The following is a 144,179-nucleotide window of genomic DNA, read 5'->3' on the forward strand; positions in this document are numbered from 1 at the left end:
CTTATGGGGACTATTTTTGATTTTCCAGGTACGTCTTGGGTGACATATGAATGTTCGGAGGTGGTGGGTGAGAAAGCGATAGAACTTTCTTAGTTACCTTTATAGATATGTTCTGTGTATTGAAACAGTTATGCACAAAGGTATAATTTTGGTTCCGGGACAGTAGTTCTTGGTTGACCAATATTAAAAGTACCTGGAATATAATTTATGAAGAAAAAACAATAAATTAATAATAATAATAATAATAAATAATAATAATAATAATAATAATAATAATAATAATAATAATAATAATAATAATAATAATAATAATAATCTAAAAACTATTTTAATTTTCGGGAAGGAAACCAAATTTTTCAGTTTTTTCTGGCTTCGAAAACACTAGCTGCAATATATTTTTGGGTTTTTTTTTGCACATTGTAGCTGGCCCCCCTTCAAAAATGACGCCCCCCTACAGAAACCTGCTGGCTACACCCCTGAACAAAGTGTATATTGAGATTACGAGTTGAAAATATAAAACATGTACTACGACTATTTTCAAATTTACTTTGTAACAACAACTTGAAAACTCTGAACAGGTTGGAATTCATCAGCTGGCATTTGGCCACTCCTTGCAAGGAAGAGATACATTATGATTTTTTTTTACTGGTTGATTGCAGTTTATTTTCTTCAGCAAACTCAAAGTAGGATATTTTTGATACTAAAAGTGGAATAGATGTCCATGTACTCCACACAAGGAACAAACAAGTCAGCTGACGTCACAAACCTTGAATAGTTCTTTCGTTTTCTGAAGTACAAGGACCAACCTGAGAATTAACTGTATTTTCCGATTGTTGAATCAAACAAACCAAACTTTAAGTAACCTACTCGAATTGGCGAGGCGAAAATCATAAAGTATCTCCGATGTGAGGACTGGCCAAACGCTTCAGGCTTGCAGTTGAGTAACGTACTTAACGTAATACTACTATTGTTTCGTCAGTTGCTCATACATCAGGAGGATTCATTGCTATGATCCATCTCTTTTCGTTCGAACTGATGAAAAGTGATAATACTCTTGACATGCCAAAATGAACTAAATACAAATTGCTCTGGAAATAAGTATACTATTCCGTATTTGGTCACTAATACTCAATAACTTTAACATTTAGTGTGTAATATACTTGCGAGATTTGCCATACTGTTATACATCTAATATGTCACTCACACGAGCGTTCGCAAACTGTTTTTTTTTTTTTTTTTTTTTTTTTTTTTAAGTTAGTTCACTTTGGCATCTGAACAGTTTAACTCGAATTCATAACACAGGATAAGAAACACAATATTACTCTGTTGATATAATTTGACCAATAAACAAAATATACTTACCTGTCTCAGACGTTCCCGCATTAGAATCTGGTTTATAGACATATGAGGATCCACAACGTATGTCAGAATCGTCTTCATCTGCATAATTAACGCGAACATTTCTCAGCATTCGTTTCGAACTAACTTCCGGAGAAGCCGGAACTTGTTTGTGTAGATAGTTCGTTCTGTCACCCTAAACACAGTGTTGCTAACCTCATGTCAAACAAAAATCCTATCGTAAAAAAATATCATTTTACAAAATATGTTGGCTCATTTTGGCATAAGAAAGACTACATAATTTACAACTTATTCCCATGTTTAACTCAAAAAATAGAAATTTGGAGCTAGTTCACTTTGGCGTGAGACCATCCATTTGATCTCGCAATCTTCCTTCCTGCCCCTTCTTGGCTACGTTATTCGCTCTGAATATCTTTCATAAGAAAATTATTCATTGATTTAGTTGTTTTCGAGAAATCCAGTTTTTCAATTTACAAATATTTTGTATCTTTCTGTTTTGTCTTCTTTAATATACCCTAATTTTAATAATCCCAGGGCTCATAGTGGTCTCTGGCCTCTTGTAAATAGTTGAAAAGTGACCAAAAATGGCCAAAAGCACACGAAAAAATGACCAAAATCTCATCATGACCCTTTTTTCCTTTGTCAATGTCTCCATCACCTCTCTCTTTGTTTGTTGTTTTGTTTCTTCTTTACTTCTTCTTTTTGAGTTTCCTCCTTTCTTAGGTTTTCAAAGTATGCTTTGTAGTTACGGTAAACAGACTTAGCAGATGTAAAAAGCTTCTGAGTAAGTGGAACCAGTTCTGGCCTATTTCCGAATTTTTTCATCTCAGACATTATATTTAATATGGCATTAAGAGTTCTCAAAATCGTGAAATATTCAAATTCATCACCTACTCTGAAGAAGAACATACAAGAAGCATAACACAAGACGAACATGATGAACCACACAAACACACACACACACACACACAACGTCGAGCGGAGCGTTAACTATTACGAGGGAAAACTAAAAGACTATTATTATAGAAGTAAGAATAGACACAGAAGAATTCTCAACCCCACCTTGAGAGCTTAAGCACCCACCAACCGTCCACTTTGCTTTAGAAAGAATAAAAGCTGAAGTGAGAATAAAGCTGACTGTTTCACATGTGGCAGCAAGTACTGATGCTTTCAGAAGAGTAATGAGTAACAAGTTTCTGCCTTTTTACATTTGTTTTTATATTTTTCATAAAAAACTGCCAATGTAAAACATAAATCACACGAAAAAGTAACTTTTGGTGATAAATTTGAAAAAAAAAGTAACTTTTAGTGACCAACTTGAAAAAAAGTAAATTTTAGTTTTAAAAAAACTGTCTCGCTATAAACCCTGTTCCGCTCAATGAATTTACGTGAATAAAAATATACTTTACAAAAAATTAAGCTTGCGCCAAATGCGTTCCTGCATAGAAATATATATAATTCTTAATTCGACCGATCTCTTCATTTCTAAAAACGTTTTGACTACACCCTTCTAACGTCCGTCCGTTGATACACCACTTGCAGAGCAGGCTCGAAACCAGCCACAGAGCTTTGGGGGGACCTAGAATATGTTAGGAGGGGACAAGTCATTAAAAATTATCTTACAAATATCTAAATTGTGCATTTTGTATTGAGGTCTGAAAGGGACATGAAAAATTTAGAGAGGGCCAGGCCTTCCCTAGCCCCCCTCTGGTTGCGAGCCTGTTGCAGAGTAGCACTTACCAACTGAATCTGGTATAGGCTTATTACTATATTGTCACAGTTTTCCTTATTGAGGAGGAGGTAGGTGAATGACCGCTCAAGACGTTGCCAATTTCAGTCATCTGCATCTGCCCATCAATCTCTTTTCTCGGAAACGACTGTGGAGTCCAGAAGGGTGGGTATGTTTTGTCAATTGTCTCGATCGAAACACCGCCCGAAACAATGAGGTCATGTGGTTCTCGAAGCCTTACATGAGAACGAGGTCGCTTCGTATTTTGAAGTGAAATAAAATAAATAAGAATATTGCCTTCTTTCCTAAACGCTAAACCCTTTTTAACTTGATGTAATAAATAACCTATATGATACTGATTGATACAATTGGATCTGCGGGAGTATTCCTTTTCCATCCAGGAGTATGTGTAATGAAATTTGGAGGGGTGTTAGGGGGTGTTGGGGGATGTAGATTACTCCTTGGAGCCCAGGACGGTGGGTATGAGTGGGTCTTTTTGTCAATTGTTTTGATCGAAACATCGCCCGAAACAATGTCCTTAATTAGTCTTCTCGCATCATTTTTACTTTCATATTACGCTCTGGGTACTTTCCGACATCATGGAAAATTTTCCGATATCCTAAGCCACATAAACCTTTACATGACGTTTCCTCATATTGCCCAATTCAGTTAATTTCTACATTCAGTAAAATCTCAGAACGTACACTGTTCACTTTCTTCATATATATCTTGCCGAGCACCGCATTCTTTGCAATTGCAAAGCTGAATTTAGATTTGCTTTCTCGATAAATGACCAATTACATCGCCACTATAATCATAACGCATTATAATACCGTCAAACCTTTTCGATTTAGAAAAGGCGTTTGACAAGTTTTGGTACCTTGCTTTTATCTACAAACTTCTTTGTCTCAATATTACTGTCCTCTATATTCCCCTTATATTCAATTTCCTGACAAGCCACCTTGCCTATGTTTCTATAAGTAATCAGTTTTCTAATATTTTTACTTTCTGACGTACCTCAAGGTTCGTCATTATTACCTCTTTTATATCTTCTGTTTGTTGCAGATATACCTCCACTTCCAAATAATTTATATATATATCAATGCGCTGATGACACGGCCTTTCTTTTACTGGGCAACACCATCCAACAAATCAATTCACTCTTACAGACACCCATAGACAATTTCTGTCGGTGATGTACTAGAAAGTGGCATCTCCAGATTTAATAAGGTACAAGATTCCTTGGTTTGATATCAGGTCATGTAGGTGGATTTTCTCAAGCTTTCCCCTCTTTTCTTTCCACATTTTCATTCCACCAATTACATAATATGTCGGAAAAGTGAAGGGACATTTTTCTTTACAGATAACCACTAGCGCCATCTATTAAAGCAACATATCATCGGAAAACTGGGTATCAGCTGAACGAAACGAGACCACAATCATGAGAACCGATTAACGGAGTGTCAAATTATAGAAAGGAACGTGAGAGTGTCTGGTGTGAAATGAACACAGAAACACGATGAGGCAAAGAGCAAATACTGAATTTTGTTTCAAGCTAGGTAAAACATTTATACAAACATTAGAAATGATGAAACTAGTGTATGCTGATGAGTACTTACAGTATATCGTACGCGTGTGTTCGAGTGATATACGCGATTCCGGGACGGTCGGGAGTCCTTGGAAGACGCCCCAAAAACAGGCAGACCAAAAAGCAAGAATCGCGATTCATTCGTGGAACAAGTGCGCGAAACAATAGCCACGATGGTGAATATTATTAGTGTATTGTGGAGCGTTTCTGGAAGCGAATGGATCGCATAAGGCCCAAGTATCGATTGCCAGGCAGTTGGTCTTTCTTGCACGACAATGCACCATGTCATAGAACCGTTGAAATTCGTGACCTTTTGGCTAATCTGTATGCTTCCACACCCTCCATATTCGTTTGATTTATCGCCCTGTGACTATTTCCTATTCCCAAAATTAAAATTGGCCATGAAAGGAACATTTTATGATAATGTTACACACGTCCAATCTGCCTCGGCGCGGGTCATTGAGGCGATTCCCTAAAAGGACATTAAAAATTCTACGCAATCATTGGTTAAACGTGGCCAGCGTTGTATTGATGTGCAATTTTTGTATTTTGAATAAAAGGAACCACAGTTGGCAAAACACCTAATCCCCTTTTTTTAAAAAAATAAAAATTCGGTTATTTTCCTGACATGCTGTGTATTTCACAATGATTCACTTGTACTAATCATTCGTCTTCAATATCCTACAGGGCATTAGCATGGTACGTGAAACTGTGAATTTAGTTTTGTTCAGGATAATTTTAGTATCCATGGTATTTCATTTTTTTTCTGAAGAAACAATTAACGTGCATACTCCCGGGCTGGATTATTGTTTCAAGTACTTTCCTCAAGTACTGAGTACCTTTGCAGTAGGGGATCTAGAAGTTAAATACTGAGAAGCAGCCAGAAACCACACTATGAAAAAATGAAATGAAATCTTTAAGTTTTACATCCCACGGTAATGCCGATTAGGCTAAAGGAGACGGTGATGATGAGTAATGAATGAAATGGTGGAATGAAGAAAGTGGAAGGAAATGGGAGAATCCCGAGAAAACCCACGCACACGGTGTTTGTCCACCACAAAGTACACTTGGCGGGGGCTGGGATCGAACCCGGGACCCCTAGCACCAGAGGTGAACGCTCTACCACTGAGCCACCGCGGCCCCAAATCACACTATGATAGATATATCATGAGTTGACTAAAGCTTTCAAAAATATATAAATAATACCTTATATCATTTTTATCACTAAGAAACTGGGGAGGTCTTGGCTCCCCGGGTTAGTTCCGCCATTGCCACTTTGTACAATAGGTCCTGCTTTATATAATTTCAGCACTGAAAATAGAAGTTGAGTTGATTTTGAGTTTAAAGTCCCTTTCAGCAGCGAGACTATATGAGATGGGACCTACTGATTAACGTGCAATCCGAACCACATGATCTCCCGCTAGGAATCGAAATAAATATATAAAGAAATATTAAGCATGAATAAACATGGTATAAGCTTGTAAATGCAGGGGTGCCCACAAGGGGGGGCTATGACGCAAACTGCGTCATTGAAATATTTGGGGGGGTTAAAAATCTATATAAATATGTTTGAGAGGGTGTAAAAATTAATCGAAAAGTTTTTTTTTTCATGGAAGAACACCTACGGATAGACAATTGAGGATGGGTGCGTCATGAACATGAGGGGGGGTGGGCACCACTGTAAATGTGATATCATTCATCTCTCTATCCTTTCTCTCCTTTAATTTTGATGGCAGAAAGGAAAAGATAAGTCAAATTCTTAGTATTCATTCTTTTGTTTTGTGTGGAAACACGTCGAAATCAATGAAACATCGGAAACATTTGAAACTGTTGCTTTTCCGTTATTTTCTTGTTTCAGTACGAGTACGACCAGAACAGTAGACTCGCTTTGGTACTCTGTGTTCGCCCATCGGAGTCTTTACTGGTAGTTTAATTAAGAACCATATTTGAGGTACGTATTTAGTATGTGATAGTTATATAATGTAAAGCTTTATTGGCGAGAGTAAAGCAGTATATAGCTGATTTTTTTAATTGCATAATTAACTTGTAGCTCGGCGTCATATAGCCACAAGAACTGTTTTTATGTTAGTTGCGAATATCTTCGGATAGTAAAATGCAGGGGAAGTTTACGTCAAGAAGAATGACTTCGGTTACGATGTCAATTTTATTTCTTTACTTTTCTGTATATTTCTTGCTAAACTATTTAATAATTACCTCAGCATTTATGCGAACATATCAATAATTTTAGAGTAAAAATTCCATCCGTATACATTTTCTAAAACTCCTTAATTTATCCACAGCATTTTTCTAAACTCACAGCTGTAGGCCTATTGTAATTTCAATTTTAGACATTTGGCAAGTAAATATATGTTTTACTACTTGTATTCAAAAAAAGGAATTGTTTATTTATATAAGATCTAAAAGGCATGAATAGGAAAAATTAACATGATTCTGTGTAAATAGGCTACTCTTGCGGATGGAAGTTTTAGGCTAATAAGTTTTAATACATATCAATATATTTTTCATAATGATCTAAAAGCAAATATGGGGGTCACAGTGGATCAGTGGTTGAGCATTTACATTTGCTACATGGGGGTCCCTGGTTCGATCCCTGGCTAGCAATGTTTGTGGTGAACAACATCGGGTTCGTGGGTTTTCTTGGGGTGCTCCCGTTTTCTCATTCTACGTACCAATTATTCCCTTATCATCCATTCACTTTCCTTAATCATCCGTCTCACTTAGCCTAAGGGACATGAACGTAAGACGTTAAATTAAAATATTTAATTTCAATTTCATTTCTAAAAGCAAACTTCAAAGTAAAACACAAATGTTAGCATTCTTGTGCGGAAAATTATTTTTTTTTTAATACCGAGTTTGTTAGATTGAAGTGTATTTGACATTTCAGAATATGCTCACCCTAGCCCAGCGTTTCCCAACCGGTGTGCCGCGGCACAGTGGTGTGCCGCGAATGGGTCGCTGGTGTGCCGCGAGGAAATCGGAACAAAATTATTAATTCTATAGCAATCAAATTGCAAGACATACAGAAAAAGGTATATTTGTATTTCAAATTACTACTATGAATCTAAAATTTAAAGTTTCATACTGTGTTACTTTTCTGTAGAACATTTTTCTGTACATTTCTAATTTTGAAAAAAAAGTATTTGTTATCATTGTTATGACCATTATTGCTTCTTTATTGTTGCAGACTATTTCGTAACTTGAAATTTTAAAATATTATTTAATCCTTCCGGCAAAGTAAACATGCATACGAATTACATATATTTGCGTTTTAAAAGTAAAAGAGGTTCGTTTGTTCGTTCGTTATTTAGTGATCCTCCTCCTTAATGAAAGGTTGGATACAGTTTTCGAGAAAAAAAGTGTATTTTTAACAACTTGAGCCCTATATCTGATTGTAATTGTTTTCTATTTTTAAATTAAAATGAAAAGCATAATGATTTACCACGGGGAAAAATAGTGGTCTAGCTTTCTTCTCTGTGAGAAGGATGTCAGTAATCAGTAAAAAAATACTACAGTATTTTATATTTTCAAATAATAATAATAATAATAACTAACTAACTAACTAACTAACTCTATGGCCTATGGAACCCGAAGGTTCAATGCCGCATTCACAAAAGCTCTCCACTGACTTCTATCCTTAGCTAACTGCATCCAGTTTCTACTCTGTATTCCAATCTCTGCGAGATCCATCTTAATATTGTCCTCCCATCTGCGCCTAGGTCTTCCTAATGGTCGTTTTCCGATTGGTCTTCCAATCAAAACTTTGAAAGCGTCTCTACTTTCTTCCATTCTAGCTACATGACCCGCCCATCTAAGCCTCCTAGACTTGACGACCCTAACAAGGTTGGGTAAACCATATAAATTATGTAGTTCCTCGTTATGAAGTTTCCGCCATTCCCCATTCCCGTTCCTCTTGGGTCCGAATATTCGTCTCAGGATCTTGTTCTCAAATACTTTCAGTCTATGTTCTTCCCTCAGAGTAAGTGACCATGTTTCGCAGCCATACAGAACAACAGGCATGATTATCGTTTTGTATATTCTAAGTTTCAAATTCCTCGACAGAATTCGCGACGACAAGAGATTTTGAACCGAATAGTAACACGAATTCCCTGCTTTTAGTCGACATTTAATTTCTCCGTGAATATGATTTTCCTCTGTTAATATTGATCCTAGATATTTGAAAGTATCCACTTTATCAAAAGTATTATTTAGTATTTTAACGCATCCATAATTTGCTGTATTCCGGTCCCGACGCACTTCCATGTATTTAGTTTTCTCTGCATTTACTTCTAAACCCATGTCCCTGCAAGCGTTTAATAAGATCTCTGCATTTCTTTCTATTGTTCTCCTATCATCTCCTATTAAATTTACATCATCAGCATATGCCATAACCTGGTGAATACCGTTCAACTGTAAGCCCTGGTTGCTATCTTTGATTTTCCTTATAGCGTATTCCAAAACGAAGTTAAATAATAATGGCGACAACGCATCTCCTTGTTTCAGGCCATTTTCGACGTGAAAGCTCGTGGACAAAAATTTTCCTACCCGGACTTTACTTTGGGATTCATTTAAACATATCTTAATTAATCTAATTAGCTTTCTCGGTATTCCAAGTTCTGCAAGAACGTTGTATAATGTTTCTCTCCTAACCGAGTCGTACGCCTTTCTAAAATCAATAAATAGTTGATGTACCGGGGTATTGTATTCCCACTTTTTTTCGAGTATTTGGCGAATGGTAAATATTTGGTCGATAGTTGATCGATTTCGTCTAAATCCGCACTGATAATCTCCAATAATTTCATCTGCATATGGGGTCAGTCTTGCTAACAGAATATTTGAAAGGATTTTATAGGATGTTGACAGAAGAGAAATGCCTCGATAATTATTACAGTCAGTTTTGTCGCCCTTCTTGTGGATTGGAACAATGATTGATTCTTTCCACTCTTGTGGCAATTCTTCCTTGTTCCAGATAAGGAGAATGAGTTTGTGTATCTTGTTCCACAATTTTTCGCCTCCAGCTAAAATTAACTCAGCCGGAATTTCATCTACACCCGGAGATTTGTGTTTCTTTAATTTCTTTATAGCGGTTTCTACTTCTATTCGGTTGGGTTCTGGAATATACGGTTCTGCGGTGTGTATCTCCTTTTCTCCACGAACACTAGTTTTTGGTTGCGTGTTAAGCAAATCGTCAAAGAAATCTTTCCATCTATTTAAGATGCTATCCGTGTCAGTGAGAACTGTACCGTCAGATTTCTTTAATATATAAGCACGAGGTTGATAGCCTTTCTTAAATTCGTTGATTCCCTTATACATGTCCCGTATGTTTTTATTTTTACTATTATCTTCAAGTTCCTTCATTTTAGCTTTCAGAAAATCGCGTTTCTTTGTTCTAAAAGTTTTGGAAGTTTCCCGCCTGATATCTGCGAAATTTTGTGTAGTCATTTCATTCGGATTTTGTAGCCAGCGTAATTTTGCCTGTTTTCTCTTCTCTGCTAGTTTTATGCATTCCTGGTCGAACCATGGTTTGTTCCTACGTATTTCCGCGTGTCCCAATTTTTCTTTTGCTGAAATTTTAATGCTATCTCTAATTTCAATCCAGTTATCCTCAACACTAGTGCACTCCGAATCTTCTAAAGCCGAAAATCTATTCGAAACTTCAATCTGATATTCCTCTCTTACCTGGCTCTCTTCTAATTTCTTTAAATTGAATCTCTCCGTTTTCGGACAATGAATATTACCTTTATTCAACGATAACCTCTCTCGTATTATCGCTGCTACCAGGTAGTGGTCAGTGTCACAATCAGCCCCTCTAAATGACCGGACATCAATTATGCTAGATTGCCTTCTTCTATCTACTAAAACGTGATCAATTTGATTATGTGTTTTCCCGTCTGGTGATGTCCAAGTGTATTTATGAACGTCGCGATGTGGGAATTTTGTACTCTTCACGATTAGGTTTTTGGATGTTGCAAAGTTCACGAGTCTAACACCGTTGTCATTACTTTCCTTATGCAGACTTTCGTTCCCTATAATCGGTTTGAAAATATCCTCTCGTCCTACCTTCGCATTGAAATCCCCTAATAGAATTTTCATATGGTATCGCGGGAGTTGGTCAAATATCCGTTCCATTTCTTCGTAAAAACTGTCTTTTATATCGTCATCCTTATCTTCTGTTGGGGCATGTACATTTAAAACAATAATATCACACCACCGTCCCTTAAGAGTAATAAAAGAAAGTCTGTCAGTAACAAATTCAACCCGTTTAATTGCTGGTAATATACGTTTATGAACGAAAAACCCTGTTCCTAACTGGTGATTTTTATTTCCTTCCCCGTAAAAGAACGTAAAATTTCCGGAATTCTCAGATCCATTTCCTTCCCACCTAACTTCCTGAACTCCTACTACGTCCATCCTGTATTTCTCTAACTCCCTCGTTACGGATTTTAACGCGCCTACCCTATAAAGACTCCTAATATTCCATGTTCCAAATCTCATGTCCATTTTCTTTTGCTGAGGTCGTGCCAAGTTATCAGTCCTTGTCCGAGGCTTTTGTGAATATTTCTGAACAAGTGCTTTTTTTTACAGGATGAGGTTGTTAGCCCTACCCAAACCCCCAAGCTGGAGGACCACTCCTAGTCGGCTGTCCGCGACTGCTTATTCAGTATATTCGCAGCTAACCTCTATATCTAGAGGCCTTCTCCTCGATCCGCAACCTGAGGACGCGCCATGCCGTGGTGATAGGAACCCACGTTAAATAATAATAATAATAATAATAATAATAATAATAATAATAATAATAATAATAATAATAATAATAATAATATGTGTGCCGCGAGAATTCAAGTTACCCTGAAGTGTGCCGCAAGTTGAAAAAGGTTGGGAAACGCTGCCCTAGCCCAATCTAATTGTTTCTCAAAATTTTAAAATTTAGAAAGACAATATGAATTTTACAATTTTTCGTTTCCACGATTTTCCCCTGTAGGCTAAAAGGGTGATCAATGATAGTGCATTGTCATTAAATACGGCTAATTGATGGAATGATAGTGTGGGAGAAAGAAACGCGAATTGTCACCTAAATTCGATTCTCAGTGGTAGATGGAGCTCTTTCTTGACTAAGCGGTTAGCGTACGCGCCTGCCGTGTTCGATTCTCGGAGGGAGCTCTGTTTTTTTTGGATTCCACGTTAATCAGTAGGTCCCGTCTCATATAGCCTAGCTGCTGAAAGGGACGTTAAATTCTAAATCAACTCAACTCTCAGTGGTACGTCGTGTGTTTCCGATCTCATGTTAAACTGCAGCTCCATGTCTCATAACTTCAGTGTTAAAAGGCAAGTTAAGCTCCAAATCAACCGACCAACGACATTTATCCACAGTAGCATAATTTCAAATTTTGCTAAAGAACGGGAACGGAGACAAGATTATTGACCAACTTAAGAGGGTAATTCTTTTACTACTATATCACTACACAATTTATTTTTGAAAAACTGCATTACTCGAGCAGACAGTTCAACCAAATTTTGACACATTTCTTACATTTTCAGGTTAGGTTAGAGCAGCGTTTCCCAATCTTTTTCACCTTGCGGCACACTACGGGTGTAACTTGAATTCTCGCGGCACACTCATAGATATTATTATTTGTAAATATAGAATACCGTGGTATTTTTTTCTGTGATTACTTATCTCCTTCTCACAGAGGAGAAAACTCGATCACTAGTTTTTCCCCGTGGTAAATCATTATGCTTATTTTTCATTCTAATTCAAAAATAGAAAACAATTCCAATGAAATATTGGGCTCAGGTTTCTAAAACTAAGCTTTCTTTTTCGAAAACTATCCAACCCTTCACTAAGAAGAAAGATCACTAAATAACGAACGAACAAACAAGTCTCTTTTAGTTTTAAAACACAAATGTAGGTAATTTGTAAGCATGTTTGCTTTGTCGAAAGGATTGAATGATATTTTAAACTTTCAAGTTACGAAATAGTCTGCAGCAATAATAGTCGTAACAATGATAACAAATACTTTTTTCAACATTAAAAATGTACAGAAAAGTAAAACGGTACCGGTATGTAACCTAAACTATTAGATTCATAGCAGAGGTTCATAGTAATGTGAAATACAAATATACATTTTTCCTTTGTCTTGAAATTTGATTCCTATAGAATTAATAATTTGTTTCGATTTTCTCGCGGCACACCAGCGGCCCATTCACGGCACACCAGTGTGCCGCGGCACACCGGTTGGGAAACGCTGGGTTAGAGCTTCGTGTTTCTTTTAGCAGAGCATGCACTAAATTAGGAACTCCATTACTACTTGCAGAATGACATCATCACCGCTAAGTATAAAGACAGTGTGGACGTATGGCGTAAGAACTATAGTGCATTAAACACGAGCCAATTTGTGTTCGGTGGCCACTAAAAGCACGAATGCTATCTAGCCGAGTGAGAGCAAGAAGCGCAGCAGGATGGCCGGAGCGGTACTGACGAAGTGTGTCCGTAGAGAACAGGCGCGTCAGCGACTGGGTGTATCTGTATAAATGAGGATAATGGAAGAGCACACTTACACATACGCACACAAAGTACTTTCATTCAAAATTCATTTCAATATTCTGTGCACTGACAATAATCACTTATGTTCACAAAATCATTCCTTCAGGAAAAATGTTTCACATCTACTTTTTTTAAGAATATATTTTCTATTTGGTAGAACCGCCTGTTCGCGTGAACCCCCTCCCCAATATTTCTCAAATTCAAGGGGTAATAGCCTTGGCCTCCATAACTGGTTGTTCACCACAAACTCTCATAGTCTCAGACCGACCTCGCACTAAAACTCATTTATGTAGTGATTTTTTTCTGAAGGAATGAGAACGTTCTGTGGACCAATACCTTGCCAGTCAGTTTTATTAACTTTTTTTTTTCGTTTTCTTTACAAACCGTTTCAGTAAAAAGCAGGATTTCTCGTGGTCAAAGCGTTAATTCACGGGTTTATCCGAAAATTAGTGATATTCAATGGTGATGATAGGTGGTAGTAATCCAACATGTTATATGAGGTATTCAACTATAGTAATCACGTTTAGTAGCGGCTTTTGCGGGAAGTCACATCGGCAAAGGTTTAAGTTTTAGAGCTACAGGCTGAAGGAAGAAAGCTTCTCTAAGCACTATACAAAAATAAGTACATTGGATATTTTTGTTAATTTCTAGCGATAATATTTAAAGTATGACTGATGTGGCTTCCCTTAAGACCCGCCACTGTATTACCTTAGAAGCGCTTGTAGCCACATCATTCCTGTCTTTCCTGCATCATTCAGGTAGAAGTTTATGACAGCCGAGCAGTCCTAACTCCAGTGTCGTAAAGCTCCGGTTTTAAATAGGGACATGTTGAACCCAATATCCATAAACAAACAAACAAACAAACAAAACTCATCACATTTCGCTTGCATTTATCATACACTTACTTTGTCACTGGAGATGAAGAGGGTCAATGCGTCGTGGATCAAGAGTTGTGAGTGGGTCAGTAGGCTAATTGGACAAGACCTACTCACCCTCTGTGCTCAGCGTGTTGTAGACAGTACCTTCTGTACACCAGTGAATTTGCCTACGTTTTACTTTCAGGGCCTCCATTTTAATCATGAACATGTCTAACACGCGTAAGTGGAAAAAGAATTTTAAGCACTTTTGGATATTGATATTTGTAATTGTACGATGATAATAGCAATATGACTTACTATTAGGTTTCCTAGACACAGTCGAATTTACACCTTTTTTTTTCGTCGGCCTATTTTACCTTGATTTGAGAATTTCAAATGTCATCCTTTTTTCCACTAAAAAGTCAGAGTGGGTGAGGATGAGTGTTGGGTCATGTTCGATCGTGGGTAGGGATGGGCCACGGTAGGTAGTGGGTCAGTAGGTCATGTCTCAAGCTTTCATTGACCCACACCATCTCTGTTTCTCACAACGAAGAACCTCATAATTGTAAAACCAAGCCTGGTGAACGTGGAGGGTGGCTGCTGTAAGAATTTATTCTGAATTACGTTCTTTACACCTGACTGCATCGGGTCAATAATAGATCCCGTCCTTCATAACCTCGTTTTGGAATAAGGACGGGAAACAGCGAAACTGGAACTCATGGGCTAAATGCAAAATATTAAATATAACTTCTAAGGAGTTTGCTTGAGGAACAATGCTTTACTTTACTCTGCACATCCGGGATGCACAGTGGCAGAGCGCTTACTTCTTGTGCCTGGGGTCCCCGTTTCAATCCTCGGCAAGTAAGTTTGAGGTGGACAACATCGTGTCCGTGATCCTGGGGGTGGGGGCCCTGTCCCCCCAAAGCTCTTGTGGGGCCCCCTAGTGTATTTATGAATATACAATATTTGGCATAATTTGAATGCAATTTGTCTTAACATATACACATATATATATACCTTCTGCGTCTGAGTGCCGCCCCCCCCCCCCAAATTTACAGAGAAATCGGCGCCCTTGTCCATGGGGTCTTCTCATGGTACTCCTGCTTCCTCCCACTTTCTTATTCTACTAATTCTTCCATCATCATTACTTGCCTCAATCATCGTCTCCTTTAGCCTAAAGGGCAAATGCGTGGGACGTTAAACTGAAAGATTTCTCATTTCATTTTTATCCATCCGAGAGAGAAAAATATCTCCAGAACTACTTAATTGATAACAATTAATTTTGACCAGAATGTAGAGGGTCAAGAGATAGGACTCGAACTAGTTTCAGACCGGAAGTCTTAGAAATCAACCATTTCCGGTTTTAAAATTAACGATTTCTTTAGAGAACAGAAACGGTAATAGTGAGAAATGATTTTGGGGATCAATTAAGTATTCCAAGAACACATTTAATCTCTATTCATAAGTCTTTACTAACAACAGAAGTGATAAAACGCCACTACAACTTCCGGTTTTACTAATGTTCTACATAAAGGAATAACGATAAGATGTAGGTACACGCAAATTTTTGTGGAATTGTTTAGAGATCTGAGATGATATTTTCTCTCTTAACCCTGTATTTAGGAGTTTTCTTTGTATGGCATGAACTCTCCTCAGTTAATATTAAAACCAGAGGTTGTGGTAGAATTCTATCACTTCCGGTTTTAATAGAGAGTTAAAATGTATTCTCGGCATGATTAATTGTTTGCAGAGAACAGTTAGAAGTGGTTGATTTCTACTACTTTCTGTTTGAATATAATCTAAATCAAGGAATCGGTTTCTAAATTTCCAACAGATGACTCTCTACACTCTCACCAAATTTGCTGGTGATTCGTTAAGTAATTTGAGATCTTTTTGTGCTCCGGACAGACAGGGTAAATATACGAGGCGTGTTCAAAAAACGATCGAATCATATTCTTCCCGCGTAAACCAATGAACCGCGGGAGATTTTCTTCAGTGTTGATGTAGAGGCGACACTTATGTGCAGTCGTTAATTTTTTTTCCCCGCTTCCAGAACCTGTCAGTCGCTGGCAGTCGGCCAACGAGTGATGACGTGTAATGAGCAGTGGTAGGATTTCAATATTTTGTAAAATAACAGAAAAACTTGACCGGTGATATTGCATCAAATTTTGTAAAAAGCTTGGCTATACCCAAGCAGGAAATATTCAATTGGATTAGTACATTCAATTTTGAACAATAATTTAGGTATGAGGAGAGCGTCCGCAAAATTTGATTAAGTCTTTCATCGCCAAAAACAACATTCCTGGGTCGTCAGGCTCCGTACTCACCCGACATGGCTCCTTGTGACTTTTAGTTATTTCTCAAACTAAATATGACACTAAAAGGGACCCAATTTGAATAAAGAGAAGACATCAGGTGGAATGCGAAGGCACGGTTGATCACCATTCCAAAAACTGCATTCCAGAAGTGTTTCCAACATTGGGGATAGTGCTGGAAGAAGTGTATGCATTTCCAAGAAGACTACTTTGAAGGAGATTAGTATTTCGGACTTCTAAATCAATAAATGTATTTCTGCAATCCAAAGGTTCCATACTTTAACACACCTCGTATATAAAGTTGTTTTGGTAATCCACGTTCCTTCATATCAAAAATAGTAAAAATAAATAAATAAATGGAATCTTCAATTTATCGCCCACAGTTACACTCTCAAGGCTAAAGAAAATGGATGATTAATAAAAATGAATGACAATGAAGGAAGAAATGAAATATTTCAGTTTAACGTTGATGATGATTAAAGCAAATTAATGATGATGGAAGAATTGGCTGAATGAGAAAGTGAAAGGAAACGGAAGCACCCCGAGAGAACCCACGGACACGATGTTGTCCACCATCAACTCACTTTAGCAGGGATTGTACCGGTTACCCTACGCACTACAGTTAAAAGAAACGAAAATACAAGGAAATACAGTTTTGCTCTCCTCCCGAAATGATACTAAACACATACTAACATGCCAATAGTTGATGGTGCCTCGCAATTCATGAGAAAATAATCTAACTCAAAAATTGAAATTTTTCCAGGAGTGAAAGTTCAATATCTCATAAACAATCCATATTTGTTATGTTGGCAACCAAAATCATAACAATGTAACTTATGGTTTTATAACTTGCTGTTTATATTTTCTTTTTCATTTTTTTAATATCTATTTATGGAAGTGAAAGTAAAAATTAATTTTTATATTTTTATTTTATTTATTTCTTGGAGTCAGGCCACTTGGCGTAAAACCGGCCCGTAAAGTGAACACATAAAATGAAATGTAATGTATTGAATATGATTAACTACAACACATAAATGAAATGTAATGTATTGAATATCACTACTCACCTTCACAGCAGGTGCTGAAAGTGTCCTTCGCCCACTTCAACACATATGTGAGCACGATTGAGGAGATTCATATATACCCTTGTCAGTTCTTGTGTTGTAATGCTATTGGTGACATCCTGGATCCTGGTCTTGAGTTCTTCAATTGTGAGTGGATTTGTTTCGTATACTCTTCCCTTTAACAGTCCCCATAAGTAAAAGTCACACGTGAACAAGTCTGGTGATCGAGGAGGCCACAAGCCTTTGCTGATTGTTCTCTCTGGTGTAAACATCTCATGCACAAGGGACAATGATGCAGCTGATGTGTGGCATGTTGCACCGTCCTGCTGAAAGTAACATAACTGACGTTCCTCTTCGGTCAAGTGTGTATAAAACTCCTTCAGGATTCCCATATACACGTCACTGTTCACTGTCGTCTCAAAGAATATGGGCCCAATAACGCGTGTGGCGGAAATGGCACACCAAACACCAATCTTCTCATCATGTAAGGGTACCTGGTGGATTGCGTGTGGATTTTCTGTCGACCAATACCGGTTGTTTTGCGAATTTACGTACCCAGACAGGTGGAACCACGCCTCGTCACTCATGATGAGCATTAGTGGATCCAAGAAACCACTGGCAACATTGCTTAACAGCCATGAACAGAAATGCGCCCTCTTCTGCAAGTCAGGCTCCTTCAGTTCTTGCACAACACTTATCCGGTACGGTTTTAACTTCAGTCCCCTTAAAACACGTCTGCAACTTCTCTCACTCGCATGAACCTGTTGACTCAATCTCCTGGTTGACTTTCGAGGACTTCTTGTCATATCTCCTCCACCTGCATCTTTAATTCAGGTGTGCAGACAGATGGTCGTCTGTTCCTGGGAGCATTTTGAACCGATCCTGTACGCCGCCATTTTTCAATCAATTCCTGAATGGTGCTTTTTGCTGGCACAGAACGTCCTGGAAATTTCTCCCGAAACAAATTCTTTGTTTTCACAAAAGATCCAGTGAGAATGAACCCTTCAACAATGGCAACACGCTCGGGTATCGAATACGGCATTATCACACACTGACACTCACCCGACTTAACACAACGAGGCCTTTTTCTCAACTGGTTTCGACAAGTTTCACTGGCTGCGGCTGCACGTGACTGCTGCAGGTCACGTAAGTCGACCCGACCTCGACACGCCATCTCTTGGTAGGAAGGTAGAGTATTTAAGTGTTGCCAAAAACACAATATACCAGAATATTACGACGGGCCGGTTTTACGTGCCGCACCCTGTACTATGTAAAATAGTCTTATATCCATATCATAATACAGTAGAGCGTCGATTATCCGAAGTAATTGGGGTACATGGGTGTTCGGAAAACTGGTTTGTTCGGATAATCGAACTGTACTGTACTGTACTTCTACAGCCAGTGCCAAACCGACAGAAGTGTGCTGATTGTTGAAACACAGCGACTGGCGGCTTGGCCGGTCAGCAGCGCCTTATGAAGGCCCCATTAGAAGCAATGTTCCGCCAGCGGTGGCTCAATGCGGCGACTACTGTGGGAAACTTGGTTTGGGAGTGAGGGGGATGATGGACGGTAGGGTGGGAGAGTAACAAGTGCGAGCGAGTACACAGTTCGGTTAAGCGGTCGTTTGGTTGACCGACGTTCGGATAATCGACGCTCTACTGTATGTGATATACAACAAATGATACATTATAGATTTTCCATACCTCACAATATGCTACAACAGATCAGTTGAAGTGAATAGTTCAAAAGTTATTTTGCAGGCCTATTCCATTCATGGGAACAAAAAGACAATGGTTATAATTATATTAAATTACTATAGACTGCCAATTGCTCATTCAGACAATTTATGAACCTTACCGCAATAGTTTTATACAAACTAGATATCTGAATATATACTTAAGTATTGTTGTTATATTTCAAGTACTATCAAATATCACGACATACAATTATTAGTTTTAATTAACTGAAATGGGATGAAAATTAAAACTGTTGGCAAAAGGTTAACTATTAGGTTTACGCATTCTGTACCTTTTCAAAGTAGTGAATGCTTTTATTGGTTTTAGGTCAAATAGCTGTTTCTTTGAAATAATTTTGATTCTAGAGACATTCGAGTCGAGTCGAGATTTTTACGAGCAGTCCCGACGACTTGACTGGAAAATCCGAGTCGAGAAAGGCGTTTGCCTTAACTCGTCTCGAATTTTACAAAATCTGTTTCGTCTCGAATTCGAGTCAAGATTTGAGACACGTTTCGATTCGTGCGCATCCCTACTTCTCGGTTCGGCTCCATAGTGAATGAGCTGTGAGTCGAGCCGCTCGAGCTGTTGACACGGGCCGAGCAGTTTTGAACATGTTTGGCCGGCGCTTTATAACTTTTTACAAATTTTGGCTCGAGCCCGAATACTTGCTGTTCCTGAACTCAAACTCAAAATCTGACGAACGACATCCTTGCCTCCTAGACTTCACGATTTGATTTTACTTGATTTGATTTTTACTTCCCTTTCAGCAGCGACGCTATATGAGACGGAAGCAACTGGTAATGTGGAATCCGAAGTTCCCGCCGGGAATTGATCCCGGGTCTTCCAAGCCAAAGGTGCGTACGCTAACCGCTTAGTTACAAAGGAGCTCCCTATACTTCACGACTACTGAGGTCGGCAGTCAACTAGTTTTTAGTATCTGGATACAAACCGTCTATCTTTTGTGTTTATACACAGTGTTCTTATAATATTAATAAGTTGTAGTAGAAGTAGTAACGTTGATAATAATTATATTGTCTATGCAGGATAATTGAAGAGAGTATTTGAAACTATATACAGGATTCAGCTCGATTTGGCTCGGCTCGACTCTACTTGATTCGAAACTCGACGCGAATTCGAGTTGAGCTACGAGTCGAGTTGGAGGAAATATTTCCAACAGAGTTCTCGAGTCGAGCTAAAGGATTTCTCTTACGAGTTGAGTCGAGATTCAAAGAAAACTCGCTCAAATTCGCTCCTGCCCATCCTAGTGGGCATCAGCTTTCAGATATCATTATTTGTAACTTTCTATACTTGAGTTCGCTTGTTCTTAATTCACGTAGTTCCCCAATTGTTTCTTGATGATGGAAAGAAAAATCTTTCACTTTTACTATTCACGATTATGTCTTGAATAGGGTGACCAAATCGTCAACTAGAAAAAACGGGACAACTCTTTACTTTTGGATAGGTTGCTCCAATAAATATATATTTTTGCCTCTCTGTTCTCTCTCTCTCTCTCTCTCTCTCTCTCTCTCTGAATCTCTCACAAAAAGGACCAAATTTACACTTTTAGTTTTAAAACCTATTGTAAAGGTTGTTGAATTAATTAAATAACAATTAAATAACAAGTAACTATCAGCAATTAACAAAAGATGAAATTTTGAAAACGTTACTAAAAATATATGAAACATTCAATATCTGTCAATCAACAAAATCTGCCACCGGCAGAATTTATAACGAATTACTGTCACCATCGATCTTCCAACTTCCTTTATTTGCTTTTTCTCACTTTTAAACATTATTTCACTAAAACTAGTTTTCTTTTTACTGTCACTTTTATTGTTCTATACTTCTGTTCATCTTTCGTAAATGACAGTATGTTACATCTTAATTAAATCACAGAAACACTGTACTATACTGATGACAGCGCCTCAGTCTTCCACCACCCGAAACAGAGAGTAAAAATAGTTTGTTTTTCATAAGATTTAAGCTCCAAGCACTGTTGTTTGTGTAGTGGGATTCTTGGGGGGGGGGGGCTAGGAGGGAAAACAGTGCAGCCACCAGATCCACTATCGCAAACGTCGTAATGACGTTGCTCAGTAATTAGACATATTCCAATATAATCACATAGGTTAGAAAATAATAATATAAATTAGGAAATTTCAGATTGGAAAGTTTCTTTGTACCCAATATGCGAAATACGGGATATTTTGGCGTCCCGGGAACATTTTTCGGGACACCGGGAATGGTAGTGAAAAAACAGGACAATCCTGTTTTTACGGGACCGTTGGTCACCCTAGCCTTGAAGGATAAAGGAGACTATGATGATGATGAAAACGAGGGAGTGAAGAAATTGGAAGGAAAAGAACAACACGAGGAACTCACGCAAATATGGTTATCCACTATAAAGTCCACTTGGTGTGAGGTAGGATTCAACCAGGGACCCCGCGCACCAGAAGCGAGTGATCTACCGCTGAACTACCATGGCCTTGTATTATGATGGGTCAACACCGGAAAATGTTAGTGGTGAATTGAAAGTAGAACCAGGTGAGCACGCACTACGAAGTCGTGTGTATTACAATTTGAATAAACAGGTTAATAAAGTAAAAAAGAAAACTTGAAAAAGCTATTTCTTTTTTAATGCTCTTACTCGATAAACACTTACGCTGACGATACTTATGATGCCACTAAAGATTCCCTTCTCTAAATTGAAAAATTCAGCACATGGCTAATTTGTTGAAATCTTATGTAGGATTAAAGAAGCTACTGTGAAGTGAGTTTTGTTTCTAACATGATTGTACAATGTTTGTGAAATAATTATAAGAAAAATCGTAGTATTGGCGATCACAAATTGAATATACTGCATATTAGCATAATCAATTTTTGATATCACACTATTAAGATAGGATAGGTTTAATCGTATCATCCCCTTTGTTAGTCCATTGCAATTATACAGTGTGGATTTATGCATATACTTTCAATAATATGGTTGAATAATTATCAACTTTAATAACAGTTCTCATACTTCTACCACACAGTCAGTTGTTTCTATTTCATTAAACGCAATGTAAGTGTACTCTTTTTCCTTCTTTTTTTTAAAAAAAAAAAGTTTTAATACTTACGTAGTCCATCTAATATATCGATGTATTACTTTGTGGTGATTTTCTCAATTCCCATCTTCTCTTTCAAATTACACCAGTCACTACAACAAAATAATAACATATACAAACCATGCAGTTACAGTAGAGCGTCGATTATCTGAAGTAATTGGGGGACATGGGTGTTCGGAAAACTGGTTTGTTCGGATTATCGAACTGTACTGTACTGTACTTCTACAGCCAGTGCCAAACCGACAGAAGTGCGCTGATTGTTGAAACACAGCGACTGGCGGCTTGGCCGGTCAGCAGCGCCTTATGAAGGCCCCATTAGAAGCAATGTTCCGCCAGCGGTGCCTCAGTGCGGCGACTACTGTGGGAAACTTGGTTTGGGAGTGAGGGGGATGATGGACGGTAGGGTGGGAGAGTAACAGGTGCGAGCGAGTACACAGTTCGGTTAAGCGGTCGTTCGATTGACCGACGTTCGGATAATCGACGCTCTACTGTACTTAGAAATCATAAGCTTCGTCACATTTGACCTCACTTTAAACAGATAACTAATTTGGTAAGCTTAAAATAATCTTGGGTAGGTTCCTTATCTGTATACTGAGAATTAAAAGTTGTTCAGTTGAATTGGATCGTTGCAGGAACTTACTGGAATAAATGCTGTTACAAACGGCCTGCTAGAGCTCAAAGCTCACAATTGTACACATTTTTTCATTATCAAATTATTTTACATCGGAACTTAAGCAAATAACACCAACTTCTGTTGTTAAGGATTGATACTTCGGATACAGGATAACTATGTTTACTTTTCATAGATATATAGATAGATATACATATAGGGTGGCCCATTTTCATCTTTCCACGGAAATATCTCGAAAACGGTTCAACATAAATGTACTGAACAAAAACTCAAATAGGAAATACCATAGGGCAAATCGAATGATGATGTCGCGATGCCCCCCAGGGCCGCCCTTCATGAGGGCCCAGGGCCTACTTTAAAATTTTAAACGGAAACATGAGGTGAGTGATACCTCCTTCGATAGATTTTCAAGTACTAAACAAAGTTGTGACAAAATACTTTTCATATCGGTTCTCATAATTCGTGTGTAAACTTTAATTTCATAGTTCTCAGCACTCGTAAAAGCTAGGACTGTGAAATTTGCAGGCAATTTAGAGGAAGGTCAGAAGATTGGTTTGATAGTAAAACGAGATCACGGATGTTATAGTCTGCGGAGTTACAGGGTCAAAGGTCAAAATGCGATTTTTTTCTTATGGGATTTCAATGTTAAATAGTAGTCTCACATGCCATTTTTTTTTTTTTTGGAATATCCATCTCCGCTAGCAAAAATTCGTATATCGACATAAATTCTGATCCGAAACAATGTGATAACGAGAAATGTGGGCAATCGTGACCCAGTGACCTCTAGCAGGTCATTTATGACCCTTGAGGAAAAGGCTCCCTCTTCAACAGCTTATTGTACACAATTAATTGGTTGAAGATGATGATAAAAAAAAATATATATGTATAAAGGCTCTGCCGAAAATTCTCTTTAGCAAAGCGAAGACGTCAGCAATATCATCAGAGGTCAAAGGTCACGTAGTTAAAATTTCATGTTTTGATGTATTAGCAAGTATGAAACTGAGACGTTTGAAAAATGATTTGAGCTACCATAGACCACACGCGTAAAGGTCCTTCGAATTGGTGTGTATTGGCATAGGAAAAAGGTCAACAATGTCATAAAAGGTTACACAGTTAAAATTTCATGATTGATCTGTTAACAAGTATGAAACTGTGAAGTTGGAAAGAATAATTTGAGCTCCCATAGAACACATGCAGAAAAGTCCTTCCAAAGGGTGTGTATGGGCATAGAAAAAGGTCATCAATGTCATAAAAGTTCAAAGATCACGCAGTTAAAAGATCATAGTTGATATGTTAGCAAATGTGAAAGTGCGACGTTTGAAAATTGATTTTACCTGCCATAGAATACATGTACAAAGGTGGCAATAGAACACATGCATAATTAAAGGTCAACAATATCATAAAAGGTCAAAGGTCACGAAATAACAAAATGAAATGTTTAAGTTTTACGTCCCGCGGTTATGCCGGTTAGGCTAAAGGAGACGGTGATGATGAGAAATGAATGAAATGGTGGAATGAAGAAAGTGGGAGGAAACGGGGGAACCCCGAGAAAACCCACGAACACGGTGTTTGTCGACCACAAAGTCCACAGGGCGTGAGCTGGGATCGAACCTGGGACCCCAAGCAACGGAGGTGAACGCTCTACCACTGAGCCACCGTGCCCCCCACGAAATAAGAAGTTCATAGTTCGTATATTGGCAAGTATGAAACGGCAATCTTTGAAAACTAATTTAGTTCGTATGGTATTTAAAACTAAGAATATTTATTTGTAAAATGGGAAACTGTGACCTTGAGCAGTTCATTTGTGTCCTTTGTGGGAATAGTACAACATTAATCCAAGGACAGATACCACTTAAAACATGCGTTAAATAATTATTGAAGGTTTCGTTTCAACCAAAAATGAAAATTTGGATATTCATAAGGTGATCAAAGATCACAAAGGGTTTTTCGTGTATTGCTGGTATGAAACTATGCGAAATGTTAAATTGAATTCGTATAATATTTGAAATAAGCTCTCGGCTCATTTTTTAGGACTCTCGGAAATCTTTTCTTTTTAAATAACAAAAACACTTAATTTTAGGAAGTCATTATAGAATGCGCACTATTGTGTGCAGGACATTCTAGGGCATAGTGGGTGCACGATTTCCTTTCGTTTAGTGGATTGTAAAAAAAAAAAAAACATATTATTTTTGTAGCATATTCCAATGGAAATATCACATCTTAATGCAAATCACTCAGGAGTTCTAAAAAAAAAAATCTGAGAACAGATTGCACTACAGATCGTTCGTTATTTCTTTGTTTCCATATCAAATAGGATAATGCATTGAAAATAAACTGTTTCCAAGCAATGCATTGTGTTGAGAAGTTTGAGGGGAGAACAAAGATTTATTTGTTTTCATGAAAAATAAATATGGCAGCCTTAATATTGCCTTGATACTTACCCAGGAAATTTAGAAGAAAGTAGAAATAACTCCACTGGAAATAAGTTGCCTCTCCATATATAGGAAGGGACGCACTCTTATCGTATATTTATACCCTTTCGTGACTGAAATATAAACACGATCTGTTTATGTTTAGGGCTCATGTCAAATAGTCAGTCTGTTTCGCTCACAAGGGTGGTTTGGTGTTACACGAATGATAATCTGGTTGGACAGAGACAATATGGCAGTACAGTGTGGATTTGAGCTTAAAATTAAATGAGTTAGTGAATCTTGTGTGTCTTGTAAGTGTGTAAGAAAATAAAAAAGCTGTTGTATTTCTTACTTTCCTTATATTCATATGCCTACGTGTTTCGAAGTGTGTGTGTGTATAATTGTGTAAGTCACAATGGATACTCTAAGGAACAACATGGCGATTTACTTGAGTGTTACGTTCTTAGTAGGAAGTCAGTTACAAAAACACGGAGAAAGGCGTTTGCACAGTGGGGTGTGAAAATAAGCAATTCCCAAATTCTTCGTCTTTACAAACAGTTTCGGAATAACTGTTTTAGCAAGGAACATCCTTTTCAGCGACAACGAAAGGCATGACAATCGGTAAGGATCTCTACCGAGGACACTAAACCCAAAGTGATTCGTTTTGGGCTTACTTCACCAAGAAAATCAATCCGTCGCCGAAGTGTTGCACTCAACGTTAAAAATAAGTTCGTTGAGGTTAAGGCGTACAGAGTGAAGATTATACACAAATTACAAGATGATTATTTCGGTGCCAGAATTTTATTTTGTAATGGGTTGATAGACAAATTAAATGAAAATCCCATCTTTTTATTTGAAATTATAATGTCAGATGAAGCTAAGTTCTTTTTTCTTTTCTTTTCTTATCTTTTTCAATAGAACGGTGTCTTCGTCACATGCACGGTTTTGGGGACCCAGTCCACCGGCGGAAAGAATTGAACGATGTGCAGATCAAAGGGGTATTATGCTGGGGATGGGACTAACAGCAACTGGTGTAATAGGGCCGTTCCTCTTCGAAGTAAACGTTAATAAACGTACATACCAAAATATGTATCGAGAATTTCTTTTCCCTGAACTTGACCGCCTAAATCTTGATCCACACAATGATATGTGGTTTCAACAGGATGGTGCTCCAGCATATCATACTAGGGCAACATTACAAATTTTAAGAGGATTGTTTGGAAACCGTTTAATAAGTATGGGTTCTGATGTTGAGTGGCCATCTAGAAGTCCTGATCTAACACCATGTAACTTCTTTCTGTGGGGTTTTCTTAGGCAACAAGTTTATAAAACTCCTTCAACAACACTTGAAGAACATCGACAATCGATATAGCGTGCCGTTGAACAGATAACTCGAGACACTCTTGAAAAAATCTTCACAAAGACTCTTATACACAGAGTGAACTTATGTTTAGCACATCACGGAGGTCACGTGGAATATATTGTGGACTACTAAAAATATTTACAGTCTACAAGAATGTCAGTGTTTGTTGTACAGGTAAGACAATATTTTAAATATTTCTTTGTAGTAAATAGCTATTAATATGTTTCAATAAGAAAAGAAAAAGCATTTCGACTGCAGTTTTGCAAAGCTAAGTAATTAACAAAAGGTGGAACTCTCACTATGTTCTATTCATTGTTTTAAACATCACAGAAACTGATACATACATTAGCCTGCAGTACCTGAATTATAAAATTAGGCTGCTTCATCTTATGGCAATATTGACTTTTTCATTATGGCCATGTGCACTCCTTAGAAGGACCTTTCTCCATGTGTTCTATGGAAGCTCAAATCCTTATGTAAAACGTCACAGTTTCATACTTGCTAACACATCAAACATAACAGTTTAACTGGGTGACCTTTGCCCTTTTATGACATTGTTGACCGTTTTCCTATGCCCATACACACTGCTTGGAAGGATCTTTATGCCTGTGCTCCATGGCACCTCAAATCATTATTTCCAATGTCACAGTTTCTTACTTGTTAACACACATCAAATGTGACATTTTAACTACATGACCTTTGACCTATGTAATATTGCTGACCTCTTCGCTTTGCTAAAAAAAAAAAATTTCGGTAGATCCTTTATACATATGTCTTTTTAACATTATCTTCAACTAATTAATTGTGTACAGTAAGCTGTTGAAGAGGAAGCCTTTTCCTCAAGGGTCATAAATGACCTGCTAGAGGTCACCGGGTCACGATTGCCCACATTTCTCGTTATCACATTGTTTCGGATCAGAATTTATGTCGATATACGAATTTTTGCTAGCGGAGATGGATATTTAAAAAAAAATGGCATGTGAGACTACTATTTAACATTGAAATCCCATAAGGAAAAAATCGCACTTTAACCTTTGACCCTGTAACTCCGCAGACTATAATATTTGTGATCTTGTTTTGCTATCAAACAAATCTTCTGATCATCTCCTAAATTGCCTGCAAACTTCACAGTTCTAGCTTTTACGAGTGCTGAGTACTATGAAATTAAAGTTTACGCACAAATTGTGGGACAGTCTGTATATATACACTACCCCCGAAAAGTTTCCGGACAAACGCGAAAGAAAGAAATTTTCAAAATGTAACATAAGAATGAATTATAATTTGCTCACAAATGAAAGGTGAAACACTTTAGAATCCGACGGGAGGAAAGGTCTTGGCCTGTTGTGGATGAATTAAGAAAAATAAACTTAAATATCGCGCCATTGTGACGGTGCATTACGTACGCGTACGATACAAAACATCCATTACACTGCACATTGAAGGTCAAACACACAATAAATGCCTCATAGGTGTCTCCCACGCTGCCCTGTCTACTTCTCTCTCAGATCTCACTGTTGGGAGTTGTCTATTGCACGCTAGTTGTTGTATGTGTGTGTTGAAGTGAGGTGTAAAGTGTTCCCTATTAGTCAGCATAATGCCCCGTACGAAAATGGAATTGGGCATTTAATCGAGAGCAAAAATAGTTACTTTACGAGAAAAAGGCTGTACAATACGGGAAATAGCCGCAAATGTGAAAATACCCCATATTACAGTGCATGATACCTTAAAACGATTTGCTGAAACAGGGGAAAATCGCTCTCGAGCAAGATCTGGAAGGCCTAGAGCTACTACTGCAAGGGAGGACAAGTACATTATAGTGACAAGCAAACGTGACAAGTTGAAAACAGTGCCCCAAATACAAGCTGAAGTGAACGTAACTCGCGAAAAGCCGATCAGCTATGAAACTGTCCGGACGCGGGACTAAATGCGGGACTAAACGATCGCGTGGCAACTAGGAAACCGCTCTTGCGCCCTCAAAACAAAAACAAGAGATTGATATGGGCAAGGAAATTTGCAAGCTGGGGGCCAGAGCAGTGGAACAAGTGTTTATTTACTGATGAATCAAAGTTTGAACTCTTCAGTCATAGACGCAAAGTTTTTGTGCGTCGCTCCAAGGGCGAAAGACTGCTTGCATCGTGTATTCTGCCAATGGTAAAGCACGGGGGTGCTTCTGTGATGGTGTGGGGTTGCTTTGGTAACAATCAAGTGGGGGATTTATTGTAAATACAGGGTACAATGCAGAAAGAACAGTACCATCAGATTTTGATTAGACACACAGTGCCATCTGGAGAGAGGCTCATTGGTCGTGGGTTCAACATGCAGCAAGACAATGACCCAAAACACACACCCCGACTTTGTAGAGGGTATTTGTCAGCAAAATAGCAACAGGGAGATCTCAAGAATATGGTGTGGCCCCCACAATCACCGGATTGTAATCCAATTGAGCTACTGTGGGATGAGCTTGATAGGGCAGTTCGAAAGATGCGTCCCTCTAGCGAGAAACACTTATTTGAGTGTCTTCGCAAAGCCTGGACAGCAATCAAGCCCGAAACTGTACAAAACCTAATACGCCAAATGCCCAAAGTCTGTAAAGCTGTTATCACAGCACGTAGAGGCTACTTTGATGAATCAAAGATTTAAGTTGTTTTGACAAAACAATGGTCCATTTCTGTTAAATTTCTGTATTTTCCTCTCAAATGCATATTGTAGGTTCCAGATAAAAATAAATTCCTTTGATATGTCTTTGCTTTTTCTCGAATACACGTAAAGTATACATAAACCTACTTTGTACGGAAACTTTTCGGGGGTAGTGTATATATATATATATATATATATATATATATATATATATATATATATATATATATATATATATATATATATATATATATATATATATATTGTGTGTGTGTGTGTGTGTGTGTGTGTGTGTGTGTGTGTGTGTTTTGAAAAGTAAAGATTCTTGTATATAAGGTATGATATATTTTGTAAACTACTGCAATCAGATGATATACCACAATAAATGCCATCTCGTAATGGATTTCTAAGTACATGCGATTAAACTCGCGGAATGTAAACATAAACCTTGATTAGGACATTTTATATTAAGTTTGTTTTGTTTTTCAGTGATAAATTCATTATCTTTCTGATTCCAAAATCCATTTTACTTGGAAATAACCATCAAAAATCAAAGTTGGTCATACAATTGATTGATTGATTGATTTCAACGGAATTTGAAACAATGAATTGAATTTGAATTTGTGAAATTCGTTGGTTGAAAACTGTTTTGACCGCCAAACATTGCTTACGTCCTCCTATCAACTTGACTGACCTTAAGGAAACGTTGTGCCATCTTTTTGGTTACTTGACCCATGCAAGCCAGTGGTCGAAGTGAGACAGTATGCGGTGGTATATCATACCGCCTCTGGTTTTTCAGTAATGAGGACATACCGTCTCTGGTTTTTCAATGATCAAGACAATATTTAAGTAGCCGGTATGTTGAGTCAAAATCATAGTAAAACATACCGCCTCTGCTTTTCTTCCACTTCAAACACTAATAGCGACACTAATAATAATAATTATTATTATTATTATTATTATTATTATTATTATTTTATTGTCCTTGAACCAATTATGGCAATAGACAACGTCAAAATATACATCAAAATTACAATATGTTAACTTTCACATTTAATTTGCGTAAAGTATTCATCTAATGAATAAAACGGTCTTTCTATTAGCCAATTGTATAATTTATGCTTAAACACATTCATGGGACTTGAAGATAATTCACTTGGCAACCCATTATACAATTTTATGCCTATTACATCATAGCTGTACTTCGACTTATTGAGTCTCCTATATGGTACATCTATGAGTTTATTGTACCTTGTATTGTACGAATGCAAGTTGTATCTGCAATGTAATTCACGTAGTCTGTTTTTCACGAACAAAATAGCTGTATATATATATATATATATATATATATATATATATATATATATATATATACAAATTTATCACAGTTAATATTCTCAAATTTCTAAATAAAGGTTTACAATGCGCTGTTTGATGTGAATTTGTCATAATTCTAATTACTTTTTTCTGTATTAATAGGATATCATTGATACGTGAAGCATTTCTCCAAAAGAGTATACCGTATGAGACAATACTTTGAAAGAATGCAAAATATGCAGTTCTTACGTAACCATCCGACACATAATGTTTCAGTTTTTTCAAAAGGTAGACAACTCTAGATAATTTACTAGCTATATACTGAATATGTGGTTCCCATGATAACCTACTATCGACATAAATACCCAGAAATTTTACACTATTTGTTATGTCAATATTTGGAACTTCTCTCAAGCCGAATAACATGTGTTAACACTTTATACATACCCAGTACCGGTAAGTTGTTAGAGGGAAGATGTTTCTTTTCATAAGTATTGATTGGAGACAGGCACGTAGTCAGGATTTCGTGAAGGAGGGGGGGGGGGGTCCATGACATGAAATATTGTTGTCATCACACCAGGGGCTCGATCATTCTAAATTATTTTACTGGGACATATATTGGTTCGTTTAGACAGGATTTCGGGGGGAGGGGGGTGACATGAAATTCTGAAGGACCAGGAGCTCGATCAATCTAAACTACTTTACTATCAACATATATTGGTTTGTTAGGACAATAAAATGAGGATATGTTGGTAAGTATTTTAATAACAAACTATGAATAAATCTCGAGTAAAATCATTTTTAAAAAACGTATTGAAAAAGATTTTACAATATTTACGTCCTTCCTCTGTTCATTCAAATATAACAATTTTCCTTTCATTATGACCTCAAATATTATAAAAAGTACATATTCACTATTATGAAAAGTACATACTCAATAATATCTTGTAAAATATTTTACAATATCTGCGTCCCTTTCTCTGTTGAATCAAATGTTAACACAACTTTCTTTCCACATAAATTTTTATTTTTCCGTCAACTACTGTCTGTTCCAAATGACAGGTTAAAGAAGCAGCAGAAATTCTTTTTGAAATAACATGTTTGATATGGCAAGAATGCAATGACGAAAAGTCATGCTAAAAAATGTCTATGATATTACACAAAAGCACTATGCTTTCGGAAGCTTGAAATCTCCTTCACTAGTAGCAGAAATTTTGAGAATTCCGTAACTTTTCCAGAAATTTCAAATTCCCTGACTTTTCCAGGATATCTCGCTCACCTCGCCATCATGTATTGCAAGTAATACAAATCTCATAAGAAAGAGTAACCAAAAGCTTCCTGTAGCTTCTTGCTTTTAACGGTGATCCTTCTTTTTCTCATTTCATTTTGTTTCATCCTTCCTTTAATTTCTACATTTCTGGTCTCCAAGGGGGGGGGGGGTTCGCACCCCCCGGTTCCCTCTTGGCTACGTGTTTGATTGGAGATAATATCCTCCTCAAACGTAAAGAAAGCATCCCCAAAATTTTACACCATAATATGTAACACGAGTATTTTTTCCTGTGCGAGTTATAGTAGAAAATTATGCTCGATAGATGGCAGCGTAAGTACATCCTCTATTCCTTACAAGTAGCATTCTAACTAATACAAAATATTCTTTTTTTCTGAGACAGAGAAAATACTCTTGAAATTTAAATCACTAATCTTGAAAATGTTGTAGGTACACAAAACTGCAGGTCTACTATCAAGCAATTATCATGAATTCACCCTATATCTTTAACACTTTCTTACAAAGATATGATAAACAAAAGTTATTGAATGTGGACTTTCAGTACCCCCTCGTATATTACCGACCCCCTGGTCGGTGGTTTTCATTTTTTGAAGAGCACAGTTAAGACAGTGCTTATATTAATATATGGTAATCGAAAGTAATCTCATTACAAGCTAATATGGCGTGAATCAGATCGATTACTGCACAGAACCGGAGCCCTGGTCGCTGGTTTTCATTTTTATTTATTTATTTATATTTTTGAGAGCAAACTTCAATTAGTGCTCATAATTCAGATATGTTAATCGTAAGCAATTTCTTTACAAACGAATATGACATGAATCAGGAGAACCTCTGCTGAATGTTTTTGTACTTTTTACTTTTTTTTTTCTTTTTAATTAAAATGTGTGGACGGTGAATTACAAACTGACAACTTATCTGAGTGAATAATTAGTTTTTGTTTTACAGTTGCAGAACATGGCTAATAAAAAAAAGGCTCGTATGTTCATGATTTTGTCAATATCGACAGAATACAAAAAGGAAATCGCGCTGTTAGAAACAAGGTGATTTAAAAATAAATTTTTCTGCACTTTTTTTTCTATCTCAGAACGTGATCTGCTGACAGCATTGCTCACTTAAATGTAATACAATTGCATTCTTAGTTCCAACCAGTGATACCAAACTGAAACGTTAGAAACTCCCATCTTGAGAGGAAATATTCCCATTTTGCTCTTGAATTTCCCACGTTATATTAATAACAAAATTTTCTAAACTTAGAAAACGTGAACAGTGAAATTAGTGTACAACAGTCATTTTCTTCTATGTATGAGTGAATTATTAAAAAATTCCAATCGTCTGTGTTTATCAAATAGTTTATGATACAACTATTTTCTTTAATTGAAAGAGACAATTGAAAAGACTGATAAAACAGTGGCGTATTTAGGGGGGCTTCCTAGCTTAAGCTCCCCCCCGAAATCTTACTTACTATAGTAAAGTATATTAAATATCTTGCAGAATTTTTACATTTTCAGGCAAAGCCGCCCCCCGAAAGTTAGCAAAGCTCCTCCCGAAACAAAAACGTAAATACGCCACTGCTAATAAAAATAAATACAGTATGTTGTGAATTAGTATTTCTATCACACTTTTGTGCTACCTATTCTATTGAACGTAATAGAACTATATAAACTTTATTCTTCAGTTATTTCGTACGGAACGATTTTTAAGTTTTTATTTTATTTTCTTAGTTCATTTTCTTCCTTCAATTCCGTTCTTTTTTCATTTCTCTTTTTTAAATGCCGGAGTACAATTAACGTTCCTTGGCACTTACTTTTGGATATTCACAAGTCACTGTATAAAAGACTTTAACAGTAAGATTCATTTTATAGTAACAAAATGTGACAATTAGCATTAATTTCAAGTTTATTAAACACTCATTCAGGGGCGGATCCAGGACGGACTTCTGGGGGGGGGCGGTGGGTTGTAATACTGCTTACTTAGAGATACTTTTAAAGAGCTTCAAATTCTCGAATAGGTTTTATTTATATATAAAATTAAAAAAATTCTCTTGGGGGGCGATTGCCCCGATCGCCCCCTGGATCCGCCACTGGACTCATTTCGTCTACTGGCCCATAGACAATTTTGTTGGCGTCAATGGAATAGTACGAAAAGTCCCATAAATCCTGTCAATTTTTATGAAAACTCCCTCTATCCCATTTGAAGAAATCATTATCTGAAAATCCTACAATATGGAATTCTTCCCCACGGTTTGGCATCACTGGTTCCAACATGCTCTTGAGTGCTTATCTATTGAGTACACACAACCCGCTCCGCAGGCCTGTAGCCAGCTCAAAAATATAGGGGGGCCCGATCCAACCATATTATAGTTCATTTGCAAGCCTACCGTGAAAATTTTAGGAGGGGCCAGCAAAAATGTAAGGGGGCCTCGCTCCCTAGACCCACCCTGGATACGGGCCTGCCGCTCCGTCCAGCGGGCGGTGGAAGTACATAATGTAAAAACTTGTTTCTCTCTTTCAGTCGAGGGCGTAATTTCGCAAGACAGGGGGCCCACGAGTTTGAAAAGTGCATGATTTTAACTCATTTTTTTACTACTATAGTAATTGAAAAAAAAAAAAAAAAAAACGCGAAACCCTTGTGTCGATGGAAAATCTTTCTCTCTTCCCTAACAAAATCTGAAATGTCCCTACTGCTTTTAACTGCACCATCCAAAAGTAAAGTACTCAAAATAGTTACAGTATTTTATCAGTACACTGTGCAATGTAAAGTATTTACATCATGGGTGATACAAATTTATATCAACAAAGACGCTGGGTACTTTAAGAAGATTGTCTATCCCCTTAGAGTTCCAGTATCTATTTTTAGGTACTAAAGTAACGTCTTAATTATTCGATTAAAAAAGAACCAGTAAAGCTTTTTACTTCGTTTTTTTCAAGTCTAGAGGCATTGTGGAATTCGTTACGTATGATTTCACGCTTTTTTGCATCGAGACATAGGTGATGTCATAACCTTTATTTTTTGGTCTATTTTTATTGTTTTTGGCGGGCTTACTTTTGCACTTAGAAAATTGAAATTTTGCACAAACATTTATTCCACCGAGTAGTATTTACCAGAGTTTTTTCAGATCTCTGCGTTAACACAGGAGGGGTCCAGAAGAGCTAAACAGTAGAGAAAAGGGATATTTTAACCGAAAAATCCCTTTTCTCGCGAGTTTTCCTGCCTCAGATACATAAGGGAGATATGTAAATTGTATCGTTTGAAAAGATGTTCTATTCTGAAGAGAATGAGGTACAAAACATATCCCTAGGATAAATAGGATGCCGCATGATTTTTTGCCCCCTGAGATCAGGGTCTTTGCGGTAATCTGGGGCATTGTGGGGATCATTGGTAAATATTTTTCCCGCCCTTAGTATTCAAGATGAGAGCTTGAAATTTTGTACTCCCTTAGTATTTTTCAATTAATTTTCGGATCTCTGCGTTAACACAAGGGGGTCCAGAGGGGCTCAAACCAATTTCTCTCAATTTCGCGCTTCAGGAACATCATAGGGAAACGTGAAAGGCGCTGTTGGAAAGGTTCCTCTATTGTGAAAAAATGAGGTGTAAACCATGATCCTACAATAAATAGGGAAGATGCTGTAGCCACTTGGCTGGAAGTCTATAATTTACCTACAAAAAAAAAAAAAAAAAAGCCGAAATTTTAAAGTGCTATTCTTCCTTTCATTCAGTATTTGTCCGATTTTGGAAAATACTAGCTTGCACGGAACAGTGTTTGGTGGTGTACCTAGTCTCCACTTCATCATATGTAGACGTGGATATACGAATTGTTTTCTCTTACGAATATAGACAGATATTAATGAGCGTTGACGTGCAAACTTTCCATCTTTTTTCTCTAGCTCAAACCCATTCAGTAAGATCAATATTTCCAGTCAATAATGGGATATGTTTCAGAATTGGATAGATTCAGACGCGCAAAGTTTGTTTTTTTTTTTTTTTTTTTTTTTGTAAGGTAGTCCAAAATTGAAAAATTCTAGGGAATCTGTTGCAATTGGAACTCGTGAGTGCGTCCCGGGTGCTGAGAAAATACAACCGTATCATTTAAATCTAGTTGTAACCACCCATCGTTGCTGGGTCTCAATTCTGAACCTGAATAAATAAGAATGTTTCCAAAAAAAAAAATCATTGCCCGCACGTGTATCCTATGATGTTACATAAACTCAATAGCAAAACGTAATGGTGAATGCTTACAAACCAGGCGTTCTAAAAAAAAAAAAAAAAAAAAAAAAAAAAAAAAAAAAAAAAAAAAAAAAAATTCCATAAATGTGGATACTTTCTCCTCAGAACAGACCGAGCTTAAAATCAATAAGCTTCGTAAGCATAAATCTATCTGTGTACCACATCTGCTTGCTCAAGATCACTTCTAAGCTCCTTCGTGGCTAAGCGGTTAGCGTACACGCCTTTGGCGTCTGAGACCCGGGTTCGATTTCTGGCGGGAGCTCATGTGGCTCGGATTCCATGTTAAGAAGTAGATCCACATTTCTTATAGTCTGAACTCAAAATTAACTCAAGGTCAATTAACTACTGAACTCAAAATTAACCAAAGGTCATGTTTTTCTTTGTGAAAAGTTGATGACAGACAGACAGACAGACACACACACACACACACACACACACACACACACACACACACACACACACACAAACTCACACACACACACACGCATACACATTATTTTATTACTAGCAAGCTGAAATAACCGTTCTCCGTACGAGAAGGATATGGTTTATGCAATATATGTATTTGAAAGCAAAGAAATCAGTGAAATAAATAAGGAAGGAAAAACAATGCCTTTAACATTACCCCTGACAATATGACGTAAGCAACGAAGAGCACTCCTTCAGTGTTATCCTTGCCAATTTACGGGCAAATAGAAACTTCCCTTTTTGCCTAAACTTGGGCTTTAATGATATGAGGATTGTCACAAAACAGCTTAGCAACCTCGAAAACCATGGATTTGACACTAATATGATGGCCATTTTAGATATCTCATTTATCACCCCGTCCTCTTTAACTATGAGGGCAAAACTTGAACTTGGACTTAGCTTCCGGAGTAACATTATTCATCTTAATCAGCCCGGAAACTAGGGATTTGATACCAATATGTATATATACAGGGGCGGACTTAGGGGGGTGTACCGGAGCATGTGCATCCCCCTCGTTGCACATATACACTATCTAAAATGAGAGGCTAGCAGGGAAAATAGAAACACTTTCTGAAATTTTCTGCTGTCATTTTTCCGTTTGGGGCTTAAAAGAAAGCAGTTTTGCAAGAGTAATAGTTTAAGGCGATTTTCTGAAAGTTGAAGGCAAAGGGTTCACCAAGTAAAACAATATTCCTCATTCACAGCACAGATGCCTAAAGGCATTTAAAAAATTCAAATGTAGTGGTAGTTATTAGTGCATGGTGCACCCCCGTCAGAAAATCCTGGATCCGGCCCTATATATACGTATGTTTCAAATAGCTTTGGTTCTGAAAGGAACGCTAAACAAAGTATTAGTGTACTAGTATTCTACTTATATTAGTATTGAAGCGCGGATCCAAGGGAAGGGCTATAGCCCCCTCTTGACACTCCGGTATACACTGGATAAAATGGGATTCAATCCTAATTTTTTACACTGCATAAAGCGGCAAACTATGGTTTAGCCCCTCCCTTGATCATATCCTGGATCCGCGGCTGCTAGTATCCATAGTCCCGGGTATTCATTCTCTCATTTTATGTATACGTTTTAATCCCCTCCAATCTCCTTCCCAAAAAGATCCTGGAGCGGCAACTATGTCCCTTTCCAGAACTTGGACTCAAATGTACTTGGGAGTGTAACTAATCAGCTTAGCGATCCCGAAAAGTATTGATTCGACACTGATCTAGGTCATTTTGAACATATTTTTCACGCCTCCAACCCCCATGGCTATGGGAGCTTAAGTTGAACCTGAACGGCATTGGGAGTGTTATTATTTGTTAGCGATCCCCGAAAACTATGAACTATGATAAGTATCCTTCGTTACGGATATTTATCATCTCCCTTTATGCATAATGTTTTACCCCACCATGATTTCCCGCCCCCGTACCGAAATTTGAAGAAGGGACTTTGTAGACTATTATTTCTAGTTAAGATGTAGCCGTTTACTGAATTTGATGCCTGTAGGCCACCGTTTTCTATGACAGATACACAGACAAATACATTATTTTATTAGCAGTAAAGACCAGAGATGTTCACTCTCGCGAGGCTGGCCCTCTCGACGGCATTCTCACGCTCAAATTCCCTCGCCCACAATGACGTGAGGCAAGGGTGCGCGACGGCGAGGAGAAATTCTTAATACGAAAGCAAGGACGAGCCAGAGTGACGGACAATTCCCTTAGTGAGGGCGAGGGCCAACTGCCACTGCGAGAGCGGAGGACAAGTTTCTAGCGCGAGGGCGAGCGAAGACGATGGACAACTCCCTTCACGATGGCGAGGGTGAACGAGGGCCAACTGTCACTGCGAGGGTGAGGATGAACGAGGGCTAGGGTCAAGTGCCACTGCTAGGGCGAGGGTGCGTGAGGTCAGTGTAGAATGGACATCTATGATAAAGACTAGCATCAAGCACTAATCATTGTCGGGTCTTGACTCACAACCTAGATAAGAAGAGTAAGCACTGGTCGTTGCTCCTTGTTTCAGAACATCGATCTAATTGAGAGAGAGAGAGAAGATTCTTACTGTATTCCCCACTATTTATCTTTAGCTGTTATATAAACAAACACAACCATGACATAATGAAGGTTATATAAACGCAAAGTGTTGTTAGAAAACGAGATAGGTGTATATAGATAGATAATATGCCTTACGAATAGTTTATTGATATTTCATACATCGTGTGACATTCTAACTACACGTACTGTCACGATTAAGATGTGAACTTCTATGACAATTCATAGTTTTATCCTCGTCTTTTTCTTTTCTAAAACGTCTTTAATTAAACATAAAAAGCATGTTTTTGAGTGTTGTAGAACACAAAACTGTCTTTCTAGTGATCATATACAAATGCATATTGGAACCATATTTTACCTTAAGGTCATATTTGGCGCTAGTGTTATATGAAATGAAATCATATTTTTAGTAATTTTTGGATGAGTTTCACTTATTGCTTAGAAATATATTTGCCAATGTTAGTAACAAACTTCTTTTCTTAAAATAATAATAATAATAATAATAATAATAATAATAATACAGTAAAACCTGCCTTCAGCGGACCCTTTATTAAACGGAATACTGTCTTAAAGGGAAATATTTCATGGTCCCATGGATTTTGGAGTAAAAGACATGTAAAAGTCCCTTCGTTAAGCGGAAACTGTGTTATGCGGACAACGGAAAGCAAAATAAACCTTTAACGGAAAATTCTGAGTTTCAGACTAAATCGTTTAGAAAATTTTTAAACATCCTGTGAGAGGGTAAACATATACTGTCTGCGATAAATACTTCGTTCTTTTGTTAAATCTTTATGGGCAGTGTTGACCTTCGTCAATTACTACTCATATTCAGCTCCCACAATTTTTCGCTAGTCCTACGTAGCATGTCAGCTGTCAGTCTTCTTTGTAGGCGTACTTCTGTTCCGTTTGTGTAGCAACTAGCGACAGTCAACAAAAATGAGAAGCAAACTGACAAAACAAAGTTCTGGAAAAAAGGAATTGAGGTAAAGCAGAAGTTATATATCTCCATCACGTGTCGTGAAAACAAGGAGGAAAGAGTTCAGAGAACTTTCAAAATTCCAGAGAAAGCTTTTCTGTGTCCTGAAGTATACCGTAGCCAAGTAGTAGCAATGTATGCAAAAAGTCCTGCTTGACTATTGGGAAAAATAAAGGAAAGTGTGTACAGCATATTTTATGTTTATTTTATTTTTTGGGTATTAATCCGTAGAAGGAAAAAGTACTGTAATTGAACAAGTTGCGTACATCAATATATTTTCTCATTATGTCCGTTATAAGCATATATATATTTTTTAACGGAAAGGTCTATCTTCATTAAGCGGAAACCTGTCTTTAACGGAAATTTTTGCGAGTCCCGCTCGATTCCGCTGAAGACAGGTTTCACTGTATTATTATTATTATTATTATTATTATTATTATTATTATTATTATTATTATTATTATTATTATTATTATTATTACCCATGTATGGTGAGAATGCGTTCATATTCTTTTTTTAAAAAATAGTTTGCTGTTAGTATGTAAATAGCCTGTCCACCCCCCTCTAGAAACCAAGCTGCAACATTCCTGATTTTTTTTTTTTTTTTTTTTTTTTTTTTTTTGTCAGATGGGGCATCTCAGTTTGAATGGTAAACGTGTGTATCTTTATGGAAGCTTGTTTTACAGTTCCAGAGAAGTTAAGAAGAACTTACTTGAACAAGTTGTATGTTATTCACTTAGGTATTAATTCTATGAAGAATACTATGCTGACAATAGAGATCTCCGAATAAGGTAAGGAAGATACTGATATAGCTGGCAGGACGAGGGGAATAAATAAATACTCCGATGATTCAAGGTGTAGGGCTACCGTTAGAACAGTAATTTTCAAACGGTGTTCCGAGAAAGTAGGTAGGTAAGCTCATCCCTCCCCAAAAGGGCTTGGACTCAACTCCCAAAATGTTACCATTCTTTTTCCAGAATTTTACCATTCTTTCCCAAAATTTTACCATTCTTTTCCCCAAATTTAGCATATTCCCCAAATTTACTATTCCCGATTTATGACCCTCCCCCCTACGTATACCCTAATGTCGTGGGTGCATCCTGCGTCTTAACACTCATCTGTGGTCAACCCTGAAATTATAACATTAAAACTAATTAATGATTCAGATCCCCATTACGTAATATAATGTAATAATGTTAGTTCAGTGCACTTAGGTTTTGACCCGGAATTTTATAACAAGCTGAAAATTGATAGAGATGTTCAGATTGTTGTTCTAAACACACTCAAAGTTCCAAAAAGATCCCACTTGGGGAAACCAAGATATGACGTCATCAAAATGGCCGATGACAGAGTTTATCTCTTAAATTTTAAACCGTCGTATCTTCTCCACATTTCAAGGTAGAAATTTTCTTCTTGCTTCATTTCACTCAGAATAGATTCAAAATTATTATTTATAACGATTTCTTGTCATTCACTATTGTTATCTTTAAATACGACACCTTAAAGTGAAAAGAATGTGTATTTTCAATTTGTATTTTAATCTTTAACTGTGAATAACTTTGAAACGGAACTATACAGAGAAAAATGTTTTGAAGTAATCGTTATTCACTGTTTCAAGATCTTTCCAACAAGCACAAAATCATTGTTTTATCGCTAAAATTAACGCAACTAATCAGTTTTATGTTGAGCTAGCAGTGATCGCATACCACAATTTACTATTACGCTCTATTAGTTGATCAGTAGATTAGGAAATTTCGAGAGAACTCTTTTTTTAAGAAAACGTGTAAGTGTATTTAACAGATCAGATGCAACTCATGAAGAAATTGCGAATGCTGGGGAATACTTTCTTCTAAATTAATATGGCTTCGATATAAATGGTAACCTGGATAAAGCAAGGTTCCGTCAATACATGAGAACTGTGGCAATACAGTCTGTTAAATCAGCATTTGACTTACCTTCACTTCCACCATCATCAGCTGCAGCAAAGCAATATTCCTACCGAGTTTATCACGCAGTGGAATAGGTTCAGCCATGGAACGGCGTGAATTTGTCACCAACGGATTGGGGATGGATGATCGTTACAAACCTATTCCAAGCGAAAATGCCCCTGCACCTGAACATATCTTTCACATAATATCTTGTGTCTGATTGTGAACGAAATTGCGAATGCCGAAGAAGTGGCTTAAATTGTTCAACAATGTGTGGTTATTGTGTTGGTCATGGCTGTGAAAAACCATCCACACATTCTAGATGAGGACGATGACACGGAACAGCTTGAACTACCTGTATAAGCAGTGACATGAACAGTTCCATGCTCATTAATTATTATTCTGTCTAACAATTATTGTTTGTTATGTGATAATTTTTATGGCTGATGGTTAAGTTGTTTCACTTTATAATCATAAACATCTTGTTTCACAAGACAATCATATATATTTTGTTCTTATAAGATAAAACCTATACATCAGAAGACATTATAGCAATTCTGCTAGCATTTTGAATAAAACACCTCCAGAAAGAATTGAACCGAAAATATAATTTATTCTTTGAATATTTATTTTAAAAAGGAATTGTTTCAAAAGAAAACAATATGGGTCAGTTGAATCATTAAATAGAGGAATGTTTCAGTATTGAAAAATTAAGTTTTTGAAAAATATAATGTAAATCTGCTGCTTAAAAACATTCCGTAAGCTTTATGTTTCACACTTATTTACGGTAGAAATATAACAGATGTCATCCCGAATATTGCAACTATTATTTGCAATACAATTTTTGTTTACTTCCGTTTACAACGTCATAAATGATTTTGATGCGCTCATTTTTAAACATAGTCGGTTACTGCGTGTTCTACATTACATTGAATAGCTCCGTTATTTTTAGAGGTAGAACAATGGTTTTGGGCTCGTTGGAAAGATCTTTAAACAGCAAATAACGATTACTTCAGAACATTTTCCCGTATATTATTCCGTTTGAAAGTTATTCACAATTAAATATTAAAATTCAAATTGAAAATACACATTCCTTTCACTTTAAGACGCCATATTTAAAAACGACGATAGGGTATGAGAAAGGTCGTTATAAACAATAACTTTGAATCTGTTCTGAGTCAAATGAAGCAGGAACAAAATATCTATCTTGAAATGTCGAGAAGATACAACGTTTTAAAATTTAAGAGATAAATTCTGTCGTCGGCCATGTTGATGACGTCATATCTTGGTTTCCCAAAGTGGGATTTTTTTGGGACTTTGAGTGTGTTGTTCAGAACAACAATGTGAACATGTCCAGTAATTTTCAGTTTATTATAAAATTCCAGGCTTGGACTTTTTTTTTGTCTAGTTGCACTGGACTATTTTCGTTATTTAATGATCAGGTAGTTGCAGTTTCGTAGGTAATGTTTCTTGACGACCACAAACTTTTCATTAGCTAGTCAATATTCAGAGGGGCTAAATATGGTTAAGATTTTACAATGGACGGAAAGTGTGATTTTTAGTACACTAGCCAGGTCGTTAGAAGAAAATATCAAATTTATGAGTACGAACTTAGTTTTCAGTTTGATTTGCTTTATGCAGATAAATACGTATTGATATATATATAGGTGAGTTATTTATATGTATTTCAAATAGTAAAGAATCAGTTTGCGGAGAATAGCTGTATGTTGTGTCAAAAGTTGCTGTTGAATTATCGAGAGTAGAAGTCAATTCCCAGAAGAGACGTAGTGTGTCTTATGTGTATAAGCTCCTGGGGTTTTTGTGCAATTACAGGAAATCCGAGCGAACGTTAGGATATAAGTTAAGATGTATACGTATTAATATGATCAGCTGTTTAGGAAAATACGATAAACTGATTTTGTGATTTTATGTTCCAAAGTTTCAAAGTGGATTGTCCATTTCTAGCAAAATATTGAAAATTTTCCTGGAAGAAATGGATAGTTTGTTCGTTTGTGTGCTTGCTAATATGTAAGGAGAGCAGAAGTTTTTATTTTTTATATATATATAAGTGGTTATAAACATATAGTGCTTGGCAAGCAGAGGGAACTACTTCGCGCAAGACTATCGTATAGTTGATTGTGGGAAATTAGTGAGTTATTCTGAACATAGCTGCAGGTGTACAAAGACGCTGCAGTTGGTATCCTTACGCAGAGCCGAGAAATTAATTTTAACAAAATGGATCCAAACTTCCCTAACCTTGAGATAACCCTACACTACCCTACTCTATTATACCGTTTTAAAGGGAACTTAAAAATTGGTGATTTTTAAATGTTTGTAGCTGTTATTACGCTTTTAGTCTGAAACTTGGAGGACGACCAACTTTGGAATAAATGACGTTATAATGGTTATGTCGCTTCCACAAATTAAGTACTTAGACGAGACTCTATTTAATCGCGAAATAGCACATTTGACTTCTAATTCTGCAAATAGATGGGTCCCTTATCCTTCATTACCTAAAAGTGGTTCGCTGGAGACACGATGAGTCAGTAGTAGAGCGCTTAGATCTGGTTTCGAACTCACGATATGTGGGTTAGTGGTGGGCAACAGCATGTCTGTCCGTTTTCTCAGGGTTCTCCCGTTTCCTCTCAGATTCCCACTTAACCAACCCTTTCATTAATCATCTGTCCTTAAGCAGTAGGCCATAAACAGTGTTGTAAAACCATGGATTTCTGATAGTAAATGGCTGGCATTTAAATCCCAATCCATTAACACTCTAAGATTATGCAACTTTTAACTTACACAAACCTATTGGTTTGCAATTGAACAGTAAGCATTGAATGAATAACACTGACAAAATCAACATTTGTTTTATAAAGAACCACAATTAAAAAAAAAAAAAAGTTCATTTCATTTCAGTTCTTCAGATAGTATTTCCTTACTATTTACAGTATTTTCAAATACGAAATAGGTCTTAAGTTACGTTCAGTGACCTGGAACAGAGAAAGAATTGGGAATTACTTATATTTAAAGTGAGAGACAGAAAATCATGAGAAAGGAAGGGATCCAAATTTTAATTTCTATTCCCCCACCAGAAATTATAGGATGACAGCTGTTACAGCTGCCCCTCTGCAAGGCCATACCAACAAAAGTGCCGGAGAAGAACGTCAACAATGAATCAGAAAGAGTATGGTTCGCTCAGCTTACCTAGTTTCAAAGAACGCTATAGGATTAATAACTTAAATAAGCGTGAACCTTGTGTCGCGAAAGAATATTTTAAAATATAATTTGCCATATTGTGAAATTCGCAGCTATCTTCCTTTTTTCTAGTTTGTGTGTACTTATATATATTTAGGAATTCAATATCCCTTGATATGTTATTATCTGGTTCGCTGCGTAGAGTTACAAACTTAACCACAGCTACCTTGGCTTGCAGCCACTCTGAATATTTCCTAATGGACGCTATAGGATACATATTAATAAATTTTTAAAAAGCATCAACTTTCTATTCCGAAAGAATATTTCTTCTTTATATCATTTGGCATATTGTGAAATTTTCATGCAGTCTTCTTTCAGTTTTGTACGGTACTGGTAGCAGGCCAAGGTAATTGTGCTTAAGTTTGAAACTCTTATACTGCAAACTAAACAACGTATCACATCACAAGATACTGTATTCCCAAAAATTTGTAAACTCGAGAAAAGTGGAAGGAAATTGCATGATAATTTCACAACATGCCAAATGATGTAAAGAATAAATATTCTTACGGGTTACGTTTAATTAATTAATTTTAAATGAATAATTTATTATATATAATTAAGGTCACTAACGTTAATGAATAATACGTAAGACTATGACCAAACAACCGGCTTTCAGTTGAGTGATATGTTATCAGTACACCCATCGCCATTCTCTCTCGCTTTTTAGATAATCGTTCGCTAGGTCTTAATTTAGATAGTGCTTCACAATACCAAAACTTCTGTATCCTTGACGAGGAACTGTAAAGTAGAAGGCACTTGATTTGCATTCTTAATACAAGAGCTGATGAAGTTCACTTCATTAATTATCTTTAGTTTATAAACTATGTATTAAGCTTTTGACTGTGTGAAAGAGAAATTAATAATGATTATGAAATAGCATAGAGAATAAACGGACCGTTGTAATCAATCCTTACATTCTTCTCATGGCGAACTCAACTGATGAGAGTTCAGTACCTTGCGAAATTTCTAGAAAATAAAAATTCTCAAGTGGAAGGAATAAAAAGTGCATAGAATGCAAGAAAATAGACGCTCGGACAAATGCAATCTGACGCGAAACTGGATGAGTGAAAATTTCTCAGTGAATTTTAGAATCAGTACTAAGAGTACTTCCATTCCAGAACAAGAAATCGAAAAATTTAAACCAGCGTTTTAGGAGTACAAGAATGAAAAAGCTTTGCAAAACAAGATGGTGCAGTAGGCATATCGATTCCAATTGCGCAGCTCTTGAGTGTCATTGAACATTAATATATATATATATATATATATATGTTATGTTTTAGAAAGCATAGAACATTCTACTAAAAAAAATAACACACTGAGCAAGGCTATGTGATACATGTAAAAAAAACACAATGACGTAACAGTTTCAACACAATAACTGTCTTCATCAGACTTCCACTCCTTCTGGCTGCTTGGGAGTTGGTTATCACTTATATACTCTCCAGAGATCAACTTTTAATTAGGCTCCACCTCTTCATTAAAAAGTAACACTTGTGTGGCTTTCACTTACACTTTTTAGCTGCACACATGTCCAATTAAAAGTTTACTTCTAATTATCCTTATTTTTCTTATTAATTTGTTCTTTCTTTCTTCTTCTTTTTCATTTCTTCTTCTTTAAGTAGAATCTTCTCCCACTCTTTATTTATCGAGAATCCTGCATTCCAATTCATCACCTTGTCTCCTGCCTTCATAATCTCTGCCTTCTTTCCATTTTCTCACCAAAGTTCTGTTCTCTATTTCTATGACCTCTGCTCCTTCCCACCCTATCCTGTGGTTTCTCTTTCTGGTGCTTATATATCGCATTGTTGTCCCTTTTCAATCTTACATTATCCTTGTGCTGTTTTATCCTTTCTTCCATCTTCTTTTTTGTTTCTCCTATGTAAATTTTGTTACACTCCGCGCATCTTACTCTATATATTGTTCCCCTTTGACCTTTGTCCGCTATTACTTTCTCTTGTTTTTTCTGACTAGTTCAATTATTCTGTTTCCTCCTTTCCTGTACGTCCTAATTCTTGCTTTCCGAAGCATTGTCTTTATCTCCTCTGTTTCTTTGCCTAGGCTTTCTGTTCTTCCAAGAGAGGAAGCAGACAAGAACAAAAAATGGTTGAAACTGCTACGTGATTGTGTTTTTTACATAGTATCACATAGTCTTGCTCAGTGTGCTATTGTGTTTTAGTACAATATGGAAACAAGGCCTGATAGAATAGTTATAGAACGTTCTAGCATAGCATGATTTTTGAAACAAAAGTATTACAAATCGTAATAAACACTTCTGATCATGTTCTAATTACGTACTACGAGTATGTATGCATTATTTTGAATTTTATATATGAGCTTCCTGGTGGCTTAACAGTTAGCGTACGCGCCTTTGGCGTGGGAGACCCGGATTCGATTCCCGGCTGAAGCTCATATGGTTCGGATCCCACGTTAAGCTGTAGGTCCACGTCTCATACACCCTCGCTGCTAATAGGGACAACTCAAACCAAAAACGTATTTTATAAATAATACGCCGTAAATTTTATTTTTGAAATATGAAAATATCCTATGAAATAAGTATCAGGTATCTAAGTTCGTCATTTGCACACTATATTTTATATGTAATTTTAACATGATAATTACCTGCAAAATAATATGCCAGATTATTTTTTTTCCTTTTTCTTCTTTACTTATGATGGTAGATGAGATAAAGTTGTCAATTCCAGGAAACACTTAAAACATCTACACTCTCTCGCCCCTCTCTCTCAGCAGGAAAACACCAAATAATAATAGTAAAAACAGTTCCAGAGGCATCAAGTCATTCGAAATTGTACTTTCCCAGTAACATACTAGCAAGTTGCACTTTCTGCTCCATGTTTAGTCATTATGATTCTTTCTTTAGACAAACAAAATTTTTAGCACTCCAAGATACTGTCATCTCTAGTACCTGATTTCAATCGAGTATTATGTGGCATTTGATAATACAGGGGTGCCCACAAGGGGGGGGGGCTATGACGCAAACTGCGTCATTGAAATATTTGGGGGGTTAAAAATCTATATAAATGTTTGATGGGGGGGGGGTAAAATTAATCGAAAAGATTTTTTCATGGAAGAACACCTACGGATAGACAATTGGGGGGGGGTGCGTCATGGACATAAGGGGGGGCACCACTGGATAATATTCGATCTGTTTTAATTTATACAAAGACGACTTAATTGGCTCTTATGTTACAGTCTTTTGAATTATAAAGACAAAAATGAGGTAATATATAAGACAACTCGCCTTATTATACGAATGTGATAAAAGCACTTTCCCAAATACAAAAGTACTATTTAAAATACTTGCTGCACTTTCTCTCTCTACACCTTCAGTTGAACGAAGATATTCGAAATTGAAATTAATTAAAATGTGCTTCAGGAACAGAAAAAGTAAAAATAGGTTTAATAGCCAGTCTTTACTTTTCGGTTTTTTATCACTAAAATAAAATCATGTATCATTTTACTTACAGATTTCTTTAATTCCTGAATTTCCTTTAAGCTTCCAAGTATTCGACTCTGCTCTGGAGTCTTGGTCACAGACGTTTAAAAAGAGGAAGAAAAAAATAGTAGCATCAATGAATAAAAGTGAAACGGACTCACCAACTGAAGACCTGTGTTGTACAGAAACATGTTGACAAGTACGTCAGCGATCAACGGATGAACTAAAATATCATCACTGATGTACTTGTCAACATGTTTCTGTACAACACAGCTTTTTCCTTAGTAAGACCGTTCTCTTTTTATTCCTAGATGTTTCTGTTCTTTTTCTTCCTGTTTTTAACCTCCGTGAGCAAGAGTCTAGGGGAGAGTCGAAAGCTTGGAAGTTTAAAGGAAATTCAGAAATTACGAAAATCTATAAGTAGAATTATAGAATTCTTGTGCATTGTTTTGTATTGTCAAAAATCATGAAATTTAAATATACACCGGTGTATAATATTTATGCTTTCTAGAAGGTTTTTGTTTAAAACAAGAATTTGTACAAAAATACTTTTCTGTGAGATATGTAGAAGTCTTATCTTTAGTATGAATTTAGTGAATTGTCCAAACATACTAAATATTTTCTTGTTCTGATGAAATAATTTCTTTGCAAGATGAAAAGTTTTTAGTGCATCATGATTAAGGATTTGATTTAGTTCACTTATCTATGTATTATACACTTCACAATTCGAGAAGTCCCCTGAAAAAGAAGAAAAAGAATCTTGCGTCATGCCAGTAGCTACCTCCAAGTTTCAGATAACAGTATTTGATTTCCAAGTTTTTTTTTTTTTTCTCAAAAAGTGTTCAGAATTTTTAAACATGAAAAGGTGATAAAAATGTAACGGAATATGAAATTATCTATAGAAATATAAAGCATCAATTAAACATTATTAAAGTCTATCTTTTAATATCCTTTTACCAGTAAGTGTGTGCGGAAAGTTGCTTCTTCATTTTAGTTGTTTGATATAGTAACTTCTGTCTCAGTCGCCTCAATCAGAATTGAACTCTGTTCCTCTGACTTCTAATGAAAACACTGAGAAATTTTATTCTCACTAAAGTAAGACGTTCTTTCAATAAAAAAGTATTTTCAGTTATTTGGTTTGAGTTACTTTTGTGAACAATTTCGTGTCACATCTCCTCAATACTGTTGAACTTTTGTACTTTAGCTATCGTTCTTGATCATTATGAGCACTTGTCAGTGAAAATTCGGTAACTCAACAGTTTCTGCATGTTAAAATTTTGATCAAGTAAAGTAATTAATGATTACGGTAAACGTAAAGCATTAAAAATTTAATCAAATAAATAAATTAAATTCTTGGTGCTAAACCTTGTTTTTATTTATTTTAACTGGCATTGCAAACGCAATTGACTGCTGTTAGCGTCAGAGTTATACTTATATAGGAGTTGTTTGTGCAATTGTTATGGAAAAATTTTAATTGTAACATTGTTATAAATTTATATTTCAACATATATTATAAGAAAATATGTTTGTTTTCCTCCTCTTTACTAGTAATGAAATTTTCCAAATTTTACTTAATTTCAACATTCTTCTATTCCAAGTGCCATCATACAGGGGTGGATCCAGGACCGACTTCTAGGGAGGGCGGTGGGTTGCCATGCTGCTACTTAGAGCTACTTTTAACAGCTTCAATCTCTGGGATGGTTTTATTTATATGTATAAAATGAGAAAGTTTTCTCTTTTGGGGCGGGGGGCGATTCCCCCCCTGGATCCGCCATTACTATCATATATTATTATTACGATAGTTTAACGTCCTAGGATTGCGCACCGAGGCTAAGGGAGATGGTGATTATGATAGTGAAAGAAATCGTGAAATAAAGGAAGTGGGAGGAAACCGGAGAATCGGAGAAGATCCACCAATACAATGCTTATCTACCAAAAACCTTACTTGGCGCGAGCTGGAGTCGAACCAGGGACTTCACGCACAATTCCATATTTGGTATAACAGGTTAATAAGAGAAGTAATTGAGATAAACGTACGTGATACCACCTTGAATATAGAGAAGAATATTTGAAATTAAATAAAATTAGGAAAAATTTATTTAAAAAAATAAAATGAAGGAATACATAATAAAACGTTGACATATGGGATTCATATCAATTAATGAAAAAAAGGAAAATATAGGTATTCACCAAAATACCCGTATATAGCAATTCGTCTCATACGTTTCAACGACCAATTGCAGTCATCCTCAGTGCGCATTTCCCTGGTACATCACGCTGCTAATTTCCCCAATGAAGGTAACTGATAAGAGCACGGGCATCAATCCCACTTGAGACACCGGTGACGTGTCCCCCATAATATTTGTAATACTGTTTTCGTCCCTCCGAATATTTCAATTATTTTAGGTCAGCTATGTCCCAAAAGAGGTTCAACCATATTGCAGTTTGCTACGTTCACAAAACAACGTTAGACAAATATTAAAAATGTTGCACGAAAACTTGTTTCCAGTTGTGAAAAAAGGCAATCGGTTTTTGGCCCCTATGAAGGTGAAGATGGAGTAAAGTAACAAAGTTTTTTTTGTTCAGATAGCGAGCAGCAAAACTAGTTTAGTTTATAATAATAATTTTAAGTATACATTGTTGAGCTTCATTTATAATAGTTATGGGCTTGTAGGCCTAAAAACCTCTGAGTATTCACTTCACACTTTTTTTTTTTTTTTTTTTTTTTTTTTTTTTTTTTTGCATACACTTGGTAGCATTTAACTAAAATTGTATGGCAAGGTCGAATTGTACTGTTCGGATATGCAAACAAATTGTAAAGGGTGTGTGCATGTGTGTTCCGAAAACGACCAATATTAGAGTTGAATTTACACTTTTTGGAGTCGCTGAGGTTAATAGTGACAGTTTTAAACCAATTCAACTTTAAGGTAATGCTCCACCCCAGGGAGGGGGAGAGATTTTAAAAGTAATCCAAAACGACAGATATTAGTGTTGAATTCATAGTTTTCGAGGTCGCTAAGTTTAACGATATCAGTTTTCATGTTGTTCAAGTTCATCCTTACCCCTTGGGTTTGGGGAGGAGGAGAGGATAACTTTTAAAAATGATCAGAAATTTAGCTAATTAGTAACTACCATAATTAGAGCGAATTAAACACATTTCTCGCGCTTGCGCGGGACTAGGCAGATTGCTAGTTTTAAATATTACTTTATTGTGAATCTTTTTTAAAAATCCAAAATTTTGCCGCCCCCTTAAATTCTGCCACCCTGTGCTCGAGCAGAGAATAGCACTTACCTAAATACGGCTCTAAAAATACCCAAACTCTTCCTGTTTCCCTTTTTCATAGACAAATACTGGGACCGGCACTTAGACAAAAGTTTACTTTTGTCTTAAGTTCGAATACTTTTGTCGAGTCGAGGCACAAGTCGAGACAGAAACATATTTTCGAGTCGAGACAACATTTTCTCGAGACGAGTCGAGACAGGCTTAAATCTCGACTCGACTCGACTCGTGCGCATCCCTAATCCTTTAAAAGGTGAGCATTTTTAAAAGGTACTCTTAATTTGTAATTTATTTACTATATCGTAATATTAGTAAATATATAGTTTGTGCATTAAAGGGAATATTTAGTTTTTCAGAGGGCAACAACTACACCGTCTCTTCCCCTCTTCCTCACCCCCGAACTTGTATTCTTCTCTGAAGGGGACATGTGTATGTATGTATTTTATTATTTATTTATTTATTTATTTATTTATTATTTGTTTGTTTAATACTACATTTTCAAAAAAAAAAAAAAGTCCTAGACTATCAAGGATATAAACACACTTTTTCGTTTTGTTTGTTATGTTTTTGTTTCCTTTTAAAGTCAAAAATGTTTTAAAATGCAATGTACGAAGACTGTTTTAAATATTATTATATATATAATCTTGTTCACCTCAACCATAGGTTGGTGGGCAACACGGAAATTTTAAAACTTTTAACTCGCTTGGGAGACCTATTTTATACTTTGATAAGGCCTCTTCTTCGTAACTGCATCTAGATATTCTACCCATGGTCTTCCTCTTCCTGGTTTTCCTTCTGCTTTTCTCTCTATCAGCACGCTGATCCTATCGGAGTGCCGAATAAGATGGCCAAGCATGTTGTTTCTTCTTTTCCCTATTATCTTCATGTAATCCTTCATTAGCTTCCGTTAGTACGTCTTCATTCCTTTTTCTTTCGGTCCATGATATGCGCAGCATTCTGCGGCAACACCACATTTCAAATGCTTCTAACTTGTATATTTCAGCTTTTCTCAATGTCCACGTCTCTGATCCGTAAAGCACCACGCTCCATACCAGTGTCTTAATAAATCGTTTACGAACGTCCAGCGACAAGTTTTCTGATGTTAGTAATCCTCTTTTCCTATAAAATGCTTGTTTAACCTGCGACATTTTGGAACTTACGTCTTTTTCACTTATTCCGTCCTAGGATATTAGACTTCCTAAATAAGGAAACGTCTTAACGTCTTCGATTTTCTCTCCATCTAGCTATACGTTTGCCTTTTCCTGTCCTGCTCTTGTGCCCTTTATCACTTTGGTTTTATATATATATAATATTCCGGGAGAAGGCCTTGGGCTCCTCGCTTTCCTGGGGTATTCCATACATCCCAGTCCCCCAGTAGTCTGTCTACCCCTAAACTTTATGTACTAGACACCAATGGATAACAGTATGTAGTTCTTCAAGGATGATGACACTTAGTCACTGAAATATTTGGGTAGAATTGTTATGCGAGTGTTTTGGTAGTATATTTTTACTAACGGAATTGAATAATATTAACAAATTTGATTGTTACATATTGAAATATAAAATTGTAACAATTAAAATTATAGCATAGCAATTATATAAATCCCTAAATTAGTGCAACTTCTATGATGAAAGCAGTCAATTGCCCTTAAAATATCAGTTTAAAATAAATAAAATACGAATAGAATACAAAAGTTTAATTATTTAATTACAAATGTCTTCGTGAGAATTATGTGGGATATGTAAAGAATCTTTAAAATTCGTTAAAGGTAAGTTTTGTAAACTTAATGCACTTACATATGCTGTCGATTTTCTGTGGTATGATTTTTTTTTAAAGGGATGTAATAAATTTAATATTGCGAAAAGTTGCACCAGAGAAGAGGATGAACTTCACTATTTGAGATCAGGTGAAATAGACTAAGCAAAGTGAAATAATTTTATAAAACTTGTATTTTATTAAATGTTTAATAACTAATTGTTTGATATGAGTCGGTGTGTATTGTTCGATTATGACATTATTTTAGACATGATTATAAGACTTTTAAATTGTCTTGATTGTTTGTGTTAGATCAGTAATCTTGGTTTTACTGGTAACAATTTAGTTCGAAGTATTTATTTGATGTTATATAGGGTGTTTCAAAATAACACCGACAACGATTGGGAGGTAATTTCTGACATCAAGATAAGACAAAAAGTATAGACCAACCAGGGTGCACAAATGCTTGGCTGCCGAAAACATCAAAAAATGAACTTTAAAGGTCCATAACTGCAAAACTATGTCATATTGTAGTCGGGTCAAGACTTCACTTAGGAACTAGTATATGCCCTATCCAAATATCAAAGTTTCAGAATCCTGTGGTACTTCCGCAACAGGTTTTATAGAGGTAGTTGGTGAAAACTTCGAATTATATACCCGTAGTGAAACTCCCTCTATAAAAGTTGTTGCGTGAGTACTTTAGGATTCTGAAACATGTGTTGTTGGAAAGCCTACATATTGGTTCCCAACTACGGTAAATCCCATAATTTTGGAGTTATGGACCTTTTAAAGTTCATTTTTTCATGTTTTCAGCAGACTCCAACTCCTTCCTTATAACTCCGAAATGAGGCATTTGTGCAGCCAGTTGAGTTGAGTTGATGTTTAGTTTAGCGTCCCTTTCAGCAGACAGGGTATAAGAAACATTGACTTACAGATTAACATGGGATCCGAACCACATGAGCTTCCGCCGGGAATCGATCCCGGGTCTCCCACGCCAAATGTGCGTACGCTAACCGCTTATCAAGGAGAGATCTCAATTTAGAAGCTTTCATATACTATAATTGTCAGATCTTTCCATTGTCTTGCCATTCTATGTTTTCAGTTATATCCAGTGGCGTAGGGAAAGGGTGGGCCCATGGGGCCGGGCATTCCCCAAGGGGTTCCGACAATGTATTTGCTACTTTGATATTCGTAATTTTTATCGGAAGAAACAGAAATTGCCTTTCATGTACTCTATTTCAAAGCAAAATACACTGAACAGTTCCTAGAAAGCTAAGCTCACTAACGTCATCTTTATTCTTTAAAAATGTTTGCATTTTGGGGAGTATGGAAATCGGGTTTTTTTAAGAATTCGTGCTGTTCAAAGGGAAGAAAAGGAAGAGAGTGGACCGCCTATATTTATATGGTGACATTGAAGTTATTGTTCTATTGTTCGATATAGGAATGACCACACTTCTCACTTGTCTTCTTTGACCCAAAGCCTTTGCAAACTGAGGCAGGCAACACTGAAAAGAATTAGTTCGTTTCTGATCATAAAAGGAGATTCAAAAAAAAAAAAAAAAAAAAACTTTACCAGAGAGAATGGACATGTTTGAACCCAAGAAATCATTGACCTCGATAAAAATAACTAAACAAGTGACCTATCATCGTCTGTTTTGAATCATTCACCGCCGTTCCCAATAGAATTAACTACAACAAGAAACCTCGGTTTCATACCATTCAATTCCAGCCGAATTGGCATAAAAAAAAAAAAAAGCGGTGATCAATACATTTCGGTAAATGCTCAGCAGCTAATTTAGTTTCCTTAACTTACAAGAAAGAAAGAAAGAAAGAAAGGCTAAAAATAAAGATTTTTTTCTTTTTTCTTTTGGTTTCATTCAGATGAAAAATAATTGAGGAAAAGTTGTTAACAGGAGAGGGTGGAAAACAATAGTAAAGACTTGTAGCGTGAGACTATGTCACAGCAATCACTAATGTTTGACCAGTTAGAGCAGTTCAGAAGATTTGCTTCTGTTAGACGTGTTTAGGGTGTCGAAATAAGAACTTAGTTTGCAATTGCAAAGTGGAAAGAAGACAACTGTGTTAATTTCATTGAGAAAAATATGCAACCAAAAAACCAATCTAAACAAGAACGGAGAAAAATCTAAACAAGATATTAATTCAGAGAAATACTAAAAAAAAAAAAAAAAAAAAAAAAAAAAAAATGGCTAGAACGGGAAAAAAAAGACAGTAGTAGTAGGTTTCAGAGAAAGATTTATAATAATATTAACTAAACATTCTGATTCAACAAACGAATATATATATATATATGTTCCAATACTAAGGCCCCTCCCGAAACAAAAATCCTGGCTACGCTACTGGTATATCCGATTATGTTCTCTATTATTCCATGTACCTTTTGGTATTTCGTTCCGCTCAGCTGTGACTCATCATTTTTAACTAACAAATATTGCACAATTTTAATAGTTTTTTTGTTTGTTTTTTAAATTAGCTTCTTCATAGCCTAATGATTGGAGTTATTGTCTTCGGTGCAGTAGATCTGGGTCTTAAAACTGTTGTCTTATACAGACCTGGTGCTGAAAAAAAAAAGTAAAATTTCAAACGAACAACTTACTCAACTTACTAGTATTTCATAACGTTTCATAATGCCCATATTGCTGCTCCGTATAGGACATTATTCAATGTTTGATAAGTTTTTCTATTATAAATCTTCATTCAGCGGCATACATTGTTTGCTTTTTCTTTCTTCACATTATTTCAGCTAACCTGTTTCTCTTTCTTCCCTTTGATTAACCCTTCTACCTCTTTCAATCCTTTTTTTTTTTTTAAATCATTCTTTACTATTCTTGTAAATGTCAGAGAGATGCTTAGTCTTTTTCGAATGCATTTTCCAATAACGTTGTTTTCTGGTATTTCTTTTACTTTTAATCGTTGTTTCTTATGTATTTTTCTTTTAAGTCTTCGATATTTCTATATCATTCCAAGATTCTTTATAACCTCTATCAAATTATCCATTTCACGCGGTTAAACGTCTTAACGATAGGAAAAGATTTTAGTGAACTTGTGTCTAAATAACCAAACACTCCATAAATTTTGTTCATTTTGTTTTGAAAATCTTTCGCCTATTATTACTCGAAGTAAGTTAATTTCACAGTTACTCAGTGTTATCAATCATCTGTATTCCATAACCTACAAGACATAACCATGTAACACTACAAATTTTATTTCAACTTTCTTGATCTACAGTATGTTATCTTCAATATTGGAAACAGTTTTCTTTTCTGCATATGCTGTAAGCTTGTTACCTTATGCTCAGCATAACGTAACATGGCCCGATGCTTTTGAGCACCTTGTATGTTGGTAGGAAAATTTTAAAATTTATTTAGAATGTTAAGAGAAACTTTTATTTTATAGTAGAAAACCGTAGATCGAGAATTTTGCGTAATTTTAGTACAACAGAGCGTTTCGATAGATGTTATATGAAGATTACATGATTATTAATTATATTCTATATATTTTACGCATTTATCCATGAATATATTATTATTTTAGACAAATAAGTGTATATTTCAGCTTTTTCAATGGTTTTCAGTTCATTTCTATTCATATTTCGGCATAGGGAATCTTCACAAGAAAGCTAAAAATTTTATTTCGTAAAATCTTCTTCAAAATTCCAAATTAATAAAGTCAGCCATAATCCCTTCTTGGTGCATCTCTTTGTTTCGAAGGAAATTTATTTGATTGGATAATCCACAATCACAGCTGCGGCTGAGATTTCGGTTTTCTTTGATCTTCACACAGAAGCCTATCATCCGATCATTACGTCATGATTATCTTCCAATTAGGGATCATCTTCTTGTAACTCTTTGTCTTACGGCGTCAGCCATTTCAAGAGTCAGACGTGCAGTGTTTAGCGTCTGCAGAAAAGTGGAGTAATTTGCGATCACGTTAAATTGTGTTAAATTTTTTTGTTCTGGCGAATATTGGAAATTGTCATCAGAGATAAACGTACGGTGTTTGGTGTTTTCAACAGATTATTAATCCAGAAATAGTCCAATTGTGAAGTGATTTGGTATAACATAATGGATACTAGCCTGTAGATGTCTAGTGTTATGGAATGAGCTCCTTAGCAAATTTTGCGTTCTCGATCAGCCAGAGAACCTAAGAGAAGCCAGAGGAGACGGTGAAGGAGAGAGAACGTTGAGTAGTGGTGCAGACATCGAGGAAGAAGAAGTCAAGCCACGCTCGATGCTTTTTCCTGGATAGGTGCTGTAGGAGTTAGTATCCTAAAACTGTTTTGAGACCACGTTTTACGAGTTTCCCAGGAATCTCGAGTGGAAAAGTCGTCAGGAACTTTTTTTTGTTATTAATATATCCGTTCAGTCTGTGTAAGAAGAGGATTCAAGTAAGTAAGGAATAGTGAAAGTGAAACTCAATCCAGGTATTTGGCGTCAAAATTTCCTTGTTCTAACAAACATGTGTGAATATATTTTCTGGTGTACGTGTAATATTCGTAATATGAAGCATTAAGTTCGTAAAGTTTCCCTCAACGCCGCACACATGTAGATTCAGGCAATGTGACATCGTGTTTTCATTCGATGGGGGGGGGGAAACGAAAGCTAGAATCTCAGCACAGAGCGATTGTTGTAATCTCAAGAAAAATGTGTGTACCACACACACATTTTCCCCAGTGATGAAAAGATGTTTTAGATTCCCCAAAATCTAGAAATTATTCATTTTCGGTAACTCTGCTCAAAATTCAACCTTTATTTATTTTGGCATGTTTTCTTTGGTTTTTTGAAATAGAATGATTACGAATGTTGAAGATGTAATCAAGTGTCAGATTCACGGCTACTGTCAAGTGCAAGGGTACATGCATTTTGCGTACCGGTAACTGAAAACTTTCATCAATAGGCTAAACCTACGTAATATTTTAAAAATCTGATACCCATCAAGTTAGAAATTGCAATTTTTGTTAATTACTAGTAAATATCTTTTCCTTCTTTTTTAAGAAACTCAATATATATTCAGAGCGACATTGATGCAAAAATGACCACTGCGTCTTCGGTATGAATGTGGTAGCGAAACAAAACAAAATATAAATGCAAAATAAGTATGGTGCTTTATGAAATAGATGTGTGATTTTTTTTTTTTATATACATGCTTGTTTAGGTTAAGTTAGTATAGTTAGAGTAGGGCTTTAGGTTTAAGTATGTCAATATGTACATGAATGTTTTGCCTGTGCTAGATTGTCAAGTGGGTCCGAGCTGAAAAGAGGTCGCGAAGAGCGTAAATCCTCTACGCCGGCCACAATCTCGATGCACAGAGGAGTGTAAGCACCAAAGAATATATATACAAGAGTGAAATAAGCTAACCACAACATGTAGGCAGTGAAGTTATTATTTTCAGTAGTGTATTGTATTTCTATTGTGTCCTTTTGTTTGTTTTTGCGTGTCGATACAATGTCAATGTTCTAGAAGGCAAGAATATTAAATGAATATTAAAGAATATGAATATTTTGAGAATATGAGCAAAAGTAAAGAATGTTTCGGCTCTGAAAAGTATAGAAATCGATCTTATTAAATTTTATTTAGATGGGTATGTCAGTTCAATGTAAATATTTTCTTATTATCGAATATTTTGTCCAATAATACATTCATGAATAGTTTAAGAATAAAACTTACTAGCCGTGAACGCATCTTTCTTTTCGAATACAAAATCTAATTAGCTTGTAATTTTAAGAAGTCATAGAAATATGTAGTCGATGTTTTTGGTATGCATGCGAAGCATGATCAAAACAGAGAGCAGTATGTACAGAATAAGTTTGCTGGGGAAATGAAATAGCTGTGAAATTCAGGGAAAAGACTTTCCTTAGTGTGACCGAGTTGAAAACAACCGAATCTGTAGAAATTTCTCATTTTATCAGTTTCGATCAAAATCTCAGTTTAGATTTTTTTTTTTTTTAATTTACAAAATTCTGTTTCAAGATTTTTTTTTTTAAATTCAGATAGGGCTTTCACAGACAACATCAAGATCTTCTTTGTGCTCAGCGCCAGCTCCACTCGGAGGTCGGTGTCCTGTGTCTGTAGTCGTGGTTCACAACCTATTTCCGGATGGGATGTGGATGATGAACTGCAGGCCTGGATATCGGACTGTGAGTCGAGATGGAAGAGAGTTTGGAAGCTTTATATTTCGGGCCAAATTTGAGTTCTATTTTCCGTAGATGATTGGCTTGGTGAGTGTATCAGTGGCTGTTGATGACGAGCCCATACGGGCCCGGTAGGTTCGGTGTCACTAGTCAGTGATACATTCAACATAGCATGTAATCTCAAGGAAAGGGAACATCATACAAAACACAATTCAATTACATTTATTATTCAAAAATTTTTTTTTTAAAAGTAAAAAGCTTAGTAGGTTTAGACAATGTAAAACCACGCTTAGGAATTCTACCATTCATTCCACTTACAGATTTTTTTTGTAATTTCTGAATTTTCTTTAAACTTCCAAGTTTTCGACTTTCCCCTGGAGTCTTGGTCGCGGAGGATAAAAACAGGAAGAAAAAGAACAGAAACATTAAGTAATAAAAGTCAAACGGACTTACCAAGGGAAGAGCTGTATTGTACGGAAACACGTTGTCAATATGTCAGTAATCTCCAGATGAACATGCTACAAACCAAAATATAGCGGAATCAATTTGTGCGCCTTTCTTGTTTCTTGTTGGAAGGTTGCCAACTCATATTATTATTTTTATTGTCATGTCAATGTTGTGAAAATTTTGCAATCACCGCCTCCCGTTCGTCACTCAACCAACCCTTGTCTGAATTTAATTTTGGTTTTTCTAAATGAATAGTCTCTCTACTTTTTTTTTGTACTTTCAACTAAAATTTTTGAATCGTCTACCCTGTGTTGTGTTTTTTTTAAATATTTCGATAAACTTGACACAAGGTTTTCCGCTCTTGAATCTAATAGCATTCAGACTTTTAGGTTTCTTTTCGCTTTGCCTATGTAACTATCTTGGCAGCTGCATTTTATTTCATAAATACCTGAATTTTCCTTGGGATCCGTGTAATAATAATTCTTAAATTGGGTAATGTTCTTTTCCAAAGTTTGTGGGGGTTTTAAAGCTGTACGAAAACCGTATTGTATATAAATCTTATTTAAGGTAGTTGTCACTTTGGAAATAATAGGCAATCCAAACCATTTTTTATCTTTCATGTCTGTTTCAGGTTTATCGGAACTTAAATTCCTTTTAACCTTATACCAATTATTTAATAATGAAGCTGGGTACCCATTTAAACTACCTAGCTTCATGTCAACTCATTCTTTGTCTATAAATCTATTTTTGAGGAAGTAAGACGTATGGCACACACAACATGAGTTGTCAAATAATAACATGAGTTGACAACCTTCCAAAAGGAACAAGAAAGGCGGACAAATTGACTCTGCCATACTTTAATTTGCATCATCTTTATCTGGAGATCACTGACGTACTGGACAAGGTGTTTCCGTACAACACAGGTTTTTCCTTGGTGAGTCAGTTCCATTTTTATTCTTTGATGATTTTGCTGTTTTTCACCTCCGTGACTAAGACTCCAGGGGTGAGTCGAAAGCTTAGAAGTTTAAAGAAAATTCAGGAATTACAGGAATCTGTAAGTTGAATGTAGTATTTTTCTCATGTCTTTTTATGTCTTATTTCCTTTCTGAAATGAAATATTTCAGTTTTACGTACCACCATTATGTCGTGTAGCCTAAAAGAAATGGTGATGATGAGAAATGAATGAAAAAGACGAAAAAAATGAAATGAAATCTTTAGTTTTACGTTCCGCGGTTATGCCGGTTAGGCTAAAGGAGACGGTAATGATGAGAAATGAATGAAATGGTGGAATGAAGAAAGTGGGGGGAAACGGGAGAACCCCGAGAAAACCCACGAGCACGGTGTTTGTGCACCACAAAGTCTACACGGCGCGAGCTGGGATCGAACCAAGGACCCCAAGCACCGGAGTTGAACGCTCTACCACTGAGCCCCCGCGCCCCATGAAATAGAGGAATGAAGAAAGTGGGAGGAAACGGGAGAACACCTTGTAAACCTCCAGACACGGTGTTTTATTTGTTTTCTATCAGAAAAGTTTCTCTCTACTCTCTACTCTAGAACTCTGTTTCACTTCTCCCTCTCTATTCTTAATAGACTAGACACACAGTCCGCAGCAAAAAACCTGCAACATGAGCATGTAAGTTTATTGTGAAACGACGAAGTCTTTTGTTCCAAAATAAATGTGCAGCGGAGGACGCCGAGGGTTCTCCTAGCGTGATTCGCGCCACTTAGACTTTATGTTGATTCCCTGCTCTGTTAGGCGTAGTTTCACAATAAACTTACATGCAGTTTTTTTTTTTTTTCTGCGGAGTGTACAAGGTCTATCCAGAAGGAAACCATACCTTCCAAAAATAAAGTGTCTTTGATTTTCTGCTCGTCACTGCCGCGTAGTAGAATATTCTTCCCAAGCATGTTAACGGCACGTCCATTCTGCCTTGTGTCATTGTTAGACTGCAAGCGTTGGAGTGAAGTTGTGTTCTGTACTTGTGGTGATCTTGTGGTACTGTATTTTTGAAAGTGATAATTTTGAAATAGCAGCGTGTAAATATCAGATTTTGTTTGAAGTGGACAAAACATTTACACAAACTTAAAATATTGCGGGAAATGTACGGGGAAGAATGTATGAGTGGAACTCAGTGTTACGAGTTGTTTCAGCGTTCCAAAGGAGGAAAACACTCATTGAAGATGAGGCAAAACGTGGACGCTCATCATCATCATCATCATGTGCTGACGTTGACATTCAGAAACTGCGCGATGTTGTACGGGAAAATCGTCAGCAAAATAACTGAGAAAGTAGAAATCAGTAAATCGTTCTATCATAAGATCTAAGTTAAAAACTGAACCTGAATTGTGTTGCTGCAAAGTTAGTTCCACCTTATTAACAAATGTAACAGAAAAGAAATATGTAAGGAAATATAAGATCTTTTCAGTCGTGCAACTGGAGACGATAGCTCCTTGAAAAATAACAGAACAAGTGACAAGACTTAGGTCTATGGCTATGACGTTCAAATATAGGCACAGCTATGCCAATGGGTGAGAAAATCTTCGCCGAGACAAACAAGTAAATAACATAAAAGAAAAAATAAAATAAAGTCGTGCTTATTGTTTTCTTTGATTTTTGTTTTGTTGTTCATTATAAATACGTAATACCTGATCAAACCATCAACAAAAAGTATTATTTGGAAGTGATGAGATGTTTGAGGTAGGCTATGAGAAAAGGAGGCCTGGAGATTGGAAATAGTGGAACGTGGATGCTGATCCTTGACAATGCATCTAGTTCAGTGCTTCTCATTATAGAGTTTTTGGCGAGGAACAATACGACTGTTGTACAATAAACCACTCTACACTCGCTAGATTTGGCACCTACAAAGTTCTGTCTATTCTTAAGTTGAAATCCACCTTAAAAGATCGTTGCTTCCAATCTGTAGAAGCAAGCATCAAATTCGTTACGAGACCTCCAGATTATTACAAAAGATGCCACTCAGCAGGGAAAGACACGCTGGGAACGATGTGTTAATAGTGGAGGGAATTATTTTTGAGGAGATAAAGCTGAATAACTTCCACAAGTGATAAATACCATTATGTTTAGAAAGTTCGCTACCTTAGTGAGAGACTTCGGTATATTATCTATCTCGTGTTGTCATTCCTTCTTTACTTAACTTTTTCAAAACTCGTCATTCAATAGCGCAAATCTTTGTAATTCTTGTTTCATTTTCTTTGTATTTTTTGTTCTATTTATTTATTCATTTATTTATTTGTTCCTTTTGAATCTCCAATATTCAAAATATTCAATTGATTCTTAGTTTCATACGTTCTCAGTACATTCTTTCCATCTGCCAAAATTTCATTTCACTTCCGAAAAGTTTTTCTATCTTATGATTGTTCTGCCTTGCTCAGTTTCTATTTCTAAATTTACTGTATTTCTCTATACAATATTGAATTTTCCCTACCTTTTCTACTTCGACTTTGGTATTACTTTTACATCTATGATTCTCTGCTTTGCCAGTTTCTTTTATGTCGTTGTTCCACTTTCTGTACAGTTTTTTTTTTTTTTTTCCAGCATTCTTCAGCGTAACTTTACTGCTACACCTTTTTCTTCCTTATTTTGTTGAACATATCTTCAAGAACTTGGGTTTTCCGTCTCTACTCCATTAGTACGATAGTATCCTACTGTTAATCGAAATACCCCTACCACCGACTAATTTATTTGTCTATTTCTTCTTAATTTAAATATTTTTCTTCCAAATTAGGAAAATAAAATGATATTCTTTCATATTTTTATACCTTCCAGTATCTCTCTCTCTCTCTTTTTTTTTTTTTTTTACCTACGATTTCTTCTATTTTCTCGTAACTTTCTTCCACTATGATTAAGTAAATTATTAGTTGCAAGATGAATTATATGGAATAGAACGAAGTTGAAAGTGCTTACATAGACTTAGTGGATATTGGAAGCATAATGAAAAGAAATGTTATATCTATAGTTTAGTAATAGTATATTGCACTGATAGCCACATACAAGTTACGTTTTAACGATGATGGTAACAAGGATGAACGAATTATATTATCTTTGTAAAGAAGTGATGAAATTAAAAAGTGTTATAAGATTAGAGCGATGACACAATTCTTTTATCCTTACTGTCTTTAAAACATATCAACTTTCATATAGCTACACAATGCAACCTATACTTTATTAAACAACGTATATAACATTTATTATTTCTTTCTGTCTAAATACTTAGATTGGTTTATTTAATTTCTTTCCCAAGACTTTGAGGGACATGTTCCCCGACCCTCGCCAGAGGCACCCGTATATATATTTGAGTGGTCTGGCTGGAACTTTTATAGCACACAATTGCAACCTCTTAAAATAATGACAGACGTGTTTTTGCGTTTTCTCTTATTCGCAATTGTTTCGTAGATACACGGGGTGGCAACGGATTTTATGGACACGAAATGTGAGCCCCCACCATTTTGGATGGAGTCAACATAATGTCTTGAAACTTTCGACAAAATAATCTCTTCTTGAGATTTTTCCAACGATATATTACTCGACCCCTTTTGCCATTTGAAATTTTCAAGTTGACCCCACGTACTCCTATATGAAGGTGTCTGGGATAGATCTTTCATAGCTCAAACTTCAATTCAAGCCCTTCACAATAATGATGGACGTGTTTTTTGCGTTTTGCCATATTCGCAGTCGTTTTGAAGATAAACAGGGCGGTGTATTGGTGTATTTTCTTTTTATGTGTACTTTAAGTATTGCAGAAATTATTATATTGTGTATTACTTAATGAAGTATATGGAATAGGCTGTTAAGACTTTATAAAGCGAAATATTTTAATTTTAGGAATGAACTATACTTTTTGTAATTTACCAATAATGATAGAATAACAGCTATGTTTGCTATGTTTGATATATGATAATTGAATTGTTGTTAGATTTTAACTACTCTTGACATTTTAATTTAACTGTTATTAACAGACTTTCTTTCAAATTTTATACCTAGATTTTACTTTATTGATTTTTTTTTTTTTTGAATCTTTATAAATTTAATATTTTCGATTAATTAACAAGTGTTCTGGAAATGGACATAATTTTACATGTGAGACTATTTATTTATTTATTTATTTATTAAATTTACAGTTGCAGAAATTATTTGTTGTTGAGAGTATTTATTTACTCGCGTTTATGTAATGATGATTTTTTTCTTGCTTTCATTACTCAAACACGCCTCTTCAGGTTTTAGCACCTGAAGACTTTATACTGAAACAGGATACCATCATTGCAGTTTTTCTTTATTCTTGCTTCCTTTTCATTGTTTGTTTGTATATTGAAAAAGGAGAAGGAACAAAGACAGGTACTGGGAAGGACGAAACCACAGCACAACCAAACCTGAAACAAAACAGACATAAAAAAAAAGACTTGCTAATTCCTATTTATTTACCAATTTATAGTAAAACACAATATTAATAATTAATTAATTAAATTTTAATTTCCCTACCTAAGGGTATTATATATTTATCATCCTAAGATGCATAAAAGAAGTTTGCATAAATTTGTTTAATTATACTTGATGTGCCATTTAACACTAACTTCAGTCTAAAATTTGTTGCCATTTTGCTTCGCTAAATCCTTCTACTTGCTTGGTTTCAGTGGCGACTCCTGACGTGAATGTTCGGGCCTTGGCAAGAAAGGAAAAATATATTAATCTTCACAAACATAGGCGAAACTAGAGGAGAGTTCCCTTGTCCCCAGGAGCAAAGATGGGCCCACCCATATTTTTATTATTTTTTTTCACTGATTGAAAATAATGTGATAAATTTAACTGAATATACGCATAACTATTTTAGTGGCATTTGTATATGACATACGAGTATTTAATAGCGACTATATTTTGCCTACCCATCGATTACTTGAATATAGTCTGTGCCTGGAAGTTCTGACAATTTTCGAAAGTAAGGGATCATGACCGTCCCCACAAAATGTTTCTAGTTACTCCAATCTGTAAATAGCAATTTTCTTGTAACAATTTAGTCCGCAAATTATAAAGATGAATGAAAGAGGATGTTATTACGTAAGCAATACATTTAATTACAATAATTATATAAGTAAAATATACCATCAAAATATGAATCTGAAACTCAAAACCAAGCAATTATTTATTTACAGTTACTTGAATTCCAACTCGAGACGTCTTTCTTTGCGTAGAAACCTCTGGATTACTGCTTTATAAAACTAGGATTTTGAAGCACTTGAAGACAGTATTAGGGGGCCCGAAACCGTAAGTCTAGAGGACGAATCGCTAACGACAAAGTAAAAAATTAGGGAAAGAGAAAGGCACAATGGAAAACAGGTCTGTAGCTCAACGCCCAGTTTTTTTTTTCTTTCTTTCATTAACTGGCCCTTCGAAGACAATTTCATTGGATCGAAAGAAAAATGATTTTCTCCTCACCGTGTTCCTTACATATATTTTAGCAAGAAATCAATTGTACCCTTAACTTATGAATTGAACGATATGTTTGACAAGAAACAAAAAGTGCGTAGATCATACCCCCTCCCTCCAAAAAATGTATTCCGTATTGGTATAAAAAATTGTAGATCCACAGATAAATCTACAGACTTGGCAACGCTTGAGACAAGCACAAAACTCAAGACGTTGACTTTCTAAACAACGCCTTCAATCACAGAAATACGAGGAGAGAAACACGAAGCGCATGCGCAATATGAATCTTGTTAGGAGTCAAAATGCCAAAGCGTTGCCAACGACTTACTCGCAGAGTTGCCATCTCAAAACACGATGGATATCGCGTTGCACTTGTCTGTTCTTCCACACTTCAGCCGTTGATTTTATCTCGTTGAAAATTTTAAAAATCCCTAATTCTGACGATCCGTTTAATTAATTTAAAATACTCTTTACTTCATTTTCCGTTGGGCGTTAACACACGACTTACACACCCAGAGAAGACGCTACTGGTTGTTTCCCACCACCTGTATGAACTTCACATGTGTGTGTGTGTGTGTGTGTATATGGTTCCGTATACAGTTATGTAAGGAGAACAGTCATTATAAAAAAAGATTTATTGCTGGGTCATATGCTGATATAGAGCTATTTTGTGGCAATTTGGATAGAGTACGCGCCTTCGACGCGGAAGACCCGGGTTCGATTCCCGGCAGAAATGAGTGTTTCGGATCCCAAGTTAAGTTGAAGGTCCGCGTCTTATATAACTTCGCTGTTGAAAAGAATGCTAAACTGAAATACAACCAAATCCACCCCTCACTCCAATAAATAAATAAATAAATAAATAAATAAATAAATAAATAAAATAAACTGCTAATGTACAGCTTTTCCATATGTTCATTTCTTAGATTTCAGGTTACATTTTTAGACTACATTTTAAACGTTGAAGTATGATTTTTGGCCCTTTTAACTCCCCACCCCCCCCGAAATACGTTTGAAATTAAAAATTAACTTTGAGTAAACTATTATAATTTGTATCTATTAATTAGCTACATATGATTAATAGACATTATACTTGAAGAATATACTTGAACAATTAATACCTTTTTAGGTACCTTCCTGAAAGATAGAAGATGCATGTATATTATTACGCCCCGAGGGAACTGGTTTTCAAGATAGCAGATTCTAAGAGGCTTGAAGGTGTCAAAGTGAAAGAGAAGGGCGTTTATTATGGTGCAGAGGTGTACTTCACTGAAATGGAACCTGTAGTTTGCAAAGACAGATCATCTTGCCTTTCTGCTTCATCAGATCCAGTTCATTATTCTCTATCCTCTCCGGACATTTATTGGCAAATAATAAAAGAGCAAGTGCGAAAAGCACCCAACTCCTCTGACTTCTATTTTCGGTTTGACACAGAAAATATTCCAGGGTTTATGCGATGCGCTGCTCGTGATTTTGATGGACGTAAAACTTGGGTTTTCCCCTCGAATTTTCATTTTGGGAAAATCCCTTTTGAATTTGGTGAAGTTGGAACTGATAACGTAATATCTGTGAGTTAACAATAAACAATCACTTTTGTTTTGTAATTAAAAAAAAAAAAATGATGTCGAGCAAAATAATAATAACAAGTCAGACTAGATTTGTTTTGCCAAAATTTCATGTAAATAATACCAAAAGTGGAACTGAATGTTCAAATAAATTGGTGTAATTGTGTACAATGCATTGTGCAAAGATTGTAAGACTATTGTTGTATTTACAGCTTTCAGCGTTGTAAATAAATGTGCAAATTGTACCTTAGTATAGAGCATGATGTAAAACATACTTACCTTGGATAATACTAGAAGAATACTCGTTCTTCGCGCGAGAAGAATACGTTTAATTTTGAACAGAAACAGCACCAAAACTGTCACCAATCACCAATCAATTTAGGAACCTCAAAAACAGGGGCGATCTAGCCCGGGGGTGGAGGCCTAGGCCCCTAGTGTAACATACCTTGTTTGTTACAGAGCTGTTAAAGTGTGCTCACTGCGAATTATATACATATAGATGGTGATCAGAAAAATGGAAACATCTGAACGAAATTGCAACTTACCAGATTAATATGGTGTCGGGCCACCTTTCGCCTTCAGAACAACCTTGATGTGACATGGGATGGAGGCATAGAGGTCGTGAATGATAGCAAGGGGAATTTTACACCCTTCCTCGTGAAGGGCATCGGCCAGTTCTGTGAGAGAGGATGGAGGTGGAAATCGTCGCCGGAGTCGTGTTTCCAAGACGGACCACAGATGTTCAATTATATTGAGATCTGGTGATTGGGCGGGCCAGGGGAGGTGTTGAACTTCATCCCGATGTTCCTCAAACCACGCTGCAACAACGCCAGCTGTGCGAATGGGTACATTATCATCCTGGAAGATGGCGTCATTGTCCGGGAACAACATCCGGACCATAGGATGCAAGTGGTCTCCTAAAATTGCGACATAATCGTTGGCAGTGATTCGTCCGCTAAGTGTGACCACAGGACCAAATGAAAACCATGATATGGCGGCCCACAGCATCACCGAGCCGCCGCCATGTTTCACAGTTGGGCGAAGACACTGCAGATCATAAGCTTCTTTGGGAGTATCTCCACACACAAACACGGCCCGTGGTTGGGAATAGGGTGAAGGATGACTCATCCGACCATATCACACGTTTCCAGTTCTCAACGGTCCAAGTTGCATGGTCGCGGCACCATTTGCGGCGTGCGAAAACGTTATGGTTCCTGATGAGCGGTTTGGTCCGTGCAACACGACCCCGTAACTTCATGTCATGTAATTCGCGGCGGACTGTGATTGTCGAAACAGGGTGCGGGAGGTGCTGATTGAGTTCCTCCGTCACTTGCTCCGCAGTGGCACGACGGTTCTGCGTGACAATGCGCTTTAATACCCGGCGTGACCTGTCACTCATGATTTTCTTCCGCCCACTATTCCGCTTCCCCGATGTGGTTTTCCCGTATGTTGTGTAGGCCGTCATTACCTTCGACACTGTCCCACGCGGCACACCAAACACAGTAGCCACTGCCGTCACACTCACTCCACATAACCGCGCACCAACAATTTGCCCTCTTTGAAAATCTGATAGGCCTCCCATTTTACACTACTTCCGTCTGCTGCAGCTACTGGACACTGCTGTTCCACTGCGCATGACGTAGTATGGAGACCGACCTAACACACCACCACCAGCGGCTCGGCGCTGCGCGCGCACGACACCACTGCCAACCCATACATCTGACGTGTTGCCAACTACAGGTGTTTCCATTTTTCTGATCACCATCTGTATATTCTTCATATATTTTCTTAATTAATTAAAATTTCAATAACTTGCGTATAAATGTTTTGTATCGGTTATTACTAGTTCGTAGTAGTTGCGTTCTGTTAAGTCGTTTGACTTATTTCGTTCTTCAGGTCGATAAATCGCATACTTAGAGAATTCGAATGAGTCTCTCATAAGGAATGAGGCTAGATTTTAGACGTTTTTTTTCTTTTGTCGTTATTTTCTTTCTGTATATTTTATGTCCTTTGTATTTTGTATTTAATTCATAAATATTTTCCACTATGTAGTCTTTATTCATGTGTTAAATTTGTTTCGCAACAAGTTATCCGTTGACGAGAAAGAGCAGTAATCGATTGCATTTGATTTCGATAGGGTAATCGTACTTGGGAGTATTCTGTGGATATACAACAACACAAAAATGGACTTGTGATATTGGAAGTTTTGTGTTTCCCCGAAATTTAAGGGAATATCTGTTCGCATCCAACTAAAGGGGACTCGTTTTTAAGAAATTCAAGATGTTTGAGTGGAGTGCCACGCGGTTACAATGAAAGGAATCAGTAGTACATCTCGGGTGAGGTGAAAAGGTCTTAAATACTGAGAAAGTAATATAGTCACATGGTTTGAGTTTGCTGTCAGTGATGTTTTCAGTGTCGTAAACTACATTTTTTCATATTGTAACTGCAACCCAGGTGACATTTACAAACTTTTTGTATGCTTAAAGAAAATTTATCACTCGAGATGTCTGCAGAATTTGGATGGAACGTTGAATAAATGCATTAACAGAGGAAACCGTTGGAAGGGATTCACGTGAGATCTTTGCAATATCATACGAAATCTAAGTTTGAACAGTAATCAACAAAACTTTAAACTTTCAAAATTAATTACAGATATAACATAGAATTCGTAGAGTATCTGCCAATCCAAGCGTAATATAACAATATACGATAATAATACAAGTATCCTGTGCATTTATAATTGTTTGAAATGGTAACTTTAAATATGTTTAATTCTATGTTGTGTACTGCTTGACCTCAGCATGTCTGAGTAGGTCGTTTCCAATGGGAGGAGACCTCTCCCAGGGCCGTCGGCCTGACACCGGGCTCTGCAATTGTCCACACTAATGCTCTCATTTCTTACGTCTCTCTCTCTCTTTCTCGTCGGATGGTGTATAGCTGATGGTAAACAATAATAATAATAATAATAATACTGTATATCCCATAGTGTTTTATTTGTTTCAGTCACAATGTTAGAAGTTTCTGTTTTCAATAACAAGTTCATGGTATCACACGAGAATGGTTAATGCCCAAATGTCAATAACATTACTACGCTTAAATAGCAAATTAGTAATGTTCGCTTGGTTTTGAAAGTCAGAATGGTCTTCCGTCAATACTTGAGTTATTCCCAAATTTCTTCCACTCGTCAAGTTAATGTTTACCATGTTATGGTTAATTCGTCTTAGCATTTTGCAAAGTTGGAGACACGACTATCGTCGTCGTTCGTCGAATGTTGCGTCGGCTGACCGCAGTATTACTACGAATCTTAGTGCGAAGTTGCTAATTTCACGTCAATTAACAAACCGGGACTCCATGGTTATATGGAAGTTGCTATCTAGTACTTTCAGGTGTGTCTCTGGTTTAATTTTATTCAAGTTAAATTTAATGGTAAAGTTTGCTAGTTTTGCATAGTCGGAAAACAGATGACTGAGATGATGATGAATATCCTCTGTTTTATTTTGCTTATGTTTTGGGGACGCCTGAATCCAGTAAGAGTATATTCGCACTTCCGCTTCCCGACACACGTTTTGGCGGGACGTAATAAATAATCCTGTGTGATGTTTAATATGTACGTAAGGTGATATGTAAGGTACAAGGTTATGGTGCTCAATTTGAATAAGCAAGTAGTTGAAAGGTAGATAGTTAGTCGATTGTAACTACGAATTCTGGAACTACGAAATTTAGTGATCAGGTGGAACTAAAGTGAGTGTGAAGTTAAACGAAATTAAACCTTCGTCAATTAACTGTCTGAATTAAATGGGAACTATCCAGGCCGAACTAATATTTCATTTTGGAGGAAGAAACATGTGGAAATTTTACGAACATTAATTAAAAGTCCACCAAGCGAAACTTGTGCAAGCATATACCAACCTTAATAATTGTCATTGATTTTTCTTTCCACTTGGATATGTCAATGATATGCTAAACTTACTGTGATACCGAGTTATGTGATAAGTTCTGAGTGTGATATTGTTTGCTAAGTTGTTCGATAATAAATGTATATTGTAAGAGAGATGGACGAAGTCATTTAAAAATTTAAAACCAGCTTATGTTATAGAATAGCTGAAGCTAGTATGAAGCAAAGTAATTGCGCTCTTGATTTTTTCTCTTTCTTTCTTTTGCTCTTATATCAGAGCTGCATTCTCTGAGGATAAGATCTTGGTTTCTGAAATAATTTTTTTAACTTTAGTATAAAATTTCCGTTGCACACATTACCATCTTATCGGCTCCTATCAGGATTGCTAGGATCCCGAGTCAGGGGTTGATAAGACTGAACTAAAATTAGACTGGTCATTACGTAGTTTTACACCAGTCTTTTAGTGACAAAAATAATTTATTATTTATATATTTTTGCAAATTTATAGTAATTTCATTATATACCTACAATAGTTTCTGGCTGCCCCCGTTTTCACCTTTTAGTTCCGCTTCTGCCCAAAAACTGTGAATTTGGCTCTATTATTGGTCATTTTCAATTATTTTTACCACCTTCCCTTAGGAGAACTAATGGGGACTAAATTTGGAGTTAAAGGCAACTGAAGTATCACTGTTCATCTGAGACACACCGAACACTGTGGATTCAGCACTAATGTCCGTCATTTTCGATCAGCTTTAAATATACCCTTCTCCCATTTCTGCACCTTTTAAAGTGAATTGATAAAAACCATCTAGGCCCGAATCTCATCTATGTTGAAAATTTGATCGAGATTGTTCGGGTGGTTCAAGAGTTAAGTCAAAAACATAGTCACATTCATTTTTATATACGTATATAGATTACACTTACAGGTGGTTACTTTTTAAAGTATCTATAGCAAACGTACTATTTAGCCTAAATAATACTAACAGCATGCAGTACACTGCGTTAGTTGTGATATTTGTATGTGAGAATTAAGTTACTGTTTATCTTGTTCATAAAGAAGCTCATGGACATAACAAAATGCGAATTGAACATGTCTACTTTGAATCTGTTGATATTTTTATTCAGCTTAATGGTCTGTGATGACTTGAGTGAAGAATTTTATGAATACCCATGAAACGAACAGTTAGTACATGTTCCAAGTCTACAAAAGGAAGGATCATACACGTTTCATCACATAAAACGTATAGTATTATTAAATGACCTGCTGGAGATAAAATAATTAACAAAAGTTGAAATAGGAAAATGTTGGAAGCCACACCAAACGGAACGCTCTGCTTGCTCCACAGAGCTCGGGAATGTTCCTTGAAAATTTTAAAAGAGAAGGTGCCCCACAGGTTCAATTTTTTCCTACATATTTCCAGTTATTTACCAGATGACATGAAGCCTTATTTAAACTTTTCGATTCACGTTCAAGGACCCTGGGAAGCAGAATTTCTCCATTCGATGTCAACTGTAACATTTCCCAATCTCTCTTCATTTTTATCTCCAGCTATTTCTGATTTTATTAACATTATACCTTTTGTCTTAAACCCCTGGTGTATATCTTTTTTTAGTTCGTATATTATGGTGGTGTACGCAGAGGCTGTCTAGTATATACAAATTACACACACTCTCTTTCTCTCTCTACATAAGTATATTAAAATACTAAAATACCGCGTGTCCCAGAATTCTTACTCTGATTACATTCATAAGGCATAAAATATGACACAGACAAATAGTTTTTATCTTGAATTGCAAGTAACATATCCAAGTTTTTGTATACATACTTACTGTTGTTTTGTTTGTTACAGGGTCAATGACATAACAACAGCGAAATCGGACACCATTTGCAGAAATATCTAATCAAATCACGAGAAAGCCCAATGTGTCCTTTGGTATCACAAGACACAGTCCTCAAAAACAGCCCAGAGACAATTCCAGACGGCTTGTCATAGACAACCACCAGATGTTAAAAGCATCAAGGTGTGGTATGCTATGTTTACGGAAACAGGCAGGGTCAATGATCTCCTTAGAACAGGCAGACCTGGACCTATCGAGCATACAATTCATACAGTGAGAGACGCCTTCGTGAGAAGTCCCAAGAAGTTTGTACGCATGAAAAAGATGTTTAAGTAGGATGATGGTACACTTATGTCTTAGAAACCTACAAATCACGTGAGGCTCTGCGGACGAAGTTCAGATCGTGCAGTCCCTACAGGGCCGGATCTCTAATCCAGGAGGCTCCAGGTGAAGAGGGCGAAAAACTGAAAAAAGAATTTTGGTTTTATGTGTGAATATTTATAGACTCAAATCAATATTGTACACACCTGTTCACAAAAAGCTGGAAACTAGTTCAGAAACTAAGTCCGAAAAAGTGAGTCTAGATCCGTCACAATTCAAGCAGATCTATACACAGGAAATTGCATTTTCCCTCCGTTCTTTATATAGACACTAGCTGCAAACCGTACTGTCATCCGAGCGATGTGAAAATGTGAAAACAAAATCAAACTACTTATTTCTGAGATTAATATTGATTGCACACTTCATGCACAGTTCCAATATGCAAAAACAATCAATATCTTAAGTAGAAATTACTGAAAAAGACCGAAAATGACTATTTTAAACTTAAAGTGTCAACCTCCGCTTGGAGCGATACAATTATCAATATTATAACGCATTTCCTTCTAAGTGCTTCCGTAGCCAAGCGGGTTTCGTAATGCTGATTGAAATTTCTGAAGCGAAGGGCGACGGTTCGAGCCTCCGTGCGGAGAGTTCGTTTTTATTTCTTCCTTTTTTTAAAAAATATGGGAACATTATTACAAATACAAATTTCTACTTTGAAGTGCTTGAAGAAACAATCAGACGAACTGTCACTTTTCAAATCTCTGTTACATTTACTAGCCCGCCATTTCCAGAATTTATGTATGAAAACGTTAAGACAGACGTCAAAATGTAAATTATTCATGTTCCTGATATATATATATATATATATATATATATATATATATATATATATATATATATATATATATATATATATATATATATATATATATATAGTGTGTTGTGTCACACAACTCTTTAACACTTTTTTTCGTGAAAAATACTGAACTACGAAAACATGACATATGCCTTGTCGCAGCAGACGAGTTTCTCCATTTAAGACTACGAGTAATGAAACCACCTACAGCCAAACAGCTGCAATTGATTCATTGGTCATGGCTCATCGTGGTGAGAATTTCGCGAGCAGCTTACTGCTCTTGTTGAATACGGTGGTATGAGTGTGAGACAAGCTAGTGAACGTCTTGTTGTTCCCTGTTCTACAGCATATACTTGGTGGAAGAAATACTCAGAAACAGGTAACGTGTCTAGAAAACCTGGCACTGGCCTTCAAAGGGTTTCAACCCCATAACAAGATCGGGCCCTAGTTGATGTAAGCCGTCGCAATCCTTTCATGTCATCCCGTCAGTTAGTGATAGCGTCTCGTTTTCCTGGCTCCTTCCTCACCGCTCGGCGACTCCTTAAAGATGCAGGGCTTCACGCATATCGAGCCGCGTGTAAGGAGCAAATGACGGATAGTAATAAAGTTGATCGACTAGCATTTGCTGAGGCAAATATTGGTCGTAACTGGGATCATGTAATCTTCACAGACGAAAAGATATTCTCTTCAGCAAATGATGGTCCTCGACTTTTGTATAGACCCACAGGAAAACGTTACGATCCACAGTACATGCACAGAACGCATCGAATGGGGCACCTTACTATTCACTGCTGGGGATGGCTGTGTAATGATACAGTTGGTGAATTACACCGTATAGAAGGCTGATTGAACAGCCAGAAGTATCTGGCTTGCTCTCCGCTGCGAGAAATTTATTTGAAGACTGCATTGTAGAAGTTCAACAAGATCATAACTCAATACATGATTCCCATCTAGTTCAAGCCTGGTTTCAAGAGGAACCTAATGTTGAGCTAATCGACTGGGTTCCAAGAGGATCTGACTTGAACCCAATGGAAAATCTATGGGCGGAAGTTACAAGAACTCTACACGAAAATTGGCCTGATCCCCCACCAAGGACAGCTGACGCACTTTGAGAGCTAGTTTCTGACGCGTGGAACATCAATATGTCGCTAGCTTCGTTATCTCATTACCAAGAAGATTAAGATGCGTCATCGAAGCTAACGGCAATCATACGAGATATTAATACCTGAATAAAGATTTGTCTTCATACCCAGGTGACCTGAGCTCTTTCAAGAGCTCACTAAGTTTTTCCGTTTTTCCTTTAATATTGCTTTCATTGGGACGTTTGCGTTTCGTCGGAATGTGCAATATATATATTTATTTCTGCTCCTTTGTTTACCCTACACAGATAGTCCAGTGGTTAGCACGTTTGCCTTTGGTGTACGGGGTACCGGGCTCTATTCCCGCTGGGAGAGGCTTGTGTTTTTACCTATCTGTGATAATTCTGTGTTCGTGTCCCTGTTGTTAAAGAGGTACTGCTAAAACTATAAAACCAAGTAAAACAATTACAAATAAAAAGAAATATCAGTTACTGAGGAACGTTCGGTAAGTCAGTTTTGTTTTAATATCTAATGCCTAGCGCGTTCGTTGTTGGGTCTTCTAGTCGCGGGTTCAATTCCCGTTAAGGGTCCATTAAAATTTTACTTGAACTAGAATTTATTTGCATGAATTACCCGTCTTCTTTAGCCTAAAGGACTTAAACGTTGAGAAAAGTATATGGTAAAAATGAAATAAATAATGAGACAGTAATAATATTATTAATCTGTATCTATCTACATAGGATATAAATGAAAAAGACGTCGTCTATCAGAACAAAAAATGGCTTAACCGTTTGAATGATTTTTATTAGTTAACACTTTCACCTACCTCTGACTCATGGGCACTCGAATGGACAGGGTGAGCCGCCCTCTGAATCACGAAATGTATACCAAACATAATATATAGCAACCATGAAGATAGCCCCTCCTAGAACATATTAGGGTGTCAGGCGCGGACTGGCTTGTTGTTACGCCATTTTTATTAAGATGCGTATCCTAACAGAGGAGAGGAGTTAAAATTTATGCCAAAAATAGAATATCTCACATTTGTGAGATGAAACTTGACCCCATGCCGTTAACGTTGCCAATATCTAGTGGCCCACTTGCCGGTAAATGTCGATCGTCGATATAACGACGTATCGAAAGATTGCCGCTAGTGTGTCCCTGGCGGCAGGGTTTCGTCGAGTCGAAACAGACATCTAGAGTAGGGGTGTTGCAGTTACCACCACGTAGCGGCGATGATGTCTTTTCGGTTTGTCTTTCGATTCGTCGCGGAGAATCGGCGAAGGGACCGAAACGACTTATCGCTAGAGATGCAAGGGCTCGGAAAAAACCGGCTTTTTTGGAAAAAAACTCGGTTTTTTCTGCTTTGCTTTTTTGCTTCGGAAATTTTGGGCTTTTTTCAAAATACTGCTTTAAATTGATAAAACAGACTTTGTATCGCTTCTCTATAACACAAAAAATAATTTAATTAGTGGTTGATGCTGATAATAATATAAAACATCGAAAATAAACTATGAATTTCTAAAAAATATTTCAAACAATTTTTCTTCAACATATTTACATTATGAATTCCACAGGATTAACCAATGTATATAATAAGAATTTTTTAACCTCCTATATACAAAAGTAAGCAGAGTTGGCAAGAACCGTGGTTGTTTTTGAAAATGCCTAAAACCCGTTTTTTGGGGGATGTTTAAATCAGGCTTTTTTGGTTTAAACCAGGCTTTTTTGACTTAGATTTTTTGCTTTATGTATTTATATTACATATTCACAGAAATAGCCTAAGTTTGTTTCGCCTTGATGTTATTATGCAACAGCGGGGTTATGCCGGAAGAACTCCCATAAGCTTAAAGAAGTGCGGTCAGTAAATTTCTTAAATTGAGAATCTCCCGCCCTAGCCATTGGGAAAATCCCGTCATTACTTGAAATGTAAGACAATAACGGGAAAATCCTGTTATTGCTTTGCATGTAAAATTTAAAGGTCAACGTACCATAATCAGTACGCTAAAACTGAGGTATTAAATTACAAATTTAGTACCGGTACGTAGATATCATTGAAAGTCCAATCCAAGCTAATGTTGGAAGCTACGTAGGCAATCGATAAATTTTGCCAATTTCTATCAATATATTTAAGCAATATTGGCTTCTTTATAAAACAACACGCATTTAGGCATGTAGAAATATACAATTTGGTTTGTTTCGTATATTTAGGCTTAACATCCTTACGAAATACCGAGGTTATCAAGGAGAAGACTTTCGCTTAAACTGACATCCGAACCGCTACTTGGGTTACGCATGAAAGAAGGATTGTGGTTCGACCGAGAATTGAACATGGGACACCTTGATTAAAAGGTGAAAGGGAAATAAAACTATTGCAGGTAGTTTGATATCTGGAAACGTCACCATGAAGTTCACACGATTCACATTTTTCATTCTTTTTATTTTTGTGGTTTAAACCAGTTATTAAAAAAAAAAAAAGTTGGTGTAAACCAGCCAACTCTAAAAGTAAACACTTCTTTTTAAAGAATACACAAATAACTAGCAAAATAGTATGTAGTATTTTTACTTCAAAATATTCCGTACCCTGTTTTTGAAACAAAATAAAATTAAAATAAAACATAAGAGAAATACTTAGATTTATATGATACACTTAAAGGCTGCATATCTAGAGCTTTTGGTTCTGTATATTCTTGAAATTCTACAATTAAGTTTTATAGAACCACCATCACAGTTTACCCAATCCTCAAGTTTTCTGAATTTTTAACAAGAGGGATTCAACATATCATTACGGAACTCCCCCCCCCCAAAAAAAAAAAGACTACGGAATATATTTAAGTTAAGCTAAATACAACTGCACAACAAACATGACTGAGTGATTAGCTTTTGCGCTTCTATCGGGAAGTCCGGGATTCAACCAGCATTCGACCATTCTGACAAAGCTTTTCTTCATTCCATCTGTGAATGTAGAAATAGTGCGTGTACTGTGAGTTGGGCGACTTCCTTTTTTATTGTTTTTAAATCGTTATTATTACTAATTACCAGCAGTGACGGTTTTGCGAAGGTTAGGGGGGCGGTCTTTCGGACTGAAGCCCGTTCCCCAAAGTTACGGAATGTCTGCAACAAACGAAATATCTATTATTTATGCCTTTACTCATAAACTTTAAGCTCCCGTCAAGTAAAAATTACGAATGTTTAAAAAAACTAAACATTAGTAAGAAATCCTTCCCAAAATACTTTTCTAAATCCGCCACTGATTCTCAGTATAAAATGATTTTTAAAGTTGTATCCGGAAGATTATTGCTAAACATATAAACGAAACGAAATATTAGTTATGCCTGTACTCATAAACTTCAAGCACTTCCCAAATAAAATTAGGACTTTTTAGGAAACGAAACAATCAGAAAAAACCCTCCTAAAGTACTTTTCTAAATCCGCTACTGATTATTTGTATAAATTGGTATTCAAGGTTGTGTCCGGAAAATTATTGCTAAATCACTTCACAGCTACAGTATAACAGAAATGTGGAAGTACGGTTTGACGGATATATTGAAAAACGTACGCTTTGATGGATAAATAGAAAAACGGGCAAGTTTAACTTTTGCGCTAGAAGCTAGAGTACTAAAAGCTCTTAGAAATGAAACACGGATGACAAACTAGAGAAGAAAAAAGATGTCGATAACTCAAAAGTTAAAATAAAGTTAAATAGCCTCTAAAATTACCCTCAAATACTACATTCTTCATGTTAGCTTTAATTCGTAAAACATGTGCTCCATCCATCTTGATGGTGAATTTCAGAGCGAAATATCACATTCAGGTCATGGAATTTTTATCTAACTATAGAATATACTATAAGAAAGCTATTTAGATAGAAAAATCATGAAGTTGAAAAAAAGCCAAAATTTCCAAAATTCTCGTTTTTTTCCCAAAAAAGCCGGCTTTTTATGTGAAAAAAACCATCGATTCAAAAAAGCCGGCTTTTTTGCATCTCTACTTATCGCCAGTCATGTGCATGCATTTATTATTATATATCTGTTTTTCCTGACGAATGTTCCTAAAGTGAGCTCCGGGGTCAAGAGTAACCCATGCTTCTACATCACAAGGTTGCTGTTTCGCGCCATTCCGGGAGAACTTTATATATATTTTGTAAGTGCTTTTTAGACTCATCTCAATGTAAATGAATCATGCATATAGGCTATTTAACATATTTTGGTGGAGTAATTTTGTAATTCATTGGCATTTCGTCGCGTCTCTGCCACCGGTGGCCCACTGGTCGTATAATTTTCAAAACGGATGTCGGGCCACATCGGATCGTTGCAGTGGGGCCATCAATTTTTGGCGAGAGGTCGCTAGTTACCCATCGATGGTCCACCGACGCTTACGGCACAGGGTAACTCTAAATTAAATTTAATTAGGAAATCACTATAGTTGCTATAAGAACTAGTTTTTGAACTTAGACTGTGTAATGTTGGTCTTTTTAAGGCAAATATTTCCTAAGTTCAACTTCGAGTATCTTCGGGAAACAGTAAACCAAAGATGATAGGTTCGAACCCACAACCCAACTTTCACAATCGAAAATATTCTGTAAATCTGTATTTTCCTCTTTTAAGTGTAATAAGATATGTTGATCCGTTATTAACTGTACTGTAGAAACAATTCATCATTGTAATACTTCAGGATAAAGTATTTCGAAATTACGTATACATAGGAGCACATGGTAGTTGCCTCAATCCAGCTATAATCAATGCCCTCAATTTCCTTCGTGCAGTTCAAACCGATTTTCCTGCAAGCTGTTACACAATGACAATTAGTCTAGTTGTCTACGTGTCGAACTGCTGAGCCAAAGGACGAGGGATCGAATCTCGGAGATGGACATGTAAATTTTTATTACTTACAGAATTATACATTTCACCCATAATAAAATGAGCATTAAAACACTGTGTTTCCGTGGAAAAGTAAGAATTTATTTCAAGTTAAACTTGTGAGCAATGAAGCAAAACGAATTGGGCTCATGGTTGTTCGAATACCTGACGATTTGAATAAATCATACGACACGCCTTTAGTATGGAGTTAAAGAGCTTTCTGATACGTATAAGGAAATCTCACTGACCTAAAATCCATTACGAAATAGGACCTACCAGAAGCTTCAACACCACGTCTGCCTCACTTCGGTGAAACGCTGTATCGAAACTTCTTATATAAATTTCACTTACTTGACCTCTAGTCAGTCGACCATACTTGGTTTGTTAGCTAACTATATTGAAGGGGTATAGACGAACAATATGCAAAATCTATTTTTTAATTTTGTCAGGAAACTAAGAAAATGTGACGCCCTTATGTTTCAGAATTGTTGAACTGTTTTGGGGGAGGGGGTAGATTTCACTCATCTGCTGTAAGTAGTGACTACTGCTGTTAACCATTGCTTTCCTTCATTTTTCATTTACACATCCTATCCTCTTTCAAGTTCGGTTCCACATGCTAGTCCGTTTAGTTTCATATATTCTGTTCGATTAAATACTTTCCGTTTAGTTTCCTTTCTTATGATATGTCCAAATTAACAAAACGTTTCCCTTGCTTTCTTTCTAATAATGATGATTTATATTTCAAGAGAGTTAATTTTAAATAAACTTGCAACCAATTTGTTAATTACTACGAGCATTGAGTTCTTCCTCATTGTGTTCATATATATTCTCCAGTATTTACATTCTAAGAACAATAAATATTTATGCCAAAATTAGATATTATTGCAGTATACGAAGGTTAAGTGGGTAATAAAGCAGTTCAAGCCAATATCTTACTTCAATCTGTATCGTAGATTAAATTATCGTTAAAACAATTTCTTTTAAATTGAATATTCGAAACCAAAATTTATTTTATCTAGGTAGGATGGATAGGAATGCGCACTAGACAAGATTTGAGGCCGTCTTGTCTCGACAATATGCTGTAAAAGTGATGACTCGACAAATGTATATTTTTCTATTGGAAGAGCTGTGTCTCGACTCGAATTTTGTCAGGAAAATTCTGTCTCGACTCGACTCTGCGCATCCCTAAGAATGGATAGTTTGAAGAGACCAGTATTCCAAAGCTGGCGGGGCAACCAATTACACCATTACGCAACATCTATTTCAGATACAACCATTATTATACATTTCATTTTCACAAGCTTCTTCTCATAATAACTATATCGATTTCCTTCTTGAATTCAATTATAGATAATTGTTTCTTATGTAGCAGCTAATATTCATGCTATACAGTATAAAACAAGTACACATTCAATGTAAATACATAAAAATGTAAGATATTACAGATTACTGGCATTGCGATTTAATCCGATTTTAAGCAGTACATATTTTCTAAAATTGTTCAAATTGCTTTATAAGAATCCAGATTATGAGGTACCCTAAGTTTTTGTAATGAAAAAAAACAAACAAAAAAAAACAAGCATATATATATATATATATATATATTTATTTTAGGGGACTTCCGGACTTGATCCCACCCACACCCGAAATTTTATGTTTATTCACATAAAATATTCTAAAGTGAATGAAATATCTCGTAGAATGTTCATATTTCCAAGAAAGAAGTTAGCAAAGCCCCTCGAAATATATATATGAATAATTTTCATGTTGGACATGTGGTTTTAGGTATTCAACTGCGTTCACGTTTCTCATTTTAGCGTTTTCGTATATGAATTATGGATATGGCGGGCTAGTAAATGTGACAGGGATTTGAAAAGTGACAGTTCGTCGGATAATGTGTTTCCAAATACTTCAGAAATTTATATTTATAGAAAAGTTCTCATATATTTTTAAAAAAGGAAGAAAAAACTTTAACTTTCCGCACGGAGGCTCGAACCGTCGCCCTTCGTTTCAGAAATGTCAGTAGCAGTACTAAACCCACTTGACCACAGACGCAACTTACAAGAGATTGTGTTATAATATTGATAATAGAATCGCTCCAAGCACAAGTTCCTACTTGGAGATTTAAATATCCATTTTCTGTCGTTTTCAGCAATTTCTACTTAAGATAATGGTTGATTTTGCATATTGGAATTGTGCATGAAGTGTGCAATCAATATTAATCTCAGAAATAAGTAGTTTTTTACATTTTCACATCGCTCGGATGGCAGTACGGTTTGCAGCTAGTATCTATATAACATGGAATTCCCTGTGTATAGATCTGCGGGAATTGTGACGGATCTAGGCTCACTTTTTCGGACTAAGTTTCTGAACAAGTTTCCAGTTTTTTGTGAACAAGTGTGTACAGACTGAGAACAGATAAAACATATCAAAAGGACAAGAAAGTTTAATTTTTGCGGGTTAGCTGCGAAACACACCCTTACAATTGAAATTGAAATGGACTCGTACATCAATTGGCTACAGTGCCACATTCACAAGTGATGCTAGTTTGAGGAAAGTTTCCTGCCGCGCAAAGAGATTTAGGAAATATCTTTTTTAAAAGGGGAAAAAGGGAGATTTTACCAATACGAGATGAAATTTAGAGAAATTTAGCTTTCCAATAAATGTTATATTAAGCACTAGAACAGTACGATTAAAGACAGACTCATTCTTTCCACAATCTCTTCATATACACAAAATATAAATGTAACAGACCCTTCATTTCCAACAACCTTGCCATAACCTTGCTAGAGAATATCATTGTCAAATATGTATTTCAAAAGGGAATGAATCTACAAACGAAAGGAAGTCCATTGCACGTTTTGCTTATGGTTTGGACTGCATTATCACAGTAGAAAGAAACGGCTTCAAGGGTGCTCCGCCTTATCATAAACAGCGCCCTTAGACAGTGCTTCGGTTCAATGACCACAGTTAAGAATTGAGAAAAATCAGCGTAAATGAAATGCACATTATCGAAGTTTAAGCAACTAGGCGTTTGTTGTCCCTTGGTCCAGGGAGGAGAAGCAAATACTAAGAAAAGACGGGCGGTACAAATGGAATTTTTGATCATTTCTGAGGGAAACATTACTGAAGTTTCTAATATCATTGGCTCTCAGTCGCTGTCCACTGCTTAATGCTCACTTCGTTGATGCCTATTGGTCCATTTATTATTATGTAGTAAGAAACACTATGCATATAAGGTGAACTATAACCTAACCACCGTAACCACCGATATATAAGGAATATGGACGAAACTATGACATCATCGATAGACTTTTCGTCAGCGTCTCAACTTCGAACTTTTCCTGGAGAGACAACATTAATATTTCCTCCACCGTGTAAAAATTATGAAATATTAACTGTGGATCCCCTAGAACTATGTACAACGTTTTATTATTAATCTGGGAGCTCCAGTTGGTCTTTACTGAAGTAAAATCCAGATTGGATATACGCTTCATTTTTAGGGAAATATATTCTATTCAAATGATGGGCAAGAATAGGACTTTAAATTATTTTAAGTTCTTTTGGAAGTAGTATGACAGCCCCACTGCAGCAGGGTCGGATCCAAGACTGACTTCTGGGGGGGGGGGAGCGGTGGATAGTAATACTTATACTTAGTGCTACTTTTGAAAGTTCCAAACTCTGGGATGGGTTTTACTTATATATCAAAGTAAGAAAATTTCCTCTTCTGGAGGGGGGGGAATCGCCCCCTGGATCCGACACTGCACTGCAGGCTTCACAAGTCAAATTGACGGCGTAGTACTTTACACAACTCAAAGCATCATAAAAGGTATTATACTTCTGAGTCACTGATAATAGGCATTCAGTGAGATGAGTCCAAAACATATTTGCGTTTCATTTGGGAGGATTGTTTTGGATTGATGTGCTCAAGTTCTTCCATGTTTCAATTTTACAATCATACTCATATTGTATCATGTGGAGTAAGAATTTAAGAAATTTGTTGCAGGAATTTGCTGAAACGAGTATTGTTACAACGAAAGTCTCAGGTGACTTGCTAGAGGTCAAAGTTCCCAGTTGCACACATTTTCTCATTATCACATTCTTTTATAACGGAGGTTATACAAATAGATCCTACGCAAACTTGCGCTGCTAAAGATTGATATTTCGAAAAGTTGCATATTACAACAGAATTTAATATCAGAATCCAATAAGGAAATAATCATATTTTGATCTTTGGCCCTATAACTCATAATCCGTGGAACATTTGACCTTGCTTTAGTGTCAAACGAAACATTTGGATTTATGTTTAAAATTGTACAATATTTCATTTTCTAGGGTTTACTAGTGAGTATTTCTATACAACACGAAATTAAATTTACACACGAATTTTGCGACAATTGTATGTAAGCAATAAGATTGTTGCTAACAAGGTCATAATAAATACTTCCTTTGTTCTTACAGGAATTTCTCTATACATGAGCTGCAGATCAATTCTTCTAAACTGATTTTCATATTTATGTTATATAACACTATTATGTTTGGTGCTTAGGCCCTAAATACAGAACTAATTATAATCTTGAAATATCTGATGTGTTATTTTTTTTTTATCTGAAAAGCACGTTATGTACAGATTTTTAAATAAAGAACATGGGTATGTGGGCCCGAGCATAAATTAATAGTGAAGATAATTACAAATGGGAAATCAACTTATATACCTGTACGAGAAAACAAAATAAACATAATTGTTCTGTATATATTGTATGACGTTTGTTTATGTAAACCAGCGCTATTAGATGATATGCCATCGTTGATAAAAGCCGCCTCGTAATGGTTTTTAACTGCATGCAATGATACTCGCGGAAAAATATCATACTGTAACGTAAACTTGAACATTTAACAGTAAATATTTTTAACTTTCAGTGATAAAATTCTTAACTTTCTGATTACAATATCGATTTCACTAAATATTTATATACAGATGACTTAACCATGGAAAATCAACGCTGATCATACGGTGAGTATGGGTTACTAGAGTTTTGCTGAATTTACTAATCGGAATTCGCAACCATAAATTTAAGTTTAATTAATGGTAAAAATTCGTTGGTTAAAATCAACAGTTTTGACTACCAAAAATTGCTTGCTAGCCTGGGCTCAAGAGTTTTGTTTCATGGGAATGTCACCACTTTATATAATTCCAACACGTTGTTAGTGGGAAGATACTTCTACCCAGTGGTCGAGGTGAGACGGTATGAGGTGGTATGCCATACCGCCTCTGGTTTTTCAGGGAGGACATACCGTCTCTGGTTTTTCAGTGATCATGGCCGTATTTAAATAACAGGAATGTTGAATCAAAATCATAATAAAACATACCGCTTCTTTTTTTCGACTTCGAACACTGCTTCTACAAAAAAATATTAATTGTTAAAAATTACTCAATGCACCTACAATGTCAGTCTGTGGGATGAAGCTGAAGTTTTTCTTTTTTTTAAAAAGAAAATTTGAGTGTTGTAGTAAGAAAGTACGCCCGACAGATGGCAGCATGAACACAACTTAACTAACATCAAATGTACCGTATTAACTAACGGAAAACAGCTTTTATTCTAAAACTTTGCAAATGTACTTAAAATTAGGACTTTTAACGTCTACAATGTTCCCCATTCACGAAAATACAGATCTACCAGGAATCAATTATCATGAATTCTCATAATATATTTGATACTTGAACCTTATGACCTACAAAGAGAGGTTCGGTGGCCACTCAATTATCATAACAAGAATAATCCGTTAAAATTAAATTTTTGAAGGTGGAGAAATTTAATACCATACGTGGTATTAAAGTCTCTATCGATTACTTAATAAAACTGTAAAATTTGGGATCAAGTTCCTGCGTTATATATTGTAGCTGCTCTTAGCACAGAGAAAGCAAAGGAAAAGAATTATAGAACATGACTAGATAACAGTTACTTTATAAAATCTTACAGTTTCTACTTCTAGATCTTTATAAATTATTTAGGGGAGGGGCTGAGATCTGCTGTTCATAGTCCTTCCTTTCAGAGATTTCTTTCTTCTTCTTCTTTTTACGATTTATAAGACGGTACGTAACATCTTTGCTATCATTCCAAGCATTTTTCAGACTATAAACTTTAGGCAATTTACAGCATTTTCTAAATCAAATAATGCTTATTTGTTTTTCTGTAAAAGTTTTCACCTACTTTATTCAATGGAAGCAAATTGCATGTATTTCCTATATCTCATCTAAACCAAAATAGGGTAGACATTGGCTCAGTGGTAGATTCTTACATCTGTGAGAGGCCCCTGGAAGAGGCGGCGCCAGTATTTTGGTAATGCGGGTGCAGGCTGGGAAGGAACAGCACATCCAACATTGTTGCCAGAACGCTCTCCACCATTGAGCCTTAAGATTTCAAAAGTAATCTTTACTAAAAAAAAGGAAAAAAACTAGAAAAACACTGTATGATAGCAAGAAATTTATGATAGACTTAAGAAGTCATTCAAATATGTTAAAACATAGGAAAGAATAAATATACAAAATAGAAAGGATTATTATAGGAAATCTAAAGATTGAAGTTAATTTGGGTGCAACTGCAAACACTGTGGCGCCACCTATGGCCCCTGGTTCGATTCCCGGCCAAGTAAGCTTGTGTTTGAGAACATCGTGTCCTTTGTTTTTCTCGGGGTACTCCCGTTTCATCTCAAATTGTCGTTCCACCGATTCTTCCATCATCATTCGTCATGCCTTAATTATCCGCCTCCCTTAGCTTAAAGGATAGAAGAGTGGAACGTTAAACTAAAGATTTCATTTCATTTTCCAAATCAAAACAATTAATCTACCTCTCGCTGTTAATACTGGCTTTCTAGACCGAAGTTCGCTACTTCTTACTTTCAAGTAGCTCCTCAATTGTCCACACGACGCTGGGTCGTCGCGGCAATGCCAGCATCATGTAACGAGTACAAATGTTCACCAGTCTTTCCTCTGATCACACTTGGCACTCTTTGACTTCGCTGATCTTTTGAGAAATGGTGTTCGAGTGCGACCAGAGCATTTGTTGTTTAGATGAATATAGGCTCCTACATGTTTTGAAGCAATAAACAGAAAGATATTCCTATAACTTATTTCGTAGTGAGAGATAAATAGTTTACGATTCGAATGTGGAGAGACACAGAGATCCAACTTTAAAAATTAAGCTGTTATTGTCAAATTTTCTATCGTTATTGACTTGACAACGATTCCTTGCATCGCCGAAAGATAATGGATAGACTGGAAAAAGGCGATGCTAACTGGCTGATAACAGCTGTATCTTAATACATATTCATTTTTGTGAAGAAAATTAAGAGAAACTTGCACAATTAAAAGAACACAATAAACTACTTATTAATGTAAGCTAGTTTATGTTGTTACATTAGGTGTACAGTACACTGTAAGGTTATCGCCGGTAGTCCTAAAAATATGTTACTATCTGAAGTGTTGAAAAGCATTGCTTCACTTGGTTCTAAAAATTATTTGAATACCCGATGTACACTATTGTAATAGGTATTCATTAATTATAAATTTGGAGCGAAGCGATAGACCTTTATTGACTATTGATAGAGTGTTTTATTGCATCACTTCCTTTTGTTTACGAACACGACATGCAAATAGTTGAATTTCACATATCAGCGGTAACAGAACAAAACAGAGAGGTCTTCGCCCTCATTCTACTGTTGAAAATTGTATTTTTCATTGTTTACAATTAAAATTCATACGTAAAATGCTTTTCCAATATTCATGTAAGCATCCCGTTTTTCAGTGATTATTCCTCAGTGGTATCTTCGACTTGGACATGCAAACCCGTTACAACACTCACACGCACGCTCTCGAACCACCATGTCATATTTGGTGAACGTTTCAGGCATTTTAGAGATCCAGGTTTTCGGCAAATATTCCTCAATAGTGTATCCGATTGGGACATGTTACCCCTTACTATACTCTGCACGAACTCTCGAATTATTGTCCCAAACTTGGTGAAGAACGGTTTAGCCATTTTGGAGATCCAATTTTTCTGTTATTATTCCTGCATGGTATGTCCGATAGGGACATGTCTCCTTAACAAGTCTACATTTTGTGCGCGCGCTCTCGAATGTCCATGGCAAGTTTGGTTAAGAACGGTCCAGGCATTTCGGAAGAGTATCCTGATAAAGGAACGCCTAAGTCGAGTAGAGGAGATTCGCTCCAACTAATGTGAAAATGCATTGCTTTAGGGAAATCATTATATCAATATGATATAGATGAGGGAAGAAAACACAAACACAATGTATTATTAACAGCTGATCATTATACAAAAGTTGTAAGTTCGTAAAAATTAATTATCATAACAGATTTCTTAGTTTGCGTATCTCTTATGTCTCTGGTTGTAGTAACAGTAATATGGGCTTAGTTTATTTGCAAATAATAATGTTTCAATTTACAACAATGCGCGTTTTTCTAAAAGCTGAAATGGAATAGTAAATCAACAGAGACCAGTAGGTAGACGGTAGCCACAGGATGGGAGGCTCAAACGTTTGTTATCGCTAGATCCGAGAAATTTCCGTCCTCAAGTGTTTCATAGCAAGCAGCATTTTATTTATTGTGCTAATTTGACTTCTCCAGTATTTTTCTTCTTTTCATGAAAGCTTCCGACAGGTTTGTCTTTTGCAGGTAGCAAGCAGCATTTTATTTATTGTGCTAATTTGACTTCTCCAGTATTTTTCTTCTTTTCATGAAAGCTTCCGACAGGTTTGTCTTTTGCAGGTAGGCATCCTTTATATGATCTTCAGAGAATTAGGTATTCATTTCGTAATCAATTTCAATCTTCAGATACTATTCGAATAATCAATACTGGTACAGCAAAACCTGTCAACCTGGCCACCTCTCTAAGTTGGCCTCCTGCTTATCTTGGCCTGGTTCGTCTTGAACCTGCATTTTTCCATAAAACATTCCTTACTAATTACTCTGTAAGTTGGCCACGTGTCTATCTTGGAAGTTGGCCGTATTAAAGCAATGTTTATCCTATGTTGATAGTGATGAATTTACCTGCGTATCTTGGCCACGCGAATACGTTTTGTTATTTTTCTTAACTCTTTCGTATTCCCGTATGAGAGCCAAATATTCTGTATTTGTTACTGGAGACAGAGAAGCATAGATTCCCACGATTTGTTCTTGGAGATCAATGGCCAGAACACTACCCTCATAAAGGGGTGGCGAAGGAAGATGCGAATAACAAAAAGCACGTACAGGAATTCAGAAAATGGTTGTACGTATTTGTTTACCCTGTCTGTTTTGATAAAGCCATTAGCTATATCAGCTCCTTTCATCAGTGGAGAGCTTTAGTTATTCCGAACAATTCTCAAGGTTAAAGCTAACCTCTCAATTGCAATTTATTGGCACATGACTGCTTGTCGAAAGGTAGCAGAGGTTTTGAGATATGAATTCCCTTAAGATTTTCTAAAAACATCTTTCGCTCCAAGGGAAACACTTGTAGCTCATTAAGAAGAGGTAGTTACTACAAAACTAGAATGTTTATATGTGCAAAAAAGAGTAAGACATATGTCTAGAATGAACCACAATGAATAAATTTGTTATTAATAACTGATTTGCTACTTTTCGAAAAGTATCTACAGAAAATATTTGTCATTGCCGAAAAAAATCATATAAACTGCATATAAATTATTGAATTTATAATTTTGCTTTTTATGTTTTCAACCTGAATAACTCAGTTTGCTACAATACCAACTTCAATAGACTGCGTACATATGTTTCGATTATATAGTTGTTTGTGTGTTTTCCAATTTTCAAGAAGAAAAAGGTATATGTGTATTTTTCAGAAGTTACGCAAGTGTGCAAACTTGTGCGGTAAAGGATTGATATTTCGACGAGTTGCATATTACAACAGAATTTAACATCAAAATCAAATAAGGAAATAATCATATTTTGATATGTGGCCCTTATAACTTATAATCCGTGAAACATTTGGCCTTGTTGTAGTGTCAAACAAAACTTTTGGACTTATGTTTATACATGTACCATGATTCACTTTCCTAGGGTTACTAGTGAGTATTTCTATACAACTAACTCACTCTATGGCCTATGGAACTCGGAGGTTCAATGCCGCGTTCACAAAAGCTCTCCACTGACTTACATCCCTAGCTAACTGCATCCAGTTTCTACTTTGTATTCCTATCTCTGCGAGATCCATCTTAATATTGTCTTCCCATCTCCGCCTAGGCCTTCCTAATGGTCGTTTTCCGATTGGTCTTGCAGTCAAGACTTTGAAAGCGTTTTTACTTTCTTCCACTCTAGCTACATGACCCGCCCACCTAAGCCTCCTAGATTTGACGACCCTAACAATGTTGGGTAAACCATATGAATTATGTAGTTCCTCGTTATGAAGTTTCCGCCATTCCCCATTCCCGTTCCTCTTGGGTCCGAATATTCGTCTCAGGATCGTGTTTTCTATACAACACGAAATTAAATTTACTCACGAATTTTTCGACAATATGTATGTAAGCAATAACATCGCTGTTAATAAGGCCAAATTGTTACTAATAAGGTCATTATAAATACTTCCTTTGTACTTACAGGAATTTCTCTATACATGAGCTGCAGGTAAATTCTTCTAATCAGATTTTCATATTTTGTTATATAAGACTATTATGTTTAGTGCTTAGGCCCTACCTACGGAACTAATAACAATCTTAAAATATTTGATGCTGTTAATTTTTTTTAATTTGGAAAGCATGTTATGCACAGATTTTTAAATAAAGGACATGGGTATGTGGACCCAAGGATACATTAATAGTGAAGACAATGATAAATCGGAAATCTATATACATACCTGTACGAGAAAACAAAATAAACATAATTGTTCTGCATATAAGGTATGACGTTTGTTCATGTAAACCAGCGCAATTAGATGAGATACCATCGTTGATAAAAGCTGCCTCGGAATGGATTTCTAACTGCATGCGATGATACCCGCGGAAAAAATTATACTATAACCTAAAATTGAACATTTAACATAAAAAATATTTTTAACTTTCAGTAATGAAATTCTTACCTTTCTGATTACAATATCCATTTCACTAAATAACCTATTTATATACAGATGACTTAATATAACCATGGAAAATCAACGCTGATCATACGGTGAATATTGGTTACTAGAGTTTTGCTGAATTTACTCAACGGAATTCGCAACCATAAATTTAAGTTTAATTAATGGTGAAAATTCGTTGGTTGAAATCAACAGTTTTGACTACCAAAAATTGCTTGCTTGCCAACGTTGTTTTACGCATGGTAAATTGACTCAAGCACAAAACAACACTTGGCTCAACAATTCTGTTTCTTGGGAATGTCGACACTTTATACAATTCCAACATGTTGTTGGTGGGAAGATACTTCTACCAAAAATATTAATTGGCAAAAATTACTCAATGCACTTACCATTTCAGTTTGTGGGATGAAGCTGAAGATAAAGTACTTTTTTTTTTTAATTTTGAGTATTATAGTGAGAAAGTACGCTCGATAGGTGGCAGCATGAACGCATCTTGACTCACATCAAGCGTACCGTATTAACTGACTGACGGAAAACAGATTCTATCCAAAAAATTTGGCAATATACTTAAAATTTGGAGTTTAAACGTCCACAGTGTTCCTCATTCAAGAAACTACGGATCTACCATAAATCAATTATCTTGAATTCTCATAATATAATTGTTACTTTAATCTTAAGACATGGCCAACAGGGGTTTTGGGGGCATGCAATGCAATAAACACACTTATATCTTTTTGTAGAGCACAGTTTAGTTGCTGTGCTTATTTTATGTAAATGCGAGGTAGGATTTTGGTTTACGCACTTCTATTTTCGGGGAAATCATTTAATTTCAGGGGGTGGGGTATAATCAGCAACGAAACATATGCAATCTATATATCAATCGATTCAGCTTGACAAAAGAAATCGATCGATACCAATTTTAACTTCTTCCGGTTAACCACTTGCAGTTTACTTTAGTGATGGGCAAATTCCCGAGAAGATATTTTTTGGGAATGTTCCCGGGAAGATTCCCAAAAATGGAAATTTTCCGGGAATTTATGTGCAATCACAAATAAAATTACATTCTATTACTATATTATGATTTCAAAGTTAAATTCGTTTTTCTTATCACAGTATATTATTACTGTTGTTCCAGAAAATTCTCTAAAATGTATATTCTGTACGGTATTGTTATTTTATTAATATTTTATTATATTTAGAGAGTACGCATAAATGTATACTTACTTACGATATGTTCTATGCAAGTAAATACGTGGAAAAAACTGTACTTTTACACCACTAAACAGTTTAAATTGATATGAAAATGGGTTTTCTAAACTTGACTCTACTACCGATATTATAAAATTATTAAATGTTTAAATGTTATAAACAAATTCGGTTGGCAACAGCCAGAAGACATATGTCGCACCATTTTATCAACATTTGCGCATACATATGTTCACGCCATCCCCGGAAACTAAATTAGGCTCAGTAAACCGGAAGTAGTTTAAATTAGTATCGATCGATTTGTTTTGTCAAGCTGAATCGATTGATATATAGATTGTATATGTTTCGTTGCTGATTATGCCCCACCCCCGGAAACTAAATTATTCCCTTTTTCGGAAATAAATTATTCGATCATACCAATCGTTCGGGCTACTGCACTCTTTTTCGCGCAACTCAATGTATTCCTTGTGAGAAAAGTGAATCTCGAGTCTCATTTTTGTCATGTGACACGGAATGCGTTGACTTGCATGATCAAGGGTGGGACTAAACCACAGTTTGCTGCTTTCTCCAGTGTAAAGCAGGATTGAAGCCAATTTTATCCAGTGTATATCTGAGTGTCACGGGGGGCTATAGCCTTGTATCGGCGCCTAAATATACTGTATACGTATATAATATGCTTTATGTTAAGACTCCGGGCGAAAACTAAAGCTTGAAATTATGCAGTCTCCTCGTTTTATTGCCAACTTCAGTTTTCGAGCAAATACTTTGTTCAAATATAACCTACTCTGTCAGGTTTTGCCAGTTATAGCTATTAATTTGTAACTTGTCGTAGATATTATTATGGACAAAGATGTAAAACTGTAACGGTGAATAAACAATTTTTTAAATGGGCGAAAATCTTTTACGACTTTGGATATGGATGTAACCAAGGATCTTATAAAACAGAGGATCTGCCCTTGAAACGAAATCTTGAAGCCATACGTCACAGTTTCGCCACCCCTACTCCGCCCAATAGGACCACAATGTTTTGAGCCAACAATCATAGCGGAAACGAAAGTAGCCAATCAGTCGATGGCAGAAACGAGAGTAGCCAATCAGACGTGCCGATGCTCGGTTGTTTTTCGGCTTCATTGATTTAATAGGATGAAGATACATATAGGCAGATCCTCTATTTATAACATCCTTGGATGTAACCCAACTATATATATATATAAAACTGTGCACAGACCTCAGGGTATATATTCAATATCTTTTATCACGTCAAATCCAAATTTAGAAACCCTAGGAAGTTTCTCCGTGTCATTTTTGTTTAGGGATTTTGGATAGGGAGGACACGTTTTTAACCCATAAAAGATTTTCGTTCATAGAGAAAAAAATTGACACGATCGATCGTCCTGAGCTTTCGTTCTAACAAAATACATCGAATTCGTATCCGTACCCTGGAGTTCAGTCCACATAACTTTTGTGTGTGTGTGTGTGACTGTGTAATTACTCGTGTTCTTTTTTCGTCTTGACTGTTTCTAAATTGCACACCTCAGATTCATCCAGTTTAATTGCTGACCTCTATCCAACTCTTCCACGCCCCTTATGTTTTAAAAAAAATATATATACAATTTCCCTTTATTTTTTTTTGTAAATTTGTTTTTATATACTACAGTGAAACCTCTGAATAACGGACACCAATGGGACATGAATTTTTGTCCGTTATTGAGAGGTGTCCGTTACAGAGAGGTTGCAGAAATTTAATTTCTCACAGTGGTAATTTTATGCAGTAATATACAATAAATGTATTATGTATGAGCGTAAAATTTAATATGAAAATAGCCTACTCTATTTAGTAAGTATTTGAAAAACTGGGAGGGATGAAGAAGAAATTCATTTCTGTTAAATAATATTATTACTTGAGGATGTGTTAATATATTTGTTATTTGGCGAAATGGATGAAAAGGCAATCCCAATCTCAAAGAACATCCTCTTACATTGTTTGTGAAAGTGAAAAGGAAGCCGGGAAAACTCCAACCCAGACTTGTTCCAGTATCATAAGTAAAAGAAAAATGTTGCCTTTCCAAAAAAAGTGAGAGGAAACATTCCTCGTTAAAAATGTTATTGTAAAATTGTCGGGAAAGATGCAATGGCCAGATGAAAAAGGGCTAAATTTGTTAGGGAAAGAAAGATCCTCTGCATAGAATTCTTGGCCATACGACTAACCCTGCATGAATGTTATTAGTTATTAAAGGTTTTCTAAGATTTCCACCAGAAAGTAGTTTATTGCGGGCATAAACAAAGAATTATTTCAAGTTCAGCTTGAAGCTGTTTTGTTTGATGGTTCACCAGGTCTAGACTCTAGACTCACGATAGATACACTTGTGGGGAAAAGACTTTTCTGACTCCTGTAATATATCGCAGAACCGAGAATAATTCTTGTCCGTTATGAAGAGGTTATTGAAATGTTTGGGGGGGGGGGGGGGAAGGACTGTCCGCGTCCGTATCTGAGAGTGTCCGTAAAAGGGAGGGTTTTGTTCCGTAAGAGAACATATATTTTTGCCGGGACAAAAAAATCTGTCCGTATTATGGAGGTGTCCGTTATTGAGAGGTGTCCGTTAAGGGAGGTTTCACTGTATTATTATTTTCTCTTTTCAGTAAATTAATACAAATTTGTCTAAGACTATCCGAAAATATAGCAAAATACATTCAATATTAGAAGTTACATATGCTAGCGCTAGCGTTACTACCTACAAGAAAAAAAAAATAACGATAAAGGTGAAACTTCCAGCAAGCAAGAGACAAACTATTCATAGTTTCGTGGAGAATTTCAGAAATGCGTATTTTCCACCACATCCAGGTTGTGATTTAGAATGAATGTCAATTTCTTGAGAAAGTTTTTTTTACAAATCTATTTCGGAATTTGTATAAAACAAAGCCTTTCTAAAAATTTACCACGCTTATGTGAAGTTCAAGCCGCCGTCACTGTTACAAGAGAGAATTATTTTCTTACTTTTTCTTCTTATCGATAATGGGCCTCGGTACGGTCAAAACTGCAAAGTTAATAATATGGAAATTAGCCCATGGACCGATAATCACAACCATTTCCTACCCATTGATTTAAAAATCAAATAATAAAATAATAAGCCAATGCAATTATTGTGTAATAAACTTTGAATGATTACTTTTACATTTATAACAATTTTTGGGCGCGACGGTGGCTCAATGGTAGAGCGTTCATCTCTACAGCATGCAGTCCTTGGTTCGATCCCAACTAGCGCCAAGTGATCCAACTTTGTTGTGAACAAACACCGTGTGTGGTTTCCCTGGGGTTCTCCTGTTTACTCTCGCTCTTCCATTCTCCTTAATTTCTCATCAAAACCATATCGTTTGGTCTAACCGGCATAACAGTGGCACGTAAAACTTAAAAGTTTCATTTTAGTTTTTAGTTCAGCTTTCTATGTATTTTACACTTCACAATTCGAGCCTCTCCCTCCCCTCCCCCAAAAGAATCCTGTGAATGCCAGTAGCTACCTCCAATTTTCAGAGAACAGTATTCGATTTTCAAGTTTTTTTCTAATTACTACTTTTTAATTAATACTAGTATTTAGTTTGTAATAAACAAAATAGTTTTAACATATAACTATTAAAATTAAATAATAATATTATTTAAAAAGTAATTCACAGCATACCAAAACAACATGATACATAATCAAATGCAGTTGAGTTCTTTTTTTCTAGTCGCTGCCTTAACTTACATTTTTGGGGAAATGTTGTTCTGGCAACGCTATAATTTCTATGGATAGCAGCACTGAAAATTCCTCAAGTTCCTATTTTCTGTTGTAGAATAACATTATCTATGATTGTAGAAAGTTGCAATTCATAATCTCCTTCCACTTATAAAAAACAAGAAAAAGAAAAAATGGTTAATTTTTGTATTATTTTTAGTATGTCAGGCCCTTAAAAATATGTAAGAATGTTATAAATTAATTTTAAAAAGCAAATATTAAAGGAATCCATTTTGTAGCTTATTTTCAAAATAAAAATTATTCAAATACTTGAGTAGATGAAATCGTGCTGTTTGGTACGACTCGATTTTGGTCTTCTTTGCCATAATATTGTTTTTGCTGATTTATCTTATAACCGTGAATATTTTTACAAAATAGACTATTTACTTGTAAGTTAAGGTTCGCCAGATGTCTTCATTATAACAGTGAAATCCATTATACGTACTTAGGAACAGACCTACATACAAATAGCCTCAAGCACGTTATTGGATTAGTATCCTATTTGTTGTTAATGCCACAGTTAAATTTACTTAAGTTGAGTTCAAGCACTCGAGGTAATCATTTATGAGTTTAGAATCCTACCAAATACATTTCAAAATTATATTTGTATAAATTGCATGTTTCCCAAATGTCCCGGGTTTTAAAGGACAATCCCTTATTTTATGATTTTGTCTCGCGTCCTGGGGAGCTTATGGGACGGCAATATTCCCGTATGTTGCCCCAATAACAAATTTATCTCACACAACGACTTGAAAGCCTGCAATTTTAATGAGTCGTGTGCCTACAAGATGCCCTGCCCGAGTCGTCTCCTTTTTCCTAAGTATCCCATCGACAAATTCATTTGTGGAAAGAGTTTTCTCATATATGAATTTGAAATGCACTGACACAAGAAACAAGTGTTCTGCCCAGTTGATGAAAACTGAACTTACAATAGGAATCAACTCTTCGACTTTAAACTGCAATGAGTTTTTCGACACCCTAAAGAAAAATCCAAACTTGAAAAAGATTATAAGTGCAGTTCAGTCAAGCGTAAAGTACGATTTTTTGAAAAAAGTTTAACTAATCTAAATCCAATGTTTTAAAAGTAAGATTTATCTAATTTTTCATATAGTACTTGTTTGTATTAGTTCATACTTTTGTATTTATTTCAGTTTAAAATGATTGCTCTTTTCATTTGATGCCTGGCTCATTTTTTACATTTATATCATGTTTATCAAAAGCCTTCCTGAAATAAAATTATTGAAACTCGTCAACCAGTCCCTTATTTTAAGTATTTTTATTTTGAAACCCTGATAAATTGTGCGTTTGAATGTGTAGCCAACTTTGAGCCTACTAACATAGGCGTAGCCGTGGGATGTGCCCAGGCACACCCTAATGGACTGCTTTATCCAGTGATGCCAATTCCTTCAGAGCCGTTTTTCCTTCAAAAGCTTAGAATTTCCCTCTTCCGGACAAAATTTCCCTTCATCCAAACCCTTCAAGTACTGTATTTAGTAAAATTATTTTTAATCGTTTTCGCTTCCACCTCCTCATCTCAATCTTTTAACCACATACAAGCAGATACCTGACAGCCTTCCTTTGAGCTTACACATAATTTGAACTTGATTTGTTGTTTATGTATGTAATGCGTCGCGATAGAAGAGGGGAAAGGATATGGAAAGCTGTAGGTCAGGACCTATGTTAAAGGTGCAATTTCTGCATTTGCCTGGTGTGACTGAAGAAAAACCCTATAAATACCTCGGTCAGGACGGACAACCTAAATAAATCATAAAAAATATAAAACAAATATTAAGTAAGTTTAATTTTTATCCTAGATATCATGATAGATTTTAATTTTAATTAAACCTAAGGTACAAAGAAAATATTAAGTAGATATTTGGTGTGTATTTAGTTAAGAACAGAATTTCCATATTTACTGAAACGAATACGAACAGTTACAAAAAAACTCCAGCTACTACTGTCTTTGGCTGTACACGAGAAATGTTCGTAAGCATAATACAAACTAAATCAAATTTAGAGATGTGGAATTCTGAAGAATTATAATTCTGTGCGCACAGTCACCACACTGAGAAAAAAAATTGTAGGTGACATACTTAAAAAGATAGGTTACATGCGTAATTCCTGTAGTTTCTGGACTTAACGTACAACAGACGTATAACTGAAAACGCATGTTTTATAATACTTTCTGTATAAGTGTTCCATTTATACGTACTTTCTGTATGAAATAATGTAGGCGGTCAGGATCTCACATACAAATGGACGTATATAACATATAGCTGACGAAGGTAACATAAGTATATGAATGTAATATACGGAAAACTGTTAGATGTCAGACATCCTGCAACGACATTATGTAACACCTAAGGGCAGTGCCTATGTAGCATACGGAAAACGTATGCTCCGTTCTGATTTCTATAGTAAACAAGAGGACACCGTATATTTATACAATATACCGCTGTCCGGAGAAGGGATTTTTCTCTGTGCAGAAATTTGTAAACTTTCACAAACACACATACACTAATGACCCAGTATTCGCCCATATACAGTATGGCGCTAAATTCGTTGTAATATACACAAGCAGAGGAGTGATTCCTGGGAGTAAAACAAACAAAAAAGTTCTAATAAACATAGGGCGAAAACCCCATCGTTTTCGTGTTATAGGCTGCCGAAATCAGGAAAAATGAATTTTAAAGGTTCATAGCTCCAAAACTATGGGATCTACCTTGGTCGGGTCAAGACTTCACTTAGGAACTAGTATGTGCCCTATCCAAAAATGCGTGTTTCACAATCCTCAGGTGCTTCCACAACGATTTTTATAGAGGGAGTTTTACTACGGGCCTATGATATAAAGTTCTCTGCAACTACCTCCATAAAAATTGTTGCGTGAGTACCTTAGGATTCTAAAACATGTATTTTTGAATAGAGCACATACTAGTTCCTAAGTAAAGTCTTGACCCGACTACAGTAGGTCCCATAGTTTTGGAGCTATGGACCTTTAGAATTCATTTTTTCATGTTTCGGAAGCCTATAAGACGTAAACGATGTGGGTTTCGCCCTATGTTTATTGGATCTTTTTTTTTTTTTGTTTTACTCTCAGGAATCACTACTCTGCTTTTGTACAACGAATTTAGCGCCATACTGTATACATATTTACATTCACGACACGCAGATTTTCTTCTCTTACATCGATTAATCCTCACCACAATCAATTTTCTGGTTGGGAAAAGCATCGGTTCTTCTATGCCTTACTGTAACCTTGAAAGAGGAACAATCAATACCATTAGCTTCGAAAGAAGAACGTACTATGGCTACTGCGTTCATGACTTCAGAGCTTAGCTTATTCCTTTTTTTACATTTTTACGTCTGTTACAATGCTAAACACACGCTCAGCTTCCGCATTTGAGAAGGCAATGTTAGTACTAATGATGCCAATTTTGCGATGTTTGCAAATTGTAGATTGTCTTCAAAAGTTTTGATTTGGGAAACATAAAACCACATTTCGTCTGTTGGTTTATCCTTTAGAGTGCTCTTTTTTCATCGTTCAATTCATGCCGGAGACGCCTCCATTCTGCAATCAAATCATTGCCATCAAGGTATTCAGAAAAATGACTTCGAAGATGCCCAATCACAATTTGCTTTTTTTTTTTTTTTTCGAGAGCTACTTCCGCGCTCAAAACTTCCATTTCATTAAACAGTGGCGAGTCAAGTGGAACCCGTGCTTGTATCTCTGTTGCAGCCTCAATATAAAAATCAAGACAGCGAAGCCTAATAGCTTTCACACCTTCTTCAGGTAATTCAAGCAAAAAATCTTCGAAATTTTTGCCCAAGAAATACTTCATCTAACGGCAGAAGATTTCTTGGGTTTAAAACATTTATGTTACATTGGTGTACTAATTCAGCTTGCAAAAAATTTTGGCCTAGTGTTCGAAATAATTTTTTTGAGTTTTCTGCAAGAAATGGAATCAAAACCTTCCGGGATTGAAAAGGTGCATTAAAGGAGCTGAAATAATTTAGGGCATATTTTAGAAAAAAGGAAGTATCCTTTCGCATATAAATTGTTCAGTTCATTTAAAATAAATTCGGAACTCTTTAGTTTATCCTCGAACACATCTAGTTGGAAGTAATTTTGAAGCACTGACCAATTTTCCTGGAGCCTTACAACGCACTGATGAAGGGATAACCACCTGGTTCCGCACACTTTCAAAATAACTTTTATCTTAACATTCATATGCTCCTGAAACTCGGCCAACACTGCGCATCGCTATGAACTTCCTGATATATATGTAGAAATAGCGCGAAGCAATTCCTCCGGAGCTCGCGGTAATTTTTCGCATGCCTTGCTAGCAACTACCGCAGCAGAGTGAGAAATGCACTTCATCATTATTAACTTCGGGCAGTCATTCTTTAACAATGAGGAAAACGAATTGTTCGTACCTACCATCACGTTTGCACCATCGCATGCCAAGCCGATAATGTTCTTTAGTGGGATGTCTTTCTCCCGCAAACATTCACAGAAAGTGGAATAAATGGCATTTGCTGAACAATCTTTAGCGTCCAACTTTACTAATTCCAGTAATTGGGTTTGGACCCGACCGTTAAATGGTGAATCGTATTAGGCCATAACACACAACGGTTTTTGGCACGAAATATCAGTGCTTTCATCCACGAGAATAGAAAAGGGGACTTGCTTTAAGTTTTCAGCAATCCGTTCTGTTTCGGCCCGGGAAAACACATTCTTTACTATCGCAGTACATTTTGACCACCTCAATTTAATGTTTTTTGAGTCATTAAACACATCTTTCAGAAGTGGTACGAATGGTCAACCACCTGGAAGGCAACGTTGTGCTCAGCAAAGAATGCTGCAATTTTAATTTCCGCACTTTTCACTGCTTCAGATGTATCGTTGGGCTTTGATGTTCGCACAAAATCTTTCAACGATTGCACGGAGCGCAAACGTTTCATATAGATTAATAATTTTGTCCCTGAGAATGTTTTTCATGATCATTTTCCCCACAATTTAGCACAACATTGCAAGCAACATATCGGAACTTCAGATCACAATCCCTCACTGGCTGCAGCCAATTTTGAAATTGCGGGTCTTGCATCCATTCAGGTCTAATTTTTTAAAATTGCTTAAGAGAAACTTTCTCCTCCGCGGAGAGTTCATTTCTTTTTGCCCGTTTTTTCACTGGAGTTACTGCAGATTCACGCGAACGAACGACTGCCGTCTTCCATTCTGTTACCACTTAACAGTATGGTATGCTAGTGATATAACACTTCAGATCGTTTTAACACTTGCAAGAAACGTTAGCCAGAGCTACGGACTAAACTGCAAACGCATCAACACAATACGTCCCGAACACGAATCCAAACCAAACTGTTATAATAGTTGGAATTATAATTTAATTGAGAAATATTTCATCTTATTGCATTGCATTTAATTCAACAATGGGAAGATTAATTTTGATAAAAAGATTTTAAATAAGCATTGTTGTAATGTTTCCAATTTAACTGAATATGTTGATCAATGTGTATTGTTGATAAATATTAACGAATGCAAAGCAAGATAACTTGTGAGAATTTATGTGAAATATGTGCAAGGGATTATGTTTGGAACAAATAGGATGTTGAATTTATACTGAATTTTAATGAGTTAATCAGATACGTAAATACATTCAATCTATAAATGTTTGAAGGGAGGTTTAAATTTCCCTGTAATATTGAGAGATTACAAGCAATTTCCCTTTTCCCCTTTTCTCCAAAATTTACTCAAAATTTCCCTTCAATTGACATCACTGGCTTTGTTAAAGAGAATTAACGACAGATATTTCAATAAAAAAATAAGCGACATCTTTCTTTTTCCAGGGTAAAATTATTAAAAGTACAGATTATATTCAAAATTTTGAATTCGCTGAGCATATCCCCGAATTGCACCTTCCTACCTTCAATATTGGTTTAAATCTTACCTATATTTGTGGAAATGTGGAAACTGATTCTTTTCTTCTTGAACGTTCGAAATTAAAAACTGATACTATACAGGGAAATAATACGCAGGCTGTAACAATAAAAACAATATTTACAGTAACATACAGTATATGCTGCCAACAATCATCTTTCCCTCCATTCTTACAATCAACTAATTATTCTGGGACAGAAAGCTTATCAGTAAACATTTCGACAATGCACTATATTTATAAGTTATTTATGAATGTTGTATGTGGCATGCATTTTAACTCTTAACTACTATTGTGGGGTCAAATTTGACTCCAGCAAACATATTTCAAGCTGTGGACAAAATACATTTTGCTTCACTGGGTCATGCAGTCGTCAATTCTCAGTTGACCTTGAGATCTCGTAGTGAGAGTGTGTTCGTGCCTCTGCGCTTTGTTGTTTCGATGGAGGAAGATCTCTTGGGTCAAAATTGACCCCAGGATAGTACTTGCACTGTACTTTTTTCTGCATGACATTTTTCTGTTGTTCCTTGAACAATGTTACAGAGATGTGTGCAGCATTCCAAATGACAGATGGTGCAGCAGTTGTCCTCTTGAAATTTTCTACAGAATATTAGACGATGCATGAGTAAATAAATAGCCATGTTTTTTTTTACCATCTTTCCAAAGATACAAGAAGGCTTCAGAGACGAGACTTCATGAAGACTATTGCGATCAATAGCGGATCTAGCCCGGGGCCGGGGGTACTAGGGTCTCTAGTTTTTTTAGTAATAAATGTAATTTAATGTATTGTATATATTTTTCAAAATTTATAGTAAACTCATGATATACCTACCAAAGTCTGGGTTCTGACTGCCCCCCCAGTATTTGTCTTGTAGATCCGACTCTGATTGGGATGACTCTCATTCAAGATCACGTAAATGTAAGGGGTCGAATGCAGGAACACTTCCTCGTAGCCTTCGGCAGTCATTACGACTAATGACTGGGAACATCAATGAAGACCGTCCGCAAACAGATGCTCCAGCTAAAAGGAGGAGATATGCTATTTGTTCTCGAATTGATGACAAAAATACCCTTGCATTTGTTCTGTGTGCAACCGAAATGTGTGCAAGGGCCATTCAAGACAAACCTCTATATGTATTAGCTGTAAGTAAAACAAGTAAAATGTCTGTATTTGTTCTGTGTCTAACGGATATGTCATCAAGACACATTTAAGAGTAAACATTGTGTGTATTCATAGTTAGGCAAGCAACTGATGAAAGGCAAAATCAATTGTCAGTTTTTTTTTTGAATGACAGGTTATGACATTTTTTTCAGTGCTAATAACTGAATGCTTTCGTTATATGAAAATAAGTGTATTTTCATATTTTGTTATTTTCGGATAATCGAAAATTTAATTTAACTTTAGTATGTTTTTCAGCTTTGTAAAATGTAGGGATGCATTCGAGTCGAGTCGAGTCGAGATTTAAGCCTGTCTCGACTCGTCTCGAGAAAATGTTGTCTCGACTCGTGTCTCGACTCGAAAATATGTTTCTGTCTCGACTCGTGTCTCGATTCGACAGTCTCTGTCTCGACTCGACTCGAATTCGAGTCGAGACGTCTCGAAATTCGAGTCGAGACAAAATGTACGAGTTAAAATATACGCACACATCAGCCAGACCATCATGACTATCTACCTAATTGTCAGTATGTCGACTTTTGGCATGGATAAAAACGGCGACACGTCTTGGCATATACACAATGATCCTTGATAGGTCGCTGGAGAGAGCTGGCACCACATGTGCTCACTCAGGTCACCTAATTCCCGTAAATTCCGGGAAGGGGGGCGATGTGCTCTGACGTCATGTTCAATCACATCCCACAAGGGACATCACTCAAATGTCCGGCTCCAATTTCAATGAAACTTTTTTTGCTGATAGAAGGCATGTATGCATCATTACTTGTGATGACAAATTTTTGCGATGGTGCATGTTTTCTATTTTTTTTAAAATAACTTTTAAGAGTTGTGATGTGGTTATTAGAGATTACTACAGAAGTCCCTTACTACCCTTTGTAAACGGAGCGTTAATGAAGAAAAGTGAAGAAAAACCATGTGGATACATATAAGTCCTGGGGGGAAGTCGTATGGTAGATATGACCTTGATGGCAGCCATCTTGAAATCCACCATTTTGAATTAAGGTCAAGTTTACAAAATGGGAATAGGATAATATGATACATAATTTCGGGCTAGAATTTAATTAGAAAAATAATGGTGAGGTTAGTTTTAAGATACACCCATTTGGGGGAAAGTTACAGGCGGCATATTAATTGTTTTTACTTACTGTGTGCGTAAGTCCCTTCTTACTTTCGTCTCAAGACCTGTAAATCGATCGCAACGGCAGAGCCCGGTTTCGCACTAGTGTTTAGAAATCTTTAAACTCACTTGAGGCAATATTTGTGGATTATTGTATTGTATTTTGCCTTTAATTAAATTTGAACCCACCTCATGATCTTGTGTAAAGTATCACTAAAAGAGAATTTCTGTTTTTATGGAGAACGTAAGCATGGCAATTATAAAAGGTGAGTAAGGTGCGTATGTATTTATAAGAGTCTTTTGTGGTTCCGCCAACCTATTCTTTAGTTGTTTTTTTCAAAATACTCATATCTCATAAATAAAAGAGCTATTATAAAATCTCTTACCACTATTCTTTAATACTTATAAAATTTTATTTATTGTAAAAGCACTGGCGAGATATTTCTTAACGCCCACTAAAATTATGGTGGAGCTCCTTCGTGGCTAACGGTTAGCACACTTGCCTTTGGCGTGGGAAACCTGGGCTTGATTCCAGTTGGGAGTTCATGTGGTTCGGATTCCACGTTAATCAGTAGGTCCACGTCTCACATAGCCTCGCTGCTGAACGGGACGTTAAACTCAGAATCAATTCAACTCAAAATTATGGTTTTGACTTTATTATGATGTCATTAGTTTAACCGCCCAACTGCCCAGTAATTATAAACATTGACTACATTATAAAATTGTAATTTGTGGCGACTAAAATATCAGAAATTAAAGATTATTCTTTGGGTTTTGGAACATTTTGAAAAACGTGAAAAACTGGTACTGCACCGATACAACACACCTTTTGGATTTGTCATAACGTGTCTTACATAGCTTCGGTTCGATTCTCAACACGGACTGCAACTACCCGTTAAATTGTGCATCCGAAAGGCACTCTTTGTTAAACCTCGCTTATCACCGCTCATCTTAATAATATATATAACTTCACCGCGAAGCAAATGTTGCATTTCTCTCTTTCATCCTAACACAAAACAAAACTAACCACAGCTGTGACACGAAGGAGCTATTTCGAAAAGAAACAAGCTGTGCTTCATAGAGATGTGTACCAAATGATAGAAGTATAAAGTATTGTTTTCTTTCCTGTTTATTGATATCAGTTGGTGTTCTTAATGAGTTTACTCATTAGTTTAGAAAGAGTATATATGGAATTTGGACATATGTTGTACGTATTCTCCTGAGAAATTGATGAGACCAGAAAAGTTATAAGGACAGATGGAATAGGTTTAAGCGCATTTACGTGACTTTATCAAATATTTATTCTCCGTAATGGTACCACGCGGAAAACTTGGTATAGGCCTACTTTTATCTTTATCTTTACCTCCCTCTGTTAGCTGTTTCGTATCATATATATCGGATATTTTTGATATTTCTTCTGATCATTAAAACAACAATGGTACCTGTGTGCGTGCAGAAATGCAAAAGCACAAGGTAACTTCCTATTTGTTTTGGAAACAACAAACCCATTTCACGTGTGCGAGAGAAATTGAGCACAGCGAGATCGGGTGTTTACTCACGGTCAGTTCGCAGCAGGAGTCCTTGGTAAAAGATTTGGCTATCTCGAAAACACTCGTAAAACCTTACAAATACAAAAGACTGCGCTTCAAAGAAAGTTTAGACACAGATGTTTCAATTTTCTTTTAGCATCTTTCTTCAGCAAAAGAGTCGGTTCATTGTATTCGAAAAAGGGAAGGGAGAAAGGGTGAATTTATATTTTATGTGGGGGTAACGTTGTAAGTAGTATAAACAATACATACCGCTTCCGACTCTGTACTGAAGCACTTCCTTTAGCGGTATATCACTAGATCTATCCTGACCCTCATCCCACCTCAAGTTGTAAAGTAGAAAGGGACAGAAGTATTCAACATGACTGCGCACTTGAGTTTCAGTTCACAATACGAAAACCAGTGAGCAAGTAAACAGTCTTTTGTAGGATCGTGTTTTACTTCTTGAATTTATTTTTGAACATTTCTGTGAATTCAACAACAGAACGCAGTAGAAATACGGACTAGTTTTTACTCCAACCATTACTTTCGCTCCAACCCAGGGATGCCACTAGATCTAGTGATTTTACTTTTGAACTAGTGATCTAGTACGTACTTTGGGTAAATAGGCACATTCTAGTGATTTTTTTTGCATTTTTTCTGATGCAGACAAATGAGAAGGAAATGGTTCTTAAAATAAAAGGAAGAAGTATATTGCAGTTCAAAACAAATGTAGAAACCTTAAATTATTTTTTTCTTTTCCCTCTGACTGAATGAAACCCCTGCTGTGTAACGACCTTAGGTAAACAACGGCTATCTTTGGTCCGCTACCTCCTTTTGTTAGCCGACATGAGATGGGTTACTTTTTTTTTCTGGAAGAAAGTGAAGAAATAATTATCCAGTACATTTACGTTTTGTCAGGCACACAGGCGCAGTCTGTACTTGTTTCCTAACGAATTTTAACAACATAACATAAATGAAACATATGTACCAGAAAATAGAGGCAGTAAAAACGGAAATTTTCATCTGTGACACATTTGATGAGAAATATAGTTAGATGTCACGTGCAAGCAATCTAAACATGTCCTATCCTGTAATTCTATTCGTATGTTTATGTAGGTGAGACTGAGAAATCAAGAAACAATAATAACTGGTTTCCTTCCAGGGAAAAAATCTAAATGTTAAGGGGTGTTACACTGGGACTTTAATTGCGTCCTTTGTACAAGATTAACAAGTAATAGCAATGTTTTAATTTATTTTAGTTCTTGGGGAGAGGAAGATGGAAGCGAACCCTCGTAAGGACCTCTGCAAGGAAACATGAGCACTATCCGCCACTGTTTGTTACATTACACAAAATAGTTATATATATATATATATATATATTGAGTTTTAGTCAGGGTTTTCATTCTGCAGGAGAGGGGGGATAGTAATACCTGACGAACATTTTCTATTCTCAGAGTGTTGCAATGATAGCATTTCCTCCATTATAACTTGGCCAAGCTAGTTGCATTATATGTAAGGATTAAGTTAGCCTAAAAAGCTTAAATTTCTATGGCTGTTTTACTCTGTAGCCATGTTTCTAATTTTCGGTCTACGGGACTCTGTGTCCGGAAATTTTCGATGGCTTCCAAGTCGGAAAATAAGTGTATCAAAGGCATATATATTATATCTATAGTTATATGAGGCATGGATCTACAGTTTAAAGTGGGATACCGGTAACAACTTCATGAGCTTCCACCGTAAATCGAACCAGAGTCTCCCGCGATCAAGGCGTATGTGTTAACCATAAAGCCACGAGGAAATTCACATAAGCACACACACATATATATTGTTGAGTTGATTTTGACTTTACCGTCTCTTTCAGCAGCGAGGATATATGAAATGTAGACCTACTGATTAACTTGGAATCCGAACTACATGAGCTCGCGCCGGGAATTGAACCCGAGTCTTCCATGGCAAAGACGCGTACACTAGCCGCGGAGTTCACACACACACACAGAATCAGAGTCCTCACACATCAAGGGTGAGAGCTGTGCCACTGAGTCACAGCGGCCACGGGGCTAGGTCGAGTTCACTTTACGTTCATAGTTTCTTAGTACATAAATGTTACGATTATGAAATAGATTTTCCTTAATGAGCTGCATAAAAACAGAAGCTTTCGAAATGCATTAAACAATTAGCTCGATTTGAGTGTGAACTTAAAGTTATATCAGAGTGTAAATACGGATACGCACCAAAGCTCGAAAACTTAATACACTATTTCTCCTATATAGTCAGCATGTATCAAGCAATCGTTCAGCTTTCATTTGAGAGGATGGAAATCGAAGGCCCCTGAACAACTATGTTACTAATGTGCGGAATGTATTTATCTTACAGTGAACTGCTTTGATGCCAAGTGGCCTAACTCCAAAATTGAAATTTTCCAGGAGTGAAAGTTGAAGCTCAATATCTCATGAACAATCCATATTTCTTTTATGTTGGGAACCAAAACCATAACTACTGTATGTAGTTCATTGTTTTATAACTTAGTGTTTACAAAAATCCTTTTAAAAAAATACCTATTCATAGAAGTGAGTGGTACTTATCTGTACTAGTTCTTGGCATCCAAGCAGTCCATTTATTGTAATACTAGCTTAATATGCCCATTCTTCGCATGGGGGCTGTATTTGGAAGTCAACACCTGTGGAAGTATCACCATTCATTTCAGTGACCGCGAAAACTATGAATTTGACACTAGTATCAATCAATATGGGCTATTTATACATGTCTCGGTATTCCTCACCCGCTGACACCCGGCCCGCATACAGTAGTAGCTGAATTTGCAAGTCATCGCTGATGGAAGTGTCACCATTGATCTCAGCGACCGTGAAAACTATGGATTTGACACTAATGTCGATCAATTTGGATTACTTTTACTACATGTCTCGCTAAACGCCCCCCTGAGACCCCCTGGTTCCAATTTTGACAAAAACGCTTCGCCTTAGACTGGGACCTGGACCAAGGTATCCGTGACCAAAATTTGGTAACCCTCGGTCAACTTGTCTGGTCCCCAGGTCGGTCCCAGTAAACGTCCCCCCCCCGAGAGCCCCCTGGTTCGAAATTTAAAAAAAAACGCTTCATCTTGATCTGGGGCCTGGACTAAGGTACCCGTGACCAAATTTTGGGAACTCTCGGTCCACTCGTCTGGTCCCCAGGTCGCACACAGACAGACAGACAAACACACAAACAAACTTTATTTTATTTATATTAGATAAGATATACTATGTAAAATAGTCTCGTATCATAATATGTGATTTACAACAAATGTTACATTATATATTATCCGTAGCTCGTGATATGCTGCAACATATTAAAGCCTCAGAATAGTTGGGCAAGCGAATAATCCAGAAGTTACGTAACCCTATTGCGTTCATGGGAACGAAAACACAATAATTATAACTATGCTAAATTACTATAGACTACCAACTGCTCATTCAGGGAATTTATGAAGTTCACTTTATCGCAATAGTTTTATACAAACAAGATTTAGACTACGGATAATAGTTTTATACAAACTAGATAATAAATTATTATTATTATTATATTTGCAGTACAACCAAATACAACGACATTAACTATTAGTTCTAATTACCTGAATTGAGCTGAAAATTAAATCTTGATCTTTAAAGATTAACTATTAAATTTATGCGTTCTGTACCTTTCTGAAGGAATAAAAGCTGGAATTGGTTTCAAGGCTGTTTCGAGTGAATACTTTCTTCAAAACAATATTAAAAATTATAGAAAGATTTTCGAGACATTCGAGTCGAGTCGAGATTTTTAAGAGCCGTCTCGACTCGACTCGAGTCTCGACTCGAAAATTCGAGTCGAGAAATACGTTTGTCTCGACTCGTCTCGAATTTTACAAAGTGTGTCCCGACTCGAATCTCGACTCGAATTCGAGTCGAGTCGAATCGAGATTCGAGACATGTCTCGACTCGAGCGCATCCCTAGTAAAATGTATTGAAAAAAAGTTAAAGATTTTTTGAAAATAATTTTTATCCTCAAAACTAGTTAAATCCATTAAAGTATAGTACTAGTAAACAGTCTACAATTAACTGCTAATGGCAATACATTTTGACATATGTTATTTTCAAAATAAATAATGGGGTCAAATCTGACCACACGATAGTACTTATGCAGTATAAAAATAACGATACTAGTCAAGGGTTAATCTTCTTATCGACTAGTTTACTTCGTTGTAACTGTTGTATTTGGTTTTTAGTATTTTGTTGCAAGTTCATATGTCGTTATGATCAAAAGAGCATTTATTTAATGAAAATTGTCGCTTGTTGGACGTGAGACTTCGTTCGTGTAAATCTAACGTACTTTTTCCTTAAATAGTGGGTTTACGCTTTAAAAGAAAATGGACCGTTTTATCATGAAACTGAAAAAAAAAAACGAAGGTGAACCTGATCGAAAGCAGTTAGTTAAAAGTTGAAATGCCTGTGATAGTGCCAGTTTCGATGATTTTGACGCTGAACAAACACCAAATAAGCCTGTTGACATATCAGTAAATGCTTGTGACCCTGAGAATGCATTACCACATAACAGAATAGAATTTGAAAGAGTGAGAGAGTAAAGAAAGTGTAAGAGTGAAATTAGGACCGTACCAACAAACCCTGATCGTTTTCCTTAGAAGTAAAATAGGTGGGAAAGAAAGGGCTCTTTAAATGGTTGGAGTACAGTATAGCTGTTGATTGTGCATTTTGTTTTTACTGCAGAATGTTTGCTTCAAAAAATGCATATATGAAAGAACAAATTAATCAACCATTCATTATAGGAGATTTTAGAAACTGGCATAAAGCAAACGAATGTTTCCGAAGGACACCAGCAAAGTTTGAGTTCTTGGTCAAGCTACAATAAATTAAAAAAAAATGATGTTCAATAAGATAAGTGAAAGAAGGCTTTTATTTCCAATCAAGACTGCAAAATCGACAAATCATGAAAAGGCTATAAACATAATTCTTTGTCTTACAAGAGGATTCCATTCATTGAGAGATAATACTGAAAATAAGTAGCATACGACAGGGGGTATTTTCGCGTATCCCAAGAGCTTCATATATCCTCTGATCTGATTGGCCGATACAGATACAACATCACGAATCATAACATACACACATATAGCGCAAAATAAATGACACTTGCTTTCGGGCCTCGTGGCCGAGTGAGCTAGTGCAACATGCTAGTAAGGAAAATAGTTTTTGGCGTCGGTTCAAACCCTGCCTCCTCCCTAAGGAAAGTTTTTTTTTATTATTTTGAAATTTTTATAACACCTTCTTTTGTTAAAATAATATTCAGAAAGTGATTTAACGATTATTTTTTTTAAATTTTCATTAAACTTCTTTCATTAAAATAAGTTTGCCCTTGTACTATACAGATCCATAGCAAAAGCACTAATAATAATAATAATAATAATAATAATAATAATAATATAGTAGTAGTAGTAGTAGTAGTAGTAGGTGACGTCATCGGTACGTGACTAATAAGAATGCTACTTCAGCCACGTTTTGGATAAACCTCTTGGGATCGGCGAAAATACCAACGAGGATTATTTCTAGATATACTTGGTTTTGAAGAAACACGTAAATAAGGGGCCAAAAAATTGCAGTTAATCAAGCCCACAAATTGAGAATGACATAATTCACAGTTTGAAAGACATACCTGAAAGGATGTTGAAAATTGCATTACTTGGCACAAATCTGTGCATTAACGCTGACGAAATGAGTGATTGTTGTTATCATAAACAAATATCTATAGTTTTTTTTTTTTCATTTCTTTGATGCGAATAAGCACAGTCGCCTGTTGAGTATTTAGTGGTTCTTCGTAAGTTATCTTGTGTAGATGCACAAACAATTTTTAATACGTTAGCACGAATAGTGTCAGAGTTCGGTATTGATTGGGAATTTTTCTTTTCAGTTTGCTTCTATGAAGCCTCAACAATGTCTGGGACACTATCTGGGGTGCAAATGAAGTGTAATGAAAGTTCAATAATGCACCTTCACTGCTATGCTCATTGTCCGAATCATGTACTTGTAGGCTCATGTAGCTCGCGCCCCGAAAATATGTCAGTTTCAGGTTTTTTCGGAAGAATTCAACTCTTTTACTCTTTCATTGAAGGTATAGTTCGGCAAGGCATGCAGTTTTTGAAAGTATATACCTGGAAATTGGTCTAAGTTTGAGAACGCTGAAGTCTTTGTCAACAACGAAATGGCCGTGCCGTGCTGAAGTTGTTTCTTCAGTGAGAAACCAACCACTCTTCAATTATTTTGGCTTTGAAAGAAATCACTCAAAACAGTCACCAGGTTAATGTGAGAGCTAAAGGGAACGGACTAAAAGAACAAGTCAGATCGTTTGAATTCGTCTTTTGTCTCACAATGCTACATTCAATCCTACAAATCATCATGAAGGTTAGCAAGTTGCTCCAAAGTCCAGATGTAAACCTACTTTCTGCTGTATCTAGTATCAGATCGCTTTGCAATGCTATGCAATCCTTGAGAAATTATTCTCAATTCATGGAACTTTACAACGAAACTATTAAAATCTGTGGTAGTCTGGATATTTCAATTCCTTCAATGAAAAGGTGCAAAATTGCCAAGAGTCTTGACAAATCAGTCAGCTCGCATACGGAACTAATTACAACCTTAAAATATGTTATGTACTGATTTTTAAATAAAGACATGAGTATCTGGGCTCAAGCATACATTAATAGTGAAGACAATGATAAATCGGAAATTTACATATATACCTGTACGAGAAAACAAAATAAACATAATTGTTCTGTATAAGCCTGTATGGTATGACGCTTGTTTATGTAAACCAGCGTAATTAGAAGATATACCACCGTTGATAAAAGCCGCCTTGTAATGGATTTCTTTCTGCATGCAATTATATTCGCGGAGAAATTCATGCTATAACCTTAACTTGAACATTGAACATTAAATATTTTAAACTTTCAGTAATAAAATTCTTAATTTTCTGATTACAATATCCATTTCACGAAATAGCCTATTTATATACAGATGACTTAACCATTAAAAATCAAGGCTGATCATACGGTGAATATTGGTTACTAGAGTTTTGCTGAATTTACTCAACGGAATCGACAACCATAAATTTAAGTTTAATTAATGGTGAAAATTCGTTGGTTGAAATCAAAAGTTTTGACTACCAAAAATTGCTTGCTTGCCAACGTTGTTTCACGCACGGTAATTTGACTGGAGCACAAAGCAACGCTGGGCTCAACAGTTCTGTTTCATGGGAACGTCGATACTTTATACAATTCCAACACGTTGTTAGTGGGAAGATACTTCCACCAAAAATATTAATTGGTAAAACTTACTCAATGCACCTACCATTTCAGTCTGTGGGATGAAGCTTGAGTATTATATTTTGAGTATTTTGAGTATTATAGTAAGAAAGTACGCTCGAGAGATGGCAGCATAAACGTGTCTTGATCACATCAATCGTACCATATTAACTGGCGGAAAACAGATTCTATCCAAAAATTCTCGAAATGTACTTAAAATTCGGAATCTAAATGTATACAGTGTTTCCCTTTCAAGAAACTATAGATCTACCACTAATTAATTATCATGAATTCTCGTAAAGTATTTGTCAATTTAATTTTTAGACACAGCAAACAGGGTTCAGGGCAACGAAATATACACACTTTCTCATTTATATATTTTTTGTAGAGCACGGTTCATTTGCTGTGTTTATTTTATGAAAATTAGAGCTAGGATTACCTCAGATTCTGATTTACACACTTCTATTTTTCGGAAATAATTTATTTATTTATTTATTTAGCTTGTTTTGACTTACAATATTGCGAAGAACTTTCACAAACCGTCCAATCTATCACAGATATCCTTCAAACAGCAGCAGATCAACATATTCCAATTCAAAACATCACTCCTCATAAACCCAAACTACCCCCAAATTACCTACCCCTAGTCACAGCCTCTCGCCGTGCCTACAGAGAATACCTATTGACCCGAAACCTTGAAGCCTTTCGCCTCCACCGCCAATACCTACGAATAGTCCATAATTACATAATAGCCTACAAACGCAGACAATGGATACTCACATGCAACAAACTCTCCACAGAAGCTCACCCCACTAAATACTGGAAGCGCTTCAACCAACTTACAGGCAAAAATAACCATTCACCATATCCTATCATTGTTAATAACCAAGCTCCAACCACAGACACCGAGAAAGCTAACATATTTGCAGACCACCTGCAAGATATATTTACACCCCTTCCTGGACGCACCTTACCCCGCAATCTATCCCGAACCATCAACCAAAGATCCGATCCACACTCACCTACTCTAACCCCGAGCAATTATCATACCGCCAATGAACAAGATCCTCTCACAGCTCCTATATTACCAAATGAAATTCATAACACCATTACCCGAAAGAAAAACACCGCACCAGGACTTGACTCCATATCCTACCGCCATATCAAAGAATCACCCCCTTCCATGTACTCTCTCCTTTGCGCAATATATAACTTCATGCTCAGAACTGGATACTTTCCAACTGAGTGGAAAGTCTCGAAAGTTCTAGTATTCCTGAAACCAAAAAAGCCTCCCCAAGACCCCCAATCCTATCGACCCATCCAACTCACATCTACATTCAGCAAAATACTGGAACGCATTCTGGTCCGACGCTTACATACCCATCTATCCATACACAATCTCTTGCCACGAGAACAAGCAGGCTTCCGTCCCAACTACAGCATCCTAGACCAGCTCTTACGACTTAGCACAGCAATTTAAACCAGTTTAACCAATCAAAACCCTCATGCCTTGTAACCTTCGACCTAGAAAAAGCGTTCGACAAAGTCTGGCACACCGGACTGATTCACAAACTCCACAATTTCTTCCTACCACACAATTACATTCGGCTCATACATTCCTTCCTAACCGACAGAACAGCATATGTTACCATCAATGAAGCCTTCTCACACCCTATTTTTCTCCACTGTGGAGTCCCGCAAGGCTCTGCACTATCACCTCTCCTTTATATACTGTATGCTGCCGACCTCCCGGAATTCCCAAATAACCTAAACCTTTTCCAATTCGCAGACGACACAGCCTTTCTCGCGACAGCAAACTCCATTCAACAGATAAACAAAACACTACAGACCAGCATCGATACCTTTGCCCGGTGGTGCTCCACTTGGCGCCTAAAGATAAATCCTACCAAAACCCAAGCCTTAGTATTCCTACCCCCTAAGACACGTAGCAAGATCCGGAGAAATCCCCGACTCCTAGATATCACCGTCGACGATACACCAATCCCTCCAACAAACACACTCACTTATCTTGGGATCACCTACGACTCAAAGCTAACCTGGAATCCACACCTGCAAACCATTACCTCAAAAGCCCGAAACCGACTAAACCTTTTAAAGCGATTATGTGGCACAACCTGGGGACTCAATGCACATATAACCACCAACACCTACAAAGCCTTCTTAAGACCTGTTCTCACCTATGGCCATACTGCATGGACCTCAGCAAACCACAAGTTCTACCAGAAACTAGCCATCCTAGAAAGGCACGCACTCCGCCTCGCATACCGAATAAGCCTGCCCAGCCCAACGAGAGAGCTTTACGACCGGATAGATTTCCCTCCCATTCTGTTACACCTTGAAACCCTTCGCCAAAATACATCAACAATAGAACCGAAACCGCCCATCCCATGATCCTAGACATCATCCAATATGATGCAAACCATGACGCGCCGCCAATCCATCAGGATTCACCTCTCCAACATTACATGACTTTACACCATCTTTCCCAAGATCCCGCTACCATAGACCCCGAAATTCTAAACATCTATAGACCTCAAGAACTATCATCCGACATCTACCCGTCCTATGCATGAATCTATACCAGGATACCGAACACCCAAAATTTCCTACACCAAAAGGTCGAGCAGATACATGTCTGCTGTGGCCGGCCATTCTAAGGTTTTCCAGGGTTTCCCTTAGTCACACCAGGCAAATGCCGGAATGGTACCGAACATAGGCCCTGGCCGAAAGAACCTTCCAAATCCTTGCCCATATTCCAAAATAAAATAATAAATAAAAAATATAAAAAATAAAAATAAGTAAAAAATAATGATTAAAGAAAACTACCCAAACCCTTCAACAAATAATTCATCCTCTCCTGATAATCCTTCCTCCTCTAACCCGAAGAAAGGGCGTTACCCTTTAAACGGGATGACGACAAAAAAATCAGGGCAACGAAATATACACACTTTCTCATTTATATATTTTTTGTAGAGCACGGTTAAGTTGCTGTGCTTATTTTATGAAAATTAGAGCTAGGATTACCTCAGATTCTGATTTACACACTTCTATTTTTCGGAAATTATTTATTTATTTATTTATTTATTTAGCCTGTTTTGACTTACAATATGGAGAGTATCTCCTATAAGTTCTACAGTTGTCATGCATATAAATCAAATTGTAATTACAGCTTATTACACCATTTGAAGTACAAAATTATAATAAACATCACATGTTAAATTTATTACATAATTACATCATATTCATACATCGTTATCGTTTGCAAATTCCTGAACTGAATAATATGCTTTAGAAAGTAACAGAGTACGAACTTTGTTTTGAGTATTAAAATTTACCTCTTTATAATGTGATGATAACATATTATAAAGTCTCGTACAATTTAAATAAACTTTTTTTGGTACTTGGAGTAATTTTGTTGTACTACGTAAATGTCGTTTAATTGCCGCGTGTTGTATGCATGAATATCTCTTGTTTGTATAAACATCTGTTTGCTTTGTTTCACGAAGTGTATACATTTATATATGTATAGGCTTGAAAGGGTTAAAATTTTTTGTGATCTAAATATTTGTTTACATTATGTTCTTTTATTTAGTCTGAATATTATTCGTAGTATTTTCTTTTGTATCCGAAATGTTTCCTGACTGCATGCGGCTGACCCCCAAAAGATAATTCCAAAACTGAGGAGTGATTGGACTTTTGCATAGTATATCGATAATAAGCTATTTCGTGAAACTGTATCTCGTAACCTAAAGAACGCAAAACATAAAGTAGTCATTTTTTTATTTAATGTTTTAACATGGGTTTGCCAAGACAAATCATTATCGATGTAAACACCAATTAATTTTGTTGCATTAGAATACTCAATTTGTTTTCCATTAATGTTTGGCGAAGGGAAGGATGGATTATTTCCTGGAAAACGAAAGTTAATTGCGACTGTTTTATCTGTATTTAGGAGAAGGTTATTTGCATTCAACCAAGTAACTATTTTGCTTATAACCTTTTCTGTCTTGACCAATACTAAATTTGGGTCTTGTTCAGTAATAACTATATTTATATCATCAGCATATAACATGCATTTTGTGGGGTGTAAAGTTTTTATCAGATCATTTATGTAAATTATGAATAGAGTAGGGCCTAAAATAGAGCCCTGAGGGACACCTCTGGTAATTTTTGTTTGTTTTGAGAAGAAAGTGCAGGATCGATTTGATTCAACTTTTGTAATTTGAACAGTTTGGCATCTAATTGTTAGGTAGGATGAAAACCACTGGTTTGATACGCCACGTATGCCATATTGAGACAATTTATTTAGCATAATATTGTGATTAATTTTGTCAAATGCCTTTGACAGATCGATGAATAAACCTATAACATAATTCTTATTATCGAGTGATTTCAGGACATCTGTAAGAAAATCAAATAAAGCGGTATCAATACTTTTATTCTTCTGAAATCCGTGCTGAAAAGTCGAGATAATATTATGATTTATTAAAAAATTGCTAAGACGTTTTCCCATTACTGACTCAAATATTTTTGAAAATATCGATAGCACTGAAATAGGTCGATAATTTGTCATGACATTCTCATCACCCTTTTTAAAAGTTGGAAGAACCTTAGCATTTTTAAGTAGTGTGGGAAATATACCGTTTTCTAACGAGAAATTTATAAGGTAACAGAGTTGATATGTGATATGTTTCGCACATTTTTTAATTATAATGGAAGGAACTTCATCCATACCTGAAGAACTGCTGTTTGATAAAGATTTAATTATTCCTATTAACTCATCTACAGAAACTGGATCTACAGAACAAAGACTTTGTGTTTATTTCTCCTTGATTTGGGAGTTTCTGCATTATTTTTGAGTGATCAGTATTTTTCGTTTGATCAGCCGAATTCACAAAATGATCGTTAAATATATCAGAAATTTGCTGTGGATTGTTTATAACTTTACCATTTAGTTTAAGATATTCTACACTCTTAGGCCTGCTTGTGCCAAGAGTTTTATTGATTATTTGCCACATTGCTTTAGTCTTATTTCGGGCATTTAAAATCAAGTTATTGTTTTGCATTAATTTTGCTGCCCTTATGACCTTCTTATAGGTTTTCCTATACAGTTGTATGTATTTCTTTAAATCATCAGATTTAAAATTACCAGATTTAAGGATCTTATTAAATCTTATCAAATTGGTACTGGATTTTCTAATTCCATTTGTAATCCAACTTTTATCAATGCGTTTCGAAATAGTACGACTTTTTAGGGGAAAAGCAATATTAAAATAATATAAAAATGTGTCCATAAAAGCTTTAAACTTTTCATCCATGGAACTATATTTATATATCTCCTCCCATGTTTCTTATTAAATAACACATATATTGAATATTCGACTCTGAAAAGGATCTCTTTAATTCTGTATAGTTTTTATTTTTAACTAATTTATTTATCAATAGTAATTGTACGTATATAGCGTCATGATCAGAAAAACCAGGATTGAAAACACGTGATACATTGATTGGTTGATTTTTCATAATTATGAACTGATCTAAAGCTGTTTTTCCAAATCGCGTGGGTTCATTTATAACGGCATGCATATTAAATGTGTTCAGCAAACCTTCTAACTGAGACTTATACTTCGAGTGAATTAACCAATTAATATTCACATCACCACAAATAATTACATTTCGAGGCTTAACAAACAAATGATTCAGCATGGATTCTGATTTATTAAAGAAGATAGACATATCGCCAGCATAAGGTCTATATAGACATATTATGTAAATTGAAAAGCGCTATTTACGCTAGTTCGATTCTATGGCTGGGTAGCTAAACTTGAAGAGCGCTACCTTGCGTCTTATATTACCTTGAATTTGTATCCGTAGCTGACATTAAGGAAACGAAGGAAAAGAAAAGAAAAAAAAATATTGGGTCGCCGTTATTCCTTCTTACACTATAATTTATAGACCAGTAAACACAACGCTACTTACTCCAGATTCTTGTACACTACTTGCGTTGTCAATGCTAAGGAAAAAGACGAGGAAAAGAAAAAAAAATCATTTAGGATAACATCATATATCTTGCATCTCTGTTTATTTAACTTTCCTTGTAATAAACGTATAACAAAAGACTCTCATTGACATTTATGATCGTGGATAGCTAGATTCAGGAAAAAAAATTCTTTATATTCCGTTTAAGTTTCTCAAACCTTTTAACGCCAACACCACTCAAAGGTAAATAACAATATGAATTAAGCCACACTGTACTAACAGTAAGAGAGTTGTTTACATTTCTAGACAATAGCACAAAAATCCTTGGTAGGCTACTTCACCAAAGGAAATTTACCAATTACATTACCACTCGTGAACATCTCATTGCAGAGAGAGAGAGAGAGACCTACGGCTGCGTCAATTAACCTTCCCCCTTTTAGCACATAACTTCTCCACTTCACCCGCATCCAACTGCTAAGAGGGCATTTCCCTCGACATTTACTATTAGCAGCGGCGGTAATAACATTAAACTCTGTAGCACATTATGGGGAACACAAAACCAGCCAGTAAAATTAGACTCGACTTCTGACACTCCCGCATTGAAGTACGAGTGGTATCGTACACCCACCGTCTTAACGTGCCTCACTAATCTAGTGAGCAACATCACAATCAAACGTAACAGAACAACTCGAGAATGCAAACTTGGGGTGCGGCGACTTAATGCTTAGATTGTAGATTATATAGATATACATATGTATATAGTTATTGATAAACAATACGGAATGCCCGCTGCTAGACAGACGTAAACTAGCCATCGCTAATCAATCTTTAATTTATCAAATAGAATACCTGAGAGAATAGACAATACGGAATGCCTGTTGTTAACATACATGTGCTAGATGGCAGCTAGTAATATATTATACATCCAGACAACTCTAAGAGATGATTTTTTTATTCAGAGCAAGAGAGAAACGGCTTTGATATCAGACTACCCCGCTGGCGTATGATTCAACTTACTGGATAGAGACTCACTCTCGTTTACTCGGACATATTACGGACAAAACTCATTTCGGACAATATTATGGACATTGTAAACTGACTTGAATAATATATATATATGTATACACCAGAAAACTAAGAATTATTGAACGTATATTATTGTTTGTTCATAAGTAATCTGTAGTAAGATAATGAACACACGAAGACATTGATATGACGTTAGATATTATATTTAAAACAATTTGGACAACTATAAATGGTGGACAATTTCTTCCGCAACTTCCCGGATGATACCAGTTTCTTCATAAGACGGAATAAAAAGAAATAGACATATTTACCTAGTAGACAGTTACCAAAGCTCACCCGACCGTGGTTTCACTTTACGAATAGGGACACTGCGGAAACACTGTGAAACAGCACTCCAGGGTGGCGATCGGTCCTGATGACTCCTCCAACATCTCACCATGTGTACAGCCATAACTTCGGCGTGGATTGATCACACGACGACCCCTCCTGGGTTAATAGCAAAAGCATACGTTCCGCTACTATCTCCCCCAGGTAGACAAACAATCACTGTAAAGCTGCTGCAATGTTCATCCTCACAACAGCGACCACAGTTAGACACATTAAATTCCGGAGAGGCAGGCTGAGCTGACAACGAGTAATATAGGACGAAGTCCCTTGCCAAGAAAATGTAGTAAAGGTGGAAGGAAATTCACCACGTCAAGAGAAGGAGGCCATACATCAATCGAGTTCAGTCCCGGAGACAGCACAAAAGGGATTTCTGAACTTCAGCTTTCATCACATTAACAGTTAGGAAATATCTGACCAATCTCAGCCATACTTCAAAACGCACAGGTTGAATATTTGAGTAAGTTCTCTTGTAATTCTTGTTTATACCCGCTAGCCTAGCATACCGTTCGATTAAAACAGCTTCTTTAAATATTTATATTAAAGAACAGCCACTCACTGCATAGTTCACTGTAAATTAATATCCAAAAATATGGACAATCGTGCTTCTCACCACACCATGGCCATATTCGCAGTTCGTAGTACAAAGAAAAAGGTGAACCAGAGGGGGCTCTCCGCAGCCCTCTCACTTCCGGATTGGTCATTCCATACTACGCATCAGAGCGTAGAATGGAAATAACAGATTTTATAACAAAACAAATATAACTAAAGGAGAATAAAAATTATATAAACGAGCATTTATATATGCAGATTCATAATAATCTTTCCGTTTTACATGAAACACAAAATTTTAAATTATTTCAAACGATCCGAGCTACTCTCAAAAGCCGCTCAACGCAAACCATAGACATACAAAGGAAAGTAGCAAACTACATCTACACGCACTAGTCCAATTGTCAACCATCTTGAATCCTTCATGAGAGTTGAGAATTGAGAAAATATAATAAGAAATAATATTAGCTGAGAGCTGATTGAACATTTCCGCAAATATTCTCTTTGAGAAAATGTAACGCTCAAAGAGGAACGTTACAAAATATTAGACTCATTTAGTTTCAGGGCCGTTGCTTCAATGTGCATTTCACAGATGAACTGACTTATATCTAACTCAGTATATTTTACATTACCATTTGTAAAGATACAGACTCCGCCGTGCTTCCTTTTCGACAGACAATAGTATGATGCTAACTTAAACTTACTAAAATTCACTAATTTTATTGCGTTGTTATCAAACCAGTGTTCAGAGAGACATACAATGTTTATATTGTTTAATTTATCCAGGAGCACTTCTTATTCAATCATAGCAATCGTTTGGGCTACTACACTCTTTTCTGCGCAACTCAATGTATTACTTGTCACAAAAGTGAATCTCGAGTGCCATTTTTGTAATGTGACACGAAATGCGTTGACTTGCATTAAAGCGACTGGGTGGATCGGAACTCGTAAGCTTCACTGTGATTATGAAGTTTCAATATGCTGTTGCTGTACTTCCATCGTTTTTATATATATAGTAGTTGATCAAGGGCGGGACTAAACCAAAGTTTGGTGCTTTTTTCAGTGTAATGCAGGATTGAAGCCAATTTTATCCAGTGGATATCTGAGTGTCACGGGGGGCTATAGCCCCCTTGTATCGGCGGCTAAATATACTGTATATGTATATAATATGCTTTTATGTTAAGGCTCCTGGAGAAAACTAAAGCTTGAAATTATACAGTCTCCTCGTTTTATTGCCAACTTCAGTTTTCGAGCAAACACTTTGTTCAAATATACCCTGTTAGGTTTTGCCGGGATACGAGCAGTTATAGCTATTAATTTCTAACTTGTTTTTTTAAATAATAGTAATATTTAGTTAGTAATAAACAAAATAGTTTTAACATACCGTTAAAAAATTAAATAATAATGTTATTTAAAAAGTAATTCACAGAATACCAAAATAACATGATACATAATGAAATGCAATTGAGTTCGTTTTTCTAGTCGCTGTCTTAACTTACATTTTGGGGGAAGTGTTGTTCTGGCAACGCTATAATTTCTATGGATAGCAACACTGAAAATTCCTCAGGTTCCTATTTTCTGTTGTAGAATAACATTATCTATGATTGTATTCATCGAAAGTTGCAATTCATAATCTCCTTCCCCTTATGAAAAGCAAGGAAAAGGAAAAATGGTTAATTTTGTATTATTTTTAGTATGTCAGGCTCTTAAAAATATGTAAGAATATTATAAATTCATTTAAAAAGCAAATATTAAATAAATCCATTTTGTAGCTCATTTTCAAAATAAAAATTATTCAAATACTTGAGTAGATGATATCGTGCTGTTTGGTGCGAATCGATTTTGGTCTTCTTTACCATAATATTGTTTTTGCTGATTTATCTTATAATCGTGAATATTTTTACAAAATAGACTATTTACTTGTAAGTTAAGGTTCGCCAGATGTCTTCATTATAACAATGAAATCCTTTATACCTACTTAGGAACAAACCTACATACAAATAGTCTCAAGCACGTTGTTGGATTAGTATCCTATTTGCTGTTAATGCCACAGCTAAATTTACTTAAGTTGAGTTCAAGCACTCGAGGTAATCATTTATGAGTTTAGAATCCTACCAAATACATTTCAAAATTATATTTGTATAAATTGCAGGTTTCCCAAATGTCCCGGGTTTTAAAGGACAATCCTTTATTTTATGATTTTGTCTCGCGACCTGGGGAGCTTAGGTACGGGACGGCAATACTCCCGTATGTTGCCCCAATAACAAATTTATCTCGCACAACGACTTGAAAGCATGCAATTTTTAATGAGTCGTGTGCCTACCCGATGCCCTGCCCGAGTCGTCTCCTTTTTCCTAAGTATCCCACCGTCAAATTCATTTGTGGAGAGAGTTTTCTCATATATGAATTTGAAATCCACTGACACAAGAAACAAGTGTTCTGCCCAGTTGATGAAAACTGAACTTACAATATCAATCAGCTCTTCGACTTTAAACTGCAATGAGTTTTTCGACACCCTAAAGAAAAATCCAAACTTGAAAAAGATTATAAGTGCAGTTCAGTCAAGCGTAAAGTACGATTTTTTGAAAAAATGTTTAACTAATCTAAATCCAATGATTTAAAAATAAGATTAACCTAATTTTTCTTATAATAACTCTTTGTATTAGTTCGAACTTATGTATTTCTTTCAGTCTAAAATGAGTACTCTTCTCATTTGATGCCTCGCTCATTTTTTACAATTATATCATGTTTATCAAATGCCTTCCCGAAATAATTATTGAAAATCGTCAACCCGTCCCTTATTTTAACTATTTTCATTTTGCAACCCTGATAAATTGTGCGTTTGAATGTGTAGCCAACGTTGAGCCTACTAAAATAGACGTAGCCGTGGGGTGTGCCCAGGCACACCCTATTGTACTGCTTTATCCAGTGATGCCAATTCCTTCAGAGCCGTTTTCCCTTCAAAAGCTTCAGAATTTCCCTTTTCCGGACAAAATTTCCCTTCATCCAAACCGTTTAAGTACTGTGTTTAGTAAACGTATTTTTAATCGTTTTCGCGTCCACCTCCTCATCCCAATCTTATAACCACATACAAACAGATACCTGACAGCCTTCCTTTGAGCTTACCCAGAATTTGAACTTGATTTGTTGTTTAGGTATCTAAGGCATCACGACAGAGGAGGGGAAAGGATATGGAAAGGTGTAGGTCAGGACCTATGTTAAACGTGGAATTTCTGCATTTGCCTGGTGTGATTGAGGAAACGCCCTATAAATACCTCGGTCAGGACGGACAACCTAAATAAATCATAAAAAATATAAAATATATATTAAGTAAATTTAATTTTTATCCTAGATATCATGATAGATTTTAATGTTAATTTAACGTAAGGTACAAAGAAAATATTAATTCTATATTTGGTGTGTACTTATTTAAGAACAGCACTCCCATATTTACTGAAACGAATACGAACAGTTACAAAGAAAACTCTAGCTGCTACTGTCTTTGGCTGTACACGAGAAATGTTCGTCAGCACAATACAATGTAAATCAAAGTTTAGAGATGCGGAATTCTTAAGAATTATAATTCTGTGCGCACAGTCACCAGAAAATTTGTAAACTTACACAAATACACATACACTAAAGACCCAGAGTAGAATTGAGGCTGGATAGACGGCCGAGTCAGCAAAAAATTATCTTGTTTTCCTAGAAATCGATACCATTTCCTGGAATTGGTAGTCAAGTTTCGACAAGCCTTTAGTTGCTATGTTCATAGCCTTTTACGGCTACCACAGAAGCGCGTGGGAAAATTTTGGTTTATTTGAACCCCCGTTACCCCCTACTCCTCTTTAGTTGCTATGTTCATAGCGTTTTACGGTTACCACAGAATCCCGTGGGAAATGTTGGTTTGCTGTTGCTATGCTCATAGTCTTGGACGCCTACCAGATGTAAAAAACAAGATAAAACATGCCTTTTCGTGTTCTTGTCGTTTATTGGCTAATAATTTGAATCCCCAAACCCCCCACCCCCTCCTGCGAAGAGCGTAAGCGGAACGTATGTGCTTGTGTAGATCATTCTGTTAGCAGCTGCTGCAAAGGAAGAAACGTCAAAAATTTTAAAGATGTCATCGTCAATGAGTTTATTAGATAAGCTTAATAAGCCATCAATGGTACCCTTTACAAAAATGCGAGATTTGGAGATTGGAGTACCATTTCGTATTGTAAACTGTGAGATAATTACAACGGTATATGGCAGGAAGGCATGTGTGACATTTGAAGGAGGCGAAAAAGTGATTTTACCTGGACGTTGTACTGAAAAATTGGAAGCAGATAATCGTGCATTATTAACGTATTTACAAAGTGGGAATGTCTGTTTAATATATAAAGGAATGAAGATTAATGTATCTGGACATAACATGCACGATCTTGAATTTACTGAATTGGTTTACTCATCGTAAGTGTATGGTAGCATGTACAAACAAGATGAAACATGAATTTTCCTCTTCGCCCTCCTCTTCATGCATGCGCAGTCATCTGTATGCATAGTGTCGTTATTCTGTGCTGACCAGCGGCTGGAGTAACATGTCTTTGAGTGCTTGTGCGTCAACTATGGATACCAAGAAAGAGTACTTGTTAAATGTTGAATATGGACTTAATTCAATGAAAACGAAATTAATTTGTATTGGACTGGATAGTGATACATTTGAACCAGTGATTCGTGTTGGCAAAGGACTTGTGTTTGGAGTGGAGTTAAATTTGGCAGAGTGGGAGAAACTTGTACATTTAATCCCATTTGTTACGGACTATTTAAATTCTCAAGTGGAAATTACATTTATAAAATCTCTTGGTCGAAAAAACGAACTGGTGGTGCGAAAACTAATGGGTGAAAAATTAGTGATGTTAGAGAAGAAAGGAACACTTCACGCTCCTCGAAACACTGTGTACTTAACTTCAAGTGATTGGCTTTATTTCTTGGAAATATTACCGTGTATTGAACATGCTGTGAAAAACAGTAAAGTTTGTAGTGTTGTGCTACGTGAATATTTTGACTTGTGTACAGATACTATTCGTAATCATGTACAATCGCAGTGTCTTACATGCAGAGGACTTGCCGGAATCCATACCTGTGTAGATGAACAGAGTATTATTAATGGTATGAACATCAGATTTCCAAGTGTCTGTCTTGATAAGAACAGTGCTGTGAACATTGATGGTGAACGATTAAAATTGGAAATGAAAGTATTTTGCAAAAAAAACTCATAGATTCAATTATGGCTGATTTATTTGATAGTGTATCGACACAGCCATGGTGGGGGAAACCGATACTCAACCTTCGGAGGGTATCAATGAAGTGAACGACTCTTCATAAAGAAGGAGAAAATTGATTTGTTTTTTCATGTATGCTAAACAACGTAATATCAAATGTAATAAAAATATATATAGTGAAAAGTGAAATGTTTTATTTGTGTGTGTGTGTTTTGTGCTCGTTTCATACACCTCAATATGATAGGATTTTTAATTTTTATAAGAAAAAAATCCTAACATATATATTTTTCATCGTATATTATAAGTGATACGTATAATAATAATAATAATAATCATAATGAATTCAAATTCTTGAAATGAATGGTAAAATAAAAATTAGTATTTGAAATTGTTATTATTATTATTATTATACAACTTTGTCTTAAGTATGATAGGACTTTTTTTAATTTTTTAAAAAAGGAACTAAAATAATTTATATTAAAATTTTAAAAACAAAAGTCCTATCATAATAATAATAATATTGAATTCACATACTTGATTTAATTTACGAAAGAATAACTGATTAAGTATTTGAATTCATTATTATTATGTAGTTATATGATTACAGCATTGAATTAAAAATCAGTTTTAGAATCTTTTTTTTAAATCACTATGAAATTCTTTAATTCAATGACTTAAAAATATGTTTTATGATATGTGTATTTAATTACATAATTGATCATAAAACATATTTATTTATTAGGAAACGGAGAAAATAAGAAATAAAACATTTGTTTTCAAAGAGAAAAAAGAATACAAAGTGTTTATTGCTGATGAAACTATTTACATAATTAAAACGACGGTAATTATAGTACATTTTAAAAGAACGTTAGATTTTGTTTTCATTGTTCATTTGACGATAACTTCACAACTGGCATATAGTGTTCACTGATGATACTACTGCTGTTGATGATGGTGATGAAACGTAGATAGAAGTCAATCTGTACAATGCTGATGTACATACACACGATGACGATCTTTTACTCTCTGAAATGAAAAAAAAATTGAAAAACAAACTTAAAATTTATTTTATCTATAATCATGAACAAATAAAACAACAAATGATAATACATACAAACACATTATAATAAAGAAGAAGAAGAAGATATGAATACCTGCATTAATATGAAAAGAAAGTAATCAAAACAAACGAAGAAGAAGAATGAAGACATGATTACCTGTAAAAGTAAATACAGCAAGCGACGATCATTTTTTCTGGAGTTGATGAGAAAGTGTAATGAAATTCATTTAAGGACTTTCCTTTAGCTTTGAAGCATAGGAAAAGATATGAATAATGCCCACATAGGGACGATTTCACACTTTGAATTTGTTTATTATTAAATGTATAAGAAGTGGAATTTCTACGTAGAAATTGAATATGTTGCATTACATATGGAGGAAATCCAAATGTATCGAAGTAGTGGGCACGTCCGTCAGTATGAATATATACGGAAATCCAGTGTGTGCCAAGTTTGTTCGAGGGATCTGTATTTATGATGATAGCTGCAGGTAGTGGAACATGTGCTGGTAATTCATTGGCTGCATATACGCCAACGAAATGATTGTGAAATAAAGAATTTGTAAAGCATTCAATAAATCTAGTGTAGAGGACATCATGTATAATAATGCAGACATGTATATATATGATATGATATTTAAATAACGTACCTTTAAAAATCCATGATGATGTTCCTCTGATGATCCACTTCTAAGAGAGATTGGAATTCTCCATACACAATGCAGGAGATAGGTGCTGGTAGAGGCTTCGTAAAATGAACTTCCAGACGAACACAGCCGTGACGTATAAGGTTCCAATGCTGCACAGCGCTGGCTTCTCCATCTTGAGTAATGTCGAAAACAAAGATAGTGTATCCTTGAGGAAAGTCAAGGCGAGGAATATTGTTGCCATGATTGGAAAAGTGAATGCCTGATCCACAGAATAAGGTATGATATGAGGAAACATAGAGGTTGTTTTCGAAATTTGGTTGTAATGGTTTTGAAGGTACAGGTTTTCCATCAATGTATAGAGAGAAGAAATTGATGTCAAAATGCTTGAAATGAAATGGATTTGAAGTTATTGTTCCTGTATAGGCATCATTTTGTGTAAACGCCACAATCACTCGAGTTGGTAACATTCCCATAAATAAATTATCAATTGTTTTTGATTGAAGATCCTTTGGAATGACGAATGACTTCATTTGCACTCTTGTGAGAGGATATTTGGCTGTTGTTGATTGTAGAAGCTTGTTATGTGCTAGTTTTATTGTAGGACTAACATTAATCTTTTTAATATGTAAAGCAGCATCTAAAATATTCACTTTAGCCTCAACAGACGCATCACTAGCGATGAGACAAAAGTTTGGCTTTGCAGGAATTAACTTGAGACGTAATTCTACTCCTTGGATTAAAAATTTATCTTGATTAAAAATATCACAATGAAGATGTGCAAGCATGTCGAATTTTGCACTTTTTTTTGTTAATTCATAACGTTGTTGAAATCCTCTATTACCACTAGATGTTGCATCCATATGTCCAGCAGTATCTTGAAACCAGAATGCACATTGAAGATGAGTATTTTTAGCAGAATCATCATAATTTAACAGTTTTTCAATGTATGATCGATATGGATGATTATGAGATGGAAATGAAATCAGTTTGTTATTTAAATACACTTCCACTTCACTGAACATAGAATTTAAAAAGTCATTAATAGGAGCCACAGCTTTATCACTTTCACCAAATGCTGATCCATCAGGCTTAACGATTTGAGCTTCGATGTAAAGAAGAGTATGTGGTAGATCTATGTATTCATCACTTGTTCCTGGGATGACAAACTCTATAGGAGCATTATCAGCTAGTGAACTAATTGGTTTGTATGTAACAACATGATTATCCAATATACTGGTTTGCGTTGGTTTTGTAGAAAAAAATATCTAGTTCACTTTTTACACACTCGCAGGATTGATGATGTAAGAAAGCCATAATGGTGATGATTTAATCAAAGATATCGTGTGATAACTTCCTCTTCTTATAAGACTGATTTTTCTTTGTTTTCTGTGTACGTTTCCTCTTGCCCTTCTTCTTCTTCTTCTTGCGCTTGATGATGTGTAATGATGAAGGGTTAAAGATGGAATGATGTGTAATTCTTTTTTTCCTGCGTTGATATCCAGATCCTAGCATAGATTTCAGTTTATTTTTTGCTTTGTCTTGCAAGACGGATCTCGCTTCACCCATTCGTTGATGAAAGGATTCGTTAATAGGTTGATTATCGATGATGACGTCAGTAATAACGTTTGCTCCAGATTTTAATAATTCCTTTCCTACTGTTTTAGCTCCTTGTTTTACTAGTGGCATGACAGAACGAAATAATCCTCCAAGGAAACTTCCAATACCATGTCCAACTTGATAAGGGGAACCAACATAAACGTTTCCAGTTCCAGAAAGAGCTTGTTTTTGATAATATTGTAAATATGGATTATTCATATTTGTCGATGTTGACGCACTGGTCGAAAATGTAGTTTAACGCATACAGTTCCGAAAGTGAATGCCAGTGGAGAGCCTGTACTATCTCTTATATCTATTTTGATGTGTTCAAAATGCATCTTCTCTATAGGCACATAATGTGGAGGATTAAAAATTTCTATAACACTACTTCCAAATGTATGATTCACAGGATTCATATTTATGATACGTAATAATGGTGCTACTGTATCTCCAACAAATACAGATTGAATTATATCACAATACACATACATTGTAGATGGAAGTCCTAAACGTAAATTTGGAATACTTTGGCCTTGTTGCATATCCTTTAAATCAACGCTTGGATCAAACCCCAACATCGCACTAACACTTGGTGATAATGCAACGTCTACATCTATGTCTTTATGAAGACGTCGTATAAAACAGGTATTACTCTCACGAGTATAAGAAATATGTAAATTTGTGAATCTGTTGTACGTATTTATTATCTTTATCAATTCTGATATGTCAGTGTAATAACGTACAGGAATAGTTATAAATTTCCATTCATCACATTTTGCAGGTTTGTAAAAAATTTTATTATTTTCATCATTAATATTTAATATTGAATGAGGATAATGAATTTCAACAATAGCCACTTCCCACTTTTCATGGAATTCCATTCTTTGATGAAGTTTCGTAGTGTATGATGTTAAGGTGTTGTCAGGAAAATATTCCATAGAACTATTACTGGGAAGCGTAACGTAAAAATCTCCATCAGGTTCCATTGTACTTCTCGATCTTCTTTACGGATGATGCAGGTATCCAGGAATCGAAAGAAGAAGGATATCCTTTCCAATGAACAAGATATTCTTTTCTGATGCCTTTTCTTCTTGTACGTATGTTGTAATTCCTCTTTGTAAAATAATCCATCCAGTGGTTCCTTGTTTAAATCTTCAATTTCATAAACAGGTGGATCTCTTGGTATTATCTTCTTCACTTTAAATATTTCCCAAGTCCAATTTTGCATATATCCTTTATCAAATGTACGTTTAGTTTTACTAACTCGTACTGTATCACCAATCTTAAGATGTTTTGAGAAATTTGGATTCTTCTTCTTCTTCTTTATTTTATTATCATATTGATTATGCCATACTTGTAATAGGTTATTTTGAGAAACATTTGCAGGTGACATCTTTATGCTTGAATGATAACCTTCATTGTATGATTTCACAAGAAGAGGTAATACATTTAAATAATTATACGTTTGATACTTTGTAAAATACTTCCACATTTTTTCTTTTAGAGTTCTGTTAAAACGTTCTACAATACTAGCTTTTATATCAGGATTTTTAGTTGTAATATGTTTTATTTTGTTGTCCTCTAAGTACTTCTGTATTGTTTTATTAGTAAACTCACTTCCTTTATCTGTTCGGAATGTAATTGGTTTTCTGTCTTTGAACACAAGTTTCATTGCTTTTAAGACATCATTTGTACTTTTAGATTTTAATGGCACAGCCCATGCATATCGACTGAACACATCTATCACTGTAAGAATATAACGATATCCATCATTAAATTTATGAAGAGATTGAAGATCATTAATATCACTTTCCCACTCATCATCAATGTTATTCACTACATAGAAATCTCTTTTAAAACGACGACGTACAGGTTTGTGTAACGTATATGTTGTTTGTTGCAGTAACCATCTTCTTATACAATGTATAGGAATTTTCTTCTTTGTAGCTATCCACAATTTTTTAACAGTTGAAAACGAGGCAGGATGTGAAGGGTTGTAGTAAATCTTGCTTAACTGTTTGTTTACGGTTTCCACCTTGACCATACTGGACGTTTACAGGTACGTTTCCTTTTCCTTATAGGAGATATTACTTTTTCCTTTTCTTCTTCTTCTTCTTCTTCTTCTTCTTCTGCTTCTTCGTCGTCTTCTGGAAACGATTTCAGAGGTACTTTTTCCCTTGACGATGATGCTGTTGGTGATGCTTTAGTTCGTCGTAAAATATATGACAAACGTTTTGGATTTCCAATAAGTTCTTGAGGTGTGTTATTAGAAGATAAATAATTACAAAATTTCTCCCATCCCGGTGGATTTGTGTGTTTCCGGGGTCGCGACACATCAGAAATTAAATCTACAATGTGAGATCCTTCTAGTTTATCACCTCTGATGTAGACAGTTCCTTTATTATCCCATGTGATATAATCATCATGTTTCGTTCTATGTAGTAGTAATTCAGCTCTTTTACGAAACATTTTGGGTATAGATAATAATATTTCTTCTTCTACTTCAGGCTTCTCTGATTTAGTTGACGTAATTGAAAGTGTCACAGGTTCTTCTTGTTTTCGTATTAAATGTAAATATTTTTGAAGAATATTATTATACTGATTCCACTTTTCTTCATCACTAAGCGATGATAACTGTAAAATCTCTTGCATTTCTTGATCCAAATTAGATTCACGTTTCTCCAGGGCTGATGATGATGATGATGCTGGTGTTTGTATACGATTCAGAACTTCAGGTGGAACTAAAATCATCTTCTTTGCGTGTTCCATTGTACTAACGGAATAGTAAACTTCATAATGCACCAGTTAAAATAGGAGCTAATAATGCCGGTAGGAATCCACCCTGCTGCTGCACTAATAAATGCTTCTTCTTCTTTTGGATGGAGTTTCCTTTCTTCACAAGATATCGAAGCGTCCTCTTGTATCGCTTTAATCTTGCTTTCTGTGTCTTTGTAAGAGGTACATTCCCTTTTAATACATTATAACAACATTCACAAATACTTCGAATCACTGAAGAGTCTGCATTGGCCAGTATAGCTTTACGTAATTTAAGATTTGCTTTGCTCAGCGTACGAAGAAGATCTCTGTGTTTTACTCTTGGAGTCATATTGTCAGAATGAAGAAACACAGTTTAAAACAAACATTATAAACACATCTTCTTCTCCTTCTAATTCGATGGAACATAAACGTAATGATAAATATCATCAGGAAAGATATTTGTTTGAAAACGAAGTTCATCTGGCGTATCCTGTTTTAAATCAATAAAGAAATATCCAGATGGTAACTTTGTTGCGTCGTTGAAACTTTCTTGAAGAAATTTTGGATTCTCAGGAGTTAGTTGATAACTCAAATGTTTAATTTGTGATTTATATCTTGGATTTTTAAATAATACGAGATAAGAACAATTCAAACTCATATCTCTGCTTCCTTTTCCCTGATGAAATATGTTTTGTGTAATAAATAGTACACTAAGATTTCTATGATGAGAACCCTTTGTAAAGAAATCAACTATATTGCGGTTCACTTCACACATTTGATCGTCAATAATAATAAGGCGTGGTCCAGTTTCAGGTGAAAAGTCTTTTGTTCGAGGTAATCCTTCAATAAATTGTACTTTTGTCGAAATTTCTCTGTATGCATTTTGCCATTCTCCATAGTACCAATAAATATGACGAAACGATGTATTAACCATACGTGATAAATTGGACAGGAATCGTATTACAAAGGAAGTTTTTCCACATCCACTTGGTCCGGCAACAATACATGAAAAGGGATGTTTCCACGTCGTGTCCATGTTAAAGAGTATGATCATTCTTTCCTTATACGTATATTCATAAAGGGTCTTATTACATTTCTCTTCTTCTTTTGTTGGAAGTAATGTAGCCATATGGAAGAGTATAGTAGTATGGGCCCCACTTGAGGAAACTTTTTGGCCCCTGGGTCCCTGCCTCAGGACCCATGGTCCCTGGCCGGGGTCAATGACCTAGGGGTACATAGGACCACCCCCTCTAAATTTTGGCAGGGGTACCATGGCCCACCCCCTAAATTTTGGCAGGGGTACATAGGACCACCCCCCTTAAATTTTGGAAATTGCCAAATCTAAAAATTTGGTATGGTAGGGTAGGACCATAGTATGTACCTCTATCAGTATTGGGGGTCTATGTCGTTCCCTTTCATGGGTAAAAAATTGCCAAAAAGTCAAATTTCGGAGGTTTTTGACCTAATTTATCCCCTTGGATGAGGTGTTATTACCCTATATGGTTATATGGGCGTATACAGGGGTCCATTCCCTTTCATAAGACATGGGTATATTAATGCACCCCTTGAAAAATTTGGGAGGGGTACCTTGGCCCACCCCTTAAATTTTGGAAATTGCCAAATCTAAAAATTTGGTATGGTAGCCTAGGACCACAGTATGTACCTCTATCAGTATTGGGGGTCAATGTCGTTCCCTTTCATGGGTAAAAAATTGCCAAAAATTCACATTTCAGAGGTTTTTGACCTAATTTATCCCCTTGGATGATGTGTTATTACCCTATATAGTTATATGGGCGTATACAGGGGTCCATTACCTTTCATAAGACATGGGTATATTAATGCACCCATTGAAAAATTTGGGAGGGGTACCTTGGCCCACCCCTTAAATTTTGGAAATTGCCCAATTTAAACATTTGGTATTATAGTATAGGACCCTAATATGTATTATGATAAATTTGGATGGTCCACCTCGTTCCCTTTTAGGGGTACCAAATTGCCAAAATATAAACGTAAGCAATACGTAGTACCACGTGTTTGGTTTTGACCTAATTTATCCCCTTGGATGAGGTCCTATTACCTTATATGTTTATATGAGCGTATACAGGAGTCTCTTACCTTTCATAAGACATAGATATATTGGTGCACCCCCGGGAAGGGTACCTTGGCCCACCCCTTCAATTTTAGAAATTGCCCAATTTAAACATTTGGTATAATAGTATAGAGCCCTAGTATGTATCACTATAAATTTGGGTGGTCCACCTTGTTCCCTTTCATGGGTACACAATTGCCAAATTTTAGTACAACCACGTGTTTGGTCTTTTGACCTAATTTATCAGCTTTGATGAGGTGTTATTATCCTATATCGTTATATGGGCGTATACAGGGGTTCATTACCTTTCATAAGATATGGGTATATTAATGCACCCCCAGGAGGGGTACCTTGGACCACCCTTTAATTTTTGGAAATTGCCCAATTTAAACATTCGGTATAATAGTATAGGACCCTAATATATATTAATGTAATTTCGTTCCCTTTTAGGGGTACAAAATTGCCAAAATATAAATGTAAGCAATACGTTGTACCACGTGTTTCGTTTTTTTACCTAATCTATTCCATTGGACGAGGTCCTATTACCTTATACGTTATATGGTCACGTATGGGGATTCATTTCCTATCATAAGACATAGGTACATTTGTGCACCCGGGAGGGGTACTTTGACCCACCCCTTTAATTTTGGAAATTGTCCCTTTTATATGTTTGGTATTATAGTATAGGACCCTAATATAAATTACTATAAATTTTGGTGGTCCACCTCGTTCCCTTTCATGGGTACACAATTGCCAAATTTTAGTACAACCACGTGTTTGGTTTTGGCTCAATTTATCCCCTTGGATGAGGTCCTATTACCTTATATGGTTATATGGGCGTATACAGAGGTCCATTTCCTATTATAAGACATGGGTACATTGATGCACCCTTTAAATTTTTGGAAGGGGTACCATGGCCAACCCCTTAAATTTTGGAAATTTTCCAATTTGAGCATTCGGTATCATAGTACATGCCTCAACATGTATCATGATAAATTTGGGTGGTCCACCTCGTTCCCTTTTAGGGGTACAAAATTGCCAAAAATATAAACGTAAGCAATACGTTGTACCACGTGTTTGGTTTTTGGCCCAATTTCTTACCTTTGATGAGGCTCTATTACCTTATATGGTTATATGGTCATGTATATGGGTTCATTTCCTATCATAAGACATGGGTACATTGACGCACCCTTCAAAAATTTGGGAGAGGTATCTTGGCTCATCCACTCGGTTTTAGAAATTTTTTAATATAAGCATTTGGTATCATAGTACAGGACTTCAATATGTACCACTATAAATTTGGATGGTCCACATCGTTCCCTTTCATGGGCAACGAACTACCAAAAAATCAAATTTCGGAGGTTATTGACACCTATTTAGCACGTTATATGGGTATGTACAGAGGTTTATTACCTTTATATGTTTATGTTCCCTTTTAAATTTGGGAATAATCAAATAACAAAATTCGGTAAACGTTTTCTAGGACCCATTGGTGTTCCTCTTATGACCAAATATTCAAAATTTAAAGGTTATTGACCGGCTTTATTATTGAATAAGTACAGGATATATTACTTTTTCATAAGACACAGGTGTATTTGTGTACCAATCTTAAATTTTGGGAGGAGGTACATTTTTTATTGTCATATCAATAATTGGTAATTGGATAGTATTTCATTCATTAGGTAAATCATTGTCAAATATGAGTATGATCACGTGATCAGTTATTAACCTATGATGGGATTAGGAGTCCAGAACATTGGTACATTGAAACTTTGTAGGATAATTTGAGAATGCGTCATTGGTTTTGATTATTCCCGCCAAATATAAACGTAAGCAAGACGTTGTACCACGTGATTGTCCTTGATGAGGTAGTGTACAGGGATTCATTTCCTTTGTTGTGGTACTTCTTAAGTTTGAGTACACACACACTTCTAGAAAACAGTTGGTTCTACTCAGGTAAACAATTGACGGACATTATTGACCTTATTGAACATATAATGATATGATTAACTCTAAGACTTAGGTATATCAAGAGAAGTATTCTTTAAATTTGGGAATGGTGATAAACAGAATTTTAACATAAGGTGCGAAATTTGAAACAATACATTGAACTATAGTCACAGCTCATAGTCTAAGATCATTGGTGGTGATTGATTTGAAATCTGATAGCTAACCTTATTGAATCTTATGACTCATAGACGAAAGGCAATACATGCTACAACAGTTTGAAATTTAATCATAAGGTGATGTAATCTGACACTAGCAAAGTTATTGTTAATGCAATTTGATTGGATGATCACTATCTTTCCTGCAATCTGATTGGTTGATCACTATCTTTCGTGCAATCTGATTGGTTGCTGATTTCAAATCTTTGCTGTATTCAGTTTTAAGTTTTGTTTAACATTGAAAAATCTTGGTTTCGTTCAACATTTTGCACTCACTGATAAATATGATCAAAACCGTTTATTTGTTAATCGAATAGTTAAAAACCGGATAACGTTTGACGGTTAACCGTGAAACGTAAAATTTTTAGTTTGAAATTTTTTTGCTTGAAACTTTTTGTTTGAAAATTTGTTTAAAATTTTTTCGTTTCCAAATTTTTTTGTTTAAAATTTTTTTGTTTCGAATTTTGTTTTTTCAAAATTTTGTTTAAAATTTTTTGTTTGAAATTTTTTCGTTTCCAAATTTTTTGTTTGAAATTTTTTGTTTCAAAATTTTGTTTGAAATTTTTTTTTCGTTTCAAAATTTTGTTTGAATTTTTTTCGTTTGAAATTTTTTGTTTGAATTTTTTTTCGTTTCAAAATTTTGTTTCAAAGATTTTTGTTCTAAATTTTTGTTTCAAAGTTTGGTTTGACATTTTTATTACACTCCACATACATCCATACCAGATAGTGGTTCTGGATATTGTCGATACAATGTATTTTGAACTTCGTGAAGTAGTTTGTCTTTAGCGTATAATTTTAATTCCAATTGAAGTCTTTTAAGGTCTAATGCAATATCAATTGGTGGAAACTCAATGTCCATTTGATCACAAATAAACTGTTTATCAATACAGGTATGCACCCACGAACGATGTTGACAACCATCACAATATCTAGATACATGTTGTACAATATGCATAACACATTTTTCAAAATAGTACTTTTTCAGGAATATACTAGTTTTGTTGCACACTTCCACTGCATGTTTCGCACACTGAAATACGCTGATGAATTTGTTCCATTCCGTTTGGGTTAGATACACCATGTTGCGAGGGACATGGAATGTACTCTTTTTACGTAACAGCACCATCTTCTCTTCGAGGACTGTACGCAGCACCACTTCATGATTTGAGCCTAATGATTTGACTATGGTCACATTTAGCTCATCATGAAAATAATCGTTCATTTGGTCGATTCGTGAACATAATATTTGCCATTCTTCAAAGGTCAGTTGTACACCAAATTGTTCTGCTTTGCCCAATCGAATCACAGGTTCAAATGTTCTAGCACTGATACCAATCATCACATGTTTTGTTTGAAATATATTTATTGGATAATAGCTTGCGAAGATGAACTCTTTATCGTTAGAAGTACACATCTTTCCTCCTGAAAAGCACTTGCTCAAATGATTTCGTGGGATGACACTGTATTTGCTGGTTTATAGTTATTGCTGACGTCATTGGTAAGGAATGTGCTGACGTTTGAATTCATGATTTCATCACAGTTACTGACGTCATGCCGACCAACCAAATTCATACAACTACGGCTGACGTCATTGGAAAGAAATGTGCTGACGTTTGAATTCATGATTTCATCACAATTGCTTACGAATCTGGCTGTGTACTAAATTCAAGTTGATGACTTCGACCCAAGAATCCTTTGTAACATAAAGATACAGATCCAGTATTTAAGAAACGTAACAGTTCTTGTTTTGATGCTTCCATGGGTAAATATCTTGCTGGTAAAATTATATTCTTATCATTTTCAAGCTTCACTACGATTCTTAATCCAAACTTTGTAGGGATCATTTGGCTAGCTAAGATTCTATAGGGTACATTCTGTTGTAAATCAGTAATCTTGGTAAATGATTTCATCACATCACGCGTGTTCAGAAACTGCAGACAAGTAGCCATGATGATGTTATCATGAATACTAACTCGAACGATACTTATATATGATGAAAAAACTGATGATGTTGCATTTTCATGTTCTGACGTGTACTATTGCACCACAATGTTGTCAAAGGTTTTAGTTCTAAACAGTTCCGGTTCTTTACTAATGAGTGCACAAACTTTTAAAAATGTCAAACCAAACTTTGAAACAAAAATTTAGAACAAAGACCTTTGAAACAAAATTTTGAAACGAAAAAAAAATTTCAAACAAAATTTTGAAACAAAAAATTTCAAACAAAAAATTTGGAAACGAAAAATTTCAAACAAAAAATTTTAAACAAAATTTTCGAACAAAAATTTTCAAACAAAAAATTTTAAACAAAAAAATTTTCAAACAAAAATTTGAAAATTTTCAAAAAAAAATTTTAAAACGAAAAATTTCAAACAAAAGTTTCAAACAAAAAAAATTCAAAAACTTTTTAAATGTTAAAACAAAACTGAATGCAGAAAAAGATTTAAAACTCATCAACCTATCAGATTGCACGAAAGATAGTGATCAACCAATCAGATTGCAGGAAAGATAGTGATCATCCAATCAAATTGCATTAACAATAACTTTGCTAGTTTCAGATTACATCACCTTATGATTAAATTTCAAACTGTTGTAGCATGTATTGCCTTTCGTCTATGAGTCATAACATTCAATAAGGTTAGCTATCAGATTTCAAATCAATCACCACCAATGATCTTAGACTATGAGCTGTGACTATAGTTCAATGTATTGTTTCAAATTTCGCACCTTATGTTAAAATTCTGTTTATCACCATTCCCAAATTTAAAGAATACTTCTCTTGATATACCTAAGTCTTAGAGTTAATCATATCATTATATGTTCAATAAGGTCAATAATGTCCGTCAATTGTTTACCTGAGTAGAACCAACTGTTTTCTAGAAGTGTGTGTACTCAAACTTAAGAAGTACCACAAAAAAGGAAATGAATCCCTGTACACTACCTCATCAAGGACAATCACGTGGTACAACGTCTTGCTTACGTTTATATTTGGCGGGAATAATCAAAACCAATGACGCATTCTCAAATTATCCTACAAAGTTTCAATGTACCAATGTTCTGGACTCCTAATCCCATCATAGGTTAATAACTGATCACGTGATCATACTCATATTTGACAATGATTTACCCAATGAATGAGATACTATCCAATTACCAATTATTGATATGACAATAAGAAATGTACCTCCTCCCAAAATTTAAGATTGGTACACAAATACACCTGTGTCTTATGAAAAAGTAATATATCCTGTACTTATTCAATAATAAAGCCGGTCAATAACCTTTAAATTTTGAATATTTGGTCATAAGAGGAACACCAATGGGTCCTAGAAAACGTTTACCGAATTTTGTTATTTGATAATTCCCAAATTTAAAAGGGAACATAAACATATAAAGGTAATAAACCTCTGTACATACCCATATAACGTGCTAAATAGGTGTCAATAACCTCCGAAATTTGATTTTTTGGTAGTTCTTTACCCATGAAAGGGAACGATGTGGACCATCCAAATTTATAGTGGTACACATTGAAGTCCTGTACTATGATACCAAATGCTTATATTAAAAAATTTCTAAAACCGAGTGGATGAGCCAAGATACCTCTCCCAAATTTTTGAAGGGTGCGTCAATGTACCCATGTCTTATGATAGGAAATGAACCCATATACATGACCATATAACCATATAAGGTAATAGAGCCTCATCAAAGGGGAGAAATTGGGCCAAAAACCAAACACGTGGTACAACGTATTGCTTACGTTTATATTTTTGGCAATTTTGTACCCCTAAAAGGGAACGAGGTGGACCACCCAAATTTATCATGATACATGTTGAGGCATGTACTATGATACCGAATGCTCAAATTGGAAAATTTCCAAAATTTAAGGGGTTGGCCATGGTACCCCTTCCAAAAATTTAAAGGGTGCATCAATGTACCCATGTCTTATAATAGGAAATGGACCTCTGTATACGCCCATATAACCATATAAGGTAATAGGACCTCATCCAAGGGGATAAATTGAGCCAAAACCAAACACGTGGTTGTACTAAAATTTGGCAATTGTGTACCCATGAAAGGGAACGAGGTGGACCACCAAAATTTATAGTAATTTATATTAGGGTCCTATACTATAATACCAAACATATAAAAGGGACAATTTCCAAAATTAAAGGGGTGGGTCAAAGTACCCCTCCCGGGTGCACAAATGTACCTATGTCTTATGATAGGAAATGAATCCCCATACGTGACCATATAACGTATAAGGTAATAGGACCTCGTCCAATGGAATAGATTAGGTAAAAAAAACGAAACACGTGGTACAACGTATTGCTTACATTTGTATTTTGGCAATTTTGTACCCCTAAAAGGGAACGAAATTACATTAATATATATTAGGGTCCTATACTATTATACCGAATGTTTAAATTGGGCAATTTCCAAAAATTAAAGGGTGGTCCAAGGTACCCCTCCTGGGGGTGCATTAATATACCCATATCTTATGAAAGGTAATGAACCCCTGTATACGCCCATATAACGATATAGGATAATAACACCTCATCAAAGGTGATAAATTAGGTCAAAAGACCAAACACGTGGTTGTACTAAAATTTGGCAATTGTGTACCCATGAAAGGGAACAAGGTGGACCACCCAAATTTATAGTGATACATACTAGGGCTCTATACTATTATACCAAATGTTTAAATTGGGCAATTTCTAAATTTGAAGGGGTGGGCCAAGGTACCCCTCCCGAGGGTGCACCAATATATCCATGTCTTATGAAAGGTAATAGACTCCTGTATACGCTCATATAAACATATAAGGTAATAGGACCTCATCCAAGGGGATAAATTAGGTCAAAACCAAACACGTGGTACTACGTATTGCTTACGTTTATATTTTGGCAATTTGGTACCCCTAAAAGGGAACGAGGTGGACCATCCAAATTTATCATAATACATATTAGGGTCCTATACTATAATACCAAATGTTTAAATTGGGCAATTTCCAAAATTTAAGGGGTGGGCCAAGGTACCCCTCCCAAATTTTTCAATGGGTGCATTAATATACCCATGTCTTATGAAAGGTAATGGACCCCTGTATACGCCCATATAACTATATAGGGTAATAACACCTCATCCAAGGGGATAAATTAGGTCAAAAACCTCCGAAATGTGAATTTTTGGCAATTTTTTACCCATGAAAGGGAACGACATTGACCCCCAATACTGATAGAGGTACATACTGTGGTCCTAGGCTACCATACCAAATTTTTAGATTTGGCAATTTCCAAAATTTAAGGGGTGGGCCAAGGTACCCCTCCCAAATTTTTCAAGGGGTGCATTAATATACCCATGTCTTATGAAAGGGAATGGACCCCTGTATACGCCCATATAACCATATGGGGTAATAACACCTCATCCAAGGGGATAAATTAGGTCAAAAACCCCCGAAATTTGACTTTTTGGCAATTTTTTACCCATGAAAGGGAACGACATAGACCCCCAATACTGATAGAGGTACATACTATGGTCCTACCCTACCATACCAAATTTTTAGATTTGGCAATTTCCAAAATTTAAGGGGGGTGGTCCTATGTACCCCTGCCAAAATTTAGGGGGTGGGCCATGGTACCCCTGCCAAAATTTAGAGGGGGTGGTCGTATGTACCCCTAGGTCATTGACCCCGGCCAGGGACCATGGGTCCTGAGGCAGGGACCCAGGTGCCAAAAAGTTTCCTCAAGTGGGGCCCATACTACTAGTATCATATGAATTTGGTATTCTACGTCGTTTAATATAATTTATCTTATAAATTTTTGTTTCGGGCATGCTGACGATAGTATGGTCTTTCCTGCGGCAATTTTTTTTCTCATTGGTAATTTTGACTTCCGTGGGACGAGATTCTTCTTCTTCTTCTGCATCCTCTTCACTATCTACTATCATTTTCTTCATTACATCAAAATTTAGGTGTTTTGAAGATTCATAGTTTAATGAAAAGCCCCGTATCTTGCATACTTGAAACTCCTTCTTCGTGCTGGGATCAAAAATACGTAAGCTGTAATTCTTCGGGCCCGCCGATACATATTCTGAAATATAGGCTTCTTTACCATATTCGAGGACTTCATTTGTTAAATCGCCTAAAAAGTCACCAGTTGGAATTGTACTTTCACCAGGTTTTTGCGTATAAATGACGGAATCAGTATCAAAATATAATACTCTTTCTTGTAGTTGATCTAAACATTTGTACAATTCTAATCTTGCTTGTGCTGTTGTGTATGCGGCTATGACAACATTTACTGTTGGTAGTGAAACAGGAACGTCATCGGTGTATTGCCAATATACATATAACATGTCATCATTTACTGGAAATATTTGATGAACATCTATATCATGTGATGTTAATTTCTCATATAAATCCTTGGGTTCATTAATAATGCTGACATGACCCATGTTCTCACGTTGACCAAATTTTCCCCAAAATGAATTTAGCATTAATTTAGCTAAACTTCTAAGTGCTGGATTATGTTTAATTTTGTTCTCATCTAGACGTATTCCTTCCTTTTCATAAAATTGCTGAATGTACTTCTTCTTTAATTCATCTGTTTCACACCATGATGGCCATCCACTAGCTTCTGTTTTTGCTTTCAGGAAGGTGTTTATATATTCTGCAA

At 36.0% G+C, this 144,179-nt stretch overlaps 1 long non-coding RNA gene across 1 annotated transcript; it reads left to right on the top strand.

The window, feature by feature from the left end:
• Positions 1 to 6,352: 6,352 nt before the first annotated feature.
• On the top strand, positions 6,353 to 71,991 carry LOC145690722 (uncharacterized). The gene is made up of 2 exons (XR_014132265.1): positions 6,353 to 6,627; positions 67,507 to 71,991. It is a non-coding gene; the product is annotated as an uncharacterized LOC145690722 (long non-coding RNA).
• The last annotated feature ends 72,188 nt before the right edge of the window (positions 71,992 to 144,179 follow it).

This window comes from Thermobia domestica, chromosome 7 (assembly GCF_964235325.1).
Source record: "Thermobia domestica chromosome 7, izTheDome1.hap1.1, whole genome shotgun sequence".
NCBI classification, from domain to species: domain Eukaryota; kingdom Metazoa; phylum Arthropoda; class Insecta; order Zygentoma; family Lepismatidae; genus Thermobia; species Thermobia domestica.